The sequence below is a fragment of the Sceloporus occidentalis genome, unplaced genomic scaffold, assembly GCF_023333645.1.
Source record: "Sceloporus occidentalis isolate IW3139 unplaced genomic scaffold, rSceOcc1.0.p SCAF_107, whole genome shotgun sequence".
Classification (NCBI taxonomy): Eukaryota; Metazoa; Chordata; class Lepidosauria; order Squamata; family Phrynosomatidae; genus Sceloporus; species Sceloporus occidentalis.
In genome coordinates this window covers 1,654,671-1,787,222 of record NW_028317087.1, presented here as the reverse complement: position 1 = coordinate 1,787,222, position 132,552 = coordinate 1,654,671, and the positions used below count along the sequence as shown (strand labels likewise).

General features: G+C 39.9%; 2 protein-coding genes across 2 annotated transcripts; one reads left to right on the top strand and one right to left on the bottom strand.

The window, feature by feature from the left end:
- Window positions 1-20,004: 20,004 nt before the first annotated feature.
- LOC149283255 (phospholipid-transporting ATPase VD-like) lies at window positions 20,005-43,771 on the top strand. The gene is made up of 22 exons (XM_089497794.1): window positions 20,005-20,306; window positions 21,274-21,468; window positions 22,452-22,653; window positions 23,592-23,677; window positions 24,464-24,570; window positions 25,086-25,217; window positions 25,633-25,760; window positions 26,802-27,054; window positions 27,397-27,623; window positions 30,469-30,645; window positions 30,981-31,584; window positions 31,758-31,861; window positions 32,690-32,816; window positions 33,341-33,525; window positions 33,877-34,180; window positions 34,822-34,898; window positions 38,607-38,732; window positions 39,037-39,237; window positions 40,041-40,121; window positions 41,018-41,122; window positions 42,965-43,152; window positions 43,522-43,771. The coding sequence occupies exons 1-22, from the start codon at window positions 20,005-20,007 to the stop codon at window positions 43,769-43,771; spliced, it is 4,161 nt and encodes a 1,386-aa protein (XP_089353920.1).
- A 5,720-nt stretch (window positions 43,772-49,491) lies between these two features.
- Window positions 49,492-128,886, bottom strand: LOC149283254 (atrial natriuretic peptide-converting enzyme-like). Its single transcript, XM_089497793.1, has 23 exons — window positions 128,027-128,886; window positions 126,696-127,164; window positions 119,649-119,793; window positions 103,687-104,097; window positions 100,190-100,400; window positions 91,626-91,807; window positions 78,269-78,382; window positions 75,913-76,020; window positions 75,443-75,553; window positions 74,962-75,084; window positions 73,106-73,210; window positions 71,961-72,192; window positions 69,619-69,764; window positions 68,674-68,781; window positions 64,082-64,195; window positions 63,888-63,998; window positions 63,110-63,233; window positions 61,711-61,833; window positions 58,118-58,167; window positions 55,280-55,454; window positions 51,441-51,712; window positions 50,317-50,450; window positions 49,492-49,674 (listed from the first exon to the last, which is right to left on the bottom strand). The coding sequence occupies exons 1-23, from the start codon at window positions 128,884-128,886 to the stop codon at window positions 49,492-49,494; spliced, it is 4,611 nt and encodes a 1,536-aa protein (XP_089353919.1).
- Window positions 128,887-132,552: the final 3,666 nt, after the last annotated feature.

Genomic DNA, 132,552 nt, shown 5'->3' with positions numbered 1-132,552 from the left:
ATGCTTTTCCGTGTCGTGCCAGGACCGGCAATTGTCGTTAAGGGGTTAAACAAATAAACCGAAAATACCCACAAAAATGTATATAGTTCTGTAAAACAGAACCCATGGGTATTTGGACACTCTTCATACAGCTATGTGGCCATCAATCACTGTCAAAAGTTTCCGAAGAAATTATTTCCTGTGCTTTTTTACACCAACACTTCTGTGTTGCTTAGATTTTTTTGCACGGGGTATGTGTTACGGCAGAGAAACCCGGCAAAAATTGTTTTGCTGCTTCTCATGATTACAGAAATACCCCACATCCTTAGTCGTTTTTCTTTCTAGAGGGCCATATCCATCCATTACATATTGTACTGGGACTGAAAAGCAGCCCTGGAAACATTTGGAGACCAGCCCCATATAGTTTATCTCGTATTCGAGCTCTTGTACCCACACGCACCCCTTACACATACCCGAGTCACACTATTTGCCATACAAATAACTATAAAGCATTCTTTTTATCACATTATTTGTATTAAACATTACACATAATGGAATCAAAACGTTTGCTACTGCAAACATTTTTAGATGAAAAAGTTCAATTTTATTCAGTGGAACAAAACAGTAATCACATTATTCTTCACGATATTCTTGTAAGAAACTTTTATTTCTTTATTCATGTAAACTATTTTTTCATATTTAAGAAAAGCTATGATTGAGAAAAATTATTTTTTTGTTTTTATTTGCCAACCTCTGCCCCCAGGCTTGCCACTCTGCCCCCAGAAATGCCTTATACCCACTATATGCCTCTCTGCCCCCAGAAATGCCTTATACCCTTCTATATGCCACTCTGCCCCATGATATGCCTTTTAACCCTCTATATGCCACTCTGCCCCATGATATGCCTTTTAACCCTCTATATGCCACTCTGCCCCGTGATATGCCCTTTAACCCCCTATATGCCACTCTGCCTCCAGAAATGCCTTATACCCCTATATACCAGGGGCATATCATGTCACATAGTGGCATATAGGGGGTTAAAAGGCATATCATGGGACAGAGTGGCATAAAGGGAGCTAAAAGCCATATCATGAGGCACTCTGCCTCCAGAAAAGCCTTATGCCCCCATAAACACCCCCCCCCCCCCCCCCAGACTTACCACTGTTTCTGACTCCCTGGTGTCCGGTGAGGGCAGCGGGTGGAGGCCAGCATTCATGAAGTTAAAGGGGCCTTTTAAGACGTGGGACGAAGTGCTGAGGCACAGCCATTGGGCGGCGGAGTGCGTGAACACCGGCCCCTTTAACTTCATTAGGCTCTGGCGGCCGAAGAAGGCGGCCCGGCTGCCTCTTTCAATCATGCTCGCAGCCTGTTTTGAGTGTTGGTTTGCTGGCCGCCTGCACCCACGGACTGACCGGCCCACCAGGAAATATCCCGGTGGGCCAGTCCAGCCCTGTGAGGCACGGCCATTGGGTGGCGCGGTGCGTGCACGCCGGCCCCTTTAATTTCATTAGGAAGCACGAAGGCCGCTTTCAATCCCGCTCGCAGCCACTTAGCGGCTGATTTGAATGTTGGTCTAACGGCCGCCCGGTCCTGCTTGTGGTTGTCGTGAGCGCTTTTATTCAGGATGTACATCCATATGATACACTTTATTAATATATTTATGTAATTTTAGTGAGCAGATAGTAGTAATCATACATTCAAGATCTGTTGCAGAATACAAAAGTATTCACCCCCCCCCTTGGCATTTTCCCTATTTTGTTGCATTACATTTGGAATTAAAATGGATTTTTATTTGGATTTCATGTAATTGACATACACAAAATAGTCCAAATTGGTGAAGTTAAATGAAGCAAATAACCTTTTTTTAAAAATTCTAAAAAATAAAAAAACCCAGAAAAATGGTGCATGCATATGTGACTTTGGGGGTTGAATAGTGATGCTCAAGTTTTCTGGGTTTTTTTTGTCTTATTTCTTGTTTGTTTCAGAATAAAAATATTTTGCATCGTCAAAGTGGTAGGCATGTTGTGTAAGTCAAATGATACAAACCCCCAACAAATCCATATTAATTCCAGGTTATAATGCAACAAAATAGGACAAATGTCAAAGGGGTGAACCCTTTTTAAGGCACTGTATCTGTCCAGGGGACACAGAATTCACCTTTTTTGCTATTAGTTCCCTGATCTACATTTGGTCAGTAGACAAACCATCATATACACCCACCAAGTCATAACATTACCACCACCTGCCTAATATTGTGTAGGTCCCCCTTTTTTCCACCAAAACAGCCCTGACATGTCGAGGCATGGACTCTACTAGACCTAAATGGGGTCATTGTTGCCACCTACAATATAGAAGAGTATTAAAGCAAGATTGTGAAAAATTGCTGGCTTATACTAATTTAGTATAGGTTTTCTTTATCTATTATTACTAATGTTTTATGCATTTCTATTATTTTGAAAGAAGGCTCTATTTTTCTTGAACAAATTATGTACACTTTGTGCAGGTTTATTAACTATGGTAAAGGGGAATCATGGTATAACAAACATTTGATAATAAATGACAAAAAAATATTTTGGTTAGGAAACCCCCTGGACTACAGTGATAACTAGACTTGGGCACCAGGGGGCTCTTCGTGTTCGTCTTCGTGCTCGTCTTCGGGGAAAAAAAAATCTTCGTATTCCGCGAATATTCGCCCGTTCCTGTCTTCTCTTCGGGCGAATATTCGCGGACATTCTTCGTGCTCGTTTAATCTTCGTTTTCCTCCTGGTTGCCTAGCAGGGGTTAATACGGGGTTAATAACACATCACAGCAGCAGCAGCTGCCGTGAAGGTACGTGTGTGCAGCTCTATTGGTCGTTTCGGCAGGGGGCTGGTCTGGCATCAACGAGTGAATTGCAGAACTGCAGAATGCACTTCATTCGTTGATGGCAGGCGAGCCCCCTGCCGAAACGACCAATAGAGTTGCACACACATACCGAGGTGTACTGTCCATAGATGTTTAATAAAAGAATAGGGAATATTTTACATTTTTAAATTGATTTTGGACCACTTTACATGCCTAACATTTGCTACCTATTTACAATGGCATACTTTGCAACAACCCAACTTACTTATTGGACAGGACTGGAAAATAGCAGGACTGTCCACCAAAATCTTGGGTGTGTTGGCAGGTATGCTGATGGAAAAATGTTGGACAAGAACTAAAAAATAGCTTAGGGTTAATGTACGGTTATGTTTAAGATTAGTAGCAGTGCACTGGTTTGGTTAAAGATGGATTATGTCTAAATAATAATAATTTAATTTTAATGTTTTTTTTAAAAAAAAAATAGGGGTTTATTTAAATGTATTTTAAAGTTAGATTTATTATTTAGTACTTGATTATATTTATTAAATGTTTATAGTAGCGTTACCTACCGAGCTATAACTACCTATGTGTATTTGCATTTTGCATACCTAGTTTAGCTAAATTAGATGGGACAGGACTGGAAAAAAGCAGGACTGTCCCTGAAAAAGTTGGGTCTGTTGGCAGGTATGTGGATGGAAAAATGTTATAGGGTGAAGTGTGAGTTATAGTGTTAATGTAATGCTATTAGTGAGTGAAGGCCAGGGCAAATAACAAGGAAAAGGTCCTTGTGTTTTGTGCATTGTAAGTGTGTGTGTATGTGTGTTATGTGTGATGTCACTGTGTGTTATATGTGTTATATGTGTTATTGTGTGTGTTATGTTTGGTTGGTTGTGTATCAGAAGGAAAATAATGAAATGGAAAAGGAAATGGGAAAGGCAAATGAGTGGGCAATTGGCGACCCGCTCACCTGTTTCACCCCAGGGCAAAGCACCCAAACACTGTCAGTCTTAGACGTTTGGCAGCAGACTTCCAGAGCTCAGACACAAGGCCCTAGCGTAAGCTGGCCACTCCGGCGGAGGTAGCAGGCGTTGCCACACCGCAAACAGAGGCAGCCAGGGGGGAGAAACTGCCCTTACCATTAGGGACATTTTGGGCATGACTCTAGCCAGGAAGCGAACTGGCAGAGAAGAGATGCTGGCACCACCACCAGCAGCAGCATTGAAAAGGCGAATGAGTGGGCAATTGGCGACCCACTCACCTGTTTCACCCCAGGGCAAAGCACCCAAACACTGTCAGTCTTAGACGTTTGGCAGCAGACTTCCAGAGCTCAGACACAAGGCCCTAGCGTAAGCTGGCCACTCCGGCGGAGGTAGCAGGCGTTGCCACACCGCAGACAGAGGCAGCCAGGGGGGAGAAACTGCCCTTACAATTAGGGACATTTGAGGCATGACACTAGCCAGGAAGCGAACTGGCAGAGAAGAGATGCTGGCACCACCACCAGCAGCAGCATTGAAAAGGCGAATGAGTGGGCAATTGGCGACCCACTCACCTGTTTCACCCCAGGGCAAAGCACCCAAACACTGTCAGTCTTAGACGTTTGGCAGCAGACTTCCAGAGCTCAGACACAAGGCCCTAGCGTAAGCTGGCCACTCCGGCGGAGGTAGCAGGCGTTGCCACACCGCAGACAGAGGCAGCCAGGGGGGAGAAACTGCCCTTACAATTAGGGACATTTGAGGCATGACACTAGCCAGGAAGCGAACTGGCAGAGAAGAGATGCTGGCACCACCACCAGCAGCAGCATTGAAAAGGCGAATGAGTGGGCAATTGGCGACCCACTCACCTGTTTCACCCCAGGGCAAAGCACCCAAACACTGTCAGTCTTAGACGTTTGGCAGCAGACTTCCAGAGCTCAGACACAAGGCCCTAGCGTAAGCTGGCCACTCCGGCGGAGGTAGCAGGCGTTGCCACACCGCAGACAGAGGCAGCCAGGGGGGAGAAACTGCCCTTACAATTAGGGACATTTTGGGCATGACTCTAGCCAGGAAGCGAACTGGCAGAGAAGAGATGCTGGCACCACCACCACCACCACCAGCAGCATTGAAAAATTGGAAAGGCGAATGAGAGGGCAATTGGCGACCCGCTCACCTGTTTCACCCCAGGGCAAAGCACCCAAACACTGTCAGTCTTAGACGTTTGGCAGCAGACTTCCAGAGCTCAGACACAAGGCCCTAGCGTAAGCTGGCCACTCCGGCGGAGGTAGCAGGCGTTGCCACACCGCAGACAGAGGCAGCCAGGGGGGAGAAACTGCCCTTACAATTAGGGACATTTGAGGCATGACACTAGCCAGGAAGCGAACTGGCAGAGAAGAGATGCTGGCACCACCACCAGCAGCAGCATTGAAAAGGCGAATGAGTGGGCAATTGGCGACCCACTCACCTGTTTCACCCCAGGGCAAAGCACCCAAACACTGTCAGTCTTAGACGTTTGGCAGCAGACTTCCAGAGCTCAGACACAAGGCCCTAGCGTAAGCTGGCCACTCCGGCGGAGGTAGCAGGCGTTGCCACACCGCAAACAGAGGCAGCCAGGGGGGAGAAACTGCCCTTACCATTAGGGACATTTTGGGCATGACTCTAGCCAGGAAGCGAACTGGCAGAGAAGAGATGCTGGCACCACCACCAGCAGCAGCATTGAAAAGGCGAATGAGTGGGCAATTGGCGACCCACTCACCTGTTTCACCCCAGGGCAAAGCACCCAAACACTGTCAGTCTTAGACGTTTGGCAGCAGACTTCCAGAGCTCAGACACAAGGCCCTAGCGTAAGCTGGCCACTCCGGCGGAGGTAGCAGGCGTTGCCACACCGCAGACAGAGGCAGCCAGGGGGGAGAAACTGCCCTTACAATTAGGGACATTTTGGGCATGACTCTAGCCAGGAAGCGAACTGGCAGAGAAGAGATGCTGGCACCACCACCACCACCAGCAGCAGCATTGAAAAATGGGAAAGGCGAATGAGTGGGCAATTGGCGACCCACTCACCTGTTTCACCCCAGGGCAAAGCACCCAAACACTGTCAGTCTTAGACGTTTGGCAGCAGACTTCCAGAGCTCAGACACAAGGCCCTAGCGTAAGCTGGCCACTCCGGCGGAGGTAGCAGGCGTTGCCACACCGCAGACAGAGGCAGCCAGGGGGGAGAAACTGCCCTTACCATTAGGGACATTTGATTCATGACACTAGCCAGGAAGCGAACTGGCATCGAAGAGACACTGGCACCACCACCAGCAGCAGCAGCAGAATTGGGAAAGGCGAATGAGTGGGCAATTGGCGACCCACTCACCTGTTTCACCCCAGAGCAAAGCATCCAAACACTGTCAGTCCTTGGCGTTTGGGAGCGGACTTCCAGAGCTCAGACACAAGGCCCTAGCGTAAGCTGGCTACATTGGCGGAGGTAGCAGGCGTTGCCACACCGCAGCAAGTGCAACCAGGGGGGAGAAACTGCCCTTACCATAAGGGACATTTGAGGCATGACACTAGCCAGGAAGCGAACTGGCAGAGAAGAGACACTGGCACCACCACCAGCAGCAGCAGCAGCAGCATTGGAAAAGGCGAATGAGTGGGCAATTGACGACCCGCTCACCTGTTTCACCCCAGGGCAAAGCATCCAAAAACTGTCAGTCCTTGGCGTTTGGGAGCGGACTTCCAGAACTCAGACACAAGGCCCTAGCGTAAGCTGGCTACACCGGCGGAGGTAGCAGGCGTTGCCACACCGCAACAAGTGCAACCAGGGGGGAGAAACTACCCTTACCATCAGGGACATTCGAGGCATGACACTAGCCAGGAAGCGAACTGGCATTGAAGAGAGACACTGGCACCACCACCAGCAGCAGCAGAATTGGGAAAGGCGAATGAGTGGGCAATTGACGACCCGCTCACCTGTTTCACCCCAGGGCAAAGCATCCAAGCACTGTCAGTCCTTGGCGTTTGGGAGCAGACCTACAGAACTCAGACAGAAGGCCCTAGCATAAGCTAGCTACACCGGCGGAGGTAGCAGGCGTTGCCACACCGCAGCAAGTGCAACCAGGGGGGAGAAACTACCCTTTCCATTAGGGACATCTGAGGCATGATTTCAGCCAGGAAGCGAACTGGCAAAAGATACTGGCACCACCACCAGCAGCAGCGTTGGAAACGGAAAAAGGTGAATGAGTGGGCAATTGACGACCCACTCACCTGTTTCACCCCAGGGCAAAGCATCCAAAGACTGTCAGTCCTAGGCGTTTGGGAGCGGACTTACAGAGCTCAGACACTAGGCCCTAGCGTAAATTGGCTACACCAGCGGAGGTAGCAGGCATTGCCACACCGCAGCAAGTGCAACCAGGGGGAGAAACTACCTTAAACATTAGAGAGAAAAAATTTAACTTTCCAAGCTAAGAGCTGGGTAACCCAATTTGGGCAGATTGAATTTAAGAAAGGCAATCTGCTCCATCAGATGAGGTGCCATGCGTGAGCGCTGTGGACTCAGTATGTTTCCAGTCATAGAAAACACGCGCTCACTTTGAACAGTGGTTGGCGGACATGATAGAAGCTGCTGCGCAACCCATGAGAGTGCAGGCCACACACTCTTCTTTTCATCCCAGTAGCTAAGAGGATCAACATTAGGAGCAGAAGGAACTTCACAGAGGTAAAGTTTGACCATTTCAGCAGCACTACTCTCCTTTCTGCTGCTAGCTCTGTCAGATGGTCCAACTATACTGCCAAGTGCCTCTTCCCAAAACGCAGCTGCTCCACTCAGCTGTGTTGTGCTGCTTGTGGCACTGCTGCTGATGCTGCTGCTAGGGGTAGCAGACCACATCATCTCTTCCTCCTCCTGCACCTCACCCTCCTCGGACAGCATTCCCATTTTACGCTGCCAGTCACGCACCTTGTTGACCAATTGCTCCCGGTAGCTACTGAGAACATTGAATTTCAAAGCTAGCTTTCCCTTAATTCTTGGATCACAAAGGCACGCTAGCATCATTTCGGGACTCTCTTCCATTCGCTTGCGAAGGTGTACTTTTAGCAGATCCTTCAGCTTCCTGACTATGGCTGCTACGTCAGGATGTAGAGTGCCACCTTGAACAGCCTCACGGTTTCCAAGGAACACATCCATCTTGCTGCCTAGATGGGAGAACACAGGGATTACCTGGGCCAGACTGGCAGTGTTTGAGCTTAAATTTTCTGTGGCATCCCTGAATGGTTTAAGGACTGCCACTAGCTGGGCGATCACTGTCCAATCCTCCCTATTCAATGGAGAGGTAATCCCAATATTGTGCTCTGAGGCAAGATTATGGATTGCCCTCTGCTGCTCCAAAATCCTCTCTAGCATGTCTAACGTGGAGTTCCACCGTGTACTGACATCCTGACGTAGGCAGTGTACGGGAAGACCTGACCTCGCCTGCTCTTCCCTCAAAAGTTGGCTAGCCTTAACACTATGGTGAAAGTGCCCAGCGATCTTTCTGCAGCGGGACAGAACTACTGCTGCCACATTAGTTCCTTCTGACATTGCTGCCTTCACTACAAGATGGATGATGTGGGCTGCACAGCGCACACCAACAATATGACCATCTCGCAGCGCTTTCACCATATTGGCACCTCCGTCAGTTACCACAAAACCAACTTCAACATTGGTGCCCGCCTCTGCTCCCACCCAAAGGCTAAACATTTTCCTCATCGCATGCAGAATATTTTGGGAAGTGTGCTTTTCATCCATCACTTCTGCATGGAGAAGGAATGATCGGTAGCCTGCTGCAGCAACTTCCTTAGACACACCGGGCTGCCACCAGTGTGCTGTCAAAGAAAGAAAGGCATGCTGGGCGCTAGGTGCACTCCACAAATCTGTAGTGAAATGAACACACTGACCAGCAGCCTTGGAAAGCTCCTCTTTCACTGCTGCAACACAGGACCGATACAGCGAGGGGACAATGTTCCTGCTGAAAGTGGAACGTGACGGAACTGTGTATTGTGGAGCCACAGCCGCCATCAATTGTTTGAAAGGCTCCCCTTCAATCATGGAGAAGGATGCCCCTCCAACAGCAATGAACTGACCAATAAGTCGCGTTACTTTATTGGCCTGCTGTTTGGGCATCGTTCTCTTGGAGTGGAATGCCCCAAATTCTTCCAGGGTGGGCTGGGCATGCAGTGCTCCAACCTGCCTTGGTCTCTGGCTGCCAGCACTAGTTGCTGCTGCTGCTGCTGCTGCTGCTATTGGCTCAGAAGAAGAAGCTGTTGGGGTTTTTCCACGGCCACCAGCTATGCTGCCTGCACTAAGTTTTACCTCTGCATCTTTCCCCAATAGCACAGCGTTGTGTTGAGTGCTGAGGTGATGCTTCATGCTAGCACTGGTAAAATGGCCAGACACTTTCCCTCTGCTTATTAGCTTCCCACAATGTTTGCACTTTCCATAGCGCCCTTCTTCAACATTTTCAAAGTGCTCCCAAATTGGGGCGCGCATAGCCTTGGAGTGTGCCTTGGGTGCTGCTCTTACTGCTCGGGGTGGATGAACAGAGGCAGAACTAGTGGTGGTGGGACTGGTGGTAACAGTACTGGCCATAGTGGGACTGCTAATTGCTTTAGATTTGCTAGGTTTTGCTGCTGCTGCTGGTGGTGGTGATGGTGATGATCGTAGCGGAGAAGGTGGAGGCTCAGGGGAAAATTGTGCACTAGTCATTTGGACACTGCTCCCTGAGGAATCTGATTCCTGACCACTCATCTCCTCTACTTCCTCTGGCTCATAGTCTAGCTCTTCATTAGCCAGATCGAATGGAATTCCTGCTAGGCTGGAGCTAAGACTGATATCGTCGTGAGACTCGTGACTAGTAGTAGTGCGAGCAGGAAGAATAGACTCTGCACTTGGCCTCTCAGTCTCAGGCTCCTCTGCTACCTCGCTAGGTGGAGTTCCACTATGTGTAGCCCTCTCTCTAACTGTCTTTACAAAAATTTTGTAAGGACTTGGTGGCTTGCTAGAGGTACTAGGAGGACATGGCGTGGCGGTACCAGTGGGAACAGTAGGCGCAGCACTAGTGGTGGTAGAGGCGGGGGTGGTGGTGGTGGTTTTCCCTACAAAGGAATGAGATCGCTTTGGTTTGGGACCCCTCTGAGTCTTGCTGCTAATTTGGCTCTGCTTGGTACCTTGCATGCTGCTGGTGGATGGGGAAGATGCTGCTTGGGGCAAAAGGCACTTCTTTTTAGTCACTGGGCTGGTACTACTTGTGCTACCCTTTAACTTTGAACGTGCTTCTGGTGCTTTAGGCTTTCCGTAAAAAACCATAGAGCTTGTGGGCCTAGCCGCACTACTACTGCCTGCTTTTGGTGCCTTTCCTTTACTTGATGATCCTTCAAGCAATGCTTCCCCAAATGATAAGCGAGAGCTTGGCCTACTTGGCCGACTAGACTGACGCAAAGGCTGCATCTTAGAGCTGGTGGTGGTGCTGGTGGTGGTGCTGGTGGTGGTGGTGGTGGTGGTAGATGGAGCTTGTCCCTCCTTAGTCCCAAAAGGAGGATCCATTTCAAATTTTGTGTTGTGTGTGTAGTGTAGTGTAGTGTAGTGTAGTGTTTAAAAAACTATAAAAAAAAAAATAAAAAAATAAAAATAAAAAAAGGAAAAACGAATTAAAGACAAAAAAATTAGAGGAAGTTCTACTGTTTAAAAAGTAAAACTATGCACTACTGCACTGTGCTGTGTGCAATCTGCCAAAATCCTAAAGTTATTGAAATTATTAACTCAAGATTAACTATTTAATAACTAGCAGTATTTTATTTTTAATTTGAATTTACACGGACCTAAGAGCTTAGCCTACCACTATGCTAGCCTAAAGCTATATTTCCTTACTATAAGTCTACCTCTAGGCAGACGCTCTCAAACCCACTAAGCTAAAGTGAGGTTAAATCAGATTCAGTATATGATTTATTAATTAATATTAAGTTATATAATATTAATAGATTAGAACTAATTTACTTATATATTATGTATTATAGATAGAAGAATATAGATTATGAATTAGAATTTAGAATTAGAATTACTTATAGATTATGAATTAGAATATTATTATTTATAATATATTATAGATTAAGATTAAAGAAGATTAGAATTATTTTAGTACTACAGCTAGTAGCTTGAAGCTTTGCTTAGTACAGCTCGTCACAGTCAATTTTTCTTGAAAAGAATTAGAAATAAAATAAAATGTCACAGCAAAACAGTTATCTTCACTGCTTGCTGCACTCACTAGCCCAACAAGTTCACTTCACTGATGGACTGAGGTGAGCAAAACACTAAGGGTACTTTTAATAAAATTGAAATAAAATGTAAAATAAATGAGAAAATCTTTGCAAAACAGTTAACGTCACTGCTTGCTGATCAAAAAAAAACACAGCACTTATGCGGCTGCACTCACTAGCCCAACAAGTTCACTTCACTGATGGACTGAGGTGAGCAAAACAAATGAAATAAAATGAAAGATTAATTAAGAAAAATTGACTTGGTCTCTTACTGTTGCTAAAACAAAGCACAAACTATAGAGCTGCAGCACCAGTACTAATAAGATTAGCTGAACTATACGCTAGTAGTAATTAATTAATATTATTACTTTTATTTATAGCTAATTTAATTAACTATTAAGATAAGAAAGAATTAGAGAATTATTGATATTACTGATTTTAGATTAGACACTAGTAGATGTTCTGAATGTCTACAGTACACTCTACACTAGTATACTATTACTAACTATAACTGACAAATATATATATAATTTTATAATGAATTCAATTATTAATTATATTAATTAATATTACTGATTTTAAATTAGACACTAGTAGATGAATGTCTACAGTACACTCTACACTAGTATACTATAGTATATATATATATATATGACTGACAAATATATATATATATATAATATTATAATGAACTATTAAATTATAGATTCTATTAAATTGTAATTTATAAATTCTATTTAATTTATTTAAGCAGGACAGGCAATAGGCACTAGTGCCAGCCCAGGGCAAGGGCACCCTAGTGCCACTGAGGCACTGGGTGCACTGTCAACTCAACAGCACTTACACTAAAGTTGATGACAAATTAATTTTAAAAAAATTAAATTAATCAAATTATTATTATTAAATATATTAATTAAGTAGCACTGAAGTGAGGATGAAGTACACAGTGAGAAATGGCAGGCTAAGGCTTACCAGTCTCACACAGAACAGAACAATCTCTCTCTGTAACGCTCGGATGCAGCACAGCAGTGTTGCCAAAGCAGTCACAGCGAAAAATGAATGGATCTCTCAGGCAAGCTCTGGTCTTATAAAGGCGCCTTCAGAATTCAAAAAACAGCAGCACAGGCATTGGACGAGACCCTTAGCGTTACGTCACAAGAGTGAGCTGATTGGACAGACGAGGATCAGCTCACTCCTGTTTGAAATTTTGGCGGTTGCGCGGCAAAAACGAAGACGATCACGAAGAAGTGAGTCTTCGTCTTCCCCTACGGTTTGCCGGCACTGTATTCTGTTCTACGTTCCTTCGGAACGAACAAAAAAACGGCCTCTTCGTGCTCGTTTTCATGTTCGCCCGAAGACGAATGCACAAGTCTAGTGATAACATATTTTGTTGGTTTTTATTGTATAAATAAAATAAGAGGGATAAATGGTTGTTATGCATAAAATTGCCCCTACCATGCGGGAGGTAAATGGGTGAATGAATGCGTGAGCGTCTGAATGAACGTGCAAGTGTTTAAGAGCAGAAATGGGACAGGCAGGCTGCTAAGGGGCAGAGGCCTACCACATGTCAGGCTTAGGATATAGTGATGAGGGTTTTGCTGCACTACCGTCAATGTCCAGTTCAGCTTATAGTGATGGGTGTATGCTGCACTACGGTCAACATCTGGTTTAGCGTATAGAGATGGGGGTTATGTTCACTACCGTCAATGTCTGGCTCGGTGTATACGTTTATTTTTTTCCAGTTGACATACAGTTTACAAGTTTGTACAATAAATATTCTTGCCAACATTTTTTTGTGGGTGTCTTTACATACAGCATCCACCCTGGTGCCAAATACGGTAGGTACACCCCTGTGCACATGTATACGTATGCAGTGCCCTCTAGGCCACTGTATGCAGGTTGCCACTAAAAATCTTCGTCATCAGCATGCTGTGATGTAATGCTTTCATTTGCTGTCATGAAAGGATGACAGGGGTCACTCTTAACATCAAAAAAGTTATATGCTTTTATAACACCAAGAAGCACAATTTGGGGAGCTGGACAAACACCCTCAAAATGTCCAGCACCACAGCACCGCATTTCACCGGCGGCTGCAGACTTACCCCAGCACCGAGATGGGGGCACCGCTAATCTGGGGAGGCGGGGCAAGGCGCAGGAACGCTCGTCACTGAATCCAAGCTTCTGATTGGATGAGACGCTCCTCCCTTAAACGGAGAATACAGGGTATGCGGTAGCCTCTGCTTCACACTTCCTATCCCAGTCAGGCACCGGTGTGATTCCAGCCTCTCATTTTCACAATGCACCGGGGCACAGGCTGCCGATGGATATAGATATACCGGCATGGTGAGAGCTCCCGAGCGCTATTAGCGCATTCAGTAAACAATGGGGTTGCAGTGGAAGCATTTCTAGATGATATATCACGGTGAGATGGGGATCGGTGCCTTTTTGCTCGCGTGGTGTAAGAAACTTTCTAAATTCCTGGAGCTCGAGGGCTTTTTTTTATGGGGGGGTGTCACTTTTGCGGTTCACAGAGGGTTAAAGCACTTACTTAACGCATTAACCCTTTCGATATCACACGAGCGTACACTTTTTTTTTTATTCCTAAATGTGTTGTGCGATCGTTATTCACAATTCCGTTTGGAATGTATCAGTTTATTGCTGAGGAAGAGCCGCCTCTACTTGCAAGAAGTCTGTTACATTGTGGGGGGAGGGGGGTCACCTGCACTTTGTGCCCCCCCTCCCCTATTATCCCCCTGTTTTGCTGCCTACAGCTATGTTTCCAGTTTCACTATTGAAAAATAAGAAACTCCTTCTCCTAGAACCAGGAAACTGATAATTTCTCCTAGACACAATATCTCCCTTTCTTTCCTGTAGCCTTTGTATTTATTTTAGGCTTTGTTGCCCTTTTGGGGGGGGGGGCATAATTCTTTCACCATCTGCTCTTGGGCATCTTGCATCTCCTCTTGCCTTTTTTTCCCTATCCTTTCTTGAGGATGGGATGATTCACACCTCCCCTAGTCTGTTTACCCTGTTTGTTTAGGTAAGGGGGGGGGGTTGTAGGCAGCTACATTCTTTGTGAAGGACTCTTGACTAAATGCCCCATAAGCAACAATGACTTCCAAAGCCTTGATGTGGACTCTGGTTTCCAGATATGGACTCTTAGCCTATCCCGGGGCAATGGGGATCATATATATCTTGTAGGTTGTAGTTTCATGGTAGGGGGCCACACACCTAACCTTGTCTGCTGGCCCTCATCTCCAATAGCCTGCCCTACTCTTGGGGGTCGCACATCTCTCTCAAACAAATTATTTTTTAAGTAATTATATAATATAACAGTGATATTGCTAAAATTACGTACAGATGTGTTAAAAATTGATTTGTTGTGCGATTTCACTTGAACTGAATTCTCTCGGTTGCCCAATGATCAGACCTGAACATAAAAATAGACAGAGCAGAACATCTAGATGATCCAGTGTTTTATAGACATGCCTGCCTTACACTGTTACTTCCTGTTGGCATTAAGGGTTTACCTGGTATGAGATCACAGTTTTATGCCACGGGTGTAACCCATGTAATGGTGCCATGTTTTAGTATATAGGAAGGAATTAGTTGGGATTTCATGTGGTTTCCTTGGAATGTAGACACCACAAGTGCATAAGAAACCTGTTTGTCGCCAGCACTTGTGTTTAAAAAAAAAAAAAAAAAAAATTAAAAATTGTTCAGTCAATTTTACTGCTATTCTTACTGGATTTTTGTGTCCTGTAACGCTGGATTATGGAATAACAAAGCCTTCCTAAAATCACAATTAAAAAAAATAATAATAATGAACTACCGGTAATTAAAAAAAAATAGTTCATGTGCTCAATCTTTATTTTTTGTGAATTATGTAAGAATGTAAAGGGAAAATTTTATTTTTTATGGCCCTTTTCCCTAGGTATCTAACTAATTAAAGGAATTGTTTACTTATGTTTGTGAAGTTTTAATTGCTTCAAATAACAGTTCAATTTCCTTGGGGTAAGATTGCAGTTAATGCTTTTGACAAACACGATGTATTGCGTTTTGTTTATTTTTTTTTTATACCTTTTAATTATCTATCAGGTGTATAACTTTATTTCCCCTGCTACCCTGCTGTATAGGTATGTTGTCATTTGGGTTGTGTTTGAAAGTTTGCAGTTTGGTCAATAAAAATGTATAAAAAAACAAAAAACAGCTAAGATTTGTATATGCATTCTAGATAGCAAAACACTATTTTAAAGAATAGAATAAAAAGTTATGAAACAACAAAAAATATTATATTAGTTAAATTTTATTTTTGAGTGCAACAAAACATGTTTAGTTTACAAGTAAAAAAAAATCTTTTACTCTTGAACCTGAATTCTTAATTTAATTTTATTTAAAGATGTTTGCTATGCTGCATCTAGTGACACAGGTGTTAGTACACTCTGAATATATCTGTTACATCCAGTTTTATTGTTTGCCTTGACTCTTTATGCATTGTATGCGGTGCATACTAGTTGAATTGTTGACATTACATATTTTTTTGTTATAGTTTGTCTGTAACATTCTATATAAACACATTATACACAGCTTCTGTGATTGAGTGTGTTATAAACAGTATATGCATAAAAGGCTGAAGCTGATGTTTTAGTAGATTTTTTTGTTTGTAGTGCGTCCACCAAAATGACGACCTTGGTACGCAACAAAAAGCTTTCCTAGGTATTGCATGTTGCTGCAACGTCTCACAAAAGAGATGAGACAGAAGTATGTGACAGCCTCGCAGCAATGATTGAATTCAGTTACAGTTACCTATTTGCATATAATCATCAGGGGGTTGTTTATTGTTGACCCTGGGGAATTAACATCTCCATTGTGCTGAGCTTAGGTATTCTTATCTCTTGAGCACTACTCTCTCTTATCTCTGGCTTTACAGTTGGGCAGAACAGTATAATCCCCTGATAACGATCCCCTGTTTTTATCTGATGACCCGTGATCTCTGTGTGTAGTATGTGAGATTCTATGTTCAGGCTACAAGAGGGAGTTACGGTATTATCAGTGAGGATATCAGATAAGCAAACATTTGGTAGCAATAGGAATGACATTTGCAGTAATTAAATTACTTTGTGACACCAGTGTCCGGTTACATGTATTAACTTTTTTCATAAACTTTATATTAACTACTAAGAATTTTTTTAATACACATCTATTTTGACTTGTTATATATGATACAAGGTTAAATATTGTGCTTGGTGTATTTATTTTTTTTGCTGTAAAATGATGTGCACACATTGCACCTGTTTGTAAGCAGCAGGTATACAGTGCTGCTTTGTGGTGTGAGAGAAGTATAACTCGGCAAATAATTCTCCTCTGTTAGCGCGTAAATCTTACATACTGCAGGACGGCGACACGTGAAAAGTAGGAGTTTCCTGGAAGAAATGATTGCTGTGCCCCCCTAACCCAAAGCTTGTTTGAGCAGGGTCGTCCACAACTTTTGTCTCTTTTTGAATTATGTGATGTACTACTTGTTATGTCCTATTTATCCATTATACGGCGCTGCAGAATATGATGGTGCTATATAAATCAATTAAAAGTACAGATTAAATATTAAGTATTAAGGAGTATTGTCATAGCAAGGAAGCTGTCTACGTTCCCGGCACTTTGTATCTCTTCTAGTTCGAAAACTTTCTGCTACGACTCTCTCAATTAAGAGACAGGACGCTCAATAAGTCTGCGGTGAGTTTAATACCAAAAATATTTCCCACACCTGCTGGGATGTTCTCATTGAAACGACATGTTGTTGTCTCATTCTATATAATTAATATATAAATGGTGAGTCTTCCTCGAGAACTGATAATTGCCCCAGTGAGGTTTTCTGACCAACAAACTATAAACCTGTGAGAGTTTTCTTCTGGATCGGTTATTATTTGCACCATTTTTTGTAACTATCCCAAACACTTGTTTTTCCTGTTGATTGACGCTCTCGTCTGATCAGGATCTCTTAGAGGCGGTCTAGACTTTGAATGGCTAACCAGTCTGCTGCTGATTGCTATCTTTAAGTTAAGTACCGCCGTAATTTCCCCCAAAATTCCAGATAGTTCATCTAAATTCATTTTTTTTTTTTTTGTAATCGTAAACTTCTGCATATACAGGATCTGTTTGTAAATACTTGGAAATTGCACACACATCCATGCAAGTCACAGAGCGCAAATTACGGCAGGGTAGGCGTACATAAGAAAGGGTTAAATCTCATAATCCTGCTAAAGAAACAGTTGTAAATACACATTTCTGAAAGCGAGGCACCCTTTTACACTCCTGGGCGCTCTCTTTTGTGGGTTATAAAGCCCATCGCACTAATTTTAAATGCCATATTTCATGTGGCATGTGTACTCTTAAACATGCAAGATCCGAGTGTCGGCTCGTTTCGAAACGTATTCACTTTGACGGCTATGTAGCTGGTATTTTAGAGGCTAAAGGCTTTGGCGTCCCATTATGAACCCTTTCTCTTGCACTTTATAGGGGCTCCTCTGTGGTGGTCTCTAGCTTCCCCTAGCAGCCACACTCTACGGAACTGAAATATAACATCATACACTGCTGCTACCATTTCCATGCTATACCTAGCTTTAAATTACCACTGACCATAGGTACTCTGATAATACATAACTCCTTGAGGGAACCTATAGCTGTGCATGACATCGCTCACGCAGCCCCCCGTCACTTAAGAGGAGAAATGGCTTTAAAAAAAAAATTCTTCCTATGTTTTATAAATTTGCTAGTTAGACTTTTTTTTTTTTTTAGTTCCACATCTAACTTTTTGTGCCATTTTATATGGTTACACCTCTTCATGGCTCCCAGATATGCCTGGTTGGCTCATAAATTCTGCACAGATTTCTTCAGCCCTGTCGTAGGATTCGTGTTTTTATGGGGCCTACAGCATACATAAGCTGTTTGTTCCCTTCTTTTCGGTGCCATTAAACTTGTTAATGGTTAACTTTTGTTGTATATTCTGCAATTGCTATAACTAGTGCAAGCTGTTAATATACTCAACATGTTGATTCCTCTGGCATGATAGAAGCTGCACATTTAGCGGAACAAATTAGCTTCCTTAAATTGTCACATGATTTTTCAGAAAGCTGTTTTGCTTTCAGATATAAAACTAGTGCTTTTTATTTAATTGTAAAGTAAATAAGTGAAGTATGCATATACTTTTTCAGTATAGTGGCATTGTAAGAGAAAAAAAACTTTTAAACATTTTTTATTTATTTTTTCCCCCCTGCTTCCTTATTACATACTGGCGCCATTCCCAGAGCAAACAGTATAGATTAATCTGTCTCCTCGTCTACGATTCCAGCTGCTGGATGCCTCATCTACTCAGGTTAGCGGCCATGCATGTGTTGCAGCAGCGTTCTCCCGCTGGTACAGGCAGGGGCATATTTTGGGCTAGGCCTAGGGCAGCAGGTCCAGAGAGACTGTCTCCGGTCATGCATGTTCCAATATATAAAAAGATATGCTATGCGCTTGGTCGGGTAGATTCTAGAAAACAAAACTAAATAAATAAAAATGTACAGTTATTTAACAATAAATTACTTATGTGCAGGGATAGCCAGGTTCCTTAAGTTTTACCCTGCTTGTAATGATTAATACACAGTGAAGAACCTCTCATCGGCAATATTAATCCGGTAACTTTATTTTTTTTTTATTAGGATAAAGCACAAAAAAAGAGTAAGCAAAGATATGTTGTGTATATAACAAGCAGTTTTCCCTCTGTCAATGTTGTCCTTTGTACCCTGCTCCCCGTTCTTTAAACTGAATGTCGCTCTGCAGATAATTAGTCAAATGCAGTCGATCAGTGTAAGGTACAGAGGTTCCTTATATTATAATCCTCAATAATCTCATTCCCATAAATAGCCAAAGTGCCAAGCACACATTATCATTTCTACCCTTACAAAAAAATTACTGCAGTTTTTTTGGACATGAAAAAACTGCAATACTGCACATTTACTGCATTTGTACTTCACTGTACTGCACTCTTACTGCAGTATTGCTGCACATTTACTGCACTTTTTTTTTTTATATTGCAAACCTACAGTTGTACTTCAATGTACTGCAGCTTTATTGCATTTGTACTTCCGTACAAAAATAACTGCAGTACAGTGAAGTACAAATGCAGTAAAAGTGCAGTATTGCAGTTTTTTCATGTCCAAGAAACTGCAGTATTACTTCAGAAAAACTGCAGTAATTTTTTCGTAAGGGTATGTCTTGCTTATGTAAAAAATATCCTTGTTTTAGCTTCCCTATCACGATGATTGTGTCAAATGCTACATATTCTGTCCTTGGAGTCAGGGGCTATTTTGTGCTCGTGATATATCTGACATGTACTTCTGACATTTTTTCTTGACTTTGCAACTTCGAGTCACCTTGGTGACCTGAAAAAGTGGGGCTTGTGAGCAGGAGCCAGCTGCGTCCATGACTGGCCATAGACCTCTAACACAGAGTCCTTGGTATGGCTGAGAATGAGCAGTGCTGGGATATGTTATATTCTGGCATGCTAAATTAGACTGACTTTATTATCAACCATGGAAATGTAGTTCTAAAGGAGACACAGGACTACTTGGCAATTTGCCATTTCTGCATGCCAAAGCACAAGGAAAAAGGCATTAATAAACGGGAAAAGGATAGAAATGTGGTGGTGCGGTGGAATACAATAGTGAAGAATCTATTTGAGTGGCTGTCCGTTTCTATATGATAGGTTGAAGTCTAAGCTGGTCAGTTAGTAGCGTCCTATCGCACATGGTATAAGTATCTTTTTATGTATATATTCGTTGCGCAGGGCGGTATCTCTGTGCTATATTAGTAACTCAATCTGCATGTCGTAGGAAAGCTATGTAACTGTTTATGACTCTTATTCTTATCAGAACAGGGGAAGATTTCCACCTTAATCAACATGGCTGGACCCTTCCAGTGGGCGCGGTATCAGTGGCATCATATTACATCTGCAGACAGCAGCAGGAATGAGACTGCGGGCGCTGATAGCTCTTCCCCTTCACACCGACCGCTGGGACTGGGTAGAAGCACCAAAGGAACTTCCAAAATGTCTGGTAAACACCGGATTATTGTCCCATGTTTGGATCACTTTAAGGACGAGTATGAAAAGTTAACCAAAGGGTACAAGAACAATCGTATACGGACTACAAAGTACACTTTACTGAACTTTGTACCAAGGAACCTGTTTGAACAATTTCATAGGTAGGTATCTATACTTATTTGATATGAGATTCAAGATTTGGGGGCCATATTTCTCTCCGAGAAAGGTCCAGTGCTCCTTTGTGATTCATGTGTAAGAGTTGCACGAAAAGTGGCGTCCTTTTGCCCACTTTATGGGCTTCAGTGCCCCAGTTTAAATGTCGCAGGTCTGAGTTTACATGTAAATTATTTATTGATTATGGAAGCTGCGTAAGAAAATAGATTTATTTTTTTTTCCTGCAGAAAAAGTTACCCATGCATGCATGCTGCTTTTGCAAATGAAAGTTGGTGGTTTTACGCCATGGCATGCTATACGCCATGCTTCTTTAGTTATACTGCTTTGATCACTTTATGCCACGTATCTCAACTTCATTGCGGTAAACTTTTTGAACTAAATATCACCAAAATTATTACACCAGTCCTATATAACTAGTTTTGATAAATTAATAAAATATGTACTGCTTTAAGCCACACAGAACTAAGTGGAATGTTTGAAAGAAATGTATATGGATACTATGTATTAGATCATATTAATAGTCTTCCAGTTCTATAAGACAGACTGGTTAATGTCTTCCGCTCTATACTATACACTTGACTGTAATCTAACTCTTATCCTCGCCCCACCATTACAAAGACTCCAGAATCAACCGGTTGCCACTGATGCGTTGGAATAACTTAATAGTAACAGATAATTCTACAAAACATATTGACGGTTTATCCCACTGGTTTTAAATAGATTGTAATATACTTTATACAGGGCCAACTTCAGCCAAATGGGGTTGGCCGTTCATCATGTAAGGCGAAGTCAGGGAGATGAACCTGCGACTTTCTTGCAAAAGATCTTAATGTTTTAGAGGAATGCTTTTGATTGGACATCTTTTATCCAAAAAATATTTAGTGTCTAAAAATCTAATGTTTTTTTTTTAACTCTTTAAATGATTTTGTTTTATTTCGCAACTGCTTTCTGCAGAGCTGCCAACCTGTACTTCCTGTTCTTGGTCTTTTTAAACTGGGTTCCACTGGTGGAAGCCTTCCAGAAGGAAATTACCATGCTCCCACTTGTAGCTGTCCTTACAATCATTGCCATCAAAGATGCTCTTGAAGATTATAGAAAGTACAAGCTTGATAAAGTCATCAACAACTTATTAACTCGGGTATACTGCCGGTGAGTGTGTACTGGTTTACTTTTTATTTACTGCTCTGCGCATAACTTTTTTTTTTTTTACATGCATATTATTTGCACGGTCTGTTAGGAAAGCCTAACATATATTTGCGATCATATCCGATCAGACCCACCTTTTAACGTATAACACAGTCTCTGAATGAGTTAAGGTAGTTGCTTCTAACACTAAAGCTGATTTTTAGCTTCCATGACCTTTGGACTACCGATTTATAAGACGCCCCCCCCCCAAATTTTGATTATGAAGAAAAAAAGAGCCTACCCTATAGGGAAAAGGTTTTACTAGTTAACATTCACATGTAAACTATTTTTAAGAAAAATGCACTTGTGCTTATATCCTGTTATTTGCCACCCATGCTCCAGACTCCCTGGTGTCTAGCGGGGGCATCTGGTGGACGTATGTCTGATGCGCGTAGACAACCTCTGCTGCCGCCCAGCACTTCTGCTGAGGCTTCTATGGCGGAGCGCTGGAAAGTCATGTCACTCTGGCACTTGGTCATAGAAGTCCTGCCGGACGGAAGCGGAGGTTGTCTACGTGTCCACCATCTGCCAGAGAGCAGGATCCAGGTCTCCTGCAGCGCTGTGAGGATCTGGATCTTAACCTTCTAGTCAGAACTCTATTATAAACGCTATAAACTCTCAGATCTCTTATATTAGAGCAAATAGGTTGGTTATCTGCAAAACTGTAACAGTACTTTGTAATTCACAAGCTGTATGTACTTTTAATTAATGTGTTTAGCTATTCAGTGATAGTTTCCTTTTAACTTGTAATGGTTTTTCATTGTACTCTGCAGCTAACATCGGCGTTCAGTGAAAAGCTTGTTCCCTGGGGACTCATTTACTTTATGCTGAAATTTTAACAAGGTTCTGCTGCGATTGGTATCTCTGTTTTGTTTTTGTTTTTTGTGTGGTTTTTTTTTTAAATTATTATTTATTTATTTTATTCTTTTGTTTTTAATATTCTTTAGGAAACAGAAGAAGTACATTGAAACTTGTTGGAAAGATGTGTATGTGGGTAATTTTATTCAACTCCGGTGTGATGAAATAATACCCGCTGATATGGTGCTTCTACACACTTCCGATCTCGATGGCATTTGCCATATTGAAACCTCTAGTCTTGATGGTGAAACTAACTTGAAGCAAAGACAAGTGTTAAAAAATAATGTCATGGTATGTTCTGGCCTTTTTACTAAATGGCATCTTTTGGAGCCCTTTGTACAGCTAATATATTGGCTTCTGTTGAAAGATGTTCTAATTGTTTTAGTTTGGTATCTAAAAGTTTGCCTTACATTACGTTTGTTTATATAGCACCATCAGATAGTGCCTTTACAGTAGTGAACAGTGATAATATTTAACACGGAGAAGAGGACCCTGCCCTTGTTCAAACTTAATCTATTGAGTAGGTGAGAGAGAAACCTTTGGTATCTCGGGCCTGAGTTGGGGCAATGCTTGTATCTCGGGCCCAAAAGGGCCATGCACGCTGGTTTACAATCTAAATTTTAGAGGTGCTTACTAACAAGTTAGCTGAATGCATCATCTTAAAGCTGGCGATTCAAAACACTAATCCAAAGGGGAGCGGAAAGTAATGGTCAGAAATTCAGCAGAAGTGGGATTTAAATGTAATGTTTCCACTTTAGATGTTTTGGTCTACGCTTGATTTTGCTTTCTACTGCTTTTGTTGTTATAATGGATCGAAAATCGGTGAAGTGATACTTTTTGTTGTTGCAAAAACAGAAAGATATTTAAACTGAAAAAAAATATTAAGTTGGTATGTAGCAGAACCATATGCAGGGTATTTATCAGTTTACACCATCTGCATCCAGAACTTGTTCATTTAAAAAAATAAATAAATAAACATTTGGAAAATGCCAACATGGAATAAAACAATTTACCAAATTGGACATGCAAATTTTAGGAGTTTGATTCGTTGTAAATCTTCTACAAACTGTTGTTTTTAGTAAACATACAAAGCTATTGTCCAGACGCCTGGTTTACAGCCACCTCTCACCCGGGCTAATTCCTCTGCTACGTATATTCTCGAATAGGGATTGAGGATACTATTCAGTGAATTATAGAACATTTACGACTTCTTCTTTGTGCTTTTAAAGGATTATGAATTTGATCCTGAGAAGTTTTCTGGCAGAATACAATGCGAAAGTCCAAACAGTGACATTGGGAGATTCAAAGGCTTCCTGTAAGTATGTGTACATGTTTTGTGTGAATGCAGATCAGTTTTCTCAATTACACTTCACACCGTGCTAGATAAACTTACATACAGAATGTATTATTATTATTATATTTATTATTAATTAGAAATGGAAATCTTTATACTCATTAGAAAAGACATCACGCAAGATTATCAGTCAGGTGTTTTTATAAGAAGCGTTATGTATTTAATTTACTCAATTTAATTATAAAATACCTGAAAATTCCCCTGGTGGAGCGCTGATTCTCCACTCAAGGAGGGCTTTGGGAAGCCAGAGCCTGCAAGTTCCTAGGTATGATTGAGATCGCATAAAAGCGGGATAATTGGGGACTTTTCCAGTTTAATGCACAGTTTCACAGTTTTGCTGTAGTTTTTTATATAGGTGACAACCTTTAAAACGGGATACTCCAATGTCCCACGCAGCCTCGCCATTGAGCAATTAATTAGTAATGTACTTTTATAAACTAGTAACCTGCCAGCTACCATTTAAGTAAGAAGCTTCTGCTCGATTGCCGCGATGCTCCCACACTGTTGGACTTTTTTTTTTTTATAATTTTTTTTTTTTTTTGCCAACTGCGTATGTTATATAGGGTGTTAAGTGACACTAAAAACCAGAAGGCACATGCTATAGGTAGTAAATTTTGTTAATATTTTAAAAACTATAACCTTAACAATTCCCCTTTAACAATGCTCTTTGCAATATGATTACTGTAAATTATGTGTGATATTCAATTCAGAAAACAAAACTGACTTTTTTTTTTCTTCTTCTACAAGAGATCGCCCAAACAAAGAAAAAATTGGTCTCAGTAAACAGAACTTGTTATTGAGAGGATGTGTGGTTCGGAATACCGAGGCCGTGGTCGGCATTGTGGTTTATGCAGGTATAGCTGACAATCCTATGTTTATTTTATGTAACTAACTTTTAGCCTGTGTTATATAAGTGCATATTATACAAGAAACATGTACATATATCCACACGTATTTGTAACAAATAGAGTTCAGCCGACCCGTGGTGAGGCTTTGGCCTGTGGGAAGCACGAGGAGGACTAAGCCTTGCCACAGGTTGGCATAACAGCCACTGATGCATGCCCTAGAGATCATTATATTCTCAGCAGGAGGATCAGAAAGTGTAAGGACCAGTGTTTGGTTATAGAGGAAAAACTGCTTTAATTATGTGCTTAGAAATGTATACTTTTACATTTTTTTTTTAGGTGACATGTCTTCCTTATGACCAATACACTCGTACATTGTGTCTCATTTACTACAGGTGGCTCACATACTTCCTTCTTGTTAAAACATCATTATTGTTGTGTACTTTAAATCGCTTTGTAGAGCAAAGTTGGCTCCACGAAGCACATGTGGCGTTCACTCAGTAGGATCTTGGGGTTTTTTTTAGGTCATGAAACCAAAACCATGCTGAATAATAGCGGCCCTCGGTATAAGCGCAGTAGACTGGAGAGGAGCCTAAATACCGATATACTGTGGTGCGTCCTGATCTTAATCGTCATGTGTTTAATCGGCGCTTTTGGTAAGTTATTGTATGAGTTTTATCTTAAGCCATTGTGTCATGTAGGATAATGGAATTTGGAAGGTTTATTATATATGTGGATTATATGTAGATATTTGGTCAGGAAAATTAGTTTGACTAAATTTGTGATTTTTTTTTTTTACTACAGCTGAACAAGATCTAAAAATAATAATTTTTATGATTAACAGTGAAAAGCAAGCTTATTCTCTCAAAAACATTTCCAAGCACAATAGTGGTGGAACGGGGCTGTTATGTAAAAAATTGACAAATTCAGACCTGGAAGCGAGACGTTACCCCCGTGGAGATGGGCCAGCTTCCCCAGCTCTAGATTTTATTATGTATTGTTAATGTTGTTGGATTGACTGTGAGCTTTTATTGCTAGAAATGCTTAGAAACTTTTTGCCTTTTGTTAAAGGTCATGGCATTTGGTTGGCTGGGTTCCCAGAATCCCCTATTTTCACCATTCTAGAATCCAGCGGACAGCAAACCCCTCCAGTGCTGGCTGGATTTTATATGTTTTGGACGATGATCATCCTGTTGCAGGTAATATTGTGAAGACCTTTTTGTTTTATCTACTTTTTGTCTTTTCCAGACAAAAACAAGTCATTATCATTGAGAAACGTGTGATGTATGTGTTATAACACTTTGGGAACTCTCAGGATTAGGGACTTTTTTTACACGTGTTTAGCGATTGACCAAAAGTGAGTGAAAACCACCTTTTGTAAGTAATAAAAAAAAATATATATATCCCCCCCCCCACTTTAAGTCTTTAAAGTGGGGGTGCGGCCTATATTCGGGGTCTAGCGCCCGACGCCCGGGACATGCAGTTCCGGGCGCCGGGCAGGCAGCAGGGTTAGGATACAGATCCCCCGCAGCGGTGCAGGGGACCCGTATCCTACTCTCTGATACGCTCAGACAGCCCCCCTGCCAGCAGCGATGCGGGTTAACAGCCTCCGCTGCCGGCACGTCTGCACGATGTGCTTTAGCAACCTCCCTTGCCGGGAATTCCCATGGGGGGAGTCCCGGCAAGGGAGATTGTTAAAGCACATCGTGCAGACGTGCCGGCAGCGGAGGTTGTTTATGCTTGCATCGCCGCAGCCGGTGAACGTCCGCACGATGCGTTTTACCTCTGCCCCCAAGACTTACCAGAGTAGACTCCCGGGTGTCTTGCGGGGCCGGCGGGGGACATCTACGCAATACGCGTATACAACTTCCAGTGCCGGCACATCCGCTGAGTGCCGGCACCGGAAGTTGTATACGCGTATTGCGTAGGTGTCCCCCGCCGGCCCCGCAAAACACCTGGCAGTCTGCTGGTAAGTCGGGGGGGGGGGGGCAGAGTGGCAGCATATCTCGGGGGGAGGACAGTGGCAGCATATCTCGGGGGGGGGTCAGGGTGGCAGCATGTCTATTAAAAAAATAAAATAACTTTTTCTTTAAAAAAAAAAAAGCACCAAACTTTTAGGGGGCGGCCTATATACGGGGGCGGCCTATATCCGAGCCAATAGTGTGTGTGTGTGTGTGTGTGTATATATAGATATATAAATAAAACCAGCGCCATTTACTGCTTTTTTTTTTCCCCTTTAGGTGCTGATACCCATCTCTCTCTACGTTTCCATAGAAATAGTTAAATTAGGACAAATTTACTTTATCCAAAATGACAGCGATTTCTACTGTGAAAAATCAGACTCTAACATTGAGTGCAGGGCTCTCAATATTTCAGAAGACCTGGGACAGATCCAGTACATATTTTCCGACAAAACTGGAACTCTCACTGAAAATAAAATGGTTTTCCGCAGATGCAGCATCGCTGGCATAGAGTATTCCCACGAAGCCAACAGTAAGCATGTTCTCGCTCCTCTTGAAATGAGGCTTCCTGAATGTTTAAATAAGGGAGTTTTAGAGAATGCCTATACTGTATGTGCAAATATTATTTTGGTACTGTTTGGTTATCGTTAATACAACATAAGTTTCGCTACATCCAGACTGTTAAAATACAGACTGCCACAACGTAAACCGTATAATCAGGACACAGAAAAGCTGCTTAATGAGCAAAAATTGTTTCTAAGACCTTCTTAGCCTCTATATGTTATTTTTTGCACTTTAGGGGACATAGTATTTCCTATGAGTGTATTTTTTGTCTTGAGTTTTATTAAGTTGCTTTATTTTTTTGGTTTTGCAGCAAAGAGACTGGATTCCTATCAGGAATCTGATATTTATTGTGAGGATCGGTCCACCACTGTTTCTTGCAGTAACGAGTCTAAAAGGCGAAGTCTCAGTCCAAAAGTTGTGAGGACGACTGTGAGCAGCAAGTCCTTGAACCAATTTTCTGCCAGCAGCGGTGAAGTCGGTGCTGATGGAGCTGGCGTTCCTCCACATCCCAGGCACTTCGCTTTTAGCAGCCCTATGGTAAGTAGTGATTTGTGTTACTTGTTACTCTAAACAGGAATGCCACCAACCAGGGGCGTACCTAGAGTATTTGGCACCCGGGGCGGATCCTGTAAGTGGCACCCCCCCCCCCCACCCCCACCAAATGTAAAGACATCTACAAAATGATGTTAAGAATATTTATTGCACCAATTTGTAAACTGTATTTCAACTGTAAACAACAAGAAATCTGAAAAAATTAATAACTTATAAGTAAAATAAATACGTTTAAATAACATTTACTGAACATATAATAGTGCTTTCTTTAATAACCCTCCAAAAAAAACAGCGTCCACATTGCCCACATAGAACCTGACCAGCACCCAAATTACACACACATAGGACGTGCCATCTTTGCCCCCAAACAGCCCAGCATGAGTCAGCATTGTTCCCAAACAGCCGAGTGTACGCCATCTTTGTCCCATAAACACGCTACCTGTGCCATCTTTGTCCCATAAACACCCTGCTGTGCCATTTTTGTCCCATAAACACCCTGCTTATACCATCTTTGCCTTTTTGACAAATCAACTATACACCTATGATTAACACAAACACTTTTACAGTCACTCACTAATTCACTTTCATTCACACAATCATTTATTCTTTCACACAAATTTACACATATTCATTGATGCATTCTAACAAATTCTTTAATTCTCTCACTCATTCAAACAATTCATCCACACATTAATCCATTCATTTTCGCGCTCTCATTCTGACTCTTTATTTCAATATTCTTGCTACCCTCCTTTCTCCCTATCTACCCATTCTCACCCCCTTCTGCCCTATCTACCCCTTCTCCCTATCTACCCCCTATCCCCCCGTCTCACTCCCTTCTCCCTATCTACCCTCTCCCCCCTTTGAAGTTCACTTACCTTTCAGGAGTCCTGCGGTGGGGGTTCAAGGCCTCTGTCTCCCAGCTCTGCCACTGTATGGAACAGTATAGAGTGATGGGAGTTATGATGTACTTTAGAGCATAATTATATAATGAAAAAGACATTGGAAATGGTACAGCATAACACCCATCACTCTCACACATTTACCAATCCACACTTACCAATCCACAGATTCCACGCATACCAATCCACAGATTCCACGCATACCAATCCACACATACCAATCCACAGATTCCACACATACCAATCCACAGATTCCACACATACTAATCCACAGATTCCATGCATACCAATCCACAGATTCCACACATACCAATCCACAGATTCCACACATACCAATCCACAGATTCCACACATACCAATCCACAGATTCCACATATACCAATCCAGATTCCACGCATACCAATCCACACATACCAATCCACAGATTCCACACATACCAATCCACAGATTCCACACATACCAATCCACAGATTCCACGCATACCAATCCACACATACCAATCCACAGATTCCACATTTACCAATCCACACATACCAATCCACAGATTCCACACATACCAATCCACAGATTCCACATTTACCAATCCACATTTACCAATCCACAGATTCCACACATACCAATCCACAGATTCCACACATACCAATCCACTCTCACTGTCACTCTCACTGAATGATTTCCTACCTTTCCTCTTTTCTTCTTACAGCAGTAAGCTCCCTTTCTTCCTCTTCGCTCCTCTTCTTCTGTCTTCTTCGCTCCTCTTCTTCTGTCTTCTTCCGGTTCAGAGGGCACGGACGGCGGTGGGCGCGGCTTCAGTGTTGTGCGCCGGGATTTGACAACAAACCCCGGCGCACAGCAGCAGTTGCCGCGTGGATCGCGAGGGAGCGGTATCGGAGGTCTTTAACAGACCTCCGGCTCCCTTGAGTGATTTTAAGCCGGTTCAAGGGAACCGGCTTAGAATCACTCAAGGGAGCCGGAGGTCTGTTAAAGACCTCCGATACCGCTCCCTTGCGAGCCTTCTCCTCCAGCGGCGGACATTACTGTCCGTCTCTGGAGGGGTGCCGGCAAGTTGGCACCCCCCTGATCAGCGGCACCCGGTGCGGACCGCCCCCCGCTAGGTACGCTACTGCCACCAACTAGTTTAAAGTTTCTGCTCCACCTGCTCTGCTGAGCTCTAAGTACGGCATTGGAAACATGCTTAGTGCTGACGAATGTCCCATCCCTTACCAGGAATAATCCTTTAATCAAGTAACACTTTGTCTTATTGTTAATTTAGCTGGGATCACTTAAACTGCTTAAACTTCTCAGTTGTACATCTGAGAAAAGCTAAAGTTTATTTTCTTTACATATTAGAGAAAGTTTTTGTCTGTGTGCAGTTGCCATTAGCAGCAGTGCTCTCTTCCCCCCCCCCCCCCCGCAGTCATAATAATAATCTTGACATTCTATATACTGTATTTGCTCGATTTATAAGACAAGGTTTTTTTCAGCGCAAATGCAGGAGGCAAAGTGGCATATAGGGGATTAAAAGGAATATCAGGGAGGCAGACTGGCAAATAGGGGTTAAAAGGAATATCAGGGAGGCAGACTGGCAAATAGGGGTTAAAGTAATATCAGGGAGGCATATAAGAGGGTATAGCCAGAATGAGGAATCTGCACACTCCAAGAGGACCCAGGTGCTTAACTGTGCCAGGAAAGGCCAATTCCCCAGTTAATCCAATAGATAAATAAAGGCTCCAGGCACTCAAGAGTTCCAACGTCAGGCAGATTTATTGAGACAGAGAACAATGTGAACCACACGGTACGTCCATAGGGGACTGAAGGGGTTAAATAGGGTTACGTTCACTGATTCGCTTTTTTACTAATAAGGGTGTGAAGCATAGAGGAATTGACTCTTTAAACGTAAATACATGTATATTTTTCCCTTCTTCAAGGAGAAAGATGTAGTACCAGACCCAGTTCTCTTGAGGAAATTTTACCAGATCAAACCTCAATCACTATGTGAAGCTGAAGAAGTTGCTCTGGAGACCTCTTACATCGTGGATTTCTTTCTTGCATTAGCTATCTGTAATACAGTCGTGGTGTCCTTACCCAATCAGCCACGTCAGAAGGTAAAGATGTGCATTTGTTGGAACATGTCTGCGGGTCTATGCAACGTGTATGCACATTCACCCCGAACAGTACCCGTGTTACTGTCTCGTGTTCTGGAGAGCCCCATGATGGTCCGTTCAGATGGTAGGCAGGTGCTGCCTAGTTTGGAAGGAACGTCTGTCTGTTCCTTAACTTAGCAGGGCAGAGAGCTTTAACATGACTTTTTATGCCAACTATAGTCTCTGCTCCCTTGCCTCTGCATATTGAGCGGGTTTGGGCTGGCTGGTCACATGATGATGTACACTGGGTATTTTACTTTAAGCTGATTGGGTAAATGTATGTTTTTTTTCCTTAGGTAAGAATGCCATCACTGATAAAAACACCATTGAAATCCTTAGAAGAATTCAAGCAAATGTTCCAGAGGTTCAGCGTCCGCAAACTTAGTTCATCGACCCTACCAAGCGCTAGAGAGTCTTCAGAAAACGGCAATAATTTTGTGAGCAAATTACCATTTTTCAGCAGGATGAAGCTGGCTTCACCAACCGCCGATGAAGAGGACAAGTCTATTAATGAACTCCATAGCACAGACAGTTTGGACTCCATAAATGAGATGGACCATGAGTGTCTGAACGTGTCGGAGCACGCGGGTGCCTGCGACGCTCTGGATAAGTCGGCTGCCTATGAGCTGTGCTACGAGGCAGAGTCTCCCGACGAAGCGGCGCTGGTTCACGCTGCCAGAGCTTACAGATGCACTCTCCAGTCCCGCACGCCTGATCAGGTCACGGTGGAGATTGGTTTTCTGGGGCCATTAACGTTTCAGCTTTTGCACATTTTACCTTTTGACTCGGTGAGAAAAAGGATGTCTGTAGTTGTACGCCATCCCATTTCCAATAAAGTGGTGGTTTACACGAAAGGCGCAGACTCTGTTATAATGGACCTTTTATCTCCAGCCTCCGGAGGTAGGTGTGGCGTTAATACACTGTGCTTAATATATGCATTAAACCAGGCTGTGAAGGGAACATTTTTAGAATTATGACATCATGTGTTAAAATCAGCCTCTGTCCCTGGAACTTCAAACCTATTGCTTGAACTTTTATTTATTTATTTTCCCCCCACAATTGTCTATTTTCAGATAACAAATCAGAATTGCTGCAGACAGATATCCGGATGCTGACTCAGAAACACCTAAATGAATATGCCAAATGTGGGCTCCGCACGCTATGCATTGCCAAAAGGGTAACTTAGTGTATACATTTACTATATTTGTAACGCCTTCTGTAATGTATATATTTTTTTTTTTTTTACTAGCACAATGCATAGTTTTATTATGGCCCCTTCTAATCCCCGCTTCCAGCTGTGTTGGAAAAGATGCCCCGAGAGTGCGGATTAATAAAAAAAAAAGTAGTATAAAATGCTTGCTGTGTCAGGACGGTGCTATGGATGTCTCGTGCAAACTGTAGGAGAGGAAATATTAATTTAGAGTCTCTGCTGGACGATAAGTAATATATGTAAACTCTTTGAGCAGCACCTACCTAGCCTTTTGTTATTGTTTATATCTGCTTTACCCAAAGCAAAGTGCAGCAAAATATGATAGTCCTTCATAAATCGATACAATTGCATGATCCTGGGGAGAAAGAAAATGTTGAGATTGCATTGTTTTAGCATAAATCTGTTTAATCAGGTAAAACCTTATGTATTCATTTCTATAGGTTTGTTATTGACCCTCACCTCCTCTAACATACAATGGTCTGTCTTGTCCAATAACCTTGTCTGCCTTTCCTATTGAAAGCAGAATACCGTGGTTTCTTTTTTAATACATTTATAAATTGCAAAAACCTTTTTTTTCACGTTATTATTAATATTTTAATTAATCTCCCCTACCTTAAAGAAGAAGAATAGATTCCAATAAACTGGCCACTGATGGCGATTGTACTTGTGGATGGCAGTACTCTGCATTTCTTAAGAGTGCTTTTACTGCGTTCGGTAGATTTTTAGCCAATGTGACCGTTTGTGATCCAGGGCTGTGTTTTAGACCTATATGTTGTGTTTTACTGTACGTTACAGGTATTGTCTGATTCTGAATATGCAGAATGGCTACAAGCTCACTTCTTGGCAGAGACTAGTATTGATAATCGTGAGGAGCTGCTTTATGATTCTGCATTAAGACTGGAAACAAAACTAAGTCTTCTTGGTATGTACCAGTAAGCATGTCCTGTGTGCCCCTCGCCCAAGACCTTTGTCATTTTTTATGCTTCCTGATTCAGAGATTCTTTTTATTTTTTTTAGCTGCTTTATCATTAAGTGTTAAAGTAACTTGGTATTCATTCCAGGTGCCATTCAGACCCTTAACAAACAGCAAATTTAATTTGATTAGCGCCCCCCCCCCCCTGCCCCCCAAGAGGCTTTAGTCTAAAATCTTTCTAATCATTTGCCGGATTATTGCGACTGTAAGCCTCCTTTATTACAGGAGTCGCCTGCACACTTTGGAAAGCCGCCTATGCTTCATACATTTTTTCTAATTTTTTTTATATACAAAATCAGACCAGGACAGCTAAGTAATTAATAAGCATGTTGGATCACAACATACATGTTTTACTTTCTCTAACGTAGTTTACGCATCTTGATGCAGGTCCATCAAAATAAATAACGTAGTTTGATATTTTTAAATTTTTTTTTATTTTTTTTTTTATTTTTACCCCCTACAATTTGTTGCAGGTGCTACTGGAATAGAAGATCGGCTGCAGGACGGTGTCCCAGAGACCATAGCGGCATTACGAAAAGCTGGGATCAAAATCTGGATGCTGACTGGCGACAAACAGGAGACTGCTGTGAACATTGCTTACGCCTGCAAACTGCTAGAACATAGTGATAAACTGTTCACGGTCAACGTACAGAACAAAGTGAGTGCTGCACAAAGCTCAGTGTGACACTAATGTTTACTTTGACATATGAAAGGTTTAATGTAATGAAACTAGACTATATTGGTTTTAGAGAGGCATTCCCTAAAATAACTATAATTATTCTTCCTGTCAGATGGAAGCTAGCCGTGGTAACTATAGTAGTAGTTAAGCAGGTTTTGCCACCTACAGCTTTACAGCAGCGTAATATCTCCAAAACAATTTAACCGAGCTTGATTGATCAAAAACAATTTAATTAAGCTACATTCTGTAGGTGATCCATTTCGGATCACGCGTCTTTGACTTGTGCGGTTTTTTTTCCTCTCACTGCTGATCTATGTTGCCACCCCTAAGGAAACCTTTGAGGTTTTGATGAACACCATTATCGATGAAATCGAGAGAAGTATTTCACAAAACGATCCTCCGAGGAAAGCAAGCGATTTTCCATGTGTTTCCTCTACTTCATCGGAGCTGCACTTTGGATTGGTGATTGATGGAAAGAGTCTGGAGCTTGCACTTCATGAAACCATGCAGACCAAGTTCCTCCAGCTGACCGGGAGATGCAGGGTCGTCATCTGCTGCAGGGCAACGCCTCTGCAAAAAAGCAAAGTGGTTAAACTTGTCCGGAATAACCTGCAAGTTATGACCTTGTCAATTGGTTAGTGAAATTTTATTTTGCAGAGTACAGCACCCTTTTTTATATTTCCCCCCCTTTAAACTGTTTAATTTGTACTTCAGTGTAAAATAAATACAAATGTATCAACACCATATCGTTTATTTTTAAAAACTTCAAAAATAAATGTAAAATACCTTTCGCATTTTTAATACTTGCTAAACTTTTATAGCGTCTTAATAAACTATAATAACGTTAATTACACAAGCATTTATTACCGCTGGAATCTTGTTCGACTTGTTAATCTGTTGATGAAATCCAAATGATCCCCAAAATAATCTCTGCACTGCACATTAATTCAGGTCTAAACATAGAATGAGTTGTGGTGTATTCAATAACTCATTCTGCCCCTGCGCCTAATTTTCTGACGTTTGTTTCATAGCCTGAGCTAGTACCTGTTTTTAATATGGAAGCCTCAAACTATAAGATTAATTAGTCCAAGTTTTGAGATGTCATCACTTCTGCTTTACGTGTCAGAGGATAAAAAACAACCTGTCCCTTCGTTATTCCTTTATATCCCCTTTTTTGTTTGAGAGACTGGGTGTTTACTGTTCTGAAAACACGAATATCTTCCTCTTTCACATTTTTCTCCTGTGTGTCTGTATTTTATTATTTTTATCCATCAGGTGATGGTGCCAATGATGTCAGTATGATTCAGGTTGCTGATATTGGCGTGGGTGTTTCAGGCCAGGAAGGCATGCAGGTACTATTTGCTGTCATCTGTACAAATGTGTGTGTATGTATATATACCGTATTTGCCCGAATATAGGCCGCACTTTTTCCCCCCAATTTAAGTCTTTAACCCCTTCGCGACCTTTGCCGGTTCAGGACCGTCATAACAAGAAGGTCACTAAATGACCTTTGACGGTCCTGAACCGTCAAAAAATTAAATAAGCTTAGAAAGTGATCGAGGATCACTTTCTTCGCTTAAACGGCCTTGCTGCAAGGCCGAGATCGGCATCGGGGGCCATGTCTGGCCCCTCCCCGGGGCGTCAACAGCCGCCATACATTGTATGGCGGCGGACGCCCGTTTTAAAAGCGTTTAGGAGGCGATCAACGATCGCCTCCTAAACTTAAATGGTGTCGCTGGAATGCCTCGATCAGGAGGCATCCAGCGACACCAAACACTTACCTCTGGGTGGGCTGTGGCTGATCTTCGCCATCAAGCAAGATGGCGGCGGCCCGGGAAATAAAACAATAAAGACGAAAAAGTTCGCTAGAGGGTCTCCAGACCCTCTAGAGAACTGGCTCCACTTGCTGGTTGAATACAGGTACTGCATTCAACCATGCAAGTCAATGGAGCCCAGCTTTCTAATCACTATGTGATTAGTAAAATATTCAAAAAAAAAAAAAAAAATGTGCTAACATTTAAAAATAATTATGCAGTGATGTCACTAGATGAACCATCCAGTACCAGCAAAATGTATAAAAAAAGTATTAAAAAAATAAAATAAAATTAAAAAATAAAGTTTATTATTTTGAGCAAGTGCTAAAATTTCTCAAAAATCTCAACAAAGAGTTAAAATAAAAGCACTTCAAATACCCAAGGGGTGTCTAATATATAAAAAAAAATGGCTGATGGGGTATATTGGAGTGGCCTAGCTCAAAGATAGGGCATAGGTACAGACTGACCAAAATGGAGAAAAAAAGCGCACTTCCCAAATGTGGCATTTTAAATCTGAAACAACCCGACAAACCCATGCATGTCGGGTATCACTGCACTCAGGAGATGTTCCTGAACACACATTGGGGTGTTGTTTGACAGTGGCATATACCAGCACCTGTATATCTATAACTAAAGTACAATTTGTGTGAAAGAAAATTAAAAAAAATTACTATTACAAAGTTTGACAAAGTGTAGTTGTATAATTGGTGCATGGAAAGGGTTAAAATAACAGCATTTGGAATACCCTGGGGTGTCTAGTTTTCAAAAAGATATGGTTTGAATGGGTTAAATTGAGTTAACCGGCTTCAAAGATATTCCAAAGAGGAGAGGGAGGCACAATGACCAAATGACCACCTGAATTACGCATGCCCCAAAAGTAGCCTTTTACCAGCCAAACAATCTGACAAACCCATGCATGTGGGGTATCGCTGTACTCAGGAGATGTTGCTGAACACATATTGGGGTGTTGTTTGACAGTGACATATACCAGCACCTGTATATCTATAACTAAAGTACAATTTGTGTGGAAAAAAAAATAAAACAAATTACTATTACAAAGTTTGACAAAGTGCAGTTGTATAATTGGTGCATGGAAAGGGTTAAAATAACAGCATTTGGAATACCCTGGGGTGTCTAGTTTTCAAAAATATATGGTTTGAATGGGTTAAATTGAGTTAACCGGCTTCAAAGATGTTCCAAAGAGGAGATGGAGGCAGACTGACCAGATTTGTTAAAAAAGATTTGGAAATCATAAAACGCTGCTTGTACTTATTGCCCTATAACTTACAAAAAACAGCAAAAAAACATAAAAACATTGGGAATTTCTAAACTCAGGACAAGTAGTAGAATCTATTTAGCTAGTTTTTTTACTTGCTTTTTTAGGTGAGTAAAAGATTTTTCAAATAAAAGTCATAAAATGTTTTTTTTTTCAATTTTTCACCATGTTTTTTTAATTTTTTTTATAGTAAATAAGATGATACGATCAAAATAATGGTATCTGAAGAAAGCCCATCTTGTCCTGAAAAAAACAATATATAACTTATGTGGGTACACTAAATGGGTGAGGAGAAAATTACAGCTGAACACAAGCACCACAAAAGTGTCAAAACAGCCTCGGTCCCACAGGGTACAAAACGAAAAATGAGCCCGGTCCTTAAGGGGTTAAAGTGGGGGTGCGGTCTATATTCGGGGTCTAGCGCCTGATGCCCGGGACATGCAGTTCCGAGTGCCGGGCAGGCAGCAGGGTTAGGATACAGATCTCCCGGAGCGGTGCAGGGGACCCGTATCCTACTCTCTGATACGCTCAGACAGCCTCCCCTGCCAGCACTTCCTACGGGGGGGGTGTGCCGTCCCGGGAGATTGTCTGTCTAAGCGCATCGCACAGACATTCACCAGCTGCAGCGATGCGCGCGGTAAACAGCCTCCGCTGCCGGCACGTGTGCACGATGTGCTTTAACAATCTCCCTTGCCGGGAATTCCCACGAGGGGAGTCCCGGCAAGGGAGATTGTTAAAGCACATCGTGCAGACGTTGCGGCAGCGGAGGCTGTTTACGTGCATCGCCGCATCCGGTGAACGTCCGCATGATGCGTTTTACCTCCGCCCCCAAGACTTACCAGAGCAGACTCCCAGGTGTCTTGTGGGGCCGGCGGGGGACATTACGCAATACGCGTATACAACTTCCTCCGGCCCCGCAAGACACCCAGAAGTCTGCTCTGGTAAGTCGGGGGGGGGGGGGCAGAGTGGCAGCATATCTCGAGGGGGGGGCAGAGTGGCGCAGCATATCTCGAGGGGGGGGCAGAGTGGCAGCATATCTCGAGGAGGGGAGGACAGAGTGGCAGCATATCTCGGGGGTGGGGGGGGCAGTGTGGCAGCATATCTCGAGGGGGGGGACAGAGTGGCAGCATATCTCAGGGGTGGGGGGGACAGAGTGGCAGCATATCTATTACAAAACTTTTTCTTTAAAAAAGCACCAACCTTTTAGGGTGCGGCCTATATCTGAGCCAATACGGTATATATATTAGGATTTTTGAGTCCCTACCAGAAGCTTTATTCTTTTATTTGATTCTAATTCAGCATGTGAGTCAAGTCTGTATATTGTAAGGCTGGCTCTCTTCTCTGCTCCTATTAAATATATTATTCTACGCTGTCTCTGCTGTCAGTTGTGTGAGGACATGTTTACCAGAAGTGTTCTGTCTAGCACAAGCCCATTCATTTAGGTTTGCCCCATCCCCAGGTTATATGCTGCTACCCCTCCCAGAAATCTTGCTCGTTTTATTCTTTGTTCTAGGTATATTAAATACAGCAAAATATGTGTATTGTATTAAAATACGCAGAATGCATATCTCACGTTACCGCCACAGACCAATCCAAAAAGCCTTGAGTTTTATAAGTGTTACTGTTGCAGTATTCAGTTTTTACCAATAATTAAGTGCCTGTGAGCACAAAAAACTTAAGGTTTCCAAGCCAGAAACGCTTTACATCCAACTTCTTCCCAAGAGCAATTTTATTTGAATCAATCTTACAATTAAGAAATTGTTGGACCAGCTTTTCTCTTCTTGTGGTGTCAGTACCCCAAGAATACCTGTAGATGTCACTGTTGGCCTTAAAATGTGTGCGATATATATATTTTTTTGATATATGATTCAAATCATTCTTTTACAGCGCTGCATTTTCAGCTTTAAAACTGATATCAGTCTTAAATTTAGAAAATAGCAGTTAAACATGTCTTAACTTTATTTTTCCAGGCGGTGATGTCAAGCGATTTTGCAGTTTCCCATTTCAGACATCTAAGGAAACTGCTGCTTGTTCACGGTCACTGGTGCTACACAAGACTTGCCAATATGATACTATACTTCTTCTACAAAAATGTGGCAAGTACAACATTATTTGATTTATTTTGTACAACTTTCACAAGTTAAGTAATAACTTACCACAAAAGCTTCAGCTAACAATTTACTAAAATCTACCAGGATACAGTTGCTATAAAGATCACAGTGGTGGAAAAACACAAAATAGTTAAGAACTTTAAACATTGTATTGCCAGGGTATTCACAAATACTAAAAAGATATATAATGAAAACGATCAGCATCTACCGCAGATCCATTTGAGTATTTTTTTTTTATTTTCTTTGTGTGTAGAATTCTTATTTTATTAATCTTTTAATATTTCCCCAGATGTTTGTGAACCTTTTGTTCTGGTACCAGTTTTACTGTGGCTTCTCTGGAACAGCAATGACAGATTTTTGGATGCTGATTCTATTCAACCTTCTCTTTACTTCGGTTCCACCAATAATTTATGGAATTCTCGACCAAGATGTGTCTGCAGATACCTTAACACTACTTCCTGAACTGTACAAATCAGGCCAAACATCGGCGGTAAGATTTCAGCCCGTTAACAAAATATATATTTAAAATGCTGTAATACTTGTGAATGTATTTCCTCTTCTGTATTTTACGTTTATATTATTACATGTAAATGCTGCCTTTACACACACATTGACTGCCCACATACACTGCCCTAACACACGCCTGGCCATAAACACACACGCATGCTGCCCTTACACACACATGAACATACACACATATATATATATATATATATATATATATATAATATATATACATACATACATACATACACTGCCCTTACACTCCTTTCTCCCCATATCTTGCCTTTTGCATCTTCCATCCTCCATCTTCCATTCAATTGTGGGAGCGCGAGGTCTGTCACTCCAGGCCTCTGCTTTAGTGCTCCCTCATCACTATGCGCCAGCTATTGATGCAGAACGCAGTGATGACGTCATATCTTGACACTCGACATCACTTGCCAGCGCATAGTGATTAGGGAGCACAGAAGCCGAGGTCTGAAGTGACAGATCTTGCGTTCCTTAATGTTGAGCCGACTAGAGTGAGATTGTGATCGGGTGGCTGCCCGCGCCCAAGGATAGTCCCTCTCTCGCCTCACCCTTCTTACGGCCCTGTATATGTGTGTATTATATATATATATATATATATATATATATATATATATATATATATATAAATATAATATAATGTTTGCTTTTTCTCATCTTTTGACGAATTGTCTGCTTTAGCAAATGAGTTTAGTATCCAATCTTTAAAACCTTTTACATTGATACTGCAGTGCACTGACCTAGGGTACATATTCCTATTTTCAGGCATACCGGCCGTCAACATTCTGGTTCACGATATTGGATGCTTTCTATCAAAGCTTGGTGTGTTTCTTCATCCCATTGTGTGTAAGTATTTCAGATCTGCTGGTGTTTAGGATAAATTTGAGATACTTCCCCAACAAGCACCGTGAACAGGATGATTCTTGCGTATCAAAAATATCTTTGTAAGCAACATTTGGGGTATAAACTGTTTTAGTTGAGGGCACCAAGTAACTCAGAGAGAGTATGAAGATTTTTTTTTATTTTTTTTTTACCTTGACTGCCTTTTTAGCTCTAAAATCCGACATACAATTGTCCCAGACTAAATACGGGTTGCGAAAAATATATTCCAACCTTACTTAAAGTTTGACCCTGACTTTTGTTTACGCTCATTGCCTTATATAAACGGAGCCTAATCGCCATTGTATCCATACTACTGTAAACAAGTGTCGCAAAGCGTCACACTGGTTATTAATTATATTCAACAGTGTATTTTACTTTGACGGTAAGTAGGAGTTTCAACGTTGTTTCCTATTTAAAAAACCGTTACTCAAGTCTGTGTTATAGAGATGTGTAAATATTGTGAAATGCATTGAAAGTTATTCTGTGTTTCTAGAGACTATTTGGGAAATTTACATTGAAAAGGTAAATACTGACCCCCAAAATAGCCATTGGTATAACAGATCTGTATTGTTTCCTTTTTTAGTATAAAGGAGCCCAGCCATGCTTTGTACTAGCTAATGTTATTCAAGATGGAGTTCAGAAAACATGCAGACCACCGTTTTTTGTCTTTCTACAACTCTTGTTTTTTGATTTATTTTTTTTTAACTCGTCAATTTATTACAACAAAGGGTAAAGAGCCGCATATGCCATTTTGTTTGCACAGCTGTAGAGATGTGTTGAGCATGTATATTTGTATCATTCGTTTTGGGTATTTGCACCAATAGCTCCTTACAAAAATATAATTGTCTTTCTCTTTATAGACTTACTTTGACTCTACTGTGGACATCTATTCTTTTGGTAACCTTATAATAACACCAGCCCTGTTGGTGGTTTTGCTTCATCTAATAATTGAAAGTAAAAACATGGTAAGTCCGTCCTAAACACCCAAGGTGCAAGTATGCTTAATGTTGGATGAGGCTTTGGCTTGGGATGGTTATAGGTAACTTTTTATGTTCTATGGAGACATTTAAATTGGGAGTAATTTGCCTATGTTTATCCTGATATCTTATCTGTTTTATCTTTATTTATTACATTTTATTCAACATAGGGTCTCCTTGCTGTATTTAATAAAGGATTAAGCAGATGAGGTTCTTTATGTTAAATGCTGCAATGGTATTTTAGTTTGAATATAAATATGAAATTCACATTCAATATCACTAATGAGATTTAATGGCAAAAAAGCTACAAGTACCGTATTTGCTCGATTATAAGACGACCCTGATTATAAGACGACCCCCCAAAATCTGAATATTAACTTAGGAAACAAAGGAAAAGCCTGAATATAAGACGACCCCAAAGGAAAAAAGTTTTACCAGTAAATGTTAATTCATGTAAACTATTTTTTTTAATAAAAGCTATGATTGAGAAAAAGATTTTTTTTGTTTTTATTTCTTGTATTTTCCAACCTGTCCCCCAGTTACGCACATCTGCCCCCAGGCTTGCCACTCCAATATGGCACTGTGGCCCATGATATGCCTTTTAACCCTCTATATGCCACTGTGCCCCATGGTATGCCTTTTGACCCCCTATGTGCCACTCTGCGTCCAGAAATGCCTTATACCCCTATATCCCATTCTGGCATTTAGGGGGTTAAAATGCATATTATGGGGCAGAGTGGCATATAGGGAGGTATAAGGCATTTCAGGAGGCAGAGTGCTCTATTAAATGCCCCCTTAACGCCACTCCAGAAATGCCCTATGCCCCCATTTAACACACACACACACCCTATACCCCCATTTAACTAACTAACACACACACACACTCTCTCCCCCCCCCTTCCCCCGCTCTCCCCCATCTCTTACCGGTGCTTCCAGCCGGGGCAGCGGGTTGACGTCGCCTTCTGCTGCAGCCAGAAGGAGGTGTGGCTAGCAGCGGGGGTTTGTATGCGTCCGTCGCGTATACTTTCCCCGGCTGTCAGAGATCAGAGTGCGGCACCGGTGCGGGGAAATCTGATCTCTGACAGTCGGGGAAGGTCTATGCGACGGACGCAGACAACCCCCGCTGCTAGCCACACCTCCTTCCGGCTGCAGCGGACGTTGTCTACGCGGATCGCGTAGACGTCAACCCGCTGCCCCGGCAACACAGCAGGAAGCACCGGTAAGTGTGTGTATGATGGGGGGGGGGGGAGTCGGGTGAGACAGGAGGATCCAGGTCCCCTGCAGCGGTGCGGGGATCTGGATCTTAGTCTCCTAATCAGACCTCTATTTGAGGTCTGATTAGAAGACGACCCCGATTAGAAGACGAGGGGTATTTTTCAGAGCATTTGCTCTGAAAAAAACCTCGTCTTATAATCGAGCAAATACGGTATTTTTATAGTTACACCAGCACCCTTTTAAATGCCAAAGAACCAATGACTTCTTAACTCTCCAAGTGGATCACAGGGTTTTTGATCAGAAACACACATTGAGCCAAAGGGTCCGTTTAGATTTGAAGTCTAGTTCCAATACCTTTTGTGCAGAAGCTTTTTTGCTTACCCCCAATTACTTGACATCATTCATTTTCCTTGGGGTAAATTGATAACTGAACCTTTTTTTTTTTATTCATAACCATTTAGCAGCATGCATTATACATATAAAAAATAATAAATATATATATAATGTATGTGATTTTGGTTGTTCTTGTATACATTGAATAGGTTTTTGAGGAGATTGTGCCAGTGAGCTTGATAAATGTGAGCAGGTTGTTAATTGTTCTGCTTGCCGTTTCAGACTTGGATTCACTGGGCTGTCATTAGCGGCAGTATTCTTTCATACTTCCTCTTTACTTTGGCATTTGGAGCCGTTTGTGTTAAATGCAACCCACCCGCTAACCCATACTGGATTATGCAGAAACACATGACGGATCCAACTTTCTACCTTGTGTGCATTCTGTCTGTCATTGTCGCACTGCTACCTCGGTAACTATGCTTCTTTAAGAATTGGAATGTTTAAGACAAAAATGTATTTGCCTCGCCTGTATGTTTTATGTTGCTAGTGTTATTGATTCTTATCGTATTTAACAATGAATTTACATTTAAAGGATATCTTCAGACTGTTATTAAGGGAACAGCTTCCACATATCTAATATTTAATACTGAAGTTGATATACTGAAGTGTAATAGTTATATACCTGAAGAAGAGACCTATATAGTCTTGAAAGCTCATCTTTTATACTTAAATTAGCCATAAATTAGACCGTACAACTCGATACCATAAAAATACTAAGTAACCCATTTGCTCCCATTCTATCTAAAATTAAGTTTTTTGCTTTTTTTTGGTTTTGTTAGATACGTTTACAGGGTATTTCAAGGAACTGCATTTCCCACTCCACAACAAAGAGCGAAGCAGCTAGATGTTATGACACCTGAGGAGCGTTCGTACGCCATTAAACAGTGGATGGGCACCAATGATTTTAAGTGTGAAAATTCTTCACTCCAGACAGCAGATGGGAGCAGTCCTACAAAGAAAAGAGAGGAGGCGACCCGCATGTTACCTGCGGACATAGACCCCTCACATCCAAACTATGTGCTAGTTTAATAGCAGGACCTTTTTTTAAATGCTGGAAAAAGTAAACAAATGGGGAAACATGAATAATTTGGCCAGTTTCCCTAAGCGTAGGCAGTGTTTAGGGAACTTGGTTTGCTTTTACATTTCTAGTTGGTATATTTGAACGAGGGTTGGAAAGTTATCATACGATTCTATTTTATCAGTGTTATTAATGGGGCCATTTTTTTGCAATGGCAGTAAGACTCTGACAGTACAGATGTATAGATTTCAAGCACGTGATGTGCCATACGTTAAGTGACCATCTACAGCAAAGGGTGCTTTACCTGAGTGAGCCGGAATGGGCTTGAGCTCAGTATCCTGCTCGTTGTGATGAGTAAAGCACTTAGAAGAACCAAATCTGCTCGAACAAAGTTTTGGACTTTTCATACAGGGTTGGTCCATATTTCACATGGGCTCAACAAGCCACCTCCTGCCGACTCGCACTTCTCTACAGTATACCTATACTTACTGCAATGTTTTACAGGTCCCTGTTTTTAAGTTCAAGTACGTTTGGTATTGTGGAACACTAATCCCAGAACATGTATTGGTTGCACACATTTAAGAACTGAGTAATGTTTTTCATAAATTCACAAGCCATTGTATTTTATGTTAAGTGGAGAGCTGGAAGACTTGCTATCTCTGCTCTTCCATTGTTTAAATGAAGAACCCTAGAGATGCACTGGATGCTTAAATGGCACGTATTTAAACTGCACGGTGTCTCTGTGTGTTTGTTACTGCAAATGGGCTCTGTACTACATGGTCTACAAAGTAGCACTTTCAAAATAATATGGTCCTTCTATTTAAAAGTTTCAAATGGTCAATTTGGCAACCGACATGTATCAGAAACCCATGCCATTATCCGACAGAATAGACAATGGGCCAAAATGTTCTAGTGCCAAAGAAATCTTACATGCAACTGACCCATCTCATTCTCTCCATTTGTAGGTGTTCATTTTAATGAAAGTATTGTCAGGGGACATACCCACGCATAATAGCTAAATTAGTCAGGCTTTATGTAAAATCAGTATTTGTTATTAGAATTTATAAGGGAATGAAAAACACTGTTTAGATGTTATTTCTGTTTGTGTAAGCCTTGTTTTATTCCCACTGCCTGATATATCATATCTTTGTCAGACGCCTGATATAATATATCTTTGTTAGACAAGGTCCTTTTTATAATGACAATTACAATCTGGTCTAAATGTAGTAAACCTAAGACCCTATTAACATTTTCATTTTCTTAGCTAGAAAAATCTTGTATATTTTCATATAATTTTCATTACTGTAAATGTATATAATGCCTGAACAATGTAGTATTTCCTCTGACAGAATAATGAAGTTGTTTGGTTTTAAAATCTCTTCCTGTGGTTCCCAGAACAAAAGTTAGGATGACCATATATAACGTTCTCAGATAAATTTGGAATACTTGGCACTAGTTATGACAGTATTTGGCATTATACCGTAAGCGAGGGTTATATTTTCTACAGTGTAGGGGTAGAAAGAAAATGCTTAATTTTATTTTTGATACCCTTTAAATAAATGTAGAATGTTATTGGGTATTCTAGGTTTACACCTATTTTTATTGGGGTTTTTTTTTTTTTCAGTTCTAAATAAAACAATTTTTTTTTTTTAATTGTGTAACATGCTTGTCTTGGGGATTGCATTATACATTGAAATAGGAATCAAACATTTGTAGTATCAAGCCTCAGGATCCGTGAAGAGTCGGTGTACTGCCAGCTATCATAGGGGATCATCCTTGTCTTGTCTTCACTGGGAATTCCTCGTCGTGATCTGACATACAATATTGACACATTTCCAAAGCCTGAGATATGGATATTGGAATAGACACCACAGGGGTTATAACCGCAATTCTAGCACAACACTTTCAATGTGTAGACCTTTGACACAAATGACAGCAAGAGTACCCCATTGGTTGCTATGGTAATAAGACCTTTAAAACTGTGCACCAGAGTTAACCCCCCCTACATGTTCTACTAATTGGTATAGGTTATAGCCCCCACCCTAAACTACAAAAAGTTATTCGGCCATTTTCCTTATAGAGTGGGCATATTATAGATATATAAAATGTGTGTAAATTCACTTCTTGGGCATTTAATGTTCACCACTGTTTGTGGTCCTTTGCACTAAATATTTATTCAGTACCCATTAAAGGCCTACATTTTTAAGCCTGCAACCTATTGGGATCATAGTACTTGTTCACAAATCTTAACCTACGTACATAGAGTATTGCATGCCAAGTATCCCATACATATATAAAGAAGCCCTTTCCAGTATTCTTTTATTTAAAGTTTATTAATGTTCATGGTGCCACCTTGCTCTGTTAATCGTGTGCAGTGCGATCATTACATGTAATTTGTCCTTTAACCCATGCCTCACACTTTTATTCATCGTTCCGTACATTTAAATCTATTCATTTAGGCTCTACAAGCATTCTATGCTGATATTGCGCTCGGTTTTTTATTAAATGTTTTTTTTCTTCTACGCTTTTTGTACTTGAGATCATATACAATGAATTACCGGTATAATCTTGCCTTCTGGTAATGTGCAGGGCTGTAAGGAAATAGTATTTTTACTTAGCAAAGGGCATATGTGAGCCAAAAACTATAACCTAACCTCTATGCACCTTAAATGTTTCTGAAACATTTCCTGTTTTATTATTCTAGAAACATTTTTATGCCTTATGTTTTGGATGTACACCCTTTGCCTACTTGTGATTTGTATATATTGTTCTCAAAATAAAATAGTTTGCTATAACCTTGCGTTTTGTGACTAGTTTTAATGGGGCCTCTTTCCTGCCACAGATTAAGCAGCAAAAAGGGGTGCAAATCTTGGACCATGGAGGAGCTTCTCCCTTTAGGTTGTTTTTTTGGCAGCTTTATAAATGCACATTAATTTATTTACAGAGTACTTTAATATGCATTCTTTTTTCAGGAGGCTGTCTGGGACACAAGAATTCACATTTTAACCCCTTGATGACAATTGCCGGTCCGGGCACGTCATGGAAAAACAAGTCGTTTACGACAAATGATGTGCCAGGACCGTCATTTGTTAAAACGGGTGAAAAAAATCGTTCCGAGATTGATTTTTTTTTTCACCCAAACGGCGTTGCTGTAATGCCGCATTCAGCAACGCCACAATCGGCACCAAGGGCCATGTCTGGCCCCTCCCCGGGGCGTCAACATCCACCATACATTGTATGGCGGCGGACGCCCGTTTTGACAGCGTTTAGGAGGCGATCAACGATCACCTCCTAAACTTAAATGGTGTCGCTGGAATGCCTCGATCAGGAGGCATCCAGCGACACCAAACACTTACCTCGGGATGGACTGCTCCGGAGATCAGCGAGATGGCGGCAGCCCGGGAAAAAAAACACAAAAAAGTTCGCTAGATGGTCTCCAGTTAGCCTATTGGTCGCTTGCACGGCCCTTTAACCTACGGATTTCCGCTCCCGTTATCTAACACAGCATCGAAGGGGTTAACGGGAGCGGAAAGGGGTTACAACTTACAAAGGCCGTGCGAGTGAGCCTATTGGTCACCTGCAAGGTCCCTAGGGGTAGGCGACCAATAGGCTCATTTGCACTGCCCTGTAACCCATGATGGCGAACCTGCGGATTTCCACTTCCGTGAACTGCCGCGATGCCGTGCAGACAAGGTAAGTTAGAAGGGGGGGAAGAATGGTAGACGAAGACGATCACGAAGATCTTCGTGGTGTGTGTCTTCGTCTTCGCCTACGTTTTACCGCCGCTGTCTTCTCTTCGTGTTCGTTTTCATGTTCGCCCGAAGACGAATGCACAAGTCTAGATGCTACCTTGTTATGCAGAAAACAGAGACACAAAACTTTAAGCACATGAAAATCAAATACCTCTCGGACGTTTAAAAGAACTTGCTGTTGGTCGCAACAGAAGTTGACAAAGTAATTGGCGTGTCTGGGACATCTTGTGATTAAACCTTCCAGGACACTATGCTCATGTCTACTTCATTTTACACCAGAAGATGGAAAGTATTGCAAAAGGCAGCTCTTTTTGTATCCCTTATTTCATATCCTAGCCTACACATCTGTAGTACCTCCAGAAATCTATTGCCATTTTTGAATAATTTTACAGTCTAATCTTACATTTATCTGTCATTTTAGTGGCTATTGGGATCATTTACCAATCTTTAGAGGTCACCCAGTAAATTGTTGGAGATGCATCATGGGGTTTTAACCTCCCAGTTGAAGTAATTAAATGAATTGAATCCTAACATCAAGTAGCTAATGAACATTTCTCATGGGTAGTGTCCTAAAGATGATACACTACATGACCAAATGTATGTGGACTGATGACCATCACACCTAAAAGAGCTTGTTGGACATCCCATTCCAAAGCCATTGGCGTAACCATTCATCTTTCCAGAAAACACGTTTCCACAGCTCCAGAGTCCAGTGGCAGTGTGCTTTAACACTGTTCCAGCCAACGCTTGACGTTGTACATAGTGGTCTTCAGCTTGTGTGCAGCTGCTTAGGCCTTAAAAACCCATTTGAGGAAGCGCCCGAAACATAGTGTTGTGTTGCTTCCAGATGCAGTTTGGAACGCTGCAATTGATGCTACAGATTGTTGATTTTTATGTTCAATGTGCTCTGAGTGTGTGTGATCTACCACTTCGTCACTGAGCTGTTGTTACTCCTAGATGCATCCACGTCCCAATAATAGCACTTACAGCAGATCTAGCTGAACTGACTTAGTAAATGAGTGTACCAAATTTAAAGTCACTCTCTTTAGTCTATAGAGGTGACACCTAAACTCCATCATTAGGAGTGGTGTCTACAAACTTTTGGTTGTATAGTCTAGCATTACCACAATAACGACCTTTCATAATTGAAAAAACAAGACATTATTCATTTTTTCCTAATGTCAAATCTTTGGAAAGACTAGGTCTGATTGGATATACTTTCTAGAAATGGTGCAGGTAGTTCTTAAATGCAGATTAGAAGCAACAAATACATTTTTTATTAAAAAAAAACAATCATCATGTAGTAGTAACAGTTGATGTGTAGACTGCATTGTGGGGTCTGTTGTTACCGAATTACATGTTCATTATAGTAAATGCAGGTGTAACCCCTCTAAACCTGAGCAATCAAACATGGGTGAATAAACTAGGAGGTCAGACTGTGATGTTTTGAAGTCTATAGAAACATTACAGGGACCATTGTAGTCCGTAAGCTTAATATCCAGTAAAGTTAATGAACTGGCATCTCTATTGGTAGTTAAGATATCTCAAAGCTAACGTGAGCTTAACCTACCTGTCTCAGTAGCTGAAATAATAATTTAGTGTATTATTCTACAAATGTAACCTGTCCCATGTGTGGTAATAATTGTCAGTCCCTGTAAATTACTCCTGGCAAACCGAAGCCCGGTATCACCCACTCAATGCCCACATATAAAACAAACAACAAATGTTAAATTTTTTGGAAAGTCTGTGTTCATTAAGAAATGATTACACAGCAAAACATAACCGTGAACAGATATGTACAAAAAGTCAAAAAGCTTCAGACTAAAACACCTAACGTTTAGAACAAAAATATATAGATATAATTTTCCTTAATACCCAGGGCAAGGATTTCCACTCATTAAAACCTTCTTGGTGGTTAAGGCAATTTTTGCTGTTTGCCTTTAAATATGTGTATTTTATTCATATATATATATACGTCTTTAGTTGATTAAGAAGCTGTGAATGTATATCTGTCTTTCAATCCAGTCAATAAAGTGGGAAACATTGCTATAAACTCCAGGTCCCATAACTTTGGAAAAACATACAGATCCCCAAGAAGTCAGTCCATATAATGTCCACTGTCCTCCTTCTTGTTCACAGACAAGGGGACCGCCACTATCTCCCTGTGAAAAAAATAATAAGCACGAGTTTTAACAATGCACTGTATGTATTGTAATGCAATGTGTGCATTTATTTTATTAGCACAGAAGAAAATGATAATGTTGCAGAAAATACTTACGGGATGCGGAAAATCTTAAAAAGAACACTCCAGCTCTATTTTTTTTGTTAAATGCATGTTGATGTACGCTTTGAACATGCGCAGTAGTACTAGCGCATCATTCTAGTAAAATTTCTTGGTTTTATTTGAGGCAGTCAGAGGTTTTTAACAAAACTAAAATCTATTTTCTAACGTAAATTACTAAAGAATGCATGCTTAAATTTGATTATGCTTAAAATGCTGCATGCAAGGTTCAGCCTTGCAGTCCAGGTGAATATGGCTCCTACATGTATTACAAAATGAATATTTTTTTTGTTCTTTTAACTAGAGGAAAAGTACAGATTTATTCCTGACTTTAACTAGAAAGCAGAACAAATGGAACCTGACGCAATCAAATGAGGGAAACTCACTTTATTAGTATTACTCATTAAAAACAAATTCATTCTTTAACATATACTACATTCTTCTTAAATTCAGCTGCTTAAGCCTGCCGTAAGTTACCATTAGCGACCATATACGAGAATCATGATCAATGGAGAAACCTTACCATGCAGGAATCTATTGTCCCGGACTCATACCCAGCACACAGCATCCTGGATGTTATGGTTTTCAAGTCAAAATAAGATTGACAGCGTTCCAAGGAAATAATCCGAACTTCTCCCTCCTGCAATTTAAATGGCACTAAAAAAAGATATTTTTGACATGAAAACTCTTTGAATTTCATAGTAATTATTTATACAATGCATAAATGTTATAGCTATATAAATAAAAATGAGAACTGCAATATAGAATAACACATTTTTATCGGACTTATATTCCATTTTAAGGATGTGCTTCCATGACAATCAACCTCCCTTTATCAAGTGAAAAGCAATACGAACCACAAAACATCAAAGCGAGACATGGGCAGCAGTATAGGACTTAAGGAGAATGACGAAAACTGATAACTTCTCCACAGTGATTACATCATGAAAAAGGGAGGCTCTCGGAGGCTCAACCATCAAAGTTTTTCTCTATGTATAATATGTACGTGAATATTTACTTTAACATTCTACCATATAACACAATGAGAATTAGCAACTAAGCAGTTCTTATTTTTAATTGGGTAGAGAAACATTTATCATCCTGTAAGCCTGACCAATAATGGTGTTAAGTGACCAGCTCTCTTGCGAGGGTCTCCTGCAAGAAGTTTTGCTTTTTGCCCTTCTTCATTAGTAGTTAAGGCTGGTCATCTCATTACAAACAAATATCAAGAAAACCTTATGCAAATTTGTAAGATTATTCTATAAATACAGTGGAATCTCTAGGTAGAGAATATTTGAAGATAAATATTGGTAGTTGGACACATACATTTATCCGTCAGATATTTGGTCCTTTATTCTAAATAGTCTGTAAGGCTTCTTTTTTAGGAGCAACAGGTATAAAACTGCTTTTTCTCTGGGCAACTTTTGTTGTTCGGCTGTGCTACTTTTTATATAACCTCCACTGCCTCTCATGGTACCACAAAAATTGTAGCCACCCAATATATATATTGGTAAAATACTCCAAATTTACAATTCTGAGTATCTTTGCATTTGATTTGTAAGGATAATTGCTTCTGGCTACTTCTACGTAAGTAGCTCTTTTAGCCGCTTAATTGTCATGTGAAAAATATCAGAGGATCTTACTTACTTTTGTTGCCCATATGTCCCCATCCAGTGATGTAACAATATGTATCTGGTTCGACCAACCGGCCCTTAGTTGGGAGGCAAACTGGCCTCACATAGCTAGTCTCCACAATGTCCTTATCCAGTTCCACAATACTAATGTCGTAGTCCACCACTGCTCTGTTATACCGTGGATGGAGAATAATAGTCTTCACAAGGCGAGTCTGGATGAAATCAGATGGGTGATCCAAGTTGTTTATACCAAATACAACCTTCCATACGGCAGCATTTTCTCTTCTAGGAACAGAATACATATAACATATGTTTTAATGTTCAAGTACAAATAAAAAAGGAATCTTTAGCAATCACAATCAGATTGTCATAATATGGTTTGATGTTCTGTTGCTTTTACTGCAAATTTTGTGGTTGCGTGACATATTTGTCCACCCCTAGTCCGAGCAAAAAAAAATACCTTGGTTTATGTGTAAGAACTTTTGTGAATATTACATTGCCTAAGAGTTTAACAAATGCTCCTCCAAGGCATGAAATATACAAAGTGATATAAAGTGCTTTTTATGGGTATATTCACTATTTTGCAGGGGAATTGAATTTCAGCTCACAGACGTCACTGTATGTCATATAATACCACAGATTTGGGATAACTAAATGTAAGGGCACATGCGGGTTCCTACAGTATGCCCCATTTTTTTTTCATTTTTTTGTTTCTTCTTTATACTTTTTTGCAAATATACTGTGTGAACATTGTATATAATAGTGTACAGGGCTTTGAATTTCTGATGTTTTAGATGCTTTTTTCATATAAGGTGATTCATCCTATATACGTACATTGGAATTTGGTAGAATCTTTTTTTCTCCCCTTATACTTTTACCATATGTTATTAGGGGTCAGCCCCCGGTTAGCATCTCCTGCAAGCTGACCAACAAATCTTCCGAGAACAATCCTCCATTAAGTAGGGCCAGCTGAGTCATTGTTGTAAAAGAAGCTCATTAGCATTGCCCCTTTATAATACATAGTGTAGCTGATTGTTTGAGTTGAAATATTTAACTCTCCTGTGAACTCCCAACACACTCATTTGTTAGGCCTTGATGCGGTGTGTAAAGAAACAACAGTTGTTGAACACTGACTTCCATAATTCTCAGACAACCTATTTGGAACCCCTTACTTATGAGCACCTTAGTAACACAAACTATTGCCCTGCCAGAATAAAGGTTTTGTAACCATCCATGTTCCAGAGCTCTACATAGTTCACTCTTGCCACTTACATGTATAAGTCACGGAATTCAGAAAAGCACATGTTATAGATTATAAAATAAAGCTAAAGGCATCTTATAATAGGAATCAGAAATCTTAAATGATTTCAAGGTTTATTCCGTTTTGATAATACAATTTTGAAGAAGGAATCTCCAAAGCAAAATTTTTCAAACGCCATAGCAAGGTCACAATCATGAACATAAAAGAGAAGCATATTCTAGATAAAATGCACATGAAATTCTGTATTTTGCAATCACTTCGCTGACATTCCTCTACTTAGCAGAAAGGTTTCAATTCCAGTTGGAGGACCAGAAGATCACTCAATGTCCCTGATATCCTGTTCTATGAGTTTTGATACTGAAATACAAATAAATTGCATCTACAATATATTTATCAATACTTACCAGCAAGAGTTGTCAGCATTGTCCATACCAGAGAACCTTCCTCGTTTAGATTGTATGAAGCAACCAACAGCTTAGACATAACGCACCCTTATTTGTAATACGCTTGCCAATGTACACTATTTTGTGGAAAATTAGGCTGTGTATAATAGTTCCATAGACTGTCTATTAGAAAGGTTACTGTCCCTTACAGTGAAGCTAAACTTTGGAAGAAAAATGCAAACCTAAAGCGAGTATCTAACATGCATTATGGATACAGACGGTTGCTGTATGGTTGGAGACTGGCTTCTGCAGAAAACCAGGAATAAGGCAGCATTGACAGGTAAGTAAAGGAGCTATTTTCAACCCCAACATAAAAGACAGATTCAGTAACCATCACCTTTAATATAAGCAAGTGTTGTGTTATCTTTTTCTTAATTGTCAAAAAAGTTTAATTCCCTTTACATATGTTTACTCTACAAAGTTACAGTACACTCTACAGCATATAGCAGCACTAATATGTATAGGTCACCAGGCCCGGACTGGCCATCGGGCACACCGGGCATTTGCCCGGTGAGCCTGGCCACGGCAGGGCCGGATTGACTTAGGGGCTGATGGAGCTGCAGCTCCAGGCCCCTACCTTAAAATAGGCCCTGTCAGCACCTGCCCCTTAAGCCCGCCGCAACTGCGACCGGGTCCGCCACTCTAAGGGGTCGGGAAGCCCCCACCAGGATCGGCCTTACGGGTGTGCGGCCGCACAGGGTTTAAATTATAACATCGGGGGGGGGGTTGTTGTTTTGTTTTTTTCTTACTTTATTTAACATCCTCTATGTTAAATAAAGTTTTTGTTAACTTTATTTAACATGGAGGATGTTAAATAAAGTAAAAAAAAACTCCGATGTTTAAATTTAAGCCCTGTGCGGCCGCAGACCCCTAAGGCCGGCCCTGGTGGGGGCTTCCCGGCCCCTTAGAGTGGCGGACCCGGTCGCAGTTGCGGCAGGCTTAAGGGGCCCTGCGTTAATGCGGCCGTAGAGGCCACATAGGCCCAGTCAGTCCGGTCCTGACTGGGCCTATTTTAAGGTAGGAGCCTGGAGCTGCAGCCCCTAAGTCAATCCGGCCGTGCCGCGGGCCCGGTCACAGTTGCTGCTTGCTCCGGCAACAAGGTAAGTAGGGTGAGGGAGGGGGGGCTAGATAGTGAGAAATGGGAAGAGGGGATAGATAGTGAGAGGGGGTACATATTGAGAAGTGGGGAAGGGGGTACATAGTGAAAAGGGGGACCATAGTGAGAAGGGGCAGATAAGATGGGGAGAGGGGGTAGTGTGAATGCGTATGAGAATGAATGAATAAATGTGTGGATGAATTGTGTGAATGCATATGACAATTAATGAATTCATGTGTGGATGAATTGCTTGAATGATTTGTGAGACTGCATTAATGAATGTGTTAATGATTTGTGTGAATGAGTGAGTAAATGCAAAGATGGTACATGAAGGGTGGGCTTTAACAATAAATAAATAAAAATGGGCTGCTCAGGCTTAAATGCCCGGGCCTATTTTTTGTCCCAGTCCGGGCCTGTAGGTCAGTGTATTTAGGTAGTGTGTGTCTATGTTAACGTATATTGTTAAGAGTGTCAGGAGTGAGCCTACGATTGAAACAGGGGTGTGGGGCTGGCATTAACATTCACAAATGTAAGCATCCTATACACACATACACTAACACATACACACTCTGAGGCCATACAGTAACACATACTAACGCTGAAACCATACATTCTCATGCACATGCTAACATCATACATTAACCCACACACACACACTACCACCATAAAGAAACATACACTCACTCTAACACACAATCTCTCCAACACATACACTAACACACACTTACTCTAATACTATACACTTACACACGCTCTTTTCTTCTCAATGTCTTACTCAATTAAATAAGAAGTTATTTAAAGTTCACAGTCACATAAAGAAAATCTTGGTAAGGTCCTGTTCCCTTCCCACGGATCTAATCACATTGCCTAAGTCAAAGTAACTCTTTTTGAAATGTTAGGATGTATGCGGAGAACACGTATTCAGTAAACTTTTTTTAATATTTGCTTTGTTTATTTTTTCTCTATCGTAGATCTTCATAGACAATAGGATTCTTTTTCGTGTAAATGCATGCTTTACATTAGTAACTTAGTTAATGAACAGGTTTACTCACCCTTCGAAGCAGTGAGCTACCGTTAACACCCATTTTTTCCCAATGAGAACACAGCCGCAGATGTGTCCACTGGGATCACTCTGGAGAGAACACTGCCAAGGCCAACGTCCTGGTCGGCTCGTCCTGCCACCAAGAATTCTCTTGCTCATTCGGGCGGCTGGACGATGTCCACAATCTGACAGAGACCATGACAAATTGAAAACATCATTTTAAAGGTTACGCTTTATTCTTTTAAAGATGAACACACTAAACCTACAACTACATAAATGGCTGATCTCCTCCTCGAGGCCAGGAAGCAACTGCAAATTCTAAGCCAACTGCAAGATACATGATCACACAAACAGCCCACTCCAAATTATTTCATTATTAGGATTCAGTGATTTTATAAGATGTTTTAAGTACAAATTCACTGAACAAAGGTAGAATATAAGTGTTCGGGTCTAAAAAGATTTGGGTAAGTAATTCTAACTGTAATTGTCACACAACATATCAATAATAAAAAAAACTCTTTAGCAAGTGTACAATTTAGTGCAAGTATGCATTGTTGGTGCAAGACACTAATAATAGGTTTTGTCACAGTAACCCCCTGAGGCTGAGGACACATGGAGGTAGATTTAAGTTTGGAGGGGGATACTTATGGATTTCTGGGGAGACTTCTTGTCTGTCTAAGTCACCCTGTGCTCATTGGGAGGCCCTAACCAGACTCCCATAAACTAGCCGGCTATGGGGCTCTACATGGCTGGAAATGCTCCATACGTCTGGGATTGATGCCGCTCCCTCGGGATCACCCCGAAATAGTGACTCTTTGTTGGGTGGGCATAGAACTGTATGGAGGGACTGGGTTGTCTTGTAGTTTATGGGATTAAATCCCTAATCCTATCATTTTTGGTGTATAAATATCTGTTCTGTCTTCAATAAACTGAGTCCTGTTTTCACCTCAACATGCTGTCTGTCAGTGATGCCTGATGCTTGGGGTGGGCTGCTATGATACTTTACTGTACTTTTTAGGACAATAACCACATTGTGTAGCTAAGCTTCGACTAGCTACAGGGCCAACGCAGCTCCGGTGCAGCGGCATCCCCCTACTCTCTACAATACTGGTTCTGCATGGCCCCGGCGTCCCGGCAGGAGGAAGCGTAGTTTGGCAGGAGTACCAAGTCGGGGTACAGGGCGTCCCGTCACATGTTTAACCATTGCATATAGAAAGTTTTTAAAAGTAATTTGAGAGAAATGGATTCATCGATCATCCAGTGATACAGGAACTTTAAATCAAAATGCACAAAAAATGGTGAAAAAACAATATGCATATTCTTTCAAAAGTTTGGGGTTACTTTGTCCATTAAAGCAGACTTTGTCCATTAAAATAACACGAAATGGGTCAGAAATAAAGCATAGGCATTGGTAATGTTGTAAATCACTATTGTAGCTGGAAACTGATTTTTTATGTAATTTTTTATCTTTATCTTATTCTTTAACTGTAGCTATCTTGCCTACTGTCTAGAGCAGACATGTAGAAAACCTTGACAGTCCTCTAATACGACTTCCTAAGCACAAAGGGTAAACGTTTTTTTTATTATTATTATCAGTGTTTTGTGTCTAGGTCTTTCGTTTTGATTAATGTATGTCCTGTCAGACTAATTCATTTATTAAAAAGGTTTTTCAATCTACTGTTGCTTTTTCACAACACCAAACCTGACTGTGGATGAAAAATTGCTGTATTTTAAGCCACTTAAATGTGAATGCACTGCTCTGAATTTTGATTTGAGTTACATTTTTGCTCTTTGAATTATTTTTCATCCGGCTCTATGCTTCGTGAAACGGCATCTGACCTCTGAGTTTGTTAGGAGAAAAATCTGTCTTTGATAATTCAAAGAGTATCATTAATCTAGTGAGAAGAGAACACATAAAATCTGTTCCCACTTACATAGGTCGTGTGTAGTGCATTTATAAAAAATATTTGATAACATTGAATTAAAAGAATTAAAAATTATTTCTTCTGACACCGTTTACTTTTGTTATAGAAAACTAGGAAAATACAGCCTAATATAATAAGTGTTTTTAGCCAATCATCACATCATATCATATCGTGTCACATGACAACTTATTTTAATGGAAAGTCGGGTCAGTTATATTTGTCACATATACCATTCTATTATGGTGACCATATCGGCCATTTTTTGAGGGTCCAAAATCCATGTTGCATTTTCAGTGAGTTTGATAAGGGCCAAATTGGGATGGTTAGACGACTGGGTCAGAGCATCTGTAAAACTGCAGCTCGTGTGTGGTGTTCCCGGTCTGCAGTGGTCAATACCTATAAAAAATGGTCCAAGGAAGGACCGGTGACAGGGTCATGGGCGGCCAAGGCTCATTGATGCATGTGGGGGGGTGAAGGCTGACGAGTTACTGTAGCTCAAATTGTTAAAAAGCTAATACAGGTTCTGATAGAAACACAGAGTGCATTGCAGTTTGTTGTGTATGGGGCTGCATAGCCACAGACCAGTCAGCGTACCTATGTGAGCATAAGAACGGGACCACTGAGCAATGGAAGAAAGTGGCCTGGTCTGATGAATCGCTCTCTTTTACATCAAGTGGATGGCCGGGTGCGTGCCACCAGGATGCATCCATGGAGGTCCAACCTCACAACTTACAGGACTTAAAGGATCTGCTGCTAAAGACTTGGTGCCAGATACCACAGCACACCTGTAATGGTTTCCTTGAGTTTATAGATCCTCCACACAGCAGTGAGTGAGATGGATGTGTACTCTGGAAAAAATGGCTGATCTGTTCACCTTATAATTTATCCATAGTGCATAAATGAGGGCAGCAATTTGATCTTACCTTCTCTGGTACATGTCAGAGATACTTTAGCTCTGCTTTCACACGTCTGCCTAGAAAACAAAATACAATAAAAAAAGTATGTTGAGATATCTCCTAATTATTGAGTTTAGGTGTTTCAGCCACACCTAAGTGTGCTAACAGGTGTATAAAATCAAGCACATAGGCAGCCATCTCCATAGTCAAACATTGGCAGTAGAATGGGTACTAAGTAGCTCAGTGACTTTTTTAATGTGGCACTGTCATAGGATGCTACCTTTGCCACAAGTATGTTTGTGATATGTCTGCCCTGCTAGATCTGCCTTGGTCAACTGTAAGTGCTACTATTGTCAAGTGGAAACAGGGCCGGCCTTTGGGGTGTGCGAGCTGTGCGGCCGCACAGGGTGCCATGGCAGCAGGGGCGCCATGCGGCCGTCCCATCACCAAGGCCAGGGCCGTGCCAAGGCGGGTGCACGGGATGCACAGTACCCAGAGAGCAGGGAGAGGAGGAGTGAGAGGGGTGCCGAGTGGTCGCACATAAAAAAAGTTTTCCGCAACCGCTCGGCCCCCTTTGTCTCCTCTGGTCCCTACCACTGCCCTGACTTCGGTGGTGGGAGCGTGAGGCCTTGGTCGCAGTGCAGCACTTCATGATGAGGGCCGGAATAAGACGTCATATCCTGATGCTTGCCGGTGAAGCTGTGTGTGCCGCGGCAGGGCAGCACTACTGAAGCCTCGTGCTCCCACCACAGGACTTCACCAGGGAAAGTGAACTGCAAAGGGGGGGTAGATAGTGGGAAGGGCGGGTGAATGAGGAAGATAGTAAGTAGGGGAGGAGAGGGGGTAGATAGTGAGAAGGGGACTAGTAAAAATCTTGAAATAAATAAAGAAGAGTAAGATAATGAATGAAGTAATGTGTGGATGAATTGTGTGAATGGGTGAGATAATTAATGAATTAATGTGTGGATGAATTGTGTGAATGAGTGAAAGAATGAATGAATGAATTTACGTGTGGATGAATTGTGTGAATGCGTGAGAGAATAAATGAAGTAATGTGTGGATTAATTGAATGAATGAGTGAGCTAATAAATTAATTAATGTCTTATGAATTGTGTGAATGAGTCAGATAATGAATGAATCAGTACGTGGATCAATTGTGTGAATGAGTGAGTGTATAAATTAAAGTGTGGATGAATTGTGTGAATTAATTAATGCATGGATGAATTGTAAGAATGCATTAATGAATATGTGTAAATGACTTGTGTGAAATGGCTCATGCTGGGCTGTTTAGGGACAAAGATGGCTCAGGCTGGGCTGTAATTTGTGTGTTTAGTCTGGGTGCTGGTCATGTTCTATGTGGACACCAGGGCTGGCTTTTGTGTTGTGCAACCTCTAATCTATGTCTGTAATTTAGTTTTTTTTTTTAATCTATACCTTTAAAGCCGAGTTTATATGTGATTTCCAGTTGACCTATAGCTGCAAAGCCGGATTTGTGTGTTATTATTTGTGTGTTATCTATATCTGCTATGCTATGTTTCCATACATTATTTATATATACCTGCAAATACAGGGTTTGTATATCTTATTTAGTTGATCTATACATGCAGTGCTGTTTCCATGTGTTGTTTATTTGATCTACACCTTTCATGCTGAGTTTACATGTGACCCCCAGTTGATCTTTACCTATAAAGCTGGGTTTGTGTGTTATTATGTTGGAGTATATCTGCAGTGCTATACACGCAAGTGTTTACATGTGTTGCTTATTTGATCTATACCTAAACTACCACGATCGCCTTCTAAACTTAAAAGGTGTCGCTGAAATGCCTCGAAAGCGAGGCATTCAGCGACACCAAACACCCACCCCAGGACGCGTCGTGACCACTCCAGAGAGCAGACATCACTGCATAATTATTTTTAAATGTTACCACATTTTTTTTTAAGTTATGTTTATTTTTTCCATATTTTTTAAAATTATTCTGGGCTCCATTGACTACCCGTATTCAAACTGCAAGGGGAGTTCTCAAAAGGGAGGCCTGGAGAGACCCCCTTGGAAACTTACCTTACTTGTGACTGCTCTCCGGAGCGGTCTCTCGTTGATTGCCTCTTTTAAAACGAGCGTCCGCAGCCATACAGTGTATGGCAGATATTGACCCCCAGGGTAGGTGCCAGACATCGAGGCATTACAGCAACACAGCTTAAGTGAGGAAAGTGATCGTTTGTCGTTAACTGACTGTTTTTGCTGACGTGCCTGGCATGTCATTGGTCGCAAGGGGTTGATCTGATAATAAAAAATAGTGGAGTTCCCCTTTCATAACGGCAAAGCTTCACTAAGGAAGACTAAATTTTATTATTTAGTGGGTCACACCGTTCAGATTAAACCAAGCAGACTGCCACCCTGTGCAGTTTATTATCGGATAATAGAAGAAAAATAAATACAGTGGAATCTGATTTTAGAATAAAAGTACTACCAAGAAATCGCATGTTCTAAACATATATTCATTTGATTAATACAACATGATACCATTCCAACCTGAAATATTAGAAAGCACTGTATGTGGCCTGATGCATTGTGAGCTGTCTTTTAAACGCCAGAAAGGAAGCGTGCTGTCAATGTACCACAATGCTGAAAGATCATACGTCAACAATCTGTAGGGTGCAGTGGAGCAATATGCTTCTTATTAAGAAAGTATACAGTATTTTGTTTAGTATAGTGCTTCAGTTAGGGATGTTAACTGCTGTAATCAGCAACAGCTGAGGGTTTATAAAACTAAGAATGGAACAGTATAGACAATAATACACAGGGTGTGGAAAAGCGTTGACGAGTAATTGTTTCACTTTACTATCGTAAGTGAAAGATGTGTATGCAGTCAAAACTGCATATACCGTATTTGCTCGATTATAAGACAACCCTGATTATAAGACAACCCCCCAAATCTGAATATTAATTTAGGAAAAAAAGAAAAAGCCTGAATATAAGACGACCCTATAGGAAAAAAGTTTTACCAGTAAATGTTAATTCATTCATTCAAACTATGTGAACTATTTCTTTTTTTTATATAAAAGCTATGATTGAGCAAAATATTTTGTTTTTATTGCCTTTTCTTTCCAACCTGCCCCCCCCCAGTTATGCACATCTGCCCCCAGGCTTTCCACTCTGCCCCAGAAATGCCTTATACCCCCTATATGCCACTGTGCCCCATGATATGTATTTTAACCCTCTCATAGTGAGACCTATTTGAGGTCTGATTATAAGACGACCACGATTATAAGATGAGGGGTATTTTTCAGAGGATTTGCTCTGGAAAAAACCTTGTCTTATAATCGAGGAAATACGGTACTTAGGTATTTAGAAAAGCTACAATACAGAGTTTAAATGTTATACTGATCTGCAATTATTTTATGTATACAGGCATTTTAAGTCAAGAAAAAGCAACATTTCTATTATTTTCAAGTAATATTATATGTGGTCAAATGAAAAAAAAAAATGGGATATTGCTGGAAAAGTAACAATGGGGGAGAAGAACAGGGTTTACCAACCAAGTGAACCAACTAAAAAGTGAACTGTGAACACACAGTAAGGTTGCTAAAAGTTTTTTAATCGCCTGCCATGTCTTTCTTACCCTTTCATGAGCAGCTCGTGAAATGTAGATCCATTTTTCTTTTTCCAGTCTTTAATTAGATGCAGCATTTTATTATGTTCCGAATGATCAGCTCCTTGGGCAAATTCTGCCACTGATGGGCCACTAAAATGGAAAAGGAGCACTTAAAATACTCTTGCTAGTAATTGTTAGTAAGTTAATATGACATGAAAGGTATTTTTAGTTTAGAAGGTAAAACTAAAATACTAATTATATTAGTTTTTATGGTGGCAATAGGGCAGCATGGTGCTGTGTATAAAAAGTGATTCTGATGTAAAGTTGGGAAAGTCGGTAGTGTCTTTGTGTACATTCTGTATTTTCTATTCACAATATTACACATTATTATGATCTATGTAATACAACCCCTGCCAGAGCTCAAGGTACAAAACTAAACATGCTCATAAATAATCTATTTAATAAAAGTATGCAAAACCTGAAAATGTTGACTTTCCCTCTTTCGGAACCAAATCTTTTTGTCTCTCTTTTGACGAGCCTCTAAGAGCTCAGAACATTTGCATTGTATGAGATATCATACAATTTAGCAATAATAATTCTCATCCTGTGTGTTAAATCTTTAGAAAATGTTTCCATGATTTTTTTTTAAAATGGATATTAAAAGTGTCCCTCTGTGACCATCTAAAATGCTAGGAAGTATGTGTTAATAACTGAACAATCAAAGCATCTGGAGATTTTAGTACCCTGAAGAATTTTATGCCATTTGGCCTTTTTTTTTCTTTTTTCAATGAAACATGGTTTAGCACTGTGAAGAAATACAGAAAACATTATGCCGTGTTAGCTAAGGATAGCTGAAATTGGTTGACACCACATTTGTAAAAAGAATGTTATCTTGGCATATGCTGCAGGGATGGCTGCCACATAAAAAACACTTTTAGTACAACTGGCAGAGTTTAGTACCTTTGAGTGCCCAGATCTCACTCTGCATACTACAAGCTATATTTTGTATAATCCCCACGAGGCTTATTAAACGATTATCACTCTCTGCACCCGCCAGGAGATGCTTGGTTGACATGGATTGTCCCGCAAAATGTCTTTTTTCCTGTTGCTCTTACTATAACGGCGTGGTACCTTGTCAACATGCCCAGTAAGATAAAGTGTTACTATTCTGTGGTATAGCATTTCAAAAGCCTTTATGACAAAGTACCACGTGAAGCAATGGACTGGTCATCTCCGGTGGCAATCCTTATTTCAGATATGCGGCAATTCCCATGTCCGATACCATAAGGAATAAGGTGTGTTACTGGGTTTTTTCCCAGTCTAGTTGAATTACAGTGGGATATATTGAAATATTTTTACTGCCTTATTTATTGTTCATTTTGATGATATGTAATATTTTAATATAGCTACAAACTACTGACCTTACCCTAAACCCATCTGCTTGCAGACCCAGTGAGTAAGCTCATCATCCCAAGCATCGGCACATACGTGATAGTCAGATGCAGACCTGTGAATGGTTAGGAGGGACCTCACACCTTTAGACAGAGTAACTGGAATGGAAAAAGAAGGCAGACAAACAATGTTAAGGCGGTTAATTTAATTTTACTTTGATTATTTATCAAATCCCTGTTTTCTTACCCCATTTTAAATGGAGCATGTCTTACACGTCTGTGTGTACTTCAGCTAAGGGAATACATTCTATTTCTACATTACCCTGGTAGCAATAATAATAAAGCACATAAATAAAAGTAATACGTGCCAAAAGGTATTTTTTATGTTAGGACAGAGTGGGCAGTGACAAAAAACACAAAAAATAGTTTTTTTTACAAAAATTCAATATGTGTAAGGTATTGGTCACATCATAGCTTATGCATATAAATCAACCTCAGATGAATTTTGTTTTATGCCATGCAAAGGTATCATTGATGGTATAATATAAACTACTGGATCCTCTTTGGAATATGTTTAAGGAGTCCTGTACATTTACCCTAGGGTGGTCTGTATAACAGATATCCATATTACAATCAGATTATTATTATATAATATAATGTACACTCCCTTATCTACTAACTCTGCAATAAAGAGCATCATAAACCTCTGATGAGGCACTGTGTTAGTATAAATATAGAGAAAAATGATAATGATTGCAAATCACACTAGGAGCGATATTAATATAAGAGGTTGTCCATTACTAGCTGACTTACCGCAGTTCCATTCATCTGAGCTGTCTTTGCAATCCACCACGCCATCACACCAGCGATCACGAGATACACAGTCATGGTTGGCGCATTCTAACTCATCGTTTGCGCAGGATGCTGTGATGTTAAGATTATTATGCATTAACAGGGGTAATATCAACTAGCTGGTATAAGGTTAATTGTAATATATTGGAACTTACAGCAATTCTTCTCTTCCAGTTCATCAGGACAATCTGGGAATCCATCACATATCATTGAATGTTTGATGCACATCTTGTTCACTGGGCATTCCCAAAGACCTCTCTCAGTACATCCTACAAAAACAATGAGTTTACTAAGAAAAATTAATAATAATAAAAAAAAAATATTTCACATTCACTACTCATACAGAAAGATGGGATGGGTGAACATTTGTACAAAGGCTTTTCTTGAATGCATCTTAACTTCTGAATTGGCTTAATTAATTTATGGACACAATAAACAGAGGTTGTAACAATGGCTGTATTCATTTTTTAACAGAATGGTTTGTCTGCTTTAGACCTGAGCATATTAAACTGTGCAACATATAAAACAATAAATGTTAGCTAACAGGTTTATAATGATTCATTATAATTCTAAAAATCTTTTTGTGTGTAATCCAATTGCTTTTTCAATTTGTCATCCCTGAGGAAAATAGTGTAAAACGATGCCTGAGAAAAATAGATTTAAAAAAAGCTACAAATTTTGAGTTTGATACATGGGCTTGAATTGAACCTGCTCAAAAAAACAGACATTATATGAGTTGGAAAAACTACTGATAAACTCCTCTCCTTCCCCAATAATAACTACACACACACACACACACATATATATATATATATATATATATATATATAAATATAAACCACACATTTTGGACATTATATGTAAGTAGAGCAATTACATTCAAACTAACCAAATTTACAATGAGGGACAGTCAGACTGAAGTTATATAGCACACATATGTCATATGAAGCTGAAGCAGGTTGCCAGCGAAACATGGGTCGGGAGCTAGGGTAGTAGCAGCTTATCAATCTTTTAGATCTCTGTTCTATCCCTGTTAACTTGCCTGTTTATATTGCTATGTTTTAGGCAGGATTGTGTCACTGTTTTGTTGCTGTATAACATAAGTCAGACATATCACCATCATGTTTAATGGTTCCTTGTTTCCTAAAACTTTAGCAAGTATTCAATAAAGGTTTGAGTGGAGGACAATATGCTCCCCTTTTTAGAGATTCTTTAACTAATAATACAATATTTGAGTAAAAGTAATGTATGACCTAATGGCATTTTTTATTGGTATGTGATAATATACTAGTAATAATAAAACAACAGTAAGTTAATTAGTTCTGGTGGAGTACCCTACAGGTAAATGGGTTAAACCCTAGGGCTCCAAATAGACACAGACAGGAGAAAAAGGACAAAAAAAACTAAACAAACTGGACACTGCACTGTGTTTCTGTTATACATTTTTTGAATTATATATATTAATTTATAAAGTAGTTTTATGGTATTTGTATAATTTTGGGCCAGCGCCTTTTTTAATAAAATAACAGTATTGTATGAATACCAGGAACATTCCCCTGAAGTTGATATAATGAAGTGACCTAACAAAATACATGTAGTAAGTTGTATACTATGATGTAACTTATGGAATTGTAAAATGAAGTGTATGAAATAGAATGTTCAATATATAATTTTTCTTATTATTTGTTTTATATAGCGCCATCATATTCTGCACAATAGGTAAACAGGACATAGCAAGTAGTATATCACATAACAATTTGACTTAAAGAACCAAGGGCTAAGGAGGGCTCTGCTTAAACGAGTTTACAATGTAGAGATTAAAATATAAAAATACTTCCTTCATTTGCAAACAAAGTGCTAGCTACTGTAGATCAAAAGAAGACTAGTCAGACCACAAGATTTCAATATTCTACTTTACTACTTAACAAAAGAACATGTCACAAGTACACATCTTATTGATGCATTTCTATTTATTAATTCATATAACTCATTGTTGGCATGCTATATTTTGTTACAAGTTGATGGCTGCCATTTGATCAAAAGTTCTTTCCAATTCTGGAGCCTCTAAAATAAACCAATTTTCTTGCCAGCTTAGCTGATTATTTCAGCTAATTTTTGCCAGATGTTTTTTTTTCACAGTCCTTTTTTCCCATTGTTTTGGATTTAGACTTCGTGTTCTCGGAGACGTGTTCAGAGATCCAATCGAGGTAATACTGAGTCAAGGTGTAAATTCCAGGACTTTGTTTCTGGCCAGAGTCAGAGCCCCAGCTGGTAAAGCCAACCACAGTGTAGAACTTGGCTTTGCTTCCTTTGCACATCAAAGGTCCTCCACTGTCACCCTGGCAGCTATCGATGCCTCCATCGTACCAGACTGGGCAGTTGCAGCGTCTGAACAATGTGTGATGGTTCAGTGGGTCCTTCCTCGAGGACACCCCAGCCTGCAATGCAGCAGTCATCCATTTTGCTCAGAATTGCTTGTTTGGGAGGAATGCAGGCAGGCTGTGTGCATTTGTTAAATAAGATCGCCTTTTTCAGCATGAGCAAGGTGATGTTGTTGCGTTCAGTTTCAGGGTTATATTACTCATGTTGAATCTTTTCCATTATACTTCAGATCTGAACATTTAGCCCTGTGTCTGATAGTTGGTTGGCACCAAACACAAGTCTCCAGGAAAAATATTTATCGCCGCAATCCTTAAAACAATGAGCAGCTGTCATAACCCACAAATGATTCAAAATGACAACTCCGCATAAATGAAAATAATCACGTTCAACGGCCTCCTGGATACTAACTATCCATGGCCGGTTACCAGGCTCCGCATCCTTTCCTCCCACCACATGGGAGCCATGGGAGACCCCTCCACTAGGGGGTCTTTTTCCACAGACTCCATATTCATAGTTCTCAGATTCACTGATTAGAGCACATTTAAAGACAAAAATCACACATAGCTTCATGGTTATTATTACCGTATTTGCTCAATTATAAGACGAGGGTTTTTTCAGAGCAAATGCTCTGAAAAATACCCCTTGTCTTATAATCGGGGTCGTCTTATAATCAGACCTCAAATAGGTCTGACTATGAGACGACTAAGATCCAGATCCCCCGCAGCTGCAGGGGACCTGGATCCTCCTGTCTCCCCCCCCCGGCCCACTTACCGGTGCTTCTGAGTCCCCGGTGTGTAGCCGGGGCAGCGTGTAGAAGTCTACGCGATTCGCGAAGACAACTTATGCGGCAGCCGGAAGGAGGTGTGGCTAGCAGCGGGGGTTGTCTGCGTCCATCGCGCAGACCTTCCCCGGCTTTCACCAGTGCAGGGTATTTTCTCTGACAGTCGGGGAAGGTCTGCGCCTCCAGAAACCTCCACACCTCCTTCCGGCTGCAGCGTAGGTTGTCTACGCGAATCGCATGACAGGGGAGTCAGAAGCACCGGTAAGTTTGGGGGGGGGGCGGGGGCGTGTTAAATGGGGGCTTAAGGCATTTCTGGAGGCAGAGTGTTCTATGAAATGCCTTTTAACCCCCTTAATGCCACTCTGCCTCCAGAAATGCCTTTTTAACTCTCTATACGCCACTCTGCCTGTTGAAATGCCTTAAACCTCCCTATATGCCACTCTGCCCCATAATATGCCTTTTAACCCCCTTAATGCCAGAGTGACATATAGGGGTATAAGGCATTTCTGGAGGCAGAGTGGCACATAGGGGGTCAAAAGGCATATAGGGTTAAAAGGCATATCATGGGGCACAGTGGCATATAGGGGGTATAAGGCATTTCTGGGGCAGATGATTTTCTCAATCATAGCTTTTATTTAAAAAAATAGTTTACATGAATTAACATTTACTGGTAAAACTTTTTTCCTATAGGGTCGTCTTATATTCAGGCTTTTTCTTTTTTTCCTAAATTAATATTCAGATTTGGGGGGTCGTCTTATAATCAAATACGGTATATACCGGTATATATTTGTATGGAAGCATGAACTGTAATGGAATATCTAGTGGTACAATGTATATAGGGATACTGGAAACAAATTTCTAATGAACTGCTTACAGAAATATATATTATAGATTGTCATATTGAATTGCTGACTGGTAGTAAAGGGTTAATATTTTACAATTTCTTCCATGGTTATTACTTTTGTGCCATCATGCTTATACTGATATTGACAGATGCACGGATTTCGTCTTACAGACATTTAAAATATAACCAAGTTAGTTCCTAATCCCACTGAATCCTTTTATCCTAATAAAGTCAGGGACAATTTATACGCGCCCTGCCTGAGCCAGCAATTTAGAAAGAAGATGTACCATGATCGTGCATATATGGAATATGAATGAGTCCTTCAAGCATCAAAGGCAGAGGCCGTCCTCAGCCGCGGTCAGTGTAATGTCACAGTGACACGGGAAATGTTCTAGCTGCCAAACGCCCTTCTATATTTATAGACGTTGATAAGAATTGATTGGGAAGGGCATTTAATCTTGATATTGAAAAAAAAGCTTTCAAACTGAATTTGATTATTGTCACAAGACATGTTTTATACATGGTTCTGTAGGATAATAAACAAATCTAAATAGTTTATTATGTAGCCGATATTAGATGACAGTTACAGTAAAAATATATTGAGGAGAATTAACCCAATGAACACAAAGTCCTACACAACTGAACTTCACTGGCCTTCTAGTGAAACTCAAGGTCAACATAATAAACACTGGCAACATTTTATTAATAAAAATTAAAAATGACATTTCATTTTAACTTACCACAATTTTCCTCATCACTATCATCTTCACAATCTGCTTCTCCATCACATCTTCTGGAAGCCAAGATGCAGCGTCCAGAACGGCACTTGAAATGGCTAGGAGAGCATTCTGCCAAGAGAACAGAACTGTAAGTTATATCCTTGAATCAATTCAAACACAATGTTTTTTTTCACTATCACAATGTACACCAAAACCCTAGTTTGACCACAGGAACATCTACTCAATTCCCACCTGAATTCCAGTTCTTCAAAAGAGGTCCCATGTAATCTTATATAGACTCTGAATAACAAGCTTCGGCTTTTAACCTTTTCACTCGTATATTATTTTCCCTTTTCACCCTTCCTCATCATTTGTGTCAGTATTTTTCTGGCCTTCTCTAAATGTATTTTTAATAAGATAACATCTGTTCGTTTTGTACAAATGTATATACAAAATGAAAAAGTAAAAAAAAGACCTTAATTGTTCCTTAAGCAGAGGTTAAAATGACACAAACAAACCCTCTGTTCCTCTTTTGATCTTGTGGGATTTAAGTATTCGAATCGGTGGCCAATACACAAGTAAACTACTTCTTTTGCTCCATGAGTTTTCTTCACTTCATCTGTGCTCTATGGCCTTTGAATTCAAATACTGCGTTCTTGTTCTTTCAGTTGCCATGAGTTTAAACAACCCATACTTCAATTCTTAGCCAAGTCTCTGCAAGGTTTAGTTTTGGTTAAGCTAATAACATAATTTTATTCCTGCTTAACAATTAAAACATAGGACTTTGATTTGTTATTAAGGTCATTCGCAGGATGAAATATACAATTCGCATGTCCCATGATCCTCTTGCTTTCTTTATACCCCCTTAAAATCACAGAACATTTGCATTCCTGCCAGGGGGTGTAACAAAAATAAAAAAGCATATTCAATAAAGTTGTGCGTAACAGAATCCTCTGGCATTCTAACCTTCTACATCCTCATCAGGCATAAGGCATGTTTGGTTGTCTAATTTTTCATCTGGGAACTGGGTACAGTCTGTATCCTCTGGCCACTGTAATCCCACAATACCAAGCACAGATTCACATCGCTCTTTGGCATGTTTACAAAGTGACCTGCAAAGACAGAATACTCTTTTGGTTATTTGCATATTTTATCCAGAAATCCTGGCTGCACCTAAAGTGTTAAATACAACCAGTGTCACCATCAGAAATGTTGGGGCCTCTTACAGTACAAATGGCCTGAGCCCCTCCCCAAATGACTCCCCCTCTACACCACCAGGATTTTCTCTTCAACCAACAGGAAGGCTGTTTGGGCACAAAGATGCAACAGACAGGCTGTTTGGGGGCACAGGCAAGCTTTTTGGGGACAAAGATGACACAGACAAGCTGTCTTTCCTGATTGACTGAGACCTCCTTCACTAAGAGCTTTCATTTCAGACTTTTATTGTTTGTATAGGTATGTTACTGTGTGTGTGTGTGTGTGTGTGTATGTAGGAGGCGTTTGGGGGTCCCAATCTTACATCTCGCAATGGGGCCCAGGAAAGAGGCAACATCACGCCAGCTCGCGCAGAGAGTGCAAGCTGCATTAGAGATGGCACTCAGAGAGGTAAGAGTTTTAGGGGACAGTAGAGTGTGTGTGTACATGTCAGTATGTATGTAACATGTTAGCCAGTGGGTGCATTATATATACTGTATATATGTATTTATATAATATACACACTGACTCTAACACTACATATATACACATTTATATAAATATATATATACACAGCTCTTTTCATTAAAAAAACAAGGACATTTCTAGCTGTGCTAACATAATTTTAAAATGGTTTTCTATTTTTTAAAGTTGGATTATACTATAAATCAGACTTAAAAATACAAGGAAGACAAAACTCTGCAAGGTGTCCTCCAATGCCTAAAAAGCTGATTTTGCACTTGAGCTGGATTTCAGTGCAATTTTATTTTTGAGTGCATTTGTAATAAATTGTTAACTTATATTTGTGTAGTATACAATTTTTGAGCCCTGGGGATGTCCTAGGAGCAGAATACTGCTGCATACATTAAAATTAACACAACTTGCCATTGGAACACAGGGCTGATGGTTGCCAGTAAAAGTAAGCCATTTCCAGCTACACTAGTCATTTACAACATTAACAACATATACACGGTATTTCTGATCCATTTGATGCTGTTTTGAAAGACAAAATTAGCTTTACCTTTAAAAACAAGGACATTTCTAAGTGACCCCATTGGTATGTATTGGAGTGTCAGGGGTGAGCCTAGGGTTAGTGGCCCCTGGGAGAGGAAGAAGAGGAGCAGGAGAAAAAAAAAATTGTATGTAAGTGTACACTGATAGAGTAAGAAGGTGTTGGTATGTATGAGTGTTAGTTATAGGGGGGCCTGATGAAATACAGCACCCTGGTACCACTAACCCTAGTCTTGTCCCTGTTCTCAGAGTGATGGGTGGAACAATGGATAGGACAGTGGGATGGACATGGGACGGGCTAATAAGATGGACATGGGGTGGGCAGATGGTGAGGGGCATGGGGGCCCAAGTATTAAGCCTGTCCTGGACCCCCAAAATATCTAACAGAGGCCCTGGTCGAGAAGTAACTGCTATTACACCAAAAGCATTCCTTTTCATAGACACCATCCTCACCAAGTTAGTCTATTTTGCTGTACGGTTAATACATATAATGTATGCAGGCTTGCTTAAGCACACACTGAAAAACTCTGCTGGAGAAAAAAAATTATATTTTTGCTAGTTTTGTTCTATTTTATATGGAAAATCTTTTTTTTTCTTGTAACAAGGGAATACAGTTATATGCTAATTTCCATTTCTTTTGCAACTCCCTTTGGCAGGAAGGGACCTACAAAAATCACCTTCACGAATGGAAAAAAACCAAAAGCTGCTTATAAAAACATCCCATCCCTAGGGTAATAATTACAATTTATAGAAAATCACCATCACAGGTATTAACCTTTTAGGTACCCAAGCATGAGAAACATATTGCATCACAATGCATTTCTATACCTAGAAACTTTGTGGGGTGGGCTACTCGGAGCTATCCCTCTTCTTGCGGATTGTCTTTGTGGGGGGCGTGGGAGCTGTGAATGAGGCCACACGCTAGGCAAGGCTAACCTCAAAAAGCCTTAAATGGGAAGAAAGTGACAGCACTTCGCCAGGAGACTCTAGGTCACACTCTAAGAATTCCCAGGTGCATGCATTTCACCCACCTCTGTCACTGAATGTGTTAAACTGATAATGGGTTCATCATTGGAAGGCTATAGATTTTGAGGTAATTATACCTGCATGGTGGTATCCGCTGACTGGTCTCCGGTTCGCACTTTGGTACTAGAATGGTACATGCAAAATACATGAGATATTTGTAACAATTTGTTTGAACAAGGGCTGGGAACAGAGATGATTCCCAGCTTATGGAAGCCTCTTTCTGAGTTCTGTGACCAAGATAGTTTGGGAAATGGGTATAGTTGTAGGGTAGGTTCATACACAGCTCTAAGGTTATTGGTTCACACTGACCTACAAGTGAAAAGGACAAACAAAAATTAGTAAATCACATCACATATAAAGAAAGACTTGGGTGTCCTATATATCATCTTGACACCTTTCTTCTGGATCTATCAGTACATCCATAGAGGATAAGTATACTTCATGGACTTTTTCCAGATGCAATTTTTATTTGTACTATTATGTTACATAGTTTGTAACTTTGTTTGCAACCACTTTCTGGCGCCCAGGGTTTTGTGGGACAAGGAGGCAAAAACTAGCAAGGGTAAATGTGCCCCTGCAGGAATGTGCAGGGTACAAGATTGTCAATCTGGTACCCTATGCTTTCCTGCGGGGCACAGTGAAAAAAGTGCTGTGAGGAGCCCAGCAAGATCACATAACATGCATTACGTAACCCTGGTGAGCGCCTCACTGCACCTATTTAACCACACTCCCTGCAGGAAAGCACAGGTCAGGTCTGTACGATATAAGGGAGGTGAGGGGTGAGTAGTGTATGTATGTATGTATGTGTATACGAGTGTACGCTGTAGTGTCAGTCAGTGTGTATATGTATAGTGATGGAGTCAGTTTGTGAGTGTGTGTTTATACTGTTGTGTCAGAGTCAGTATGTCTCTGTGTATATGTATAGTGCTAGAGTCAGTGTGTGTGTGTGTAAATGTATAGTGTCAGAATCAGTATGTCCACTGCATTTTAGTTCCAGATTCAGTGTGTATGTGTACATAGTGTTAAGAGTGTGTGTTTTTATATACTATATGTACAGCGTGTGTATGTTGTTAGATAGCGTGTGCATGTGTATAAGAGTGTAGTATATATATATACTTTCTTCACCACCTTTAACAATTAACTTCAGAAGGTTAAATGACACTGTCCTTTTGTGGCTATACTGTATCTTACAAGCATGGTAAAGAAGTGTTAATGTACATACTGCAGTTTGTCTTGTTGTGAGGCGTTCCACAGTTGGGATCATTGGCACATGCCCCTGAACAGGCTTGAGAAATACACTTTGGATCTCCTTCTTGGCATACCTGTCCTGCAGGAAATAAGCACCATTCAATATTTCACTTTGCATATTGTTTTGACAATATGAGTATATGTACCACTACCGGGTACTCTTTGGTCAATACCTCAGCCACAGACTGATGGTTTCTCAAATCTGTAGCAATTTATAGTGGCATAGCCCATTGTACTTGGCTCTGGCAAGAACTTCTTCCCATATCATCCCTCAATATATCACTAAAAATACCTCTCTCCATCTCTCTAAATAATAGTTTCTATAATATAGTTATATATAGTAGTATTTAATCCATTGGTCTATGTGTAGGGGTTTTCTAGCCACCCAAAGACATGGTGGGATGCTGTGGGTAAATAGAAGACATTGAGTGCTATTTACAGAGAACAATTCTGGTGTTACCATCTGGTGAACATCCATACCAATGATCCAATCTGCAGGCAGAATCCATTCCATGGAATTTTGCATAAAAGCTTTTTTGCACAAATGCCTATTTTTTAAAAGTAATTTATTAACATTATCTTCTTGAAAGTATTGTTATGAAATCCAGTTACATTTCCATTTCCATTTTGAGTATATAGATTGCAAAGACTGTTCGATATGAATAGCGATGACCAGAACGAGAAAGCTTGTAGCGTAGAGGAGACTATTAGCTATTTAGAGAGCCTATGGTAATGTGAATTCAAGAATTAAATATATTTTGTGTTGTGGTAGGGAGATGGTACACCAGGTAGCATAAAAAAATAATTTTAAGATAGAATCAATACTTATAATATAAACATATGTGCACATCATATACTATGAATATGTGTTCTCAAGCCCCCAGGTATTGTATTATTTTAGCTGAATGCAAAAAGTGTGAATATAGGATTATCCTGACCTGGGAATTTAGAAGAATCGAGTGAACATGCACATGGGCAGCTCTTCTGAAAACAGGAGAACTTGATGAACCCCAGGAGTCCATATTTGATGCTCCAGACCTCCCAGAGCTGAAGTCTCCAAGAGTTTTGGGTATGAAGACAGGGGAAGAAGGTAGGAGCCTGCCTCTTTATAAGCTTGCAGGTTACACAAGGAGCCTTGGGAGCTCATCCTGTCACAATATATATATATATATATATATTGCAAATTGCCTCTACAGTGTTAATAAACCACCCCAATAAGTTGAGATATAACAAAATAAAGACCTCAATCACCATATGCCAAATTAAGTAAATGTAAATATTTTAAATGGGTAGGGGGTGAACTTGGATCAGAAGAAAAAATAACAATAACAATGTGCGACCTTGACATTGTGGTTACCTTGCAGGCATGGAGGGCTAGATATCCACTCTTCTCAACAGAATATCTGTGTGTAGCTGGGGTGGCAAAGCCACTCTTTCGTTGGAACTAAGTTATTACTATATAGCCAAGGTGCTGTTACAGCTGTAAAAGCTAAACTACATAGCCCAAGTAAATATTTTGAATTCTCCTAGCTTTCTCCTCATTGTGTAAAAAGAAAGTAACATGATATGTTACAGTTGTGCTGTATTTCACAAATTGTATCCGAGGTCTTCCTTTGATATTAGGACAATAAAAGTAAAAATGGGGTTGAAGGTTTCTTATCTGCCATCAAATTCTATGTTTCTAAATTTTCCATTAATGTTTAAATATAATTAACTTGCCCAACTTGTCTCCCGTCCTTTTGGCCACACTGTTCATGAAGTTTGCTTCCCTTAGATGCTAGCATAGTCCTTGTAGCTTGAAGGATTACCTAAATTGAGCCATTCACTTACCCTTACTTACAGTGCAGTTCTCCTCATCGCTGCCATCTTTACAATCGCTGTCTCCATCACAGCGGAAGGCACTAGGAATGCATTGCCCATTCCTGCACTCGGTGAGACCCTGACTATGACATGCTAGAAAAATTAAACCAATCACCCATTAATCATATAATCTATACACATTCCTAAATATATTTAATACAAGTGCCCTATACGATATCAGATTCTGTATCAGAGTCATACGTGTGACTAGCTCTCAAGATGCTTTTTATGCAATTAAAGCCTTATCTAAAAGGACTGATACCCCAATACTTAACTCTTCAACAGTTATAAAACAAGTGAAGTAAGAAAATAATGCTGAATCGATAGCTAATGCTAAATCACTTTAGCAAGTATAAAAGAAGATAAACTGTTTACATGTGCAGACTCAGAGTTACATGAAAAGCTGTTTAGAAATGCACAGTGGTTTTGACAATGAATGAAAGTAACTTACAGCAGTTGACTTCATCAGACTTGTCTACACAATCATGGTCACCATCACAGACCCATCTTAAAGTTATGCATCGTCCATCTCCACACTGGTAGCTATGTAATGGATTACAATCTAAGAAGCAGACAAAATGGCAGATAGTTACTGAATTATCATGGCTAGGCCGGTTATAGTTACAGTGTAATAGACTATACTTGCTCATTAGTCCAATGCGGGAATTTTAATACTAAATTACAAGCTCTATCCTACATTCAGCTTCATAGTGGCCTTGGAGGGACAGGTTTAAGCTCCGCTGCTGCGTATTTGTGCTTTTGTAGCAGTATTCAGTTTCCCAGTTGCTATATCATACTAGAAGTTGCTTATAGTGCGCTCCACTAAGTGCACTATATCACTAAGTGCACTAATTCTACTAAACTTATTGTACACATTTAAACAAATCGATGCATTTCTGTGTCGATAAATGAATTACATACCACAACTCTGCTCGTCACTTAGATCTCCACAGTCATCGTACCCATCACATACAAGGCTGTGGTTAAGGCATTTCCCTGTATTGCACCGGAACTGATGATCACTGCAGTCTAAGAAAAAAATATACACCAGATGGAAGAAGAACGCTAGCATTGCACAGTTCCTACGGTAAAGTTTGGTGAAGGATGGATAATGGTTTGGGGCTGTTTTTCATGGTTTGGGACCCTTAGTTCCAATGAAGGGTGATGTTAAAGTTACAGCATACAAAGACATCTTAGACAACTGTTTCTAACTTTGTGGCACCAGCATCCAATTTCCAGTTCCAACAGAGCCCTGACCTCAACCCCTTTAAACACCTTTGAAACACAGATTGTGAGTCAGACCATCTCATCCAACATCACTGCCTAACCTCACAAATGTTGTTTTGGCCGAATAGGCACAAAGTCCCACAAACACACTTCACTCCTAATGGGACATCCAACACGCTGATAAAGGTTTGAAGGTCAGGTGTCCACATACTTTTGGTTTTATAGTATAATATAATTAAAAAAGGATTAGTACTTTACATTAGTATTCTTGTCAGGTGTACTTTTGTTCAGAAAGATTGTCTTGCTGGAACTCAAATTGATCTATCAGAAGCTCAGGATATTTCCTGTGAATAGGGGTATTCCAGCACTTGGCCGTAATATAAATCATAAATAACATGTATAAACATCCAGCAATGTGTGTATTGTTTACTTTGTGTAGATAGTATAAGTTGGTCATGTCCAGTAAAAAGTAGAACGGTGCCATACTTTAAGCATTGGAAGTGTTGGGACGTGCACACTAACCATCCTTGTTACACATAATGGAACCATAAAACTAACCATTGCCACTAAGATTACTACTGATATAGTTATACTGATATGCACAGAAGAGCTATGGCATTTATAGGAATAGTGTGCAAGTTAAAACATAATGTGACAAACCTATACCTTCCCCTTATAACAGCAGCTGACGCTACTTTTCTTTCCATGTAAATCATAATCACATTCTGCATGAAAGACATTTATGTATTAAATTTATTTAACAAATCTGAGGGATTGATGACATCGGGTGAATATGCTGCTTACACATACTGTCAAGGTAATTATGTATTTTGACCAAAATGATAGTGGAACTATATACGATAAAGAGACAGGAATTTATTGAGATTTTTATCCATTTAGTTCCACTGTCATTCAAGCTTATCTGAAGTCACAGGGTCAGTAAAACGCTAAGCGTAAAATTATTAGGGACACACAGGTTTCACATTCGTTTGAAGACAGAAATACAGAATTTGGTGATGGACAAGAACAGTCCAGGCTACCTAATGTGCCTGTTTTGCTCCTGTCATATGCACCAGATGTTATTTGTTTCTTGGTCTTGCCTTATATTCATGATATACCAGGCATGTTTAAATTCTCTACCACTCACTTACCACTTCTGCATCTACCAGTGAATACTTTACACCTATACCTCCAGCTCTGCAATTCTGAACCACAATTACAAATTTTATTTTTTTGGAAAATTTTCAAGCACCATGATTTATGACACTTGTGATTGAAGCTACAAAGACACAATGGGCTATGTACCTCTCTAAAGGGTTAACCTGGCTTCCAACCATAAACTCAGGCATGAGAATTGGCATTTTTTAAGCTCCTTTCCGACTAAGCACAAGATGGGTGTGAGGAGTGGTATAAATGGGCTCTATGCCCTCTCTCCCAAAGTTTTAATTTTATTATCCTCTGCCCCACCACACATGGAGAAAATCCAAAAATTGTGAGCTTCCAATTGATAACTAGGGGTCTAAGGAAAAATATTTAATTTATTTGCTGTGGGTAATTTATATAGATATTTGAGAGTTGCAGGCCCTCATCAGCAACTCACAAAACTGAAATGTACTGGCAAACAACCTGGTGGGCACATGTAGGAGCGTTGCACCATACCCCTATATATTTACTTATTTGGTTGTTTATTGCTAGTTGGTGTGCCTTTTTCTGCATATGTTTTTTTAGCTGGCAAACAACCATGCAGTGTTACCATGTAAGGCTATGCAGCCTCAGTAGAGTCTGGTGAGTAGGGTAAACCCTTTAAAGATGGGTATAAAAGTACATTTATACCCTCACTGTGGATGGACTAAACAAGAAGCTCCAAGGATTCGTCAATAAATAATAGACCTTACTTGCAGGTCTTTTAGACTAGGATTTTCTATTTATTTTTGTTTGTGTGTTCTTTTTGGTTGGCCTTATTATACATATATACAGACAGTCCTGCCAGCGTACAAAAGGTTTTGCAGGAAAATATAGGAGAAGGAATACTGTAATCTCAATGACTTACTGCAATGTACCTCGTCGCTCCAGTCATCACAGTCATTGTATCCATTGCACATCAACTGTCTAGGTATGCAGATTCCATTGTTACACAGAAAGCTGTCATGTTCTCCACAAAGAGCTAAAACACAAAGAACGAGGGTAATAGTAACAGGGTGCAAAGATAACATTAGTCAATGAGCACTAAACTGTACATTGTGGTTAGGACTAAGCACGGATAATGTATTCACATGAACAGGTAAGAGGATCTTGATAAACCGGCCAACAAGCAAATGGCTGGTTTCTACAGAAGCATTTCTTTCTAAATATGGGATTGTCCTACAATATGAATATCCCTTTTTTTTTGCAAAACACTGTTAATATACAATGTACTTCTGGTATCCCAATAAGAATAACTTTAAATGTTTTTAAGACATAATACCTGAAAACAAAAGCTAACACCATATTTATGAATGATATCATCCACGGATACAGAATTTACAGTCTGTTCGGTCACGCTATACAATGTAAGGAGAATACAAAGAAGTTCAACATATCTGAAAATAAAAGTGATGCAATCAATGGAATTTTCCTTAGGATCGCTCCACACTTTCTGCTTAGCACTACAATTACACGTCATATGAAACCCCATTATTTTAAATAAATGCCCAGAATATTCAAAATGTCTACTAAACAAGGTATGCTAAAGGTGTCTGAAAACCTTTAAATCTGGCGTCTGACTGACTTTGAGCAGTGCCCTCCTCACCTGTTGTTTCTGCGCATCATATTGTTATGTCCTGTTTATATATTGTACAGCCCTACGGCATATGGCGAGGCTATATAAAACAATACATGATAATAATAACTTGTATGGCTGCAAAATCCTGATTAGATAATATCTATCCTTATTGATCATTTTGTAGATGCTTTAGGATCTTTGAAATACCAGAAAAGGGATAGTCAGAGATATATACCAAACAAAAATGGAGGTTTATTTCATACCTTATGTTTAAAAACTTCCACAATATACTAACCATATTCACAGTATTTCATTAACATAAAACACATAAAGAAGTATTTGAGATGAGGTGTAATTCTTTTGAAAAGCTATATTTTTTTAGCTATAAGGCATGCTTTGTTCCCATTATGTTACTTAGTATTAAACTCTGTTTGGTATGTCACCCTAAGTTCTCTAAACATATGATCAGGTTTAGATAAATAAGTGGTTCAATTACCTCCTGTCCCAAATGTTGAAGAACCATTGTGACAAAAAACACACATTCTTTAAAGTTGGTAACTTACTTTTAGTTTTTCTCTGCAAGTCCTACCGGGAAACAGTATGGCCTTTTAAAAAAACACTAAGCTTCAGATAAAATTGGTTATATATTATTCATCATTGTATCATAACAATACATTTTACCTATTATATTATCTTTTTGAGTACTACTGCAGGAATGCTTTTAGCCTCCCGGTACCTCAACTGTTAAACCCCAAACTACTTCTTTCTAAAATACCGTAGTTGCTCGATTATAAGACGACCCTGATTATAAAACGACCCCCCAAAATCTGAATATTAATTTAGGAAAAAAAAGAAAAAGCCTGAATATAAGACGACCCTATAGGAAAAAAGTTTTACCAGTAAATGTTAATTCATGTAAACTATTACATTTTTTAATAAAAGCTATGATTGAGAAAATTTTTTTTTAGTTTTTATTTCCTTGTATTTTCCAACCTGCCCCCCAGTTACACACATCTGCCCCCAGGCTTGCCACTCCAATACGGCACTGTGGCCCATGATATGCCTTTTAACCCTCTATATGCCACTGTGCCCCATGATATGCCTTTTAACCTCCTATGTGCCACTCTGCCTCCAGAAAGGCCTTATACCCCTATATGCCACTCTGGCATTTAGGGGGTTAAAAGGCATATTATGGGGCAGAGTGGCATTTAGGGAGGTATAAGGCATTTCAGGAGGCAGAGTGGCGTTAAGGGGGTTAAAAGGCATTTCACAGAGCACTCTGCCTCCAGAAATGCCTTATGCCCCCATTTAACAAAACACACACACTTACCGGGGCTTCCAATTTCCTGTTGTATTGCCAGGGCAGCGGGTTGACGTCTACGCGATTCGCGCAGCCGGAAGGAGGTGGAGTTGGCAGCGGGGGTTTGTCTGCGTCCATCGTGCAGACCTTCCCCGGCTGTCAGAGATCAGAGTTCCCCGCACCAGTGCGGCACCGGTGCGGGGAACTCTGATCTCTGACAGTCGGGGAAGGTCTGCGCGATGGACGCAGACAACCCCCGCTGCTAGCCACACCTCCTTCCGGCTGCAGCGTAAGTTGTCTACGCGGATCGCGTAGACGTCAACCCGCTGCCCCGGCAATACAGCAGGAAATTGGAAGCACCGGTAAGAGTGTGTGGGGTGGGAGTGTTAAATGGGGGGGGGGGCAGAAGGATCCAGGTCCCCTGCAGCGGTGGGGACCGCTGCAGCGGTAGAAGATGAGGGGTATTTTTCAGAGCATTTGCTCTGAAAAAAACCTCGTCTTATAATCGAGCAAATACGGTAGATATCACTACTGAGTAAAAGTTGTATTAAAAAAAAGAAAACATCCAGTTGATTCAGGCTCTTGAAGTCGAGGGACTTTATAAATGCCTCCTTTATCCTAATCCTTAAAGTACTGTATGTACCTATACTTTTTTTTTTTTTTTAACAACCTGGATTAAGATCTATTCATTCTTCTTCCCATTTTTGAACCCTCTTTGTTATTCATGGAGATGGGCTTTTGGATCTAAATTTAAAACAGTCATACAGAACTTGGTCAGATCAGTGCCATTATCATGCAGATTTTGACCTTCTGTTGAAGAGGCAGAATTGTACGAAGCATTGGCTAAAAACCTGGTGTCTTGTTAAGAAAAACATATTTACCTTTCCATAAAAAAACTAAAGACAATTGTGATACCTTTTAAAAGGCCAACATTATCATAGAATAAGAGGTAGGATCCGATATGCTTTCAGTACTTCTATCGTCCCTTTTTTAAAGCCAAATTTTCTAATTATCTGGGACCAGTAAATTGTGAATATATTTGTTGGCTTAATGCTCGATTACATTACATTTATTTATGTAGTACTATCAGATTCCATGGTGCTGTTACAATACAGGAGAGTGAAAATAATTTACAATTAATAAGACATCATAATATTCATTAAAAGAAACTGGTCTATTAGGTGGATAGTGATAGAAATGTCAGGAATTGTGGACAAAGGGGATGTGGAATAACCATAAGCTCCGTCTTTTAGATGTTAAGCTTTATGATGCAATTCCAGAAAGATAGTTGGTGAGGTGAATTAGAAGACAGGGTAAAAGGTCAGGAGAGAAAATGGAGATTGGGGCTTCGTAGATGTATAAGTGGTTATGGAAGCCAAAGGAAGATACTGGTCCAAGAAAAAAGATGTAGATGTAGAAAAGTAGAGGCCTTAGATCTGATCTGATAGGGTAGAAGAATAATTACAAGAGGAGACAACTTAAGGTCAAAAAGGTATGATTTGAGCCAAGGGAGAGCCATATCACAGATGCAAGGCGAATGGGGGGAAGAATGAGGAGCATGAAGCATGCTCAATATGCCTATAATAATATATAATATAAATCTGATTTCTATCCCATTTGCATTTTTGCCCATTGTACTTTCATATTCCCAATAGTTTATAAAACTAAAAATACAAAGAAATACAATATACATTTATCACACATAATGGAATCGAGCTTATCGTATCCAAGACTACTCAATTTATAATAAATCGTGACAGTGGAATGTACTTTGTAAAAAGGTTTAACAAGCATAAATCACATATTCTGGATTAAACACTAGGAATATTTTCAAAGCTGTTAATACTGATTTTCATTATATTCGGTTGTATCTAACTTTATGAAAAGTATAGTATATTAATAAGGGTCTGTTTGAAACAAGCAGATAAGCACAATTTATACATTTTTTCTCGATATATATACAATATATAGAATTTTTACTAGGAAGTTCAAATAGTTATTTCTTTTGATGAAGTTCAGTGGTTTTATTAAATTATCTCATGGTTTTTAAAGCAAATAACTGGTTTCAGTGGAATCATGTCCTTGTTAATATCGATTATATCAATGTGATTGCAGTTAATACAGTGTGTCAATATGAGTATGTAAAACATCTCTGTTTCAAGACTTCAAAAGTCATTTATCAGATTAAAAATGTCTCACAAAAACAAATGGTAGAAAATTACTCTTTAGTCGGTGAAAAAGTAATAAGTTACCAGGCAATACAGCACAGCTGTGGTCCTCAATTCTTCACTGCTCTAGATAGGAAATTTGATATGATGAGTTGAAGAATGGCTGCTTTTCCAAAAATTCCGCAGTGTATGTAAACTGAGTGGAAATTTAGGGAAGCATAGAAGCCGTGAATGAAAGATAGAAGTAATTGAGTAATTTCCATTACAATTGGATCATTTTATTTGTCTGTTTATCAACAAGCCACATTAACTCTTTCCGTACCAACGTTTTTACTATCCCACGTAACGTAATTTTTTCTGTCATATTCCCTTTTTCCATGTATGATGTACCCACACAAACTAAACATAATTTTTTCAGGAAAAATAGGGCTTTCATTTAGAAACACAGAAACTCATGGTAAATAATAATTGTGAGTGCTAGTATGTAAAAACCTATAATAATTTTATTTTTTGCAATTTTGCTTAGAGTTTCTTCTACACAGGTACCGCTGATGAACAATGACCCAGTTTATGTTTGGCAACATCCCATGATTCCAGATAAACCCTATATATTTTCTTATGTTCTAGAGGGTAACATCTAACCCTTATGTAGTAAGGTAGTAGTTTTAACAATTCTGGCTTAGGGGGTGTGGGGGTAGTGAACAGAGGGAGGGGGCTTAGTTATAATTTGTACATGCAGTGCTAGGGTAATGGGATGCCAGGGCTTTTTTAATATTGTTTATTATTTTTGTTATCAGTGCAATATGGATAGAGATCCTTTTAGGGATCTCTCTTACATCTTATGTTTGCCAATGGTGTCACAATGACATCACTGAGCTCATTGTATTGTTTATTTATTTAATATATACATTTTTCTTTGTGAAAAGAGGGAGAAATGTTGCTTCTAATTCTCTTTCTGTCAATCTCCCCTACACTGGTCACACTGTAATCAGCAATCAGGGCTCTATAGCCTTGCATTGCTGATCGCAATGCCTGAGATCAGCCAGCAGGTGGAGCAATCAGAGATAAGAATATTTGCTCTCCTCCAAAGAGGTTCCTGTGAGTGTCAGCAGTGGCATGTACTGAAAGGGAATGCAGAGTCACACTTACGCAACACCCAGCGCTCGCACCCAGCTCCGTTACACGCAATTGACCATCAGGAAGCTTATAATGCTGGCTTCTACTGACGGTGGTAGGGGAGTCTGCAGTGACAGGAGATGTTTCTGCTGCTGTGAAAGACACCTAATGCACAGATACGTCCTAAGACACAACTTTGTGGACATGCTTGTTCATCTATAGCACAATGAAGTGGTTAGATATACCATCTTTACATCAGGAAAAACTGTCAGACTAGATGGGCCATATGGTTTTTATCTGCTGTCAAGCTATATGTTTGCAATATCACTTTTTTTCTAATATTAATGCACGTCTTCTTGAGGCAAAGGAATTTACATATATTTATTTCATCTACAATCTACATGTACGCATATTTATAATCACTGGCTACAAACCAGTAGCTACAAATGTATTAAGATACCACAGTGTGTGAATTGCATGTGTGTTAAACATATAAGGGACAACCATTTCACAAGCACCTGATGGAATTTCAGTCCCAGCTTGTTATAAATAAGGCTATGGACCATCTTTAGATAAATGCATAATATTTACATGTCGTGTCCTCCTATATTTTATTCATTGGTAACATTTGGAATCTTTTCACATCAATTTTTTCTATGACTTAGATTTCATTTATTCTATTTATTTTAAACACTTCATAGATACTTCGTAAAATTGTTCCTAAATAGTATGTATAGATTGACAAAAGGTATTATATAATAACATTATACTTAAATATAGCTCATGCACAATAATATACGTAATCTTGCTAAATTTTATCAATATCCGACACTTCTATTGTAGATTTATTTTAGTCTTTGTTACAGTAAATATGACTGCATATTTAAAACTGTTTGTGCCAACAGGGCTTGGGCAGAATTCTAGAAGGAGTTATTGTAGAAGCCTCAACTTTAAGCAGGCGGACACTACCAACGCTCACTTGTTTAAGTCAATTTCAGAAACATTATATGTAATGACATACATGAGGCGTCAATGTCACAACTTACTTAACGCGTCATTGGAAAAAAACTGTGCAGAAATAAAAATTTTTCAAGGCATTTAAAGAGTTGATTTACTATTTACTAAGAGAGCAGCGTTACCTAAAATGACTCTGTAAAAGAGCACTGCTTGAAACATCTCTCTGTATTACATAAGCTACCAGATAATTTTTACAGTTAAATTAATTATTGAGATTGGGTCAGTTACCATTAATCCACAAATGAATACAACTGTCTACGTACTCCAAATGTTACCCAAAAAATGTTAACAATACACAATGTGTGAGACCAGTGATGTACGGTGTTTCTTTACCCAGAAACCAGAGACTAAACACTCCTGGCTTTTTAGCACATTTTGTATTTACTGCCTTCTTTCAGCACAAAATGTTCCAATACTTATTTTTTAAAGTTCTTTTTATGTATTTTTCTTACCAAGAAGTACTTATGTGAAACTACTTTGACATGAAAGAGTTTAATGGCGCAGTCAGTGATCTGTATCTAACATAAAGTGCAAAGTGTTACCCAGACTATCCTAAAATGTTCTCATAATGATTTCCCTGTATTTATCACTGATGACAAGTGTTATTTTGTTATTAGAGTTTTATACAAGAGTTGTTATTGGTATTAGATGTATCAGCTATTTTGCACACATTCATTTATCAGATTTTTTCCATGTAGTTTGAAAGCATTTTGCAATCTGGAAACTAATGTTTTTGTTTTATTTCATATTTTGCTTAATTAAATGTATAATAGTATCTTGCAGCATGCGTTCACCATGCGACACCCAAAATAGATGGAAGCTGCATAATAATCGTCAACCCAGGAAGTTGAAGGAGAACTGAACAGAGATCACTTTTCAATATAAAGTGCTAATCCCATTAAGCTTCTCCTGTAAAATTGGCTTGTTCTGGCCCTCCATAATGCAGAGTAATATCAGGGACTGGAGACACACTCTGTTATTAGGAAATCTTGGCGTATTGTCCAACAAAGCACTCAAGTCCCAATAATATGCTAACACTACAAAAAGTTGCAAACCATTGTATGATCTGGCAGCCACAGCATTGCTGTAACGTCTTTGGTTTACGCTCAGCTAGCCTTAATAAATCGCTACAAAAAACTGCAAATAGATCTGTCTGATCTAAAAGCTTTGACTGTTGGTCAAAAGACAGGTGCTCAGACTGTAGACCAGTTCTCCAGGATGCCACATATCTTCATATACATGATGAAAGAAATAAATTCTAACATTTGAATCTTACTACTCGTCATAAATGTAAGTTTTCAGTTAACTTGTAATCTGTCAACCTGCAGGTACCTGTCCCACATACACCAACACACAAAACCACAAACCACATTTGGATATAAAGGATTCCAAATTTAGTGCAACATAAGACACCACAGAGTGTGAATTGCATGTGTGTTATATATATAAGGGACAACCACTTATATCTGGTTGACTTATAACACAAGCACCCAGTCCAAACGTGTTATAAATGCATTCATTTATATAATATTTACTACAAGTTGTTTCCTTCTGTATTTTATTCATTGATAACATATGGAACCTTTCCCCACTCAATCTTGTCATTGACTTAGATCCATGTTATTCTATTTATTTTAAATACTTTGCAGATACTTCTAAAACCTAGGTTCCTAAATAGTATGTATATGTTGACAAAAGGTATTATAATAACATTATATTTAAATATAGCTCATGCACAATAATGAACATAATCCTGCTAAATGTTATCAATCTATGACACTTAATATGACTGTATATTTAAAATAGTTTGATTTGATATTCAACTGCACCTACTTGACTGTTAAATAATAATAAATAATAGAATTCCAGGAAACCAGTACTATTCTTTTAACTCAATTATTACTTCTTCTACAAATAATTGTTTTTCATAGCAATAAACGTGAAACTTCTCTTCACAACATATGTATAGACCCTTAACTAAATACTAATGTTTTCATTTATAAGATCTGGAAGTATGCCCAGAGGGCATTTATCATAGCTTGATTTTCTTTGGTACTTTATAGCATTCAAAAGGGTCTATGGCAGACCTGGGCAAAGCACGGCCCGCGGGCCACATCCGGCCCGCTGAATAGCTCGGACCGGCCCGCAAAGAGTGTCCTGGTGACTCACCAATGAGTCCGGTGTCCCCCCCCGCCCCGGTCACTTACCTTAAACTCCTGTGTTGGAAGCGTTTGTCTCGGGTGCCGGCGCTTTACGCTGGGCGCCGGCATATGACGTCAGACGCCGGCGATCAGCAGTGAAGCGCCGGCACCCGAGACAAACGCCTCACGCTTCCAACACAGGAGTTTTAGGTAAGTGACCGGGGCGGGGGGGGGAGATCCTGAGAAGGGGGGGTTAGGGAGTTAGAGGGGAGATACTGAGAAGGGGGGGTTAGGGAGTTAGAGGGGAGATACTGAGAAGGGGGGTTAGGGAGGGAGGTCTTACTGTGTGTGTGTGTCTTACTGTGTTTGTGTGTGTGTGTCTTACTGTGTGTGTGTGTATCTTACTGTGTCTGTGTGTGTCTCACTGTGTCTGTGTGTGTCTTACTGTGTCTGTGTGTGTCTCACTGTGTCTGTGTGTGTCTTACTGTGTCTGTGTGTGTCTTACTGTGTCTGTGTGTGTCTCACTGTGTCTGTGTGTGTCTTACTGTGTCTGTGTGTGTCTTACTGTGTCTGTGTGTGTCTCACTGTGTCTGTGTGTGTCTTACTGTGTCTGTGTGTGTCTTACTGTGTCTGTGTGTGTCTTACTGTGTCTGTGTGTGTCTCACTGTGTCTGTGTGTATCTTACTGTGTCTGTGTGTGTCTCACTGTGTCTGTCTTACTGTGTCTGTGTGTGTCTTACTGTGTCTGTGTGTGTCTCACTGTGTCTGTGTGTGTCTTACTGTGTCTGTGTGTGTCTTACTGTGTCTGTGTGTGTCTTACTGTGTCTGTGTGTGTCTTACTGTGTTCATAGCTTATTCAGTTATTGTAATAAATATTTTAGCCCATTTTTTAGCTCAAAATATTTTTTCCTTTTTTTTCTCCTCTAAAATCTAGGTGCGTCTTATCAGCAGGTGCGTCTTATAGAGCGAAAAATACGGTATGCACTCCGAAGCCTTGTTCATTTTGTTCACTTCTGTGCTGTGCTAATAGTTATTCAGGCCTTACTTATTCAAGCACCTCTACCAATGACGTAGGCTTGAATAACTTTATTAAACAGCACATAAGTTAACAAAATGGACAAGGCTTCGGAGTTTGTAGTTTGTAGAGGTCTGGCCCTCTAAAACCATTCCAATTTCTCATGTGGCCCCATGGGAAAATTAATTGCCCACCCCTGGTCTATGGCAAGAATGTTTTCAGAGAAGACATAAAATGCCCCTGGAAAAAGTCCAATCTGAAACGAAGTGCTATTTAAAATAAAAACATACTTAGATATACATTTACTACGTGTTCTGAGTAGTTCTTCTTCTTGTATTTTGTTAATTATTGTTTTCATGCTTTCTTTTGTTTACAACTATGCCATAAAACAAATTTGGGAAATCCAAAAAAACAGATAAAACAAATATTAGATTAATTCTTTGCAGACATTTTTAACGGAGAAAGTTTTTTTTCCATGGCAGCTGCTCAATAGCTGAAACATAGACACATTAATGAAATTATTAGAAGATCTTGCATAGCTGAACCAGCAGTTAGAGACACACATCTCACATTTAGACATTTTGGCATGATTCAAGTCATCTGTCTACCATGTCTTTCAGTTCAAACATTCAAAATCAAATAATAATTTAACAATACTTAACAATTACTTCTTAGAGATCCAACAGTAGAAGACATGGCCTGTCTAATGCTGCATTTAAATACATACAAGTAGGTCAGTAGCACAAATCCTGGTATTACTTCCAATTGCTGGTGGGTTCAGTTCTGAACTCATCTGCACCCTGTCTATGCCAACACAGAGGTGAAAGTAATATGATGCAGTGGTATAGGACAGGGCTGAACAAACCCGAGCCCCAGGTAGCCCCAGGTAGCCCCAGGTAGCCATGGCGCCTAGAAACCACTTCCTGGAGCTCAGGTTTTTGCAGGGTTGCCATCATAAATCCGGCACCCTATGCTTTCCTGCGGGGTGTGGTGTAAGTGAAGCTACCAGCGGGGTAACTTAAAGTATGCCCAGGGCCGGCCCAAGACATAATGCCGCCTGGGGGGGGCGGCATTTTAAACTTCGCCAACGCCATTATCTACCCTCCCTATTATCTACCCTACCCCCCCTTTGTACTTACCTTTAAACAGTCCTGTGGCAAGTCTCCCTGCTCGGTCTCGGTGCTGGCTTGTAATGCTGAGCGCTGGAAATGACATCATCTTCCGGCGCTCAGCATTACAAGCCGGCACCGAGACCGAGCTAGAGGGCTCACAGAAGAGAGAGAGAGGGGTGCCGAGCGGGTACTGACAACTTGGTAAGCGAAAACCACTCGGCGCCCTCTCTCCTCCGCTAAAAAAAAAAAAAGCGCTTGGGGCGGAAAAGTGCCACCTGGGGCAATTGCCCCACTCTGCTCCATTGTAGGGCCGGCCCTGTGTATGCCACTTGCCTTACCGCACCCCTGCAGAAAATTCACAATGGTAGAAAATAGGCAGTGGCGTGGCTGGGCAACAGGAGGTGAGAGAGGGAGAGAGCGGGAGTATTTTATGTGAGTGTGTGTATAGTATAGTGTCAATCAACATGTATATGTATAGTGCTGGAGTCAGTTTGTGTGTATACTGTAGAGTCAGTGTATATGTGTGTAAATGTATGGTGCTGGAGTCTGTGTGTATAATGTAGTGTCAGAGTCATTGTGTATATATATATATATAGTATGTATAGTCTGTGAGTGTGTGTATAATGTAGTATTAGTGTGTATGTGTGTATATGTATAATGCAAGAGTAAGTGTGTGCATGTGTATAAGAGTGTGGTGCTAGCGTGTACGTTGTTGTTTATGTTACAGTGTGTCCTTAGCATGAGCGTGTATGTCAGAATACAGTGTTACAGTGTGGTTATTACTGTATAACATTATTCGTATTAGCATGTGTGTACATGAGTGAAGGATGTTAGCAGATTATCCATGAGTGCACCAGAGACACCTAGAGTTTCGGAAAACACATACGCACATGCCTAGTGTGCCTAATGTATAATCCGCCAATGACCTACCTTCATGTTTTAATAATTAAGTATTAGACTACAAGCCTGTGAGAATGCTACAATATAAGATTATATTATGTTACGTACATTATTTTGTGTTTATGGTGCAAGACAACAAGCACTGCACAGAAATTTCCAGTTTGGTTCTGGGCAATTGTCACAAATACAGTTTGTTAGAAACTTTTTCTTAATTTGGCAAAAATTATTTTGTCTAACACTACACATTGCAAAAGTGTATCCACAGTTTTTTACACTGTTGGTAAGTAAAAGCAGAAGATCAGCCTAACCTTTCATAAGAAGAGGTTCCAAAACCTGTATTACAATACAGAGCAAATATTCCATTAAGACTCAACTTTATCTGCAAAGGCTAGTCAAATGTTCCAAACATTGGCCCGGCTAGGATTTCATTTAGACTTTTAAACCATTTTAAAGCATAACACCAAAACGGAGGCACTAATACAGCCATTTCCATCTATAATTCTAGTCAAGAAAATTGTATCCATCAACAAAATATATATCAAATTGGTACGATAACAACACGTTTTTAGCTCACACTGGCTAGGTAAGATTTTGTTTATTAGGGAAGAAAGATAATTTGTAGCCTTATGAGGACCAATAGGGTTTTTGAGCAAATATAAAAAACATTCAATTTAGCCAATGTCAAAACAAACATAGTTAAGTATCTTATGATCATTTAGATACATTTAATTAATGTGTGTTATTTTTACTTAATGCCGACAGTTCAAAAAGGTCAAAAGAACACTTTGGCAGTAAAGACTAATGGTGTTTGACCGTAGTTGCATTTTAAGCTTCCTATGTCATAGATTGAAAATGAGAATAAATATTTATACACTGAACTTCACAAAGAACCTTTTTTTTGCATTTTCCAAATTACAAAAAAACATAACCACCTATATACACCAGTGGGTTGAAGGATAGTACAAACTGTTTCTATGTGATCCACTTACCTGAATTTCACAAATAAGATGCATTGTCTTTTTCTCTGATTTCTTTTTCTGATTATCAGCCTTTGTAATGTTGATGAAAATCATGTGACGTTTATATGGGGAAGAACACTAACAGAAGAATACACGAAATATGTGCACTCAGGAGGAGGCATCCCAAGCACTCGAATTTGTAGACCACAGTCAGTAAGCACAACCCTTAATTGATTCTGGCCGGTACCAGCTCCCCCATTTTTCTAGATGTGTTAGGCAGAAGCCTATATTCGACTCCACCTATAGCGAGGAGTGTATCAAGTGCATTTTGAGAGCTCCTATAGTGAAGGACAGTGGTAGAAGGCTTGTCTTCTCAAATGTCATGGTGAGGTTATGTGCACTCAATTAACTTAACAACATAAATTATTATGGTAGCCCCCTACTAATTTTCTTAGGTCATGGGAAGGGTGACCACAGCATTCCTAAAATACTGAAAATGTTATCTATATTATTTCAAGAAAATGTTTGACCTAAAGGTTAACACATCCTTTTTTTATATATATTCCGAGGCTGCCAAAAGGCCTATTAAAACCGGGTAACTGAAAGCTCCAAAATATAACCATTATATTATTAGCATGGGAATCAAATCTAGAAATGACATGTATATGTAACAACTGAAGACGAGACATGTGAGGATCTGAAATCTTATGCAATTCTTATGTAACATCTTTTGCTACTTAATAAAAAGGTCATACACATTCACCGCGTTACGCAGGCCTATGCCGCTGCTACTACTACTATACGCCTCAGTGTTTCAAGGAAGTTGGAATGGCGGGGTAGCCTATGCTGTAGTTGTTTTAGATTTACTTATTGCAACATAATCCATTATTTTAGTAATTAAAAGGTATATATTGCATACATTGCTTTCCTTTCTCTTGCTGCGGAGAATAACACACTCGGCTTGTGTTGTTATTGTCTGTTTTGTTCAGAAACTGGGAGCATCTCAGGAACTCTGGCCAGGAAGAATTCACCATCTCAAGCACTGGTTCACAACCTTCTTGCGCAGCCTCACAGAATGATCTGCACGGCAGGAGGGTATAACTGTGGACAGAATCATCACAGGACATGTGTAAGATCTCAATGAAGCACAACTGCAATGCAAACAAACATTTCACTTCACAAAAATAACATTGGAAAACTATTTTGTTATGATTTATTGTATAAGACATTATTATATACACTATGTGAAAATTATGTGGAAACCCCATAATTATTGAGTTTAGGTGTCAATTATGAGTGTATAGTATAGAATACAAGGTTTTTGGTTTTTTTTATTCACTCTATCCCATTTTCCTAAAATATCGAGATGTCCCTCTGGTGGGTAAGTGCACATGGACATGTCAAGTATGGATTAAATATCATATTCTATCTATAACCCAACCTCCATAATTGTTGTATAATTGCACTCACTGCAGAAATGAACATGTATCAGTTCAGAGGTGTCCAAATCCTATTTTATAAACATGAAATGTAAAGGTTCCAAATTGTTAACTCATCTTTAAGTCAACATTATTTCTTATGTGCAGCCCTGCTTAATACGATGGCTCTATTTAAATCAATACATAATACTAAATAATATTGTACCTCATTCTATCTGTTATGTGGGATCTCTAAAAATAACTTGAGAGTTAAGAAGTTGAACAGTAGAGGTGTTGGAAGATTATTAGCACCCTGCTCGCTACAAACAATGATAACAAATAATCAGCCGATACTTTTGTCATCTTTCTTCAACACATTAGCAATTACTGCCAGGACAGGCTACTGTACATAATCACCTCTTAGAAAAGAACCAAGGAGTATACAACCTGGAAAGCACTTTCTTCTTTATTATTACTGCGCTATTGCTATTAGGCTTCAGTGGAGAACCAATTACTCATGTAAGAACAAAATGCTTTTAATCTTGAATGCATGTGATATAGAGTAAACCTTTTTCAGTGAAGTGCAGAACAATTAGCTATTCAAGATGACAAAAATGCAAAATATTCAGTAAGTGATGAGAGGCTGGGGACTCAAAAAGATTATTGTTTTTCGTGAAACATGTTTTTACCGCACAACCATTAGGGCCACTAGGCATTTGGCAGAAATTGGGTGACAGGGTGCCATTTGCCAGTATGGGAATGCACAGGAGGTGCTGTAGGCAAATCCAGGTGGTGATCTGGCAAGAAAAAGATCAGCTAAAACATGAGGGGACACAGGCATAGATGCACAGGACTAGTGACAGCACCAAACATAGCTTGTAATAGAGTGAGGAATAAGTCTCACGTGGGAGTCATGCAATGTTCAACTTCTTACCATGATACCTCTCTATAGACAAGTCCTATCACTAATCCTTCCCCAAAAACGAATTAAACACCCGACAACAGCATGTCTACTGGGCACAAATCTCTCAAGTGTCCCTCATTAGGGATGGCTAGCCCAAATATACTTTTATATGGCAAACTGAGGCGTGAGAAGACGTAAATACATGAGGCATTAAATTCAGCTAAGGCAGTCCAAATCGCCAAGTTAAATGTGCTTCCCTGAAGACCTTCTTTTCTAAGAGTTTAGAATATTAGGTAGATGAGAAAAAGTGTTTATAAATAAATACATAATTTTTGCCAATCCTATTGAGCCAAATGGACAAATTGACTTGGTAAGTCGTGTTCTGACATCATAGCCAGGCTTATTAAGTCTTTTAGGACTTAGATCATTAACGGGTGCAAAATTCACTTATTATTATTATTATTATTATTATCTTTTATTTATATAGCGCCAACAGTTTACGCAGCGCTTAATACAATACATAAATTCAAGGGATATGACAAGACAAGAATTGACAGACTAAGACAAACCGATACATTTGGTGGAGAGAGCCCTGCTCGCAAGCTTACAATCTACTCACTAGGCTGTAGGTTCACAGTAGGTGGTCTGGTTACAGGGATTTTTAGCCTGTTGAAGCCATGTTACATTGCAAACCCTGCAACTCTGCTGCTTATTCAACTCATATTGACGCTACCCAAAGAGGATTGTTACAGAAACTCTATAAGCTCTACAAAAAAGGCCTACTCGTGTCAGAGATACAGCCCCAGAGCTCCCTAGCTATCCACCTCATCTATAAATGGCTGCTCATAAAAGGAGACAATGGTTGAATAAAGATAAAAAAAAAGAAAACGCATTACCTAAGTCTGAATTCCTGCATACACACTCTTATTAAACTAAAAAGAATTGATTTGGCATTAACCATGGCAGAACCACGCTGTGACTAAACTGGTGTTCTCTAGAACCCACTCAAGATTTTTTTTCTGTTTTTGCTCTTCAGCATTTTTCCTGCCAATTGCGATTGCAATTCCCCAGATCTATACAAGTCCAAGCATTTATTAGAACATGGTTGATAGATCATAATCTGCCCCCCCCCACACAATTATATACTGTCATAAAGGTTATGAGCAGGGAACTGTAAGCATATTTAAAAAAAAAAATCAAATAGGAATTTGGAAATCAAAGTTAAATGTGCAAAATGGAAAAAATATGTTATATATTTATTTGCTCTATAACAATAAGTTGTTTTTAATAATGGAAAGAACTATTAAAATAGCAGCCCCACTAAAGAAAAATGCATTTTAAATTACTACCATCACAATGCATAGATGTCAGGGAGAAGAAGCAATATGATAGGACATATTTCTTTCTGCTTATTATATGTATGTCGTAAATTGTTTTAACCCCTTAAGGACAATGGGCGGTCCCTAAACCCATTGAAAACATGTACGGGCTTTGCCATTAAGGGGTTAATAATTGGTCTCTTACAGGAGACTAATTCAGTTTTAGTAGACAGTTGGTATATATATATATTTGCACAAATATTTAAAACTTGTAGATTTACAATTCTTAGAGCGACATATCCCGAGACAGTCTCTTAATGAGTCCTGTGTCCCTGGAATTCTGGTTCTATGACCAGTGCACTGCCTCTACTCAATGAGCTCCCTAACAGACCTACAAACACTATGATGGGAATCTGTAAAGTTTATTTTTACTATGCATAATTTTTACCTACAAATGTATTGCATATTGTATTAATATTAGTACTAGTATTATAATAGTAGTATAGTAGTATATGAAAAGATGTGAGTGTTACTTAATGACAGTTGTTTGGGAAAGTGATTATGACATTTTAAAGAAGAATAATATATTTGACTTGCACAACTTAATCTGTAAACACATTTTCTGCTGCTTACATACACAATAGAGGATGTAAGAGTTCCAACAGAAACACAGCAAACATGCAGAAATGCCTGGTAAGGTTTTGAAAAGAGTATAAGGCAATTCTGGAGGCAGAGTGGCAAATAGGGGGTCAAAAGGCATATCATGGGGCACAGTGGCATTTAGAGGGTTAAAAGGCATATTTTTCTCAATCATAGCTTTTATTAAAAAAAAATTGTTCACATAATTTACATGAATTAACATTTACTGGTAAAACTTTTTTCCTATAGGGTCGTCTTATATTCAGGCTTTTTCCTTTTTTTTCCAAAAATTAATATTCAGATTTTGGGGGGTCGTCTTATAATCAGGGTCATCTTATAATCGCGCAAATACGGTACACAAAACCTTTTTTGCTGAATAGCAGGTGTTTTTTCTGCCTCTATGTCTAGGTAACCCACTCTAAACAGTCTGCTGTTTCTCCCCTGCTGGTGGGGGAAGGGTGAAGTGGCAATGTTTAATACAGGGTGCCTCTGTAAAACTTAAATAAACTATCATTTATCATGATGGATTTAATGGACTTTAACAAGGTTTCACATTCAGTAGTGGACAGGCATTTGTATATTGCTGGTACACAGCTTGCGAGTGCAATCAACACAGATAAAACACCCTTGCTTCTATCACATACTTCGAGCTGCTGAACGATACAAGTATTTTTCATGAAATTCAAATTTCCCCTTGAAATTACTTTTAAAGTAGCAATTATTGAGATCTGTTGCTATTTTAAAATAGTCAATTAAATGCTGGGCTATTAAATATTACTAGCAGGGGGTTTGATATTTCCACTATCCTGACCAGCAAATGGAAAACAAACGGCAAGTTAAAATGCCATTCCCCTCTATTTATATCATTAGGTGTGCTAGCAGCTTCTTCCTTGGTGGATATTTCGGTGCAATTTTTCCAGATCCATTTATAATTAACTCAAGCATTCATTTTTTCCAATTATATTTATAATTAATGCGGATATAAGCTTAATAGATCTTACGTTAACACAAATGTCAAACAAAATTACATTGTAATCATTTCTTTGCATAATGCATTTTAAAAAGCAAATTGGGGTTTTGGGGCTGAAACATTAAAAAGTTAAAGGATATGTTCACAGACAGTGAACAGGTTACATCGCCAGTAGATGGGAATTATCCAAAGAACATGGGATCAAATATCACGAATAGATAGTATAAAAGTTGGGGCCAAATTGTGTTCCCTGCAAAGAGCCTGGTTGATCAGTCATGAGATGTTACAGGGTTATTGCGACAAAATGTTAATACTTCTTGTTATGTCCTGTCTACCCATATTTTACACCGCTATGGAATATGATGGTGCTATATAAAACAATAAATAATAAGAATAATTCCCAGGGTTAGTCCTCTCAAACTGTTACCCCCATGTCCCTTATGGAAGACAGGACAGAGCAGGTTGAACTGGTTAGGCAGGGCCAGCTAGACACAGATGTGGAGTCACCAGTCTACGAGAAATAGCAGTGTGAGAGTGAAGTGACCCAAACACCAGTCCCCAACCCAGGGATCACAGGAAGCCCTGGAAGCCCCAGAATCAGCTCAGGTATATAAAAGCCCCCAGGTAAAAGTTGGGGAGCTTCCATGTATGGTTATTCCCCCCCAATACTCCCCATGTCAGCACTTTCCTATTGAAAGGACACTCACGGAAAGTGACCAAAAGTTCAAACACTCAGGGGATGGATTCGAATTCCAAATAGATCTATGGAGGATGACAAAATGTGGTCCTTCATTCCTGCATCCTTCAAGGCACAAAGTGGTGAGCGTAAAAGGTCCTGTTGCTCTGCTTACAACATACTCTTATTACTGCGTGGTGTTAAAAACACTTTTATTACCTTCTAAAAGAATGACTTTACCACTGTTCCAGAGGTTTCTCCTCCCCTTCCATAGGTTTTAAAAGATGGTAAGGGGGGAAAAGATCACAAGGTGAACTGGATGGAACACGACAACCCGCTCAACAACTCAAAGATCAAAAGTCTTCCCGACAACCTTGAAATCAGATGTATTGCTTAATATGAAGCTATGCATCAATATAAAACCCCCAAGTTTTAACACAAGTTTACTGAAATGTGGTTTGGATGAAATCAAAGTTTGGCACTTCATCACTTTAATATAGTGATAAATCTTAACGGGCCACAGTTCTAAACCAAGGAGGTTTGATTTAATAGACTAGTTAAGGTGAAAGAGCAACACAGAAAAGTTCACTAAGTCTGAGCTGCATTTAGATTTTTAGAAAGACTTCTAATAAAATGACTTAAGTGGGATTCACCCAGTTGTTAATCTTGCCAAAGTGTTAAGAGTTCTAAAATAGTTCTTCCCTCCTTTTTCTAATATGTCCTGAAAACTCCCTCAATGTGCATGACGAAGAATATACACACAGATAACATAACACTAATGTACTAATGCATAACACTCTGTTTTTTGAAAAGTAAAAAAAAAAAGAAATGAACATCCTCTTGAACTAGCAAGATTTATGCCTGTAAGAGTTGGTTCCATCAAGGAATGTTTTATGTTTTATAGAGTCTCGTTTGAGTCCATCACGTCTACTAAGCATTTGCTTGGTTTTACAAACTCAGTTTTGTAAACATATCTGAGTGGCACATTCCTAACATTTTAGGTCAGCAATTTAAACTGATATTTTCATTCAAAACAAATAAAAAAATATGGTTATAGGGACGAGGAAAAGACGGAGGAGTCTGATGCTTTAGTTTTATAAAGAAGTAAAAAAATGGCTATTTCAAACAATATACCGTGCTGGATAATTTAAGGCCCTGATCCATGACATATGAGGTTGGTGGTAACTGCAATCAGTAATGTATTAAGATCTACAAGTTAGCCGTCCCGCTTTATAAGACCTCAATGTAAACATACAGCCAGTCTCCTATGAGCCTTTAAACTTTGCTAAATCATTTATCAGACACATAACAGGCAGAATTCATTTTATTGAACTAAAACTCACAATGATAAGGGGCATAATTTTAGGTAGTTGTAGCTCCCTCTGATCCATCATATACCTAATGAATTCAAACTTACATCCAAGTTGATGGCATCCACCACTAACCTTACTTGCGCACAGGGACCGTTCAAGGTTTTTAGGAACCCCCTCAAAAAAATGCAGGGCCCATCAATAAAAAAATCCATAGGAATGTAAAATAATAATGATATACCATATTGATTATTCTTTCTAAAAATGCTACCTACAAACTAGTGCTCAGTTTGAATACTTGAAGGTCAATAATTGGCATGCTGTGAAATGCACTGCAGTGTATGCAAAACGTATAAAATAATAAAAATAATAATATAAATATAAATAATAATATAAAAATAATAACATTGGGGACTGGAGCGTCCTTTAAAGCAAGCAGAGGAAGGACGCGTGGGGGGCCTGGTCACTGGACCTTATTTATTTGGTATCACAATCCTATTCCTGGGCACATTCTAGTTCAGGATGGTGATGGTTTATAGTCTGGCTGTGGAAGGCTGCAATTTTCCCAGCTGCGTATCGTATTTTTGTATCTTTTTTCCCCATATTAGGCAGTTTTTACGACTACTTTGTATTTACTTGATCTCCATGGTTACTTGGTACATTTGTGTAACCTGCAACATGAGAAAACTCTGTCTTTTACAGCCCGAGGAATTATATCACATCTGTTCTAACTGCATGCATTCCCAAACTTTGCAATACACATAATGGTGTACAGATGTGACAGTTTATTATCTGTACAGAATCCTTCTCAGAACCAGTTTACAAAGTAAACAGATACAGAATACAATCCAGCCTTTGGTTAGTAAAGCAAACAGTGACCGCTTAACACACACTGTGTAAAATGTCTTTACTTTTCCTAGAATAATTTGGGGTTTTTAAGAGGGAGGTTAGGAAAAATATGGACTGTTGATCAACAAAGAATATTTAACCAAGAATATTTATAAATATTTATCTGTATGTGTTTCAAATTAAAATAGGTAGACAATGCTGAGTATAAAAATGTTCTTAGAGACAATAGGGTTATGTCTAAAAAGCAGGGATACGCAAAGTGGTCAAAGACACCATTGTCTGTGGCAAGGGTTGTGAAGATCCACAGAGCATCTTTAAATGTCCACCACAAACCACAGTAAATGTCCACCATGAGCAATGTTGGTGCCTACCACTGGTAAAAAGAGACTCTTATAAGAAAAGTGATCTTAGCATCCAATGTAATCATTCACACTTAAAAACAGACTAACACATCCTCTAACACTCACTAGCTGTAACACACACAGACACGCAAACACTCACTATAACACACAGAGACATATCACCTCTTCCATTTTCACACACATTCACTCACTCATTTAATCAAATACTCAATTACTCACCTTGCACAATTTCTGAGCCTATTTTTAGGCCATCACATTACATGACCTCTCTAAACCCCTGGCTCTGGGACTGGGTCGGCCCTAAACTGGACCTCAGGCTGGCCCTGTTTAGAGAATTAAGACCAGGACTGTAGGTAACTGGCCCCCTGCCCAGCCCCATGCTTGCTAACATTTTAAAACTAAGCCAATACCTACCACCATTAATAAGATACCCATTCCCTCCCCCCACAATCACTGATTTAAGAAGCACAAAAAACAGCTCTAAATAAAACCAATATGAAACAACAGGAAAAAGGTAAAATAGTTGCTATTTTTTGTGACTGCTGACAATGAGTAAAAGTAGCATTGACTTCATTGCTGCCATGATATCATGTGAAAAGGTAAATCAGGCCATCCTACAGTGTGGGCATTCGGACACTTTAATGCATCCCCATTTAAATTATTGTTTTTTGGCCCTTTCATAAAAGGATTCTGCAGAGTCTGCCTCCTTATCCTGGAGCTGCAGCTTTACCTAAAGGCAAGTCATTTTTTTAAGAGTGCAAACTTGTGAGCAGGACCCTGTTTACCTAATGCATTAGTTTGTCAATTGGCATATTCTTTGACTGTACGTATTGTACATAAATTGTTGGCGCTATATAAATAAAAGATAATATTAAATATTCATACAGGTACATAATACATATTAAGCTACTTACAAAGTTTGATGTGTGGGGTTATATAAGACACTAGACTGTTCCTTTTAATTGTGAGATCTAGAATATTTAGTCCAGTGTTTAGCAGTGAGTACAATCAAATACATATTAGTGTTCCCGCGTACCTGTCATCGCCATGACTGATGCATTCCGGGAGAGCCAGGCTACAGCCAAAAAGCATGATGTGCTGATAGCAGCTGAGGCGGTTTAGATAGCTGAAGAACTTGAGAAACATTTCCATTTCAATGCTCTTGACGAACGAATACACTGATTTTGAGACCGTGTTATTGTATGGCAGCATTTGGCATTGGCTGTATGAGATGTTCACACAGGCATCTAAAAATAAATAAAAAAAGGTCATCAGCAGTGCATTTTCCCAATATTTAATAGTAAATACAGAAATATACCAATTGATGGTAGATAAGAACCATTTGGCCCAACTAGTCTGCCCATTTATCCAGATAGTCTGCCCATTTATCCAGATGTAGAGACTTAGATCTTGATCAGTCCTTGGTCTTGTCTCAGATTTGGGATAGCCTTATGCTTATCTCAAACACTTGTAAATGTCCTCACTTTATTGGTCTCTAAGCCTCTGCATAACTTTTTGCAGAAATCTAAGAATTCACCTACAATGGTTTACATTTAAGCAATTTAAGTATCAGAAAATAGAAAAACACTCCACAAAGTAAATCTGTGCTACCTACCTATAGGTAAAATGTTACCAGTTATCTCCAGTCTAGAGACTTAATTTTGCTACAAAATGTGGAAATGCAGACTAAACAGAATGATTCAACCTCATTCAATGACCAAAAGCATAACCAAAGCTGGCAGAGGACAGTCCAGCAGGACCATTAACTCCCTCATGACCGGACTGTTTTCAAACATGTTGTACCCTTTGTGATAATGGCTGTTTTAAAATCTCTGTGGTGTTTGTGCTATAATTTCTGTAGATAAAATTTTTATGATATCACGTAATGTATTATAAAAATATAATGCTAATATGCTAAATAATGCTAAATAAAATAATAATAATGAAAAAAACATGCTAAGTAAGTAGATTTTAATATTTGTCCTGAGTTTAAAAATACCCAAAATTTTTTTGTTATTTATAGGGCAATAAGTAGCATATTGTTATTTTTTAATGGCGTAAAATGCCACGTTACTTTTTTTTCTTTTGCTTTTTGCTTGGAACTGGTTAGTTCCCCTTATGTTGTCATGGTAACATCACTGAAGTCTTTACTATTTGTAAATGTTATTAAATTTTTATATACCTTAACTACTTTTAAATTGCATCTCCTGCAGGGCATTTAGCTGGTTCTAGGGAAAGGGGCAAATGCATTTGGGGGGATTCTGCAGCATCCTCCCATGCATTTGCAAAATAGACCACGTGGAAATTTAAAGAGACTACACACCTATCATATGTATTAAAGTGCATATAATGGCTGGAATGCTTATTTCAATTTCCACATTTTGTGACAAAGGAATTGCAATGTGAGAGCCAATATAAATTAACCTGATTTTATGATTGGAGGGGTACACATGGTAACCCCCTCATATAATGAGAGATTCAACTAGATAAGTAGAACTATTGCGAACATATTTTATTCTTCTTGTGAGCATCTAGGAACCCCTATTTTTAAATCAAACCAAATTCTAGACTCTGCTAGAACATTGCCATACTGAGACTGAAATACAAAACTTCTAGATTGAAGAACACAACTCACTATCAGTGCTACTTAGTAAAATGAGCATATTTCAGCCTTTCACTTTCACTCATACTCTAGATGTCCAGAAGACCTGTAATTTGCACACTATTGTAAATAAAATTGACCTCTAGCGTCTTAATTCTTAAACCCCCACACTTATACCGAGTGATTTGACTATAAATTGACGTACCATTGAAATAAGGTCAGACATTTCTACTCTAACTTAGCACTTTCTATCCATAAACCACGTGTCAGCTGATCTCTTAAGAACAGAGTAAATTGATATATTCGATTCCCAATTAAATCCTACATGGTTTAACAGATTGAATGTATTTTTATAAAATTAGCTGTAACAATATCATGGCATTGAGTATTCTATGTGTGAAGTACAAGCATTTCAACGTACATTACTTCTTAGATTACATGATGCATCTATTTAGTATTTAATGGAAACTACATTTTCATGGCATTCATACATGAAAGAGATACTTCTGGAGATGAAAATACCACATATTTCAAAATGAAAAGCAGTGATGGGTTACAGATGAGTTGCAATTAACCAACATATTCCAGCATATTGAATTGTCTGTTTGGTGATGATAATTACAATGTCTTGATTTTCTATAATTATTGTAAATTATTGTCTTATTTTAACTACAGAACCATCTTTATATACACAGCTTTTGCAGTAAAAACTATGGGAACGTTATAAATCCAAATTTATCCTCTGAATTAAGTTAATTGTTCATGGTGATTTCAGGGCTATTACAGATGCACAATGTTCTGGAAGCAGCTGGTGGGAAAGGAAGGTGAACGCTGGATTTGTGCACAATAGGCAGGATGGTCCGGGGGATATGTGTCTCTTATTTGTTTGTACAATGTAACTTTTTTATATTTTTACTTTTTTAACATTTTATGAGAGGCAAGAAAGTGCTTCCACTAAAATACAGGGAGCTTTTCCTGTGCCTGCTTGCATCAGGTCTCGCTAGACCCTCTGGAAACCTGAAGCGAGGCAGTTCTGGAGCTGGCTGGAGGTGAGTACCGCACAATGCAAAGAAGAAGAGACATTCAGCTAAATGAATCTCCGATGAGGCTGAAGATGAAAAAGCATCAAATGCATAGAATGGATTCTAATGAACTCCTCTCTGATCAACTTGGATGCAACACGTGTAAAATATAAGGTAACACTCATCTATTTTATGCATCAAAGTGCATATGATGGCTGGGATGTACCTTTAAATTACATTTAAAGATCGATCATTTCTGTAGTGCCTACCACTTTCCACAGTACATCAGGCGCTCAAATCGACAGAGATAAACCAATACATAAGTTAGAGAGTGCCTCCTTAACAGCTTAAAAGCTACAAACCATATCGTAGCAGCTAAGCGGAATTACCTGCGCAACTTCATCCACTTGGATGCGATTAGAGACAATACCTATTTAAAATCAACACAAATGCTAGACCTCGATAGACCATTGCCATACTGAGAGTTAGACACACAATCTCAGTTGGAAAGCATAATTAATAATAACAATTATCGAATTATATATAATTAAAGTTGAAAAGCGCCAGGTTCTAGACTTTCTCTAGAATCTTTCCCAATCTGCCTGTGTCGCCTATTTTACTTTGCAGCCATTACCCGCTCTAAATCAATAATTAATTCTCTTGAATCGTTTTTTCTCTTAAATACTTATGTAATGGGACATGACGCCCTCTTCTCCCTGTCGTTTACTATCAAAATAGTTAATAAGGTGAGGTATAAAACATTTATGTACAGCTGAGGGATGTATATACTAACAATAGCTTTTAATTCAGCATTATATAGAATGTGTGATATATAACCATACACATATATGAGCTAATTTAATTTATATCACAAGGCATACATGCAATATATCAACATACTGCTCTTACCTTCCCTGACTACAAATTGAGGCCCAATTGGTTTCACAGTCGGAGACATGGTGGCGTCACTCAGCAATGGCGTGGTCCAAACGCCCGTGCTTTCCAATAGGTTGGCGTCATGCTCTTTGGTCAGTGTCACATTATGTCTTGAGCGTTTATAATCTACTGTGGTATAAGGAAAGGGGTATAAGGGATCCTGCTGGGGAGTGTCTTTTATTTCACTAAAGTTGGTAGGGCTTTGGTCAGCTACAACAGCAGAAGTATTCCAGAGTGCGGGATGGGGTTCCCAGTCTTTCATTAATGTCCCTTCTGATGCATTGTCATCCATCTTTATGAATGGAATGTCAGGAGATCCCATTCCAATAGTGTTGGTTAGCGGATCACTCCTATTAAAGTCAAAACAGTGTCTGTCTATCACACCTATAGGGAGCAAAAACATGATTTATCAGTTATTATCCATGAGAGAAATACATATAATCTATATAATTTATTAATAACTGTTATGTATATTAATTTCTACATCTAGTGCTCACCTTATTTATCTATCTGTATCTATCTGTCTGTTTTTCTGAGATAAATGTACAGATATACATATTCCCGGCATATCATCCAAGCTTTAGTGATAACTTAGCTGCAAACAGTTAAAGCAATTTTCCAGCACAGTTAGTGGCCTATTACATCAGAACTCCACATTATCTACACAGGCTTTCTGCAAGAGCACTTTGTCAGGTTCTGGATCAATAGAATGACTCTAAAAATTGTTTTTCTCCATTTTACTTTACAAAGTATTATGATTGTTACATTATATTACATTGGAACAGAACAAAATAAACAGAATGGCTAAAGAGTGGTACCCAGCTCTGAACCTTACAGAGGCAATTACGCTTATATGTTTTCTTCAAAGATCAATGAAGTCATCGTTGTTCACTGAAACTGTCTGAGAGGTCTCCTGGCAGAGCGTAACATTTGCCTATAGTGACCTATTGCTTACCCAACAACTGTGAAAGAACCTGTTCTGTAAGGAGCATCCAACATCAGTACATATATGCATCGGAACCCTTGTCTGCTAGGAAAATGCTGCCAACCCTTGTTTAGTCCTATTCTACAAATACTAATATTACAATAAACTGACAAATAAATATAAAAACACACACAAAATTGACTAGGAGGAGTAGCTTAATGTTATAAATATAAAAAAACATATCTGTATCTTACTGTAATTACTGAATAACATTTACTGTATGAATATATATATATATATATATATATATACACTGTTATGCTATCAATAACCACTAACTATTGAGTGTAAAGTCAGAGTCCACACTCCTTGTTTTCTGCAATTAACAATATTTATTAAGAGAGGCTAAACAAATTAACAATACATATACAAATTACTTAGTATATGCTGTTACCAAACTATCTATTCATTGATTGAATGGAATTAACAAAGAAACAGCAGGATAAGCCTGTAAACTCAGACTCAGAGAGAGCGAGAGAGAGAGAGAGAGAGAGAGAGAGAGAGAGAGAGAGAGAGAGAGTTGGCAGGACTTTATAAATACAATAAGTCCTCCTTCTGCTGGACACTCCCCTGGTAACCTATCTTCTCCAGTGACCCTTAGAGACCAAGGTGATAGAAAAGGGAAAGGACATTGCACTGGGGGAGGGAGTGGAAGGTGACCAAATGTCCTAACTGATTTGCCATGTGCTCTGCAGAGAAGAATCTCCATTAATGTTTGAGACCATTTTAAGGTCTTGTATAGAGAGGCTTTGCCCATTGGATCTCCGCATCATAACACCATTTCACTTCATTGGCATACAGTTGGTTGTCAATCATGCCTTCCTTTTTACACTTGCTATTATGTTTTCCTGTAAATATTTACTTAATTAAAAAAATACATATATATATATATATATAATGGATCTTTGCTGTAGATCATGTGCATATATTGTTGTCATAGGCTAGAATTTGGCCATTCTGTAAAAAAAAATTAAAATAGAATTGAGAGAACGGTTTGTAATGTATTTGGAGAGGTTTTTAAATCAGCGTTCCATCATTTACTAGGATTTAAGCCAGGAAATTGCCGAGGAAATAACTGCATAATTTGAATATAGTACCGTTACTAAATGTTGTTTGTCAAACAAATACCATTACATAAGTTATGGTGGGTAAAAGGTGATGGAAACCCTTCCACTTAAATTTAAGTGGAAGGGTTTCCATCACCTTTTACCCACCATAACTTATGTAATGGTATTTCTTAGTTACCCCAAGCCTCATACTATTAAGCCAGTATCACAACCTCATGCTGACGAGTCCCATGAAGGACGAAACAGCTGTCCATGAGTGGTGATCTGGCTATTGTACCTCTTTCTGAGTTTTGTCTAAAGGCTGTCTTGTACAGCGGGCAATTACTTTCAAGGAATCCATGTATAAAGTGGATATAGAGGCAAAGGTGATAATTGTTAACCTTGTTTGCATGTGCCTACCCAGAATCCCTTGTGGTTGTGAAAGCACCATGAGATTTCTGAGGGAAAAACAAGCCTTCTGGCTTGTCTGGTGTGTGTAGATGGGTGTTTAATAATACTTCTATTTACCCCTCAAATTTAAGTGGAAGGGTTTCCATCACCTTTTACCCACCATAACTTATGTAATGGTATTTCTTAGTTACCCCAAGCCTCATACTATTAAGCCAGTATCACAACCTCATGCTGACGAGTCCCATGAAGGACGAAACAGCTGTCCATGAGTGGTGATCTGGCTATTGTACCTCTTTCTGAGTTTTGTCTAAAGGCTGTCTTGTACAGCGGGCAATTACTTTCAAGGAATCCATGTATAAAGTGGATATAGAGGCAAAGGTGATAATTGTTAACCTTGTTTGCATGTGCCTACCCAGAATCCCTTGTGGTTGTGAAAGCACCATGAGATTTCTGAGGGATAAACAAGCCTTCTGGCTTGTCTGGTGTGTGTAGATGGGTGTTTAATAATACTTCTATTTGTCAAACAAAGAAATTCTTACTTCTGCACTGATTTATGTGACAGTTGTAGATGTGGTATGTGATATTTAATGTGGATATTTATTTATTTAAAGGGGCAATAATGTCTATTCTTCATGCTGCACCGACTACCAGCTTAAAGAGTGCTGTTAAAAGTACAAACATCGCCGGTTTATATTTCCAGAGAACGCCTCCTGACATCAGCATTCACATGCTCCTGTTTTATATAGTGACTGAATTCCTAAGCATCCATACCATTTATAAAACCTGCCAAAGAGGGTACTAGGTCAGATCACCGAAGGAGATACCCAGTTCGATATAGAATGTTTTCCCATATACGTCAAACCAAACAGTAAAAGTAACAAAAACTCAAACATTTTCCTAAAAGTCTCTTTACACCAATTAGTAAATGTCTCCAAAATATGTGGTTGCACACACAGCCCATGTAGGAGACATTATTGATAAGACACACACAAGAAAGGGTTAAGTTCCTTAAATAATAATAATTAAAAAAAAAAACAATTTAAGGATAAAATAAATATAGTAAACTAGTATGTTCATAGCTAGGAACATCCAGGCTCCGGCTAACCCATGTCCTCCCTCTTACCTGTGCAAGGGCAGGGGCTAGTCACATATGTGGGCATGGGCTAGTCACACTTGTGGGCAGGGGCTAGTCCCAAACATCTTATATTTGTATCGGAGTAGGAGGGGGATTAGGCCAGAAAGTTGGAATGTAGTCTTATGTAATAAAAAAAACAAAAAAAAACATATTGCATTTTCTACTTACTTGTTAACTAGTCACATGACCAAAGACTGCTTCCTCTTTAAGGCTGTGGGGCTCCCAGAAACTACAATCAATTGTTTATCAGAACACAGTCGGATAAAATGAAGCAACATTTAATCTATACCAGCAGCTGCACTGTGACCAGGACACATTTTATTAATAGGATTATTTGTATTTTTTTTTTTTTAATTATTACTAGATGTCCCTTAGATTTCAAACGTTTTTTTTTTTTTCTTCAACGTGGAATGCCGCAGCGCATAGCAGCAATTTGTTATGGGAGGTCGATCATTCACAGCTGTTAAAAGTCTTAATAAACTGATATGAACTTTGAACCCAGGCTGTAAATATGTTTTTTTTACTTGAGAGAACTAAACATAAAACATAAAAAGACTTTATTAAATTATACTAAAATGCTAATGTCCTAGACAATAATAAGCTACATAACGCTATTAAAGATACCCCAGAAAACCATATTGTTTACCGTCAAATTCTACATTTCTTTTTGGGAAAGAAGACTCTATTTTATACACGCAGCGTGACATGTTGAACACTATAATACTCTCATATCCTCCAACTATTCTAAGCCCTTACTGCTTCGGAGGAACATTTGAGAAGTAAAGTATGCAGTTAAGTAAAACTGCTCACAAACTAAATTAATCTGCACTGAGACAGCTAATGTACCTAAAACCTATTTTTTCATAGCTCTGCAGCCTACGTTCCATAACAAGACAAATGGCAACAATATTACTGCTATAATTTAATATGCAATTTGTCCCATTACTGCAAAGAAAACAATGGTTTTTGAATTCCATTAACGTATCTTACGCTATAATTCATTTTGAATCCAGTTTCTTTATTTAGCCCAAGCCTTTCATGTCTCGTTTATATTTAGCTTTGCTTTGTTATAAAGAGACTGAGAGGCAGCACACACGCTATTTCTGTAAACACATCATGGAATCTGGGGAACTGCTGGAAGGCAGAGGACTGCAGGGCAAGCGCCATGACTGGAGGTGGAAAATAAAGCATCCACGGTCAAACAATAACATGCTATTCCATGATGTGCCATCAACATAATGTTTACATCTAATTTATTACAATAAACTGCTAAAACCTTGCGATGCTTGGCTTTCAGTCAAAGTAATTGGTATTAATTGGTATTTAAATGTATTAACTACGGTATTTTACATCAAGTGAGCTTACTTGTCAACACTTACATCCCTTCTGTTGGTCTCCTCGGAGGTTGACCATACACACTATACACAGCAGTTCCCCTCCCTATATCTCCTCACTTATCTCCAAATACACTCCTAACCGGTCCCTCCGCTTATCTGATGATGTTTGTCTACTGTGTGCTGTAATGTCTACCCCTCAAGGAATGCCCTACCTTTGCATATCTGGTTATGTCTCCAATCCTTCAAAAAATATCCACTTCCCTAAATAATCCTATTAACCAAAGTACCACATCATAGAGCTGGCCACGATACATTGTTTTTCCAATAAGTTGATAACCAGAAAAGAAAGGAATTTAGCAAAATCTGGATAAAATTAATTTTTTTACAATATTTGGTGCCTTGTGTGTTTAGGAGATACTAAGATAAACTTGTACCGTATTGATATGGTACATGCCCAGAAATATTTTATATATTAAACAAGAATTTCATCCCTGCTGACAGCTGGCATATGTGTTTTTATGAATTCCACAGAAACGGTCTTATTCGGCACTGAGGCATATTGTGCTTATTATGTACGTGCTAGAAGCCTCTGTGAAATGTTCTCCTTAATTCTCCTTACATTTCACGCTTCATCAAAATCCCAGGGAAGGCTATATGGCATGCACATATACACAATGCCAGCATTATTGGTGAATAGCCTGAATTCTTAAAGACATTTCCCTGATATCTGCATTAGTTGAATATCATCATCAATTGAGTGTTGTTGACAATGCTCTCGGAGTAGGCTCAGAGTTATGTGTTTAGCGATATTTAAATATATTTAGAGATAGTTAATAGGTTGAAAAAAAGTCCATCGAGGTGAACCCTTCCAAGCATCTATCTCTCTTGAGCCAGAAACCCCAATGATAACTTTAAAAAAAAAATCTTTGTTTGACATGAAATCTCCTCTAACCTTATAGGTTGATGTTTGTAATGATATATTAAAAGATGCCCAGATAGGCTTTCATATTACCCTTAACTATGCTTGTATATGCAAATTATATCCCCATGAAGGCATTTTTCTCCAAAGTAGCTAAGCCCAATTTGGACTGGGCTCTTCCAGTCCTTTAAATTTGTTGGCTGCTTTTTCTATTTCCATTATATCTTTTTTTGTAAGAACGAGTGCCCAAAATCATACTGCAGATTCAAGGTATAGTCTTAGGAATGATATATCTCATTCTTATCATGTACACTCATTCCTCTGTTAATACAGAATTACATCTTGCTTGCTTTTTGCCTGAGCAGTTCTAGAAAATACTCCCAGACCCTTCTCCATAGAGGCTCAGACTTCCGTTAAGCTCCAGTACTGATTTAATTTCAAATGTACTCTGTGAATATTGAGCGGTTGTTTTCAGGGCAATGCTTAAGATCAACTCATATCATCATTATTTTCCAACATATGATTACATGTGTGTGCACACGTGCTATAAACATACTTGCTTAATTCTAACCACACGAACTGCTATGATGCACAGTGCGAAAAATGTGGAGAACCGAAACCACAACTCAAACTATATCTTCACCTATCATTGAAATAAGTATTTTCCATTACAGTTGATACCAATAAATCAATGACTAGGTTTAGCATTTCAAGTAAAATCATGTGTTTGGTCATTGAACAGAACAGTCAACAGTAGTAAATCATACCTCCCAAAGTTTGAAAAGGCCAAAGAGGGCTTTACTGGGACTTTTTAATGTGACTTCATGACCTTCTGGCAGTTATTTATATAATTGAGTAATATTGTGACTTTTAAGGCTGTAGATTTTAGAGATGAGCTCATAACCCAGAAAACAATGTGAGCCCCAAGAAAAGAATGACCAAACGTAAAATGTTGGTGCAAAACCTAAGATATAAGATATGCAAAAATATGGTACTTATTACAAAAATAAAGCAATAGTGAACAAAAAAGTATATAAAGAAAAAATATACTCACAACAAAAGCCATACATGACAATGGAAAAGCATACTAGTGACAGTGACTAGGAGCTGCTTCTTGGAGATCCCCCAATGTTTCGTCAGAATGTCTTTATTAAGGGTGAGTATACTGTAGTTTTTTATATATTTTTTCTACATAGCATGTTTTTGCTTATCTTAAAGTGTGCACCTCCCTCTTTTCACTTTTGGCCATTAATTGATGGTCTTTTTTAGGGCAGAGTCCTGGGGTGTTGTACCAAGCTTTGTTATTTTATTCTATTATTTTGGATGTGCCTCTCTTTTTTCTCCAAGAATTGCATCACTTCTTAGTAATTGACACATACTTGTAAAGTGCTTCAAGTTTTTTTTATAATTGGGTCCCTGGACTGTATGAAAGTGTTTCCCAAATAACACTATATTGTTGACTATAACATTTTTAGCATCGATCTGATTACTTATATATGGATCACGTAATCGAATCCATTGTATTCTGCAACTGTTTCATTCTTACAAGGATCTATAACCATGCACACACAAGAGCTCAAGCCCCTCAAATCCTATTTGAGCTCATTCTGCATTGGAAATATTTCTTATTAAAGACTTAAACGGCTTAGATCTCATTCATAACATTGACACATTAACATTGGACTATTTAGCAATCCAAGCAAGAATATGATAACCCAATATGATGGTAAATGAAATCTACATGCAATAATAAAAGCTGTTTGAGGTATCACCTCCAATATGCAGCAATGTGCAAAGCATTAATATCAGAGAACACATTTGTCATTCCAGAAGCAACATGAATTGTGTATTTTTCACATTTGCAGATTTAGCCCCATAGTACAAGAAGGAATTCAAAGAAAAACTGCATATAAAATGTGCTTTCACATCTGTAACGAGGTAAGTAACAGTGGGGAACAAGAACTTCACGGCAGGTAAGAATCACTTGCCCCCCCTAGCCTGACCATTCCAATATGTGTTTTACAATTTCTGCGCATATGCTCCATCGATTTAAGAGACCATTTATCTTATGTTATATTTAAGAAGCCAACCTTAAATATTTAGGCTATGATAAGTGTGTTTGATATCTGTTATTTTCTAAAGTAATCTTGAGCCTTTTGATTTCTTGCAGACAAAGAATCTATATCCCCTCCCCCCAAAAAATTAAATAATATTTATAAAAATTATATTAATTGACATGCCACCAGAACCCCGATAAATCTAATTCAAAATTAAATAGTATTAATAGTCCGATTGAATGATAACGAATGATAACTTCCCTATATCAGACTGAGAAGGGAGGCTTATCTAGCTATATAGAGTGAGCTCAACTATGAAATAAACTAGCACTCAAATTCAAATAAATCAGATGATGAAGAAGATAGTATTTGTTTGTGGGAGTATGAGGAGCCCACATGGGATTATTTAGTGTAAAGAACTTTAAAATGTAAGGAAAGGTCATTGTTCTGCTTTAATGGTGGAATCTGTAAAGGCAGATGCAGTGCCCTCCACTTTTCCCCTATACTGGGTCAATATCGTACCCAAATGTTATTTGCCCCTTTAACCACTGGGGATCAGGAGACATTTGTTTCCCTGGCAGTGGGGATTTAGGAGATTTACCTTAAATTTAAAATAAAACTTTGCTCTGTCAAATTCTATAATTACGCCAAAGAAAAAATTATTGGCAGAAACAAAGTGTCCATGAGTATGGGACTCCTTTTTGCACCCTTGGTGCGCCTAGTCCATTATTTTTTGTTAACTATTGTGAAAACCATCTTAATACTGCGTCCTATGACATGCAGCAGAGAAAAAGGGCTTTTAAGATTAAAATAGACATTTAGTATTTTCCCACTGACATTTTTGGGTAAATCAGTTCATCTACATCAGATAGAGCAGAAAAATAAGTTTCCATATGAAAAATGTAGAATCATTCAGAGTTTAATACAGTGATAATACAAAAGGATGCACATCTACTACAGTTCATAGGATAAGCACTGGAATGCAGAGAGTATATTTATATTGGAAAACGTTCCTCTTTTATAATTAAGTGCCTTAAAAGAATGGATTTCAATGGTGTCATTAGCACACGGTAAAAAAATCACTTAACATTTTTTTATGAATTCAGCATGAGTGATTTCAGTTTTGTGATATTGAAGGAATAAATAGATCAAGGAAGTTTGCACTGGTGGAAGTAAATAATATAAATTATTAAATCATAAAAAATCTATTTCTCCCCAATGTCATACTATTGCATGTTAAAAGCCACCAGTTAACCATGGAGGCAGAAATTAAAACAAAGATGATTTAGGGCCCTTGTGGTGGGATTCCATGTTGGGTCCTGGAGATGCCCTGGACATATTCAAGTAGGTCAACTTTGGGTGGGCCGGTCAAGAATATGTCAAAATTATATGTGTCCTGGAAAACATGGCTGATGTGGTCTTCCTATATCTCACTGGGTTATTCAAAGAAGCTAAAACCTTTTTTATATTGGGTCATTCTTTTAAATATCACATTATATAGAAATTATGACTTTTAAAACAGATTACAAAAATGCATATAAAATGGCAGTACATTTTATTTTTCATTAAGAAAACCTTTCTCTTACCAAGGTTTGCACAATTGTTATATTAGGTGTGTGAGTTGCTGTTGGAAGTGAGGATCCACCGGTGTTTATACCTAATGCCGGCACCCATACTTTTGGACAAAGCAAGCAGGCAGCAAGAAGGGATTGGATGAATTAGAATAAATACAGTTTTGTTATAAATACTTTTTGCACTAGTGGTATTTGCGTAATCATTTTCCTAAGTGTGAAAAATTACATTTATTGGCACTTTAATTCCATTTATTTTGAAATCCAATGCTAACGTCTGTTGTGCTAAAAAAATAGATTTTGTGAGATTCTTGTACTACATTTATAAACGGAAATATCCTATTGGTTGCAACGAAGTTGTTTGTCTTTAATACATGAATAAAGTCTATAAATGTTTTTTCACCACTTTCCAAAATAGATCCAGTTGTTTTCATGTACAACATCATCCTGAAGTATATAGTAAACACCATCAGGATACTTCACGAAAAAAATTCAGCATTGCTATAGAGAACACATTTAACGACAGCGTTGCAAGAATCATGTAAGAGGTTTTCGCAATGTGGTAGGAGGGAGTGACACTTTCTGATCTTATGTATATATTCTGTTCATATTTGAAATAACCTACACAATGATTGCTTTGGAGTAAAAAGAAGAGGAAAAAAGAGGAAAATTAGCTCTATGCTATATATATATATATATATATCAGGGTTAGTGCAAAATGCCACAAATGCCAGGAGTTTACAGCTCCACTATGGTTTGGGATGTGACTGTGAATCCTTGGGTTTTCATCCATTAATTGTCCTGAGAATGCCCTTAAATGATGTTTTGAGCATGATTTAATTTTTTTATTTGGGGTCACTTAGAAATGTCCTTGGTTTTGAAAGAAATACACATTTTGTCCATTAAAATAACATCAAATGGATCAGAAATAGCGTAGACGTAGTTAATGTTATACATGACTATTGTAGCTGGATTTTAATGGAATATCTTCATCGACGTACACAGGCCCTTTATCACTCCCATCACTCCTGTGTTTCAAACGCATGTTGTGTTCACCGATCCATGTTTAAAAGGATCATTAGAAAACTCTTTTACAATAATACTAGCACAGCCAAGTGACCCCAAACGTTTGAACAGTAGTATATATAAATGCTCTCACACTATTTTTTATACTATATTTGTTAAATGTGTTCCTGCTATTTATTCAGTTTATTAATTATCCATTTATAAAAAGTGCTATGATTTATGTAATGTAATATATCCATTGCTATGTTGTAGCCATTGGCTATTATTCTTGTTGATCTTGGTGATTCAGTCAAATAATGAATACAAATAAATTAAGTTAAACAAACAAAAGTAATGATGAACAATGATTCCGGCTCATACTGAGCACAAAATGTGCCAGTTCTGGAAAGGTTTGGCTCCAGCACCCCCCTTTGCAGTGCATACCGAAAACGTCTGAGTAATTAAAGGGGTAAGACAATATTCTGGGATTATTTATTAGCGTGTTCGAGCTGGCAGGCTGTGAGAATGTCTGAAAGGCTGCCGAGAGACGACCAGGAAAAAATGTATTAAACTGACCACAGTAGCCCACGCCTATGTCAGGAAAAAAAACATCTGCCACCTGAAAATGATGTTACCGAGAACACAGCAAGATGGATATTACGACAACTAAGCAGCATGCCTACATGAGCCTAAACAAAAAAACAAGAAACTGTAGAAATGTGATACTGGTGAAATCGGAAAAATGCTGACATTTTGTTTGCTGTTGCACAATTTCCAAACACATTCATTCTCTAAGTGTTGGTTGAGTTCACTCTAGGGTCATTATTTTCCTGAAATAAATCTGTAAGTTATCATCATGGGTATTCAGTAATGTGAACCCAACAACTGCATTCTCATATGGATAAATTGAACATGCAGCATTACAAGGAAGGTTGGTCCTTACAGACTTATTTAGGAAGTGTTTAGTCCGCATCTCAGTTAGCTTCTTTTAAGTGCTTTTCAGTTCAGTTAATGTCAACTGAGCATAATATTTTCTCAGAAATTCTTCCTTTTTCCATGTTGTTTATTTAAACAATATTTATATGGGCATAAAGTACCCATATATTTAAAACAATGATTGCCTGATATTAAGAAATGATCTTGAAAAAAGAACATCAGACAACTTATTTTGCTTGACAAGCTTCACGTTACGTGTTTAATTAGGGTGTGTATGCGGAGGATCCTGTGCTCTTTTTTTGGGAGTGTTATAAATATACAGTAACCTGTTATGGTTTTTTATACACACAAATCTATTTTACTAGAAAACTCTGGGGAGTGAAAAACAAAGAAAAAGTGCTCTTTGGTGAGCTTCATTCAAGGTCCATGGTGAAGCCTCACCAACTTTTTGTGGTTTGCATTTTCTGTACTTGCTGGTCATATAAAGGTGAATAAAATCTACTGTGAACTTAAGAAAATGGGAGTGATTACAGTATGTCAAAGTGTTTAGTTTTCATCATTGTCACCGGTGAAAACTAGATTTTAAGGCCATGCTGGAGTTAGAGAAGAGCAGCTGTGGCATGTTTTATGCAGTTAATTGAAAAATACAGGAAAATAGAACATCTCAGAACAGAACTCCAGCCAGGAACTTGTGGTATATGAATGAAAATATACCCTAAACTAATTCCACGGAATGATGTACTAATTTAATTAGAGTGTAACATTTAGTCATATTATCACATTCCAGTAATGCTGGAAACATTTAATGCAGGAGAATTAAGCAAACTACAATACAATCTGTGAGCATTTTCTTTGATTTACACATTAATCAGGTACAAAAAACCCCAGAAAATTAGTGAAGGTGATACATAATGCAGTGAATGCTGAAATTTTGGAAACTAATTAACAAATTAGAACTAATACAAAAATGCAAAGCCTTTTATATTTCTTTATGGTCCCCTGATATTAAATATAAACATTTCAGATACTTGTGGATTTTTGTAAAAGTTTCCCACCTAAGGGAATCACATTTTTTGGATGAGAAAAGATGCCACCCTAATGTTCAGTTTCCATTTTTAGTGTAAGTGCTGCAAACCTTTCATTTAGTTTGGAAGTATGCATGACTTCAATAATCCAGCTAGCAGCTTGTATCTTGGGATCTCAACATCTTGCAAACAGAAATACCGTATTGGCTCGGATATAGGCCGCACCCGCATATAGGCCGCACCCTAAAAGTTAGATACTTTTTTAATGAAAAAGGTTTCTGCCCCCCCCCGAGATATACTGCCACTCTGTCCCGAAGATGTGTCCCCCTGAGATATGCTGCCACTCTGTCCCCACCCACCAACCAGACTTACCAGTGCAGACTCCACGGGGTCTTGCAGGGCCGGCGGGGGACATCTACACATAACACTTCAACTTCCGGTGCCGGCACTTCCGCCGTGGGAAGTACCGGCAAGGAAGATTGTTCGCGCAGACGTTCCCCGGCAGCAGCGATGCGAGCAGAAACAGCCTCCGCTGCCAGCACGTCTGCAAGATGTGCTTTAAAAATCTCCCTTGCCGGGACTCCCCCGTGGGAATTCCCGGCAAGGGAGATTGTTAAAGCACATCGAGCAGACGTGCCGGCAGCGGAGGTCGTTCACGTTCATCACCGCTGCCGGTGAACGTCTGCGCGATGCGCTTGGACAATCTCCCGTACCGGCACTCCACCCGTGGGAAGTGCTGGCAGGGGAGGCTGTCTGAGCGTATCAGGGAGTAGGATGCAGGTCCCCTACACCGCTGCGGGGGATCTGTGTCCTAACCCTGCTGCCTGCCCGGCGCCTGGGACTGCATGTCCCGGCCGTCGGGCGCTACACCCCGAATATAGGCCACACCCCCACTTTAAAGACTTAAAGTGGGGGGAAAAAGTGCGGCCTATATTCGAGCCAATACGGTAAATCTGTAATATGTTATATTGTTAACCCTACCATAATGCCACGGACTTAACCTTTGACTGTAGACATGAACTGAATTACCCCACGCTACCAACAAAAAACCTGCAAAAGAGCGATAATTTAATACATCCATTAAATAAATAATTCCCAAAATATATGAATGAAAAACAAAGATAACAAGAGTGTATAGGAAAAGTGTGTATAAGATAATATATGATCGATGAATAAAAAGAAACATAATTGAATTAATGATTGATAGTCACATAAAACACATTTGAGATGTTTACCAAGAACGCACAGCGGCTTCATAGCCTGTCCTACGCAGAGTCCCCACTTGGAAGCATCTCAAGTTTCGCCTGCACTAAGAGACCAACAACTCCACATATATGTCTCAGTCACATTAGTTTTGTATGGTATTGCTGTCTAGTCAACCTACAGATGATAGATAATGGATGAATGCAATGGTGGATAGATGAAGAAAGAATCTCTATCTATATCAAGTTCAAACATTCTGTCCTGGTTTCCTAATTATTATTATTTGTTTTATATCACGCCATCATATGCTGCAGCCCTGTACAATGGGTAAACATGACATAACATGTAGTGCATAAAATAAGAATTGAACTTACAGAAACAAGAGGTAAGGAGGCTCCTGCTCAAACAAGTTTACAATCGAATTGCTAATCAAATCTCCAAGAGTCCAGTGCTTATCCTGCTGGTCAATGAAGTATAAGGGAAGACCCAGTGCTCTGTACCTCACCTGAGGATTACTTCTGATTATAGAATATGGTACAAGTTAGAAAAGAGATGGCTCTTGGAATATTAGGGTGTGCTGAAAAAATTCAACTGAATATTCTTATAGCCACAGAGCATGTGGCAGTATTCCTGGTCTGGATAGGTCAACATGGCAAACAAACACCAGGATAGCCCCCAAAAATGGTCTGGGCAGCTTAAGATGGCACATACAAAGGCATTTCAAAACAATCCCTGCCCCTGACAATTGATTGTTGTGTTAAGTGGAAGATGAAGCAAGGTAGCTGTCTGCGCTCCATACTCACTGCTCCAGGCAGTAGATGTTGGGTTACCACATCGGCAATGTGAAGATAGTATAGACCCAATTTTCGGTAAGCAGCCACCAGGGGGCTAAACAGTTCTTAGGGTTTGGGAAGATTTTCCCTTTATACTTCCTATACGTGATTTTGAAATATTTTTCTCAACCATTTCTAAAAGTGACATTCATTCTGGAAGCTTGAAGCCCATTTTATAAAAATGACAAAAATGACAAAACTAATAAAGAGCTAGATAACACATGATTGATGAATAAAAATAAGAGTTGTAAATTAAATGAAATTTTGATGTTTAGTCAACCTACGCAGTATAGATAATGGATGAACATAATGATGGATGAACAAAATGATGAAAGAACGTAAGCATGACAGAGAAGTACCTTTGCACAACCAAGTGATGCGTGAGCCACGAGGTAAGAAGCATCAGCGGAGCTAGCAGCTGCACACACCTCCACCTTCAGACTATGGTTGCTGTGGAGGGGACTCAAGAAACAGCTGCTGTGGACCTAAAGATAAGTCTGTGGCCAGTTGCGTCTTTTGCCACAGCCCTGTTCTAGTGAAGTGTTATCCATCCTTTCTTGAAACTTCTTTTTTTCTTGTTTTGTCTCGGAACAGGGCTCAAAATCTGTTTAGTTTTGACAATATACCTCGCCCACACCTCAATAATCTGTAAGGTTTGTGGTGCTGCCTTTACAGGATATACAATGATTACATCTACAGGCAAGCACCTTTACCTCAATTCTTAAACACTTCTTTTTATTTCTCATTCACTCTTATTCCCCAAACAGGAACTATGCTTAGAGATTGATGGTTACAATCTTCCCAAAGGAAAGTGCAGTGGTGTAAGAATGAAAATCAAAATATATATAATGTATATACTGTATATATGTATATACTGTATATATATATATATATATATATATATATATACAAGCTGTTTCAAACTAAAGACACTGACTTAATGGATTTCTAGCCAAAATACAACAGGATATCCATATTTAACTATTCCTAATAAATTGTGTAAAAAGGGCTCACACAGTATTAAAACCTGCAGGATAAAAGAGATCTTGTTTGGCTGGCAAGCTGCCAGTCCAGACAGATATGCCAGGGGTCCCCACATATCACTCAGGAAAAAAATCAACATATTTAACTCCCACACCAGTGTTTGCTCCATCCAGATCTTCCCTCGTTATTCACCAACAATGTTCTGAAGCAGAAATGTGTTGCTCAAGTTTCAACAATGCTAGGTCTTATATGATCCAGAATCAGAGCTGGGACCACACAAAAAAACATAGAGGCATCATATACCATGAAGGCCTCCCGATCATGATCCTTCCTCTCATATTAAGACAGCCGAGGACTACAATATATATATATTCGGGTTCATTACTAATATTTGTCAAATCCAATCCAAAAACATCAACCCTCCTAACAAGTATATTTATTTCATACATTAAGGGGAAGGCCAATTTTCGAACTAACATTTTACTCACCAACAAATGTGAGCAGAACAACCAGCAAAAGAATGAAAGCACAGATGCATGGGATGAGTATTAGCCGCAAGAGACGGAGGTACTTGGCAGATGCCGGCTTCTGAGAACAGCCATCCCCCATATTATCTTCATCTGCTCCAAAGACCTGAGCAACAGAGGAAGAAAAAAGCAGATTACTGTTATCAAGTGCATTTGGTTCCAGGAATAATTTTAACAGCTGCTATCTGATACATAATAACCATTGGCCGACAGTTAACCTGTTTGTAGCCATGGACCAGCGATAGCATGTGAATGTGCAGCACTTTTCTCACAAACCATTAAATATATTTTATTGTCCTAACACTTCACCCATACCCCAGTGGACTTCAGGATTTCTAGTAAGTCTAGCAATGAGAATAGTATGACTACAGCTGTCTGACACACAAAGAGTTAAAGAAAAAACACTTTAATTTTCCCCAACTCTTGTCTAACCTGAAGAGTAGATTAATTTAAGTGTATATCTCTATAGCATATTGATGACCGGCTGAAGCTAGAAACAACTTATTCCTATATGCAAATAGGAGTGAGGATAAGCTCTGATATAAGTGGAAAGTAGGCAGAAGATATTTAGTTGCAGAATGCAATGTCTATTTTAAGATCCATTTACAATTATTTACATAGCATGTAACTGATCTCCCTTTCCTCTAGTACGTGAGATGGAGAAAAAAGACCACTGTGCTATTTATAAGAGGGAAACACCATCTATTACATATGGAATGGTGTCAGACTATAAAAATTATACGATGGACCATGGATTCCATTTAGAAGAGAGGAAGCCCAGAAGTGTTAACACCAAGGAGGCTTCACAAAGCATCTGAGGTTTACAGCAATGTGGTTGGTAAGAAACATTTAACATTTATAAACCCACTTAATGCTGTAATTTCACATAAACACAGTGGAATTCTTCAGATGCCAAGCAGCTCATAGAATAAAGAGAGAGAGAGAGAGAGAGAGAGAGAGAGAGAGAGAGAGAGAGAGAGAGAGAGAGAGAGAGAGGGAGAGAGAGAGAGAGGGAGAGAGAGAGAGAGAGAGAGAGAGAGGGAGAGAGAGAGAGAGAGAGAGAGGGGGGAGAGAGAGAGAGAGAGAGAGAGAGAGATTGCACACACTCTCTTCATTAATGATTTTTTTTATTGTAGCAAAGGGCTTTGGATTACTTATTTTGTGTTTTGTTTTGATTTATATAATATAACTTCCTTTTATATCAACATAAACTTAATGCATGTGCTACACCATCATATTTTTTATTATAACAGCTTACCATTATAGGAATAGGGAAAGGAAAGGCTCTTTATTTAGTTTCAAATTCCTGGAGCTATTTAATGTAAACCAGCAGGAAGCTAGTTGGTATAGAATGAAAACAAAATTATTGCTATTACTAAACACTTTAACCATCTACTGCTGGCACAGATTGGCTGCTTATCCACCAAACAGATTAACAGACTTTATAATAGAGCCTGTCAATGAAAAATATCCTCTGAAGAGCCCAGCCTTAGCTTGCCCTATATTGTTACAGCCACTTACTGGTGTCTGTAATCCATATTCATGAAACCAAGACTAGGTCCTATGGAAGACCCAAAGTGGGTTCTGTTCCACACACAATTTGTTAGTTGGGAAGACTGACCCACCATACCAACAGCTAAGCCAACAGTTGCCACATCGGCCAATTTTTCCAGCACATATTAGATTTTACCATGTTGTTGACCACCACCTATAATACTTGGGAACTTCTAGGCTCCGGTTACCTACTGCGGGATGTGGCCAGGGCTACCCACCAACATTGCAGGACACACTCATTTAAGGGTACTATCCACTATCCAGGGTAGAAATCCTAGCACGCTGGGTCCTAAATATGCATTGTCCAGAACAGTATCTTGCACTCTGTCACCATATACCGTTCAAAGGTTTGGGGTCCCTTAGTAATTTCTTTGTTTTATATATTTTATATATATTTTATAAATATATAATTATATATATTTTATAAATATATATTTTATATACAGTATATATATATATATACATACATATAAATATATATTTTATATACAGTATATATATACAAACATATAAATATGTATTTTATATACAGTATATATATACACTTAAAGATACAATATACGGTATTTAAATGTTTAAAACACACACACATATAACCCACCCTCTTAGCTGTTCTAAAACAGCTCTTTACGGTATTAGAACTGACTTGCATTAAGGACCTAAACTGTACAAGATGGAGAATTCTAAATCATAGTATATTAAATTATACATGTGCAAGCAATCACATAGCGTTATTAACCGCGGTATACACACAGCAGGATGCAGAACTACCCATATTTACTGGAGAGACGTGAAGCACCAGTAAAATGTGGAAACAATAATTAAATGCCTCTTCGCAGCCACCAATTTAGACTACTATTACAAAGAACAGTATCTGAACAAGAACATGAAATCAGTACACTTATATCCATGATACATTGTACAGATGGCACTGACAAATGAGCATGGATGTATATGCGCACAGATCCATCCATCCTTTAATCCAAGGTGAGATAAATATCAGGCACCAAGTAGCCATGGGTCCTACAATTTTATAGCTGGTACACAACTTCTTAAGCTATTGTATATTGATCTCTGTAGAAATACCCTATGATTAGGCCTGGACACCTCATATATGAAGCAAATGTTGACAGGTCACTTATGTTTACTGCCGCTAATCTGGCAAATCTGATTCCTTATTGTGCAGGTGCAGGCTGGATACACATGGCCTCACGGCGCAAGAGTGCAAGACTTAAAGTGCCAGGCCGATTTTAATCTTCAGTCTGGCCCTGCTATCCTGTCCATATTAGCTCCTAAAACGACTGACCAGTTATTTGTCCTCTATTTTAACATTTATTCAAAGAGCACATTCTAAGCTCCATTATCTTAAAACAGAAAAGCAAGGAAAAAACAAATGGTGACAACTACAGCTGGGACCATTGGGTCCATGGGTCCTTGCTCTGCTCTGTTAGGTCCAGCTTTTATGGTTATTTCTGTTAACACCAGTGGAACTACACAGGTTTACACAATGTACTCCAGGTAGACACACAACACCCTATTCTCAGCTTGGCTAATGTTTATTTCCAAATGGGGCTATATGTAGCCATATTAACTATTTGTTACTTAGATTATTTGGATTTAAAGCAACACTTTCACCAAGTAGACTTCATCAAGCATTTGGCCAGTGGCATTTCACACACCGATTGTCCTGTTTTACCTTGACAGACAAGATAAGGACAGCAGCCATTATCAGTTGTCTGGCTTAGCATAGCCCCTTTTCCTCATTGCTAATATACTCTTATATCTTGTATATTTAAAGGTGCTGTTCCACTTAATCTTCTGCCAGGAAAACATAATTGTCGTGTGATATTTAATAAGGCAATGATAGGTTGTTACCTTAGAAAATGAAAAACTTCTATGTGTACACCTTCAGAGAAAGGAATAAAATTACTGATTTACCGTTTGGGCTACGTGGAATAGATGCATCCCCAAAGAGAGTATGAAACACCAAAAGAAAAAAATATATGAGCCGACTAATTGAGCATGAAGCCACCTAGGAAGTCATTTGGCTAACTATCAAGACCAGTAGAGCCAGACAGATCCGAGACAGGCCGAATGAAGTGTCCACTAACAAAATCTAAACAGAGTCAATTACTGTGGAATTAGAGATGACAAAATAATCTCTTCATTTTTCACTCTGGAAATCTCACAGATGGCAGATCGTACCGGGGAAAGAATTAAACTGTTACCAAACAATTATAGTGATTTAAAAAAAAGCAATGAATCATCTTGGGTGTAAACTTTAAATTAAATTAACGTTTCAATAAATTGTATTAAAACAAATTATCGAATTTGGAAGTACATGTCACATGATTATAAAACCTCATATTTGTGGATAAAAGGTTAAATAACTGATCAAACATTGAAGATACAGTATTTCAGAATTACTATCTGTTTTTATATATATTTAAACTCAAATTATGTGATTAATTAATTCACATCAAGCATGCATAAAAACAAGTTCTCCACACTGAAAATCCATTGTAAGCTTGCTTGCCAGGGAAAACATGTTTGATTTATTAAATGTTCTTTACACAAATCTGTCTCATTTTTATAAACAGACATGCATCCTAGAAAGGCAAGGACTCATTTGCCCAGAGGCTGTCACCTCAGTGGGTAACCACATCACTCTTACAATTAATTAACTCATTTAATGTTAACATAGCTACGTTCTCTTCCAAACAAATGTAGTACATAATAGGGAATGAAAAAAAAATCAAAGAAAATGACGCATAATTAAAAAAAAGGCATACATGTTAAAAACGAGCCAGTCTTTTATGATGAACATAAAATAACCATTCTCTGACATGGTTTGTTGAAGGAGTACGTGGCATAAACGTAACTACGTGGTAATGAAAAGGCGTGTAATATTGGGAGATGATATGCCATCAGTAGGAGATGTGTGTTGGACATAGTTTCCACTGGCTGTACAGAAGATTCATTTGATAAATTTCAAACATTAGAACTTAGAATGGCCGCTTTTTAAGATCAGAGACGATCCGTGCAATTACATGAATGCAATATATCTGGGGAAGCCACATCGCTGAACTAAAATGGATAAGACTTATTTGCGAGGGGTAAAATGGCATACTCATAACGAGAATGTCAAGGTAGCTTCACAGTCCACCTTCATTATGTGGTGACCCCTTATGTGCCCCACAGTGGGCTTCTGGTCATCAAGAGATTAGAGGATGTTATACAGACAGAGTGATGGTTTCCTTACGATTGGATGTTCTTTTCTGTGTGGGATTCTTTAGATGCACTTTGGAGGTTTGTTACATGTGCATAATGTTAATGTGCTACATTTTCAGTAATCTAAAATATGGCTGAATTACCAGCCTTTTTAGCAGATCAGAGAAGCACTTGTATCTGCCAATACATTGGTTAAAAAGTACTGAAGATCTGATCTGTACAATGTTAAGTTTTAGTAGTAATTCCACAGAGAGAATTTACCTCTTCAGATGTAGATAAACAAACACACAAGTTATTCTTGTTATTCAGTCACGTATACTGTAGTGGCGACATCTGAATGATGCTTTGGTAGTCATCGTAATATAACTCAGATACCCAACAGGACCTTGCATACGCTGCCAGGTAGCTCTTGAGCCTCCCCTTGGTGGTTTTTGTTTGGTTCCTTTTCTTTGTATTTTTATATATATTTTGCTATACAGTCAATATGTGTAGGCAATCATTTTATCTATGTTTGGACCAATAAACATTTGATATGTGTTTGATGTGTTGATTAGTCAATATAAATAAGGCATATATATATATATATATATATATATAATTATATGTCTGCAGTACCACATTTATTTACTTGACATAAACTAAATTTTTGCATCCATAGGTAACACATCTATATAAATATATATATATATATATATATAGATGTGTTACCTATGGATGCAAAAATTTAGTTTATGTCAAGTTATGTTTTATGGGTGCAATTAGTTGGAGTTAGAGGTTAACAGAAAATGATTTATAAGCATTCTATCATTCACAACACACTCATCACAATGCTATTTATCAAAGTCGGCCAGGTGTTGGGACGATAGACAGCAGCAGCCCCTCTTCAACTGCAGTCATCCAGCACCTACGATTACTTTATCGTGTAAAAGGCAGATACCCTTTAGTGTGACACTGCAAATGAGTTTTAAGGAACACAAAGTGTCAGTGATCTTGTGTCCAGCAGAAAAGCTTCTTCATATCTGTTGGTGTACAGAACAGGCACTTCAGTAAGTCAGTTTCCTTTAACACCTTGCTATCATCAGATCACAGTCCTGGTGGCACAGACCCTTCAGCTATGTATTGCCAGTGCTTAGGGAGTTTAGAACAACATAAACCTTGACATTAGCATTGGTAAGGTCATCTCAGCTTGCTCTACTACTGCTATACGTTAGGACGAGCAAGTTGGTACTAAAGGTCAAACTATGAGCAAGCTTTTTTACTTCATGTAAATGAAGATCTGGTGCTCCAGGTTGACCTCTTCAAGTATCATGTGAAAGAGCAATGCTTTTCTCCTCTGCTACCTTTCCTGCTAAGTTTGAGTTTGGATAGCGTGTCCCCCCCCACCCCCGCCTGCCTATACAGAAAAGGGAAAAGGCAGGTGGACTGAGGTTTATTGTAGGTATTTGTCACGGGGTCAGGTAGTGAAGGAGGATCCAACTATGCAGATATGTAGACGTAGAGAAGTCCAGTAAACAGTCCGATATCAAGGGCAACGGCAGGCAGCAAGGTCAAACGTATCCGAGGTCAAGGCAGGCAGATCAGAAGCATAAACGGTTAAACAGGTCCGAGGTCAAGGCAGGCAGATCAGAAGTATAAACGGTTAAACAGGTCCGAGGTAAAGGCAGGCAGATCAGAAGCATAAACGGTTAAACAGGTCCAGGGTCGTAGGCAGGCAGCGCAGAATCGTGGTCAAATAACAGGCAAAAGTCGGTACACAAGGCAATAGAGAAAATGGGAGGGAACAGCACACCCAAAAAGCATAACACTTTGAATGGGTAAAGACAGTAGAAACAAATGGGGCTTAAATAGGAGATGGTACTCACATACAGGCCGCGGCGTTGCGGCCGAGGCAGACCTGCGTCACGTCATACCCGCGGTCCCGGCGGTACGAGGAGGGGACGCGCCTGCACGCCGTGAGTGTGGAGGCAGGACTGCCCTGCCGACGTCGGGTCGCGGCAGAGCCGCGACACTGAAGCGTCCGCACGGCGTCGGCGGCAGTGACGGGCGAGCCGCCGCAAGCCTCAAAGGTACGTGCCGCGGCGGCACGCGTGACACCCTGCAGATGTCGGATCGCAGCAGAGGCGGAGCCGCGACACCGACGCGTGCACGCGGCGTCGGCGGCAGTGACAGACGAGCTGCCGCGAGCCCCAAAGGTACGTGCCGCGGCGGCACGCGTGACAGTACCCCCCCACTAGAAGCGCGCCCCGAGCGTGTCGGAGCCGGACGCAAGGGGTACAGCGCGTGGAAACGAGCGACACAACGGGGGTTGTGAACAAAGCGAGCCGGCACCCAAGTCGGCTCCTCAGGGCCGTACCCCTTCCAGACCACGAGGTACTGCAGGCTGTTCCGAACACTACGGGAATCAAGGATCCTGTCGACAACGTACTCCTCATGACCCTGGACGTCGAGCGGAGTAGGAGGCTTAAAGGGAACGGTGAACTGGTTGGCCACATACGGTTTCAGCAAGGAGACGTGGAAGGACCGCGGTATCTTCATGGTAGGTGGTAGATCAAGGGACATCGTCACGTCGTTGAGTTTGGCACGGACGCGGAAAGGGCCAATAAAACGGGGTCCTGGACAGTTGGCGTAAACGGATGTGTCACGTTGATAACCATACACGGTCACCCACTTGGTAATCCGGAGGAGGTGTTCTCTTGGTGTCAGCAAACCGTTTACAGCGACGTTGGGCTTTCAAGAGGACATCCCGGAGGTTCCTGATCTGCTTTGGTTCCTGATCTGTTCCTGCTTTGGTTGCTGATCTGTTCCTGCTTTGGTTCCTGATTTGTTCCTGAGTTGCGGCCAGCGCCCCACTAAGTGGAGTCCCAAGTCGAGTGCCCTGCAAGTGGGCAACCTGCCGTGTGCCCTGCAAGTGGCCACCCTGCCGTGTGCCCTGCAAGTGGGCTTCCTGCCGTGTGTGCCCCTGAAAGTGGGCTTCCTGCCGTGTGTGCCCTGCAAGTGGGCTTCCTGCCGTGTGTGCCCTGCAAGTGGGCTTCCTGCCATGTGTGCCCTGCAAGAAGGCTTCCTGCCGTGTGTGCCCCTGAAAGTGGGCTTCCTGCCGTGTGTGCCCTGCAAGTGGGCTTCCTGCCGTGTGTGCCCCTGAAAGTGGGCTTCCTGCCGTGTGTGCCCCTACTAAAGGGCTTCCTGCCGTGTGTGCCCCTACTAAAGGGCTTCCTGCCGTGTGTGCCCTGCAAGTGGGCTTCCTGCCGTGTGTGCCCCTACTAAAGGGCTTCCTGCCGTGTGTGCCCCAACTAGAGGGCTTCCTGCCGTGTGTGCCCCAACTAGAGGGCTTCCTGACGTGTGTGCCCCTGAAAGTGGGCTTCCTGCCGTGTGTGCCCCTACTAAAGGGCTTCCTGCCGTGTGTGCCCCTACTAAAGGGCTCCTTGCCGTGTGTGCCCCAACTAGAGGGCTTCCTGCCGTGTGTGCCCCAACTAGAGGGTCAACAACCCCAGGCCATCATGCATTGTGGGGTACAGACAGAGCCCCTCGTATCCCCTGCACCTGGGCTCCTATCAGACCTGCTCCCCCGGTTCATGACAATGTCAGACACACGACTGTTGACTGCTGGCACCGTGGAGGAGGAACGAGAAGACGGAGGAGGCAACACGACAGGGTGATAGCTTAAGGCAGCAAAGAACGGGGTACAGCCGATGGACTCATGAAGGGAACCGTTGTACGTCATTTCTGCGAGCGGGAGGAGAGAAGACCAGTTGTTTTGGCGTTCGTTGCTGAACATCCTCAGGTATTGTTTGAGTGTTTGGTTTGTTTTTTCTGTCTGTCCATTGGTCTGTGGGTGATAAGCTGACGATAAGTGGAGCTGTATGCCGAGTCTATGGCAGAGGTGTCTCCAGTAGCGGGATATGAATTGCGTACCTCGATCAGACACCATGTGGAGAGGGAGACCGTGAAGACGGACGATGTGGTTGAGAAAGACGTCGGCCAGTTGCAGAGACGAGGGCAGGCATGGTAAGGCAACGAAGTGCGCTTGCTTAGAGAAGCGGTCCACAACCACCAAGACGATGGTGTTACCTTGCGACTTGGGTAGATCCACGACGAAGTCCATTGACACGTGTGTCCAGGGAACCGTGGGAACGGGAAGAGGATGCAGGAGACCTTGAGGACGCCTCCGGGAGGTCTTCTGGCATGCGCAGGTGTGACAGGCGGCAAGGTACGCTCGGATGTTCTTGGTAAGGGATGGCCACCAGAACGATCTTCGGATGTGGTATTCCGTCTTCCGAAAACCAGAGTGTCCTGCGAGAAAGGACTTATGTCCCCAGTGAAGGACGTCCGTGCGGAGACCGGGAGGGACATAGAGACGACCCGGAGGAGGACGTCCAGAAGACGGGATGGCCCCTTGGGACATGCGGATTCTGCTCATCGTGCGGATGGACAGGCCGGCGATAAGGCGTGTGGATGGTGTCACGTATGCTAGCACCAAAAGGCACTCACCGCAGGAGATCTTCAGAACCGGGAACCACCAGGAACTCAGGATGATCCCAACCGTGAGGAAGCCGCAGTGATAGCAGAAAAGGGTAGATACTGAGCTGAAGCAGCGAGGCGCAGCAAGCAGCAGAGAATAGGAACAGCCAGGGGTCAGGTACACGATGCAGGTAGTCAGACGAGCCAGGGGTCAGGTACACTAAGCGGGTAGTCAGACAAGCCAGGGGTCGGTAACAAGAGTCTCAGGAAGAGGACGGGCGGATGAAGCCTTTGTCCAGGCTTTCTTTGATGTATCTTTCCAGGGCCTTGTTTTCCGGTTCGGAGACAGGGTAAGTACAACCCCTTGGTGCATTGGATCCAGACAACAGATCGATGGCGCAATCGTAGGGCCGGTGTGGTGGTAGTCTCTCCGCGTCTTTTTTGGAAAACACATCCAAATAATCCCAGCAGTGTTTCGGTACAAGGGTTCTGGGGTCTGTGGGTGTGATTTCGAGGACGAGATTGAGCTGTCGACAGGGCATGACACAGTTCTCTTGACAGTGGTTGCTCCATGACAGTATGTCTCCTTTTCCCCAGTCGATGTGAGGGTTGTGCTGATGTAGCCAGGGGTGTCCCAGGATGAGAGAGGCATGAGGAGACTTGATTATCTCAAAGGTGAGCTGTCCCTGGTGGGTAACCCCCACCAGTAGGGTCAGCAGTTTGGTTTCCAGTGTCACGAGTCCTGATCCCAGAAGAGTGCCGTCAACGGAGGCCACCAGAGAGGGTGTTTCTTTGGTATGGAGCGGTATGCGGTTCTGTTTTGCCCACTGGTGGTCCATGAAAACGCCCGCAGCTCCGGAATCAATGAAGGCGCGGGCGGCCACTGCGTGTTCCTCCCAACAGATGGAGATGGGCACCGTCATGCGTGTAGCGGGAGGAGAAGTAAAACGATAAGAGCTTAGGGTGCCTTCTCCTGTGCAACCTAAACGTTGTCTTTTACCGGCTTGGTGGGACAGGAGGGCAATAGGTAGTCGGCTTGACCGCAGTAGAGACAGAGCCCCTGTGTACGTCTGTGTCTCTTTTCGGCCTCAGTGAGTCGGCGAACGGTTCCTATTTCCATGGGTTCTTCGGCAACGGACGAGGAGGATGTTGAAGATGAAGGCCTCAGGGAACCAGAGGCGAATGGCCCTGATCTTCTTCCTCGGTTGTGCTCGTTCACCCTTTCTTGGATGCGTTTATCCACTCGGAGACAGAGGGCTATGAAGTCCTCGAGATCCGCGGGGGTATCGTGGAAGACGAGGGCGTGCTTGATCTTCTCGTTGAGGCCTAGTCTGAAGGCGGCTTTGAGAGCACATTCCTCCCAGTTGGTTTCATGGGCCAGGGTGCGAAACTCCACGGTGTATTAAACCAAGGTTTTGCGGCCTTGTTGGAGTTCGAGCAGCAAGGACTCTTCGGTCTCTTTACGACCTGGAGCATCAAAGACGGTTCGTACGGCCTCCATGAACGCGGGGCAGTCATCTAGGAGATACGATTCCTGCTCCACAAGGGGAGATGCCCACAGTAACGCTTCACCTTTGAGCAGGGATATGATGAACGAGATCCTTTTGGAGGATGACTGGAACGCTTGGGGATGGTTACGGAGGTGGAGCATGCATTGGTTGAGGAAGCCACGACACTCCTTCGGATCCCCAGAGTATTTTTCTGGCAGAGGAAACCTTGCGACGGCCCCCGTGTCCTCATGTGAGGTGTCTCTGTTATGAGATGATCCCACTGTCGGGAGAGACGTCATGGAACACAACAGGTCCGTCATGGCGTCGACCTTTTGTTCCAGGGATTGGAGTTGTGTGGCCTGCGCAGCGAGACGCTGGTCTTGGAGGTCCTGACGTGCTTGCAACCGCGCCATATACGCGGGATCCATGTTTGACCCGTTCAAAATTGTCACGGGGTCAGGTAGCGAAGTAGGATATGTAGACGTAGAGAAGTCCAGTAAACAGTCCGATATCAAGGGCAACGGCAGGCAGCAAGGTCAAACGTATCCGTATCAGGCAGATCAGAAGCATAAACGGTTAAGCAGGTCCGAGGTCAAGGCAGGCAGATCAGAAGCATAAACGGTTAAACAGGTCCGGGGTCGTAGGCAGGCAGCGCAGAATCGTGGTCAAATAACAGGCAAAGGTCAGTACACAAGGCAATAGAGAAAATGTCAGGGAACAGCACACCCAAAAAGCATAACACTTTGAACGGGTAAAAACAAATGGGGCTTAAATAGGAGATGGTACTCACATACAGGCCGCGGCGTTGCGTGTGTGGCGTGTGTTGCGCACGTAGAGTGCGTTGCGTCTGTTGCGTGACGTCGTCGCGGCCGAGGCAGACCTGCGTCGCGTCATACCCGCGGTCCCGGCGGTACGAGGAGGAGACGCGCCTGCACGCCGATCCCGGCCGAGAGTGTGGAGGCAGGGCTGCCCTGCCAACGTCGGGTCGCAGCGGAGGCGGGGTCCGCGACACTGACGCGTCCGCACGGCGTCGGCGGCAGTGACGGGCGAGCCGCCGCGAGCCCCAAAGGTACGTGCCGCGGCGGCGCGCGTGATAGTATTAAATATAAGTAGACTTGAGTGTTTGTGCAACATTTTCTTCCCATATATCTCCCCAGGGCTGCCATGGAAACAAAAAATAATCATAGAGGAAGTTGAATCAAAATGGCGAGATTCTCCTCCTCTTAATGGTTGGCCCCCTTTAACTATACTTATTTTAAAGAATCAAAATTGAGTTTTACAAAATTTTAAGAACAAAAACTATATAGTCAAAGTGACCGATACTATCCCCTTGCAACTAGAACCCTGATCTGATCTAAGCCGATTGGCTGAAATACACAGTAGGACAGCTATAGAAAACAAGTGTACCTCACCAGATAAACCCAATACACCTCATTTTCTGAAGTCTTCAGGAAAGAAAAATAACCTTGGCCACTGTTATTTCCATAGTTTAATGGCTCTTTAAACTAGAATAACAACCACCCACTGACTTGTTCAACATCCATCCACAGAACCCTTAGGTCACAAAAGTATACTCAAGAAAGCTGGAGTACTTAAAATAACATCAAAAGAACACATTTGGAAAATGATTTCAAAACATCCATAGTACCCAATTTAGATTTCTAAAGCAAACAGTAATAGCAGTGATAAGCAAACCAGTTCAGCGGCGAGAAAACTAAAAATAAAATACAAAGAAGCTGTTGTTTAGATGGACGTGGGTCCTTTGGTTTCTTTCCAAAATTTGATTAACTTCTTCTAATATTATATATTAAAATTAGCCACTATCGTATAATTAAAAGGACATGACATATGATCAGGAAACAGCCAAAGCCACATTTTGTTACATGGCAAGAAATATCTAGTGGTTTTGGGAGTAAGCAGGAAGCTATTTTAAGATATTCTCATTGTAAAAGGCTGTCCCCCTCTAATGTCCTGCATCCGTATAATTGTAAGACTCATTTATTTGGACATTTTATTTTAAAGAGACACCCCTGATTTAATGGAAAAGCTTAAATCGGATGGGTTTTTATAAAGCAAACATTTTTTTATCGTATGCTTCCACTTGCAGATACTAAGTAATACGAATAGATTTAACA

Coding starts and splice junctions, on each gene's coding strand:
- LOC149283254 (XM_089497793.1), bottom strand. CDS start 128,886: ATGAGCAGAATCCGCATGTCCCAAGGGGCCATCCCGTCTTCTGGACGT. Junction 61,834..63,109: donor TGCAAGCAGATGGGTTTAGG/GTAAGGTCAGTA, acceptor TTTCCATTTTAG/TGGCCCATCAGTGGCAGAAT. Junction 58,168..61,710: donor CACGAGCTGCTCATGAAAGG/GTAAGAAAGACA, acceptor TTTGTTTTCTAG/GCAGACGTGTGAAAGCAGAG.
- LOC149283255 (XM_089497794.1), top strand. CDS start 20,005: ATGGCTGGACCCTTCCAGTGGGCGCGGTATCAGTGGCATCATATTACA. Junction 24,571..25,085: donor CGGCATTGTGGTTTATGCAG/GTATAGCTGACA, acceptor GGTTTTTTTTAG/GTCATGAAACCAAAACCATG. Junction 25,761..26,801: donor CGATGATCATCCTGTTGCAG/GTAATATTGTGA, acceptor TTTCCCCTTTAG/GTGCTGATACCCATCTCTCT.